This window comes from Camelina sativa, chromosome 12, assembly GCF_030686135.1.
Source record: "Camelina sativa cultivar CO46 ecotype springtype chromosome 12, ASM3068613v1".
Classification (NCBI taxonomy): domain Eukaryota; kingdom Viridiplantae; phylum Streptophyta; class Magnoliopsida; order Brassicales; family Brassicaceae; genus Camelina; species Camelina sativa.
In genome coordinates, this window is record NC_141891.1 from 16,167,721 (window position 1) to 16,309,718 (window position 141,998).

General features: G+C 38.7%; 10 protein-coding genes, 3 long non-coding RNA genes, 2 other non-coding genes and 5 pseudogenes across 47 annotated transcripts; 11 read left to right on the forward strand and 9 right to left on the reverse strand.

The window, feature by feature from the left end:
• Positions 1-9,559: 9,559 nt before the first annotated feature.
• On the forward strand, positions 9,560-12,755 carry LOC104731929 (WAT1-related protein At4g16620-like). The gene is made up of 7 exons (XM_010451438.3): positions 9,560-10,962; positions 11,067-11,132; positions 11,267-11,383; positions 11,477-11,711; positions 11,817-11,981; positions 12,061-12,212; positions 12,323-12,755. The coding sequence occupies exons 1-7, from the start codon at positions 10,772-10,774 to the stop codon at positions 12,474-12,476; spliced, it is 1,080 nt and encodes a 359-aa protein (XP_010449740.2). The 5' UTR covers positions 9,560-10,771; the 3' UTR covers positions 12,477-12,755.
• A 1,844-nt stretch (positions 12,756-14,599) lies between these two features.
• LOC104733576 (glutathione S-transferase T3-like) lies at positions 14,600-15,331 on the forward strand. Its single transcript, XM_087476949.1, has one exon. It carries the CDS (start codon positions 14,600-14,602, stop codon positions 15,329-15,331), a length of 732 nt encoding a protein of 243 aa, XP_087333075.1.
• A 503-nt stretch (positions 15,332-15,834) lies between these two features.
• LOC147930594 (uncharacterized) lies at positions 15,835-16,460 on the forward strand. The gene is made up of 2 exons (XM_087476950.1): positions 15,835-16,046; positions 16,139-16,460. The coding sequence occupies exons 1-2, from the start codon at positions 15,835-15,837 to the stop codon at positions 16,458-16,460; spliced, it is 534 nt and encodes a 177-aa protein (XP_087333076.1).
• Positions 16,461-19,887: 3,427 nt separating this feature from the next.
• LOC147930595 (uncharacterized) lies at positions 19,888-20,720 on the reverse strand. Its single transcript, XR_015574114.1, has 3 exons — positions 20,582-20,720; positions 20,439-20,495; positions 19,888-20,253 (listed from the first exon to the last, which is right to left on the reverse strand). It is a non-coding gene; the product is annotated as an uncharacterized LOC147930595 (long non-coding RNA).
• A 2,709-nt stretch (positions 20,721-23,429) lies between these two features.
• Positions 23,430-24,459, forward strand: LOC104731931 (zinc finger protein ZAT9-like). The gene has a single exon (XM_010451441.3). It carries the CDS (start codon positions 23,610-23,612, stop codon positions 24,234-24,236), a length of 627 nt encoding a protein of 208 aa, XP_010449743.1. The 5' UTR covers positions 23,430-23,609; the 3' UTR covers positions 24,237-24,459.
• Positions 24,460-26,070: 1,611 nt separating this feature from the next.
• Positions 26,071-26,611, reverse strand: LOC147930596 (putative glucuronosyltransferase PGSIP7 pseudogene; annotated as a pseudogene).
• Positions 26,612-26,804: 193 nt separating this feature from the next.
• LOC104731940 (putative glucuronosyltransferase PGSIP7 pseudogene) lies at positions 26,805-27,310 on the reverse strand (annotated as a pseudogene).
• A 556-nt stretch (positions 27,311-27,866) lies between these two features.
• LOC109124611 (uncharacterized) lies at positions 27,867-29,135 on the forward strand. Of its 3 annotated transcripts, XR_015575406.1 has the most exons (5): positions 27,867-28,102; positions 28,390-28,496; positions 28,593-28,635; positions 28,898-29,008; positions 29,108-29,135. It is a non-coding gene; the product is annotated as an uncharacterized LOC109124611 (long non-coding RNA). The 3 variants fall into 3 exon arrangements; XR_015575407.1 differs by lacking the exon at positions 28,593-28,635 and having other exon boundaries at positions 29,108-29,133; XR_015575405.1 differs by lacking the exons at positions 28,898-29,008; positions 29,108-29,135 and having other exon boundaries at positions 28,593-28,839.
• An 11,997-nt stretch (positions 29,136-41,132) lies between these two features.
• Positions 41,133-42,430, forward strand: LOC104731938 (serine acetyltransferase 1, chloroplastic pseudogene; annotated as a pseudogene).
• Positions 42,431-43,615: 1,185 nt separating this feature from the next.
• Positions 43,616-46,277, forward strand: LOC147930597 (uncharacterized). Its single transcript, XM_087476951.1, has 8 exons — positions 43,616-43,692; positions 44,227-44,306; positions 44,426-44,493; positions 44,592-44,886; positions 45,099-45,182; positions 45,369-45,419; positions 45,559-45,750; positions 45,847-46,277. Exons 1-8 carry the CDS (start codon positions 43,616-43,618, stop codon positions 46,275-46,277), a joined length of 1,278 nt encoding a protein of 425 aa, XP_087333077.1.
• Positions 46,278-52,485: 6,208 nt separating this feature from the next.
• On the reverse strand, positions 52,486-57,420 carry LOC104731937 (kinesin-like protein KIN-14N). Of its 7 annotated transcripts, XR_015575113.1 has the most exons (15): positions 56,888-57,420; positions 56,652-56,775; positions 56,291-56,405; positions 55,923-56,199; positions 55,192-55,336; positions 54,987-55,096; positions 54,786-54,905; positions 54,492-54,695; positions 54,220-54,396; positions 54,061-54,135; positions 53,811-53,957; positions 53,580-53,718; positions 53,418-53,484; positions 53,077-53,337; positions 52,486-52,977 (listed from the first exon to the last, which is right to left on the reverse strand). XR_015575113.1 is itself a non-coding variant. In XM_010451450.3 (14 exons), the coding sequence occupies exons 5-14, from the start codon at positions 55,193-55,195 to the stop codon at positions 52,784-52,786; spliced, it is 1,431 nt and encodes a 476-aa protein (XP_010449752.2). In that variant the 5' UTR covers positions 55,196-55,336; positions 55,923-56,199; positions 56,291-56,405; positions 56,652-56,775; positions 56,888-57,193; the 3' UTR covers positions 52,486-52,783. The 7 variants fall into 7 exon arrangements, 3 of the variants coding, with proteins under 3 accessions (XP_010449752.2, XP_019089379.2, XP_087335500.1); XR_015575112.1 differs by having other exon boundaries at positions 56,291-56,775; positions 56,888-57,248; XR_015575115.1 differs by having other exon boundaries at positions 54,366-54,396; positions 56,291-56,775; positions 56,888-57,208.
• Positions 57,421-58,618: 1,198 nt separating this feature from the next.
• Positions 58,619-64,042, forward strand: LOC147930598 (DUF21 domain-containing protein At1g55930, chloroplastic-like; annotated as a pseudogene). Its single transcript, XR_015573678.1, has 10 exons — positions 58,619-59,052; positions 61,337-61,438; positions 62,730-62,827; positions 62,915-63,012; positions 63,088-63,161; positions 63,255-63,358; positions 63,462-63,543; positions 63,624-63,763; positions 63,848-63,926; positions 64,031-64,042. The product of XR_015573678.1 is annotated as a DUF21 domain-containing protein At1g55930, chloroplastic-like (transcript).
• On the reverse strand, positions 59,221-60,852 carry LOC104731936 (uncharacterized). Its single transcript, XM_087478638.1, has 5 exons — positions 60,845-60,852; positions 60,749-60,755; positions 60,220-60,409; positions 59,709-59,758; positions 59,221-59,384 (listed from the first exon to the last, which is right to left on the reverse strand). The coding sequence occupies exons 1-5, from the start codon at positions 60,850-60,852 to the stop codon at positions 59,232-59,234; spliced, it is 408 nt and encodes a 135-aa protein (XP_087334764.1). The 3' UTR covers positions 59,221-59,231.
• An 8,468-nt stretch (positions 64,043-72,510) lies between the features above and the next one.
• LOC147930599 (uncharacterized) lies at positions 72,511-75,648 on the reverse strand. Its single transcript, XM_087476952.1, has 2 exons — positions 74,006-75,648; positions 72,511-73,945 (listed from the first exon to the last, which is right to left on the reverse strand). Exons 1-2 carry the CDS (start codon positions 75,646-75,648, stop codon positions 72,511-72,513), a joined length of 3,078 nt encoding a protein of 1,025 aa, XP_087333078.1.
• A 13,072-nt stretch (positions 75,649-88,720) lies between these two features.
• LOC147930600 (small nucleolar RNA R71) lies at positions 88,721-88,827 on the forward strand. The gene has a single exon (XR_015576746.1). It is a non-coding gene; the product is annotated as a small nucleolar RNA R71 (small nucleolar RNA).
• Positions 88,828-100,277: 11,450 nt separating this feature from the next.
• LOC147930601 (small nucleolar RNA R71) lies at positions 100,278-100,384 on the reverse strand. Its single transcript, XR_015576738.1, has one exon. It is a non-coding gene; the product is annotated as a small nucleolar RNA R71 (small nucleolar RNA).
• A 6,216-nt stretch (positions 100,385-106,600) lies between these two features.
• LOC147930602 (small nucleolar RNA R71) lies at positions 106,601-106,701 on the reverse strand (annotated as a pseudogene).
• Positions 106,702-126,825: 20,124 nt separating this feature from the next.
• On the reverse strand, positions 126,826-134,543 carry LOC104731935 (tubulin-folding cofactor D). Of its 22 annotated transcripts, none has more exons than XR_015574551.1 (19): positions 133,628-134,543; positions 132,860-133,217; positions 132,233-132,780; positions 131,987-132,089; positions 131,609-131,785; positions 131,292-131,477; positions 130,881-130,997; positions 130,670-130,774; positions 130,378-130,548; positions 130,055-130,270; positions 129,627-129,825; positions 129,222-129,427; positions 128,913-129,134; positions 128,675-128,818; positions 128,309-128,598; positions 127,955-128,227; positions 127,593-127,634; positions 127,321-127,506; positions 126,826-127,242 (listed from the first exon to the last, which is right to left on the reverse strand). XR_015574551.1 is itself a non-coding variant. In XM_010451446.3 (19 exons), exons 3-19 carry the CDS (start codon positions 133,043-133,045, stop codon positions 126,961-126,963), a joined length of 3,729 nt encoding a protein of 1,242 aa, XP_010449748.2. In that variant the 5' UTR covers positions 133,046-133,217; positions 133,628-134,125; positions 134,233-134,526; the 3' UTR covers positions 126,826-126,960. The 22 variants fall into 22 exon arrangements, 17 of the variants coding, with proteins under 17 accessions (XP_010449748.2, XP_087334610.1, XP_010449746.2 ...); XR_015574552.1 differs by having other exon boundaries at positions 127,593-127,662; XM_010451446.3 differs by having other exon boundaries at positions 128,309-128,818; positions 133,628-134,125; positions 134,233-134,526.
• A 2,754-nt stretch (positions 134,544-137,297) lies between these two features.
• LOC147930603 (uncharacterized) lies at positions 137,298-138,015 on the forward strand. The gene is made up of 2 exons (XM_087476953.1): positions 137,298-137,358; positions 137,519-138,015. The coding sequence occupies exons 1-2, from the start codon at positions 137,298-137,300 to the stop codon at positions 138,013-138,015; spliced, it is 558 nt and encodes a 185-aa protein (XP_087333079.1).
• A 2,335-nt stretch (positions 138,016-140,350) lies between these two features.
• On the forward strand, positions 140,351-141,772 carry LOC104731934 (uncharacterized). Of its 3 annotated transcripts, XR_758695.3 has the most exons (5): positions 140,351-140,586; positions 140,695-140,822; positions 140,970-141,109; positions 141,197-141,310; positions 141,535-141,772. It is a non-coding gene; the product is annotated as an uncharacterized LOC104731934 (long non-coding RNA). The 3 variants fall into 3 exon arrangements; XR_002034524.2 differs by lacking the exon at positions 140,695-140,822 and having other exon boundaries at positions 140,394-140,586; XR_015574556.1 differs by lacking the exons at positions 140,351-140,586; positions 140,695-140,822 and having other exon boundaries at positions 140,968-141,109; positions 141,538-141,772.
• Positions 141,773-141,998: the final 226 nt, after the last annotated feature.

The following is a 141,998-nucleotide window of genomic DNA, read 5'->3' on the forward strand; positions in this document are numbered from 1 at the left end:
GAACTTTAACAGTGGTAAGCTCTTCCATTCATAAATCACTTCGGAAGGAGAGAACTAGTTTCAGTTCTCACACATGTCTGGTATTATTTTCCCGGAGCCCAACAGTAAAACTATGGGTAAAGATTTTGTATCTCTCTATGATGATCTGGATTTGATTAACTTCATCTGATCAATCTCTCATTGTTAAATCACAATCTCTGGTTATTATTATTTTTGGCTACTCTGATCCATTTTGTCTCAAACCTCTCGCAGATGAGGATGCACTAATCATATGGGTCCTTGAGGATTGCTCAAACATCCACAAAATTTCCTACTTTTATGAGGTTTATAGGAAACTCGAGAGAGCTCTTAAAATTGATGGTTTGACGGTGACGTCACACACCGTGTTATCATTGTTGACCCGAATACAGATTCCACTTATTTTATGACAGGAATATTCCTTGGAATATTATCTTATGTTGTACGGATACACTAAAATGTAATCCGGTTTATTATTTTCGGTTAAGCAATTATGGTACCGGTCTGTGGACCAAACATTTCCCATGTAAGGCAATTATGCCATTTCTGGAAAACCCTAATTAATGAGTATTGATCTTTATCCTCTTTCTCTCTCTCTGTCATTCACCATTTATGGTGTTATCGCACATCATCATACGAACACATTCCTTTGAGGTGATCTCTCTTTCCTTTTAGGTCATCTTTCAGTTATGTATTCACTATTCTTAGACTCTCGGTGAGTTCCTAGAATAGATTTAAGGTTCTTACTCGATTTACTGTTTCATTGGTATCAGAGCTCTCCTTCCTCGGCATCCAAATCATGGCTGAAGCAATTTGTCTACAAACCATGAACAAGTAGATAGATGACTAGAAACAAGCCACTAATGAAATCAAAACCCAAATCACAGATCTCGTACGGTCACAAACAGATTTGGTCAGATCTCAGTCCACCCTAGAGTCCCTGTTGTCAAAGCTGGCGATACAGAGCAACGGACAGACTAGCGGAGCTCCTGATTCTCCGATGACAGCTTCCGGTGAGGTGACTACAACTTCCCAACAAACGCGCCCACCAGATCCTCCGGATTTGGCAAATGAGGTCCTTGCTTCTTCAGGCAAAGGTCATATGGGAGCAAATCGTCCACCACCCCACCAAGCGGATCCAAATGGACTCTCATCTCGCCTAACTAAGGTCGGTTTTCTAATCTTTGATGGAACCTCCCTGCGAGACTGGATCTATCGTTGTGAGCAGTTCTTTCAGCTCAACCATACACCTCCTGAGGGGAAGGTTCAAATGGCAACATTCTATATGGAGGGCAAGGCGATGCAGTGGCTCCATAACTACAAGAACACTCGCTTCGGGCAGACTTCATCATGTCTTTCGCCAAACGCTTTGATGATACCTGCAGCGACCCGCTGTATACGCTGGTGAGCTTAAAACAATCCGGGGACTCAGTCGAGGACTACCTAGAGAAGTTCGAGGAGGCCCTCACCAAACTGACACAACCAGATCAACACTCTCTGAGTATCTTCCTGACAAACCTGAACCCCTAGCTGGCTCTACACGTTCGTCAGTTTGAGGTTAGTGATATATCAGAAGCTGCTCGCCTAGCCAAGCTCCATGAGTGTTACTTATCCCACAGCCAACCGAAACAACAACGAGCTTCCTTCAATTCTTTCCCTAAACCGAATACATCAACCCACTACAAACAACCAAACACTTCACCCTTACTACCCTTACCTGAGAACACAACACCCAAACACTCACCCTATAAGCCAAACAGCAATGTCAAGCAGCCAGAAAAGCTCCCACGAAAGTACTCTTATCAAGAACGGCGAGCTAAAGGACTATGTATGTTCTGTGATGAACCATTTTCCCCTAGTCATCACCTCAAACATAAGAGGTCACAGATTATCGTGGTGGAGGTCTAGTGAATTTATGGATGATGAAGAGATAGTCACCAACCATGCGAGTGAGCAGTGTGACGAGGAGACATGAGTTGGGCCGGTTATATCGGTGAACGCTTTGAATGGAACATCACATTTCACATGTATGGTCATGACAAGACTATACGGGAAAAGAAAGCTTCATATCCTGGTAGACCCAAGGAGCACACACTCCTTCATCAGCCGTGATGTAGCTAACAAGATAGGCTGTTTGCTGGAGCCCATTAGACCTCTCACGGTACTTGCAGCTTTGGGAGGCTCCAAGATGACCAACTATAAGTGTTCAGCATTCATATGGAAGATGCAGGGTTACTCCTTCACCACTGAGGTTAGACCTCTCCCGATAGGTTGCTATGATCTAGTCCTTGGTGTACAGTGGCTAGTCACGTTAGGCCCTATTATCTGGGATTTCCTAAACCTTCGTATGGAGTTTAAGCTGGAGGGAGTCTAATATGTCTTGCGGGGGACCAAGGCTGGTTGCATAGAGATCAAAGGTGGTAGTTTGGATAAGGTTATGCAACAGGCTCGCATATAACTCTCATACAGGCTCAGTTGATCTCCCCATCTCAGGATCAATCTCCTCTACAGCCCAAGGCACTCATATCACACATTGCTGCTCGTTAAGCCACCATGTTCGAAGATCTTTCTCTGCAGTACTTGCTAGCAACCTTTAGCGATCTTCTCGAAGAGCCGTCTGATTTGCCTCCTTTCCGACAAGGATTTGACCATAAAATACTTCTCTTATCCGGATCAAACCCTGTCAATCTTCGCCCTTACCGCTACTCATCTATGCAGAAGGACATTATCGATAAAATGGTGAAAGATATGATTAATCAGGGCATCATTCAATGCAGTACAAGCCCTTACGCATCCCCAATTGTGCTAGTTAAGAAGAAGGATGGAACATGGCATTTATGCGTGGATTACAGAGGGCTCAACAAGCAAACTATCAAGGATAAGTATCCCATATCGTTGCTGGAGGACCTCTTGGACGAATTAAGAGGAGCTAAATACTTTTGAAAGCTAGATCTCCGGTCCGGATTCCATCAGATTCGTATGTCACCCGATGATGTTTACAAAACTGCCTTCAAGACACACGCAGGCCATTATGAGTACCTAGTGATGCCCGTTGGTCTCACCAATGCGCCTTGTACCTTCCAGGGACTGATGAATAGTATCTTCCAAGACATCACTAGGCAATTTGTGCTGGTCTTTTTCGATGATATATTGGTGTATAGCACTACATGGGAGTTACACCTTCATCACCTCCAACAAGTCTTCATCATTCTCTGAGGCCAACGGTTGTATTTAAAGCCCTCTAAATGCACCTTTGGAGCTACAATGATCAAGTACTTAGGACATTTCATATCGGAGGAGGGTGTAAGTACAGATCCAAGTAAGATCAAGGCTATCGAGCAATGGCCAATCCCAGCGAATCAAAAGCAACTACGGAGTTTCCTTGGTCTAGAAAACTACTACCGCAGATTCATAAGGGGTACAGTGTCATCGCCAGAGCACTCTCCACTTTGTTGAAAAAGACGGTTTCCTTTGGAATGAGGAAGCTGACTCTGCCTTTACCTGAAAAGAGCTCTCACATCATCTCTTGTCCTCGCTTTGCCAAATTTCGACAAGGACTTTGTAGTGGAGACAGACGCCTCTAATGCGGGAATCGGTGCAGTCTTGATGCAAGATGGTCATCCAATTTGCTTCATCAGTCGAGCCTTGGGACCACGACACCAGAACCTCTCAGTTTACGAAAAGGAGTTGCTTGCGGTGGTTCATGCGGTCCAAATGTGGAATGCTTACATGGCACACCGACCATTCATAATCAAGACAGACCAAAAGAGCTTGAAGTTCCTCACTGAGTAAAAGGTCACGACCCCTTTCCAACATATGTGGTTATCTAAGCTGATGGGATAAGAGTTTGAAATCTAATATAAGCAAGGCAAGGAGAATCACGCTGCTGATGCACTATCAAGGGGGACTGGCGCTCAGTTGTTGCATTTGGTGTTGTCTCAGGGACACGAGGAGCTCTATGAAGACATCAAGTCCCTTTGGACATCCGACACTCATCTCATGAAGATAATCTCTGACCTTCAGTCGAAGTCCTCACCTCATCCCTCATTTACATACATAAATGGTGAAATAAGGCGCAAAGGGAAACTGGTGGTTGGGAATGCACCTGAGGACAAACTGAGAATCCTCAAATGGCTCCATGACTCGGCTGTTGGTGGTCACTCAAGTCGTGATGCAACACTTCACGGGTACCCTTGAATTTTCTCCGACCCGTTACTCGTCCCGACCCTAACGGGTAACAGAAAAAATTTACTCATACTCGACCCTTAAATAACGGGTACCCGGTAAAAAATAGTTGACCCTTTACTCGTCCCGACCCTTTATTATTACCCGGAAAACGAGTATCCGATAAAAAAATGTTAATAATCGCAATAATAATTTTATCTTTTGAAATCCAAAAAATGAAAAATTCATAAATTTATGCAATATATAGTTCCAAAATTATAAAATTACGAATTTTGAAAATAAAAATAATATATTAATTCAGTGAGGCTAAGTTGAACTTAGGTTTTAACTCTAACTCTATAAATTAATAATAATAAATAATAATAATAATACAAAATATTAACGGGTATTTACGGGTCGGGTAGCAAAACGGGTAAAGGGCCGAGTAACGGGATGGGTATTGAAAACTAAACTAATACCCTATACTCGTCCCTTACTCACAGGTAATATAAATATAATACCCTTTACTCGACCCTAAAGCTACGGGTACCCTTTTTTTTGGGACGGGTAAGAGCCGAGTAACGGGTCGAGTACGGGTAACGGGTATTAGTGCCCAGGCCTACCAAAGATGAGTCTCGAAGTTCAGAATTATGTGTGAAACTGTGATACCTGTCAGAGAAATAAATACGATAATGCTGCCAAACCAGGTCTCCTCATTCCACTTCCTATCCCCAAAGGTGTATGGAAGTCCATCAGTCTTGATTTTGTTGAAGGTCTGCCCCCTTCATCCGGGAAGCACTGCATTCTGGTTGTTGTTGATAGGTTGAGCTAAAACGCTCATTTCTTGGCCTTATCACACCTCTATACCGCTCTGGAAGTTGCTAAAGTCTACATGGATCAGGTTTTCAAACTGCACGGAATGCCCCAAGACGTTACCAGTGACAGAGACCCTACTTTCCTGAGCGAAGTGTGGCGAGAGATGTTTAGAGTTCATGGAGCAGATCTCAAATTCTCACCATCCTACCATCCCCAAATCGATGGTCAAACAGAAGTTACCAATAAGACCCTCGAGACATATCTGCGGTGCATGGTTTCAGAGGCTCCTACAACATGGAGTAAATGGTTACCTTTAGCTGAATGGTGGTATAACACCACATATCACACAACTATCCATTCCACTCCGTTTAAGATCGTCGATGGTCAGCCTCCACCACTCCATCTCCCTTACCTACCTGGCGAGAGTCCTTCTGCATTGGTTGATCGAAGTTTGCAGAAAAGAGAGGAAGTGATCAAAATGCTGAAATTTCACCTACTCAGGGCGCAGAACCGTATGAAACAGGTGGCTGATTCACACAGGTCAGAGAGAGCTTTCCAACTGGGCGATCACATGTTCATGAAACTCCAACCCTACCGCCAACATTCACTTAAGGAGAAGAACATTCCCCATAAACTTTCTCCCAGGTTTTATGGTCCCTTCAAGGTTATTGATCGTGTGGGCTCTGTGGCTTACAAACTGGAACTCCCCTCTAAATCTGTTATCCACAATGTCTTTCACGTTAGCCAGCTAAAGCTCTGCACCAACCCCCCATCAGGTGATCCTCTGCTCCCACAATATTTGATGGACATTGGTATTGACAAAGAACCGGAAGCCATCTTGGAAACAAAAATGGTCAAGCATCACAACAAAGCGGTCACCAAGGTCCTCATACACTAGAAAGGTACCTCTCCCGCAACAGCAACTTGGGAATTCTATCAAGACTTCATCAACAAGTAGCCTGCTTTCAATCCTTGAGGACAAGGATCTTCTCAACAGGGGAGTATTGTGACAGGAATATTCCTTGGGATATTATCTTATGATGTAACGGATACATTAAAATGTAATCTGATTTATTATTTTTGGTTAAGCAATTATTGTACCGGTCAGTGGACCAAACATTTCCTATGTAAGGCAAATATGCCATTTCTGGAAAACCCTAATTAATGAGTATTGATCTTTATCCTCTTTCTCTCTCTCTGTCATTCACCATTTGCGGCGTTATTGCACATCATCATACGAACACAGTCCTTTAAGGTGATCTCTCTTTCCTTTTAGGTCATCTTTCAGTTCTGTATTCACTATGCCCACGCGAAAGCATCCACTAACAGCGGAGAAATCCTCGAGTATGCATCCCCTATGCAAAAGCATCTAGTGTAAGTAAACAAAAAAACAAAACAAAAAAACGTGAAAGAGTAAGGGAATTATATATATTCACCTTCGGGGTTGGTATTGACTGTGAATCCGGCATCTCGTTGCAATTCCCATTCATCCAAAAACGTATAATTCTTCTTATCAATGTAAACATAGATTGAAACTTCCCCACAAAAATTCGCAACAGCGAGAGCTGATCTGATTTTCTCCTCCATCGAACAAATATCGTGATTATAAGGAATTGGGTAATCCTCGACGTTCCAAAAGACACATGTCTTGGCATCTAGGAAAAGAGAACGGATACACGATTACTATATGACGACAGATGGACGATTAGATATACACTATAATAGTTTACCGATGACACAGCGATCAGGTGAAAGCTAATCCAGATCATAGACAAAACAATTTCGATCAAGAGAACTAGATAGATAGAGAGATATATAAAATAATATTAGAGAGATGTTACATGCGCACCATTGTATGAATCGCAGGTAACTCTATATATACTATATTTATGTAACCGCGGACCATACATAGTTTGGTCGGAGGACGGCGGATCTGACATATCTTTGTTGGAAAACTGCGTATCTGACATAGCTTCATTGGACAACTATTCCTCCTCTGCGTCTATCTTATATAAAGGCCAGAGAGTCTCTTATTGGGCTGGGCCCGGTAGTTATCACACATCTAGGTTTCTCTAATTATTATGATTTCTATTGCCTCGACTTCACCGTTTCCAGGAGTTTGAGTTTGGGTTCTAGTCGTCTTTGGACCTTTGTAGGTACTAGGTAGCTCCTTTCTTGCTAGTAAGGATGCTTTAGTTAATCTTTATTTGTCAGGTAGTCTTCATTGTTAAAAATAGGAGTCGCTGTCATGTGTTGTAGATTATGAGTTTGAGTTTGAGTTAGAGTTTTTGATAGACAAGGGAATATGTAATATTCACTTGCCATCTATGTAAAGCTAATATTGTACAATCGATGAATACAAAGGCAACTCACATTATTGAGTAACAATTTAATTTTCTCTTCATTGTGCTTTCGTAGCTTTCTATGTTTTGGTATTGTTGTACATGTACCTTAATTTGGAGTGATATTGTTTGTTTCCCAAGGAGGAGTCGCTGTCCTGTATCGTGGATTATATGAGTTTGAGTTAGCGTTTTAATTTCCTCTTCTTTGTGCTTTCGTAGCTTTCTTTGTTTTGGTATTGTTGTACATGTACCTTTGGAGTGATTTTGTTTGTTTTCCATCCGTTTGGGCTTAATTTCCGCAGATAGATCTTGTCATCCGGCTGCTTAGTTTTCACATATATGTTGTTGTTATCCGGCTGCGGCTTTAGTTACTACAAATATCTTGGCTTATCTACTGGAATTATGGATTTTTTTTTTTTTGGTATCATTGATTTGATCGTCGGGTCTGTTTGTACTAAGGATTGCATAACACTAAGTAAATAAAGATTTTAGGGAAAGAGTGAAGTTGGTTCTTTATTAACGATAATAATGTGAGGTCGTCACTAAATCGAGTCAAGATTGAGCTCGTCAGTTAACAAGAGAACTAACGAGTTAATAATGACGAGTTCGAAAGATAACAAGATTATACAGAAAACAATAACTGTGATTTGACGCAAAGTATTGCTCTTGGGGTATTGTACGTGAGTCTGATCATGATTCCCAATGGGTACTGTTTCTTTATATAGTGGACTGTTGACCGAGGGTTTTCTAGGGTTTCCATCGTGAATTCCCGAGATTGCCCTTTACAAATTATTAATGACTTTCAGCCAATTTCATCAGGCCGGAATTACAATAAACTTGTCATGTTGGGCCGAGTGGCATATTGAACGCAGCCCATATCCAACAGGTCTTTGCTAACTCTCTCTCCCGAAGTCCCCTGACGGAGTTTATTGCACTCGCTCTTTTTCTTTCTCCTTGCTTTTTAATTTATTTTTCTTTTCATTTTCTGCATATGTTTTAAAACTTCACTTTATCACATAATTTTATCTACTTGCATAAATTTGTGTGATGGCAATTTATTATCATTCGACCTTTTTTTAATGATTTTACTGACAAAATAAAATTCTTTTGCCTTTTTCTCTTTTTCTTTTCTTTTTTTTTTTCGATTATTCTATAGTTTATTATGTCTAGAAAACATAGGACGAAGTCAAAGAATAACTCGTGCAAGAGCAAAGCTCTGTAAGAAACATTTCATCATAATCATAACATTTTACATGTAAATTTTGTAATTTGTTTGGTTTTATTTCGACCGAAAAAATTCTTCTTTTTTCTTTTGTCGTGCATATGTAAACGTAGTTAAAATGAAAAAGTTTTTTGAGAAGGTATCGAAGGACAACAAACTCACGCGAAAAGGACATTTCTTAGCGAAGGGTTTAGATGATTTTATTATTGTTGTTGTAATATCAGAATTTAGAACAATAGAGGCGAAGATGTTCGATATATATTTTTGTTTTTTTGGTTTTCCAATAGGTTTTTGTCTTTTTATATTCTTTCATAAAGCTTACAATTAATATCGTTTTAGGGAGGCGGGAGGCCAAAAAGGTCGGTCACGTGAGTTGGAGACGGTTGTAACTTGTCGACGCGTGTGCACGTGAGAGGACAGAGGAGTATCTATGTTCACTGTTTGTCTGTCCGTACGTGGCACAGCTCATTAGAATGCGTTGAACCGATCTAGGAGCCTATTCAATGTCCCTTTTTCACAATGATAGTGGTTTTAATAGTGATTAAAGATCAACAAAACTTACAAGGTTCTAAACTTTTAAACGGATTAGATGTAAATACTAAAATCGTGTATAATAAATATTAGTATTAATCGCATTATGCCATTATTAGTATATATTTTGATGGGGAGGAGAAAAAGGAGGCGCGAGGCATGGCTTCACAAGTCATTGAAAAAGAGAAAGAGTGACGTGTAAGGCTCCCCACTTTCTTTTTTTGTCTTCCTCTTTGTCTTTCTTACACTCCTCTTTTATTCTCCTCTTACGCTTCACCACCATATTTTTATACTCCACAGTCCACACACAACACAACAACAGCTCTATTATAATCTCTACATATCCACTACACATTATATAACTAACTAATTCGTTATATAAAACCGATATTTCTTGACTTATAAAAACAAAAGACTTTATGTTAAATAACTCCTTTAATGATTTTGTGTGTGTGTGTGTTATGTCATAGGTATGATTCATCTGTGATAAAAAACAATAAAATGAAAGAGATTGAATGCCAAGAAAAAAAAAAAAAGACTTAAAAAGTGAAGAGATGGTGACGTAAAACGAATAATAGAGGAGTAGATGGTAAGCTGTCGTATTTGTTTATCCAAAAATAACAATACAAACAAAAGAACATTAGCAATAAAAAATAGTATTAACTTCTTCTTTTTTCTCCATTCTTTTTGGTTTTAGCTTTCTTTTCATTTTATTTTGGGCACGTTTTCATACTTCACTTTATTTACATAATTTCATCTGCTTACATATATTTGTGTGAGCGGCGATTTATGATCGTGTTCCACTTTTTCTTTTATAATTTTACTTGCAAAATATAACTCTTTAATATTTTTTCCTCTGTATTTTGTTATTTTTGGTCTATAGTCTTAAATAAAACTTTTTTTTTTATATTTTCAACAATTTCGCTATTTTATTTGGCTAACTACATTTGAATAATTTGTTCTATTTAAGAAATATCAGAATTTTGGCCACAGTTTTTCAAACTCTTTATCACGTTTGAGAGCGGTTAGCTTTATCACGGATGAAAAATTCATCATGAAAATACACATAACATAATTTCTTTTTACAAAACACAAGTCATATACTCATATTCAAATTTCACACTCACCAAAATATTTACTTCTTAACAAAATTAAGCTAACCGCTCTCAAATTTTTGTTTTGTCTTATTTCACACATTAACCAAAGAATATTAAACCCACTACACCAAATTCTGATGACTCTCTCTATTATGTTTATTATATAAACAATTACTACCGTTTATTCTAATTGAATAAAATTAAAATTTGGGCTTCCCAAAAAAAAAGCTACTATAATGGCGAGCGAGACACTCTATAAAAGCCAATGCCAGTGTAATGGACACATGTCTTCAACAAAAGCAAGAAGTGAAAGATAAGAGAGAAAGGTTTCAAACTTCAAGCATACGCATTACCAGATAAAGAGATCACAAACAAAGCGTCTCTTCTTCTGTTTTCATTTAACAAGAAAACCCAAAAAAGAAAACACTTACAAAACTGTCTTCTCTGCTTTTTTTTCTTTTAGTTGCTCCACCAGCCACAAAATCGAAACCTCGTGTTTCCATTTGCAGCCAAATGGGTTTCAACTGATTTTATCCGTTGTTACTATTCATTTTTTTTGTTTCTTTTTGTGTTGGAAAAAGATGATGAAGAGAGAGACGTTACAAGAAGTAGGGATCATCGGAGGATTGGCCGGAGCTCAGGTTATTTACGCCGGAAACTCGGAGCTACTGAGTCACTTGTTGTCTCTTGGAATTGACCCTCTTCTTATCGTTATCTTCTGCACCTTTGCTTCAGTTCTTCTCATCACTCCTCTTGCTTTTCTTCTTGAAAGGTAAAAGCAAAGTGCCATACTGTATTTCTATTTTTATTGTCTTTGGATTCTTGTAAAATGGTTCTTGTTTTTGTCTTGTGTTTGGTATATTTTAAATTTTGCAGGAAACTTTGGCCCACAAGTCTAAGTTTCAAGTTGAAGACTAAACTAGTTTTAGTTGCTCTTGCTGGGTAAAATAAATCCTTTTAATTTCTGCATGTTCTTTTTCTTGTTAGATGCTTACTTACTTATTCTGAAAGAGAAGGAGAAAAAAAAAAAAATCATAACAAATAACTAAATAAGAGAGAAGTTGTGTTTGAAACAGAGTGACTCTGTTCCAGTGGCTATACTTAGAAGGAATGAAACACACCTCTGCATCAATGGCTACAGCTATGCCTAATCTCTGCCCTGCTTTAATTTTTGTCATTGCTTGGGCTGCTGGGTAAATCTTTTTCTTTTCTTTTGATTTATTCTGTTTAGTAACGAAAGATTAAAGCCTTTATTAATAGGTTTTAAATAATTTGACTTTGTTAAGGATGGAGAAAGTGAAGCTAAGTTGTATGTACAGTAGAGTTAAGATGGGAGGGACAGTGTTGTGTGTGATGGGAGTTTTCATTATGAGCTTAATGCACAGTACTGCCGCTACTTCAATCTCGGCGAAGACTATGCCTATTGTCCCTGACGAAGTCGTTTTAGACAAGGACAAGATCTTAGGTTGTCTCTATCTCCTCCTCGCCATCTGCTGCTTGTCCTCTAGTGTTGTCCTTCAGGTTTCACCTTATACCCCTTCTTAGCTCTAGAGCTATCATATTTATATATCCGGTTGTGCTAATCTGTTTCTTTGCTTGTGAAATCACTTTGATCGTCCTAATTAGGCATCCATACTAGCCGAGTTTCCGGCGCCTGTATCAATGTTCTCGATGGTATCTTTAATGGGTGGGATCACCACGGTAGCTTTGCAGTATGCTCTTAAAGGAAGTATGGAAATAGAAAGTGCATCAGTTATCGGTTTCGGTCACCTTGTGGGATACGCAATGCTGGTACATATCTCATGAATCATATATGGTGGGCAACATTTGAATGTGTTGAAAAATGTTACAATAAGACTTTTGTTTGTAGGGAGGGTTGGTTAGTGGAGGAGGGTTAAGCTTCAATGCATGGGTGATTAAGAGGAAAGGACCAGTAATTGTGTCTATCTTTAGTCCAATTGCTACGGTGGTTTGTGTTCTTTTCTCTGCTTTTACTATGGAAGAGAGTTTCAACCTCGGAATGTAAATTTTTCTTGCAGCTTTTCTCCTTCAAAGTATATATAGGACGTTTTAGACAGAAACAGAAGTCATTTATCTTCTTTCTTGTGTTTTTTTTGTATGTGTCAAATTAGCTTTGCGGGAATGGCGTTGATGTTCGGAGGACTCTACTTCGTTCTGTGGGCTAAAGGGAAAGAGGAAGATGGAGAAGGAGATGAAATAAAAGAAGATGATGAAGAAAGTGTGCTTAGAACAGAGTTTGATCTTCAGAAGCCTCTATTGCTTTAGTTTAATTTAAGTCTTCCCTTTCTTTTATATTCTTGTGAATTTAGTTTAGGTTTAAAGAAGTAAGATCAGTTTTAAAGATCAGTTTTACTTTATACTATACATGTATACCGTATTACCGTATTCGGTATAGTATATGTTCCTGTGTGTTGCCAAAATAGTTGGTTTTAAAAATTCACATGCAAGTCTTGGAAAATATGGGCCTAAAAGGTGTCATGTAACACGTTGTTCAATGTGTATATATTTTTAAAGGAAATATTGTCGGTCGAAGATTTAAGCAAATTATTTTCTTGCAAGTTCTTTGGATAGGTTGATTCATGGTCTCATACTCTCATTCTAACGGTTTAATGGAAACAATGGTCAAAACCACTTGGAACACCAATGTATATATTTCATTTTTTTCCGGGTTAAGTTATCGGATACATCCACCTTTTGGCATTCTTTTTTGCTTTTTTTCTTTTTGTTCTTTTGGTCCATCTCATTCAGAAAAGACGCATAATGATTATAGCTTTTATGCGACTAGCGAACCAAATATACGTTATAGAGGTCTGTAAAAAAGTTCAACAAATCAGAACAATGCTGTTTTCAGCTTGGTTAAAAGGCGTGCAGCGTCCTAACTGCTAAGTACATTACTACATTCTATACTATGTATTTAGTATATCTAGCATTCAAGCGTTTTGGTTACTTTTACGCTATACTGAGACCATGTGCAACGGCGATGATTCGGGCTGTCCTTCGTTTTTTTTTGGATTTTAATTTAATTCTAAAAGGCCCATTATCGAAAAACGCTTCTTATTTTGGGACGTTTTTTGTCCGTCTTCTTCGCCACGTGCTCTATTCTGATTGGGTGTCGAATTCTCTAGGGTTAAAGGAAAAAAATTTGTCGAGACAAAATTTATTCGACTTGTTTCTTTTCTCTCGATGGCGATGACGAAGACGATACACATCCTCGACGATTTCACGAAGCCGTTCCGTTCTTCTCACCGGAATTTCTTGATAGATTACCGAAGCCGATCTTCTGTTTCTCCCAAAGCCGGTCCGATCTTCTGTCCCGAAGCTTGTCCGGCGATTCGATCTTCTCTCCCGAAGCAATCTTCTCTGTCTCCCGAAGCTTGTCCGGCGGTTCAATTGTGCTAATTAAGGTTTGTCTTCTTCCTCCAATATGAGATTTCTCTCATTATCGCTGATTATCGAATTAGGGTTAGAGAATTAGGGTTATCGAATTAGGGTTATCGAGTTAGGGTTATTGAATTAGGGTTATTAAATTAGGGTTATCGAATTAGGGTTATTAAATTAGGGTTATTGAATTAGGGTTATTGAATTAGGGTTATCGAATTAGGGTTATCGAATTAGGTTTTGTTGCTTTGGTCTCGTTCTGTTTTTTCATGTGTAATGATCGATTTGTTTCTGTGTCTGTGTCGTCTGTGTCTGTGTGTGTGTCGTTTTCATCTTATCAACGTCTTTGTGTCTGTGTCGTTTGCTGTTGATAGTTTACCAATTGTTAAAGGATCATTGGTATATAGAAACTTTATTATAGGTTTTAAATTTGGTGATTGTCTTAATTGTTTTTGGTAAAATTTTAGTTTTTTTGTCTTAATTGTTAAAGGATCATTGGTATATAGAAACTCTATTATAGGTTTTAAATTTGGTGATTGTTGTGTAATTGATATGGTTGCTTCGACATGTATACGAACTAGTGTGATAAGTACTCGTATGGTTGCTAAAATGTTTTTTACATTGATTTTGATACAACTTTTGTTTTTTTTTGTCTTAAAGGATTTTAGGTTTTTTATTTGGTAGTTGTAATGTGTACTTCTAATAAATTGTGATTGTTGTGTAGTTGATTGTATTTAATTTTGGTGTGGTTTGTTCAAAGTTTCTTGTTTAATTTGGTAGTTGTAATGTGTACTTGTCATAAATTGTGATTAGACATTGGTTATTTGGTCTTTATGTTTTGTTACTTATTCCAAGTTACCTTTTAACCTATTAAACCCCAACCATCTTCTTCCTATTTCCATCATAAATATCTTTCATTTAGTAACCCCTTCTCACTTGTACTCGCTTATCACTTCTCTTCTATACTCGCTTCTCTTCTCATTCCTTCTCTTCTCTACTCGCTTCTTCATATGGATTCTACGAATCCCTTCTTTCAGTCTTCTTCTTACTTAAACCTGCTTAACAGTCAAGAAGAAGGTGGTTTAAATGAAAACTTTCGTTGGGAAAGTTATCCACCTTCTGGACAGAGCTCCCAACCTTCTCCTCATAGCTCCCAACATTCTCCTCACAGCTCCCAACCTTTTCCTCACAGCTCCCAACCTTCTGAGGCGCCAACTCTTTCGCAAGAAACACCATTGGAGCGCAAGGAGATAAAGACATGGACACCTGCTGATGATGAAGTTTTGATATCCGCATGGCTCAACACTTCAAAAGATGCCATCGTTGCAAATCAACAAAAGGGAGGAAGCTTCTGGCAAAGGATTCAAAAATACTATGCTGACACTCCTCATGCTAGAAATGGTGGTGAACAGATGTTGGTGACACATTGCAAGCAGCGTTGGCACAAGATAAATGACCAAACTAACAAGTTCTATGCGGCATTCGCAGCTGCAGAGAGACTGAACAGCTCTGGTCATTCGGAAAATGATATCTTAAAGAATGCACATGATATCTACTTCGCTGACCATAAGAAGAGATTTAACCTTGAACATTGTTGGTTTCGGTTAAGGTTTGAGCAGAAATTTTTATCCCTGAACACTATTAACACGCCCCCATCTCAGCCTGCAACAAAGAGGAAACAAGCTGCTGAAGGTTCACAATCATCAAGCTGCAATGTTGAGGAGTATGAGAAAAGGCCATAAGGGATCAAGGCTGCGAAGGCGAAGAGGAACAATGCTCAGTCCACAAACGTGAAGACTCTTGCTGAGTATAAGAGCATGTGAGATGTCAAGAAAGAGGAATTGGCTGAAAAGGAGAAACTACAGAAGCTGGCCATCCTAGACACTCTCTTAGCCAAAAAAGAACCCTTGAATGCGAGTGAAGAAGTTATCATGAACAAGATAGTGTCCCAGTATTTCTGATATTAGAGCATGTGTTTGTTGTTTGTTTCTCTTGCTTAAATTTCTAGTAACTCGGCTCATGTATTTGATTTGTATTCCCTGTTTGTTTGATTTGTATTTCCTGTTTTAGTATTTCCTGTTTGATTTGTATTTCCTGTTTCAAACTAAATCAATATAAGTCTATTTTAATTTCTAGTAACTCGGCTATTGTATTAACTAACTTAATCAGATTGTTAGTTCTTTAAAACAATTGTTGTACTAAGTCTAATCTGCTTCTTCTTGTTTATCTTCAGGTTAAGTAAGAAATGGACCAGGACTATAGCTATTCTCAGCCTGAATCATCCGATCTGGCTGATAAGTACTCAGAGGACACTACGGATAGAGAGCTAGAGGCTTTGATTCGTATGGATGAAGCAGATTCGAGGCAATACCCACCTCAACCTGAGGTGGAGCATGGATTCCCGAAGGAATGCTACTGTGGTGCGCAGCCTATTCTATCCAACTGCTACAACAGAAGGTATGTGATTTTAATTTTATTGAAGTATAAGTTTCAAGCCCATGACCAAGTATAAGTTTCGCTATACATGCTAACTCTTTTACCTATTGCAGGTTCTTCACATGTCCAAATGTCGATGATGGAGAGATGCATATTCACAAATGGTGGGATGTGGCTGTAATGGAGGAGTTGAGGGACAGTGATAGACGATATGAAGTGATGGCTGAGAAGGTAGATTACTTAACCTTGTTCAATGAATATGAATCAGACATCAATCAGGTTAGAGATCAGAGTTACACAACTGAACAGAAGATGGTTATGTTAGAGAATGTAGTTAATGAGATACGTAAGGAAAATAGGTTTAGAAATTTAACTGATTTGCTGGTTGTTGGTGTAATGGCTATTTTTGCATGTATTTTGTTCATGTCTACTTAAATCAGACTGTATACATTAATGTAATAACTTTGATATGTCGTTGTTGCTACGGTTTGAGGCTACGGTTTGAGGCTCATGGGTACTTGTTGTTTTCTTATGCTATGTATCTTGTTTTGTTTTGGTATCTCACGGGTACTTGTTGTTTTTTTTGACTATGTACATTGTTTTGTTTTGCTATCCCACGGGTACTTTTGTTTTGTTTTGCCATGTACCTTGTTTTGTTTTGTTGAGGCTCACGGGTTACAAAATAATGGAACTCCAATTTTTAATATCACGGGCACTAGTCTTCCATTATATATATGATAACTCTTCACTCACACCAAACAAGACCAAAGCAACAAAACATTCTCAAGAAACACCATCAAAGCAACAAAATACTCACACCAAACAAGATCAAAGCAACAACACTTTCTCTTCCTTTCTCTTCCTTTCTATTCCTTTCTCTTTAATACAAGTTATTTCTTCATTTCTTTTCTTTTCTCTTGAAATGGGATCATCTTCAAACCATTATCACTACCAAGCCGATGATAATCATTATCACTACCAAGCCGATGATAATGATCATTTTGAGGGCTATTTAGAAAACATTTATGATGTTTCGCATATTATTCCGGAACCAAACCAGCCAAACGATAGGATTTTTATCGAGCAAAACCGGGAAGAAGGCCACAATAATCTTTGGAATGATTATTTTAGTGACACTCCAACATATCCAGAATATTTATTCCGGCGACGGTTTCGCATGCACAAGCCATTGTTCATGCGAATTGTGCAACGTCTCTCTACCGAAATCGAATATTTTCGCCAAACCCAGGATGCAACTGGACGCGCTGGTATTTCACCTATACAAAAATGTACTGCAGCAATTCGTCAATTGGCATATGGTACTTCGTCTGACAGTGTTGATGAGTATGTACGAATTGGTGCTTCGACAGCTCAGAAATGTTTGCACGAGTTTACCGCCGGCATCATCCAAGTGTTTGGAGATGAATACCTAAGACGTCCTACACAGGAGGATCTACAAAGACTACTCTATCAGAATGAACAGCGTGGATTTCTCGGGATGATTGGTAGCATTGACTGTATGCATTGGGGGTGGAAGAATTGTCCCACGGCTTGGAAAGACATGTATTCACGATCAACCAGAAAACCTACAATTGTGTTGGAACCGGTAGCTTCGTATGACCTCTGGATATGGCATGCCTTTTTTGGAGCTCCAGGTACTATGAACGATCTTAATATTCTTGATCGATCTAATGTTTTTGATGACATAATAATCGGTCAAGCTCCGGAAGTCAACTTCATTGTCAACGGAAGGGAGTACAATTTGGCGTACTATCTCAGTGATGGTATTTATCCAAATTGGGCAACTATTATTCAATCAATCCGACTTCCACAAGGTAGGAAAAAATCTCTCTTTTCTAAAAAACAAGAAGCTGTGAGGAAAGATGTTGAGCGTGCCTTTGGAGTCTTGCAAGCTAGATTCGCTGTTATTAAAAAATCCGTCTCGTTTATGGGATAAAAACATAATGACAAATGTAATAAGATCATGCATAATACTCCATAATATGATTGTCGAAGATGAACGACATACATACAGTTACCGAAACATTGTTTCTGAATTTCAACACGGAGAACATGTGGATCAAACATATACCGTTGGTGCCGCCGGTGTGGGTTCAAATATCAGCAGTACGATTACTCGTCAAACAAGACTTCGGGATAAACAAGCCCATGACCAACTAAAACATGATTTGATTGAGCATATTTGGACTAACTTTGGACATCTCTCGGATAATGAAGATTGATTTTAAAATTTCTATGAGTTGAATAAAATGTTTGTTTTTGTTTTGATGTTTTTATGTTTTATGTTTTATGTTATTAATTTCTTAATTTGTATGTTTTTATTTTTTTAACTTTAAATAATTAATGTTTAAACTTTCAAAATATTATTATTTTATTCGGGGGACCAAATACAAATAGACACCAATGCTCATACTAAAAATAAGAAACTTTCAAAATATTGTTATTAAATGTGAGGGACCAAAAAAAGTTCCCAACCAATGTGCATGCTCTGAGGGTTGCACCTTCAGAACGGTGTCAAACAAAAAGACTAGGGCAAGTACGCAGTTGAGTGACTGAGTCTTCTATATCTAGTGAACTAGGAAATTGAGTTCCAAACTTATATTTAGAAGGGAACACTTTTATATGTCTATTGCTATTGTTTGCATAAGAGCATATTTATTGGGGGGTTCATATAAGGGGAGTTCTTAATTTTTTTATGAATTAATTGTGTACTGTTTGGAATATAAGAACTCATGATCTCTTAGATAAAATTTTCTCTTTTATTGGTAGGTTCTTATTTTGGGTCTCTTATTTTTAAAATTATTGTTTTTTAAAATTTTAAAATTTTAAATAGAATAGAAGTAGTATAAATGTGTAAACATTTAAGATTTTATAAAATTAGAAAATATTACATTTAATTAATTTTAGAATATACAAAACATAATAAAAACAGTAATACATATTACAATAGAAGTGCAATTCATAAATGGAGAAAATGATTAATTTTAATACTGATTTGCTTTAAATTTTGCTTAAATATTCTCAACCAAATCATCTTGCAAGTGTTAATGATGGTGTGATTGTTGGACCAAGCTTAACAAATTGTTAGATATAAGTATTTGGCAATCATTTACAAGATTGATATAATGTATATAATGTTAAAATCTTGAGATTTTGCATCAAAAGACAAGAAGTAAACTCAACAAGAATTTTTTATTAACACCATAGGTTTTTTTTATGTGTACACATATACCAAAGAGAAGACCTTCTGGCTTACACACCGGTTCAATGAGCCGGTGAGGGAAAGCGGTGTGGGTTTCGTGAGACTGGAGGATGCATGCACAGTGAACTGATTGTAAATGGAGACAACCACTCATGACAAGTGAATGCCTGCCTGAACAAGTGTGGAGCGCTGGGAATGTATTGCTTGAACCAATGAGTACATCGCTCTGTCTGTAATGTTTCTGCAGTAGTATAACCCCAATGACCTCAAGTGTACACACCGGTTTGCCAAAGCCACAACACTCTCATCTGCAACAACAACAAAAACAACAACAAATGTTTAAGAGTAGAAATCAAAATCATCTGCCTGCTTGAAATAAAAAGTTTCAAAAGTATCAGACCATGAGGGCTCACCTCACTTGCACTATCTCATAATATTAGTCAACCATCTCTATACAACACAAACGGATTACAGGTAGACTCTAGACATATGAGTTACAATAAGCAAACACCCACTATAGTAAAAGGATAAAAAAAGGGAATTTGCATTCAATCAAACCAGACAATGTAACATAAACAAAATCTACAAGATCTCACAAGACAACAAAGACTGAAGCTTTAAGGAAAAAGTGAACCGGATTGATGCAAATATGAGCTAAGAAGATGATCCAAGATATTGAGATTACAGTTTACTTAAGAAGAAAGCACACTGAATCCAAAAGTGAAGATAGTAGGGAAATGGGAAGATAAAAAAAACCTTAGATCAAATGAAATGTTGCTTTTATTCTCAACGAACTTAATAATTGGTACACGAGCCTTAGCAATCACCTGAACAATTAGAGAGCTAATTATACGACATGATCACACTGAGATACTGCCATATCATAGTAATAATAAAAAGTCAAAATACCAAAAAATTCTTTGCAATTCCCCTTTGTGACAATGCCCTGGAGAGTGCGCGTAAACCTAGCTGTGGATTAGTGAGACCTGATTCCAGAATCACCACCTATACATACAGCAAAAAGGGATGAAGATTTAGACATGAAGATCTTTCCAAACACTAATCTATACAGTAGCTAACGTCTAAGTATCAAAACAGTATTATAATAGCTCCAAATGGATGTGAGATAAGGTATTCTTGTTAATTATGTATCACAGAGTCAATCAAACAAAACTGGTGTCTACACTTACATCTATATCACTTGTTGGAAGATACAGCCCTGTCCTGTATGACCCAAAAACCTCAACCTGCAACAGAGAATAAGCAAGAATTAGAGATTGCAGTTTCTGAAATCAAACAATATACTCAAAGAGAGAGAGTGAAGTTTTCGTACCTTGCAACTCGGCCAGATATACTTAATAACACTTGACACACTCGCCACTGCCTCATCACGCTCAGCTTTCTCTGCTTGTGTTGGTAACAGAAAATCACAGAAATCTACTATTTCTGCAACAAACTCCACCACCACAACTTCCTCCTCCTCCACCACCACCACCAAGCGATGACATCATCATCATTAAACCCGCCCCCAAAAACAAAGATTGATATCAGATTCAATTCCAATTTCAAAACAGAGAAAGCGGGAATAAAAAAAAAAAATAATCAATTTCACTAACAATATCAAATCAAATGATTAATTTGGAACACATGCTTCTGATTCCAAATTCATCATTTGTTTACGAAAAAAGAAATAAATGGAGGAAATGTTTTTTTTTCTCTTTTGTTTTATTCTTTCAACCAATATAATGGCGACACGTATCGCCTCTTAAACAAAGATTCGGTCTCTTATATAAAAGGAGATCTTACAATTTTTTCCATTTCTGATTTATTTTTTTTACCCAAAACACTAAGAACTCTATCATAAACCCCCCGATAAACAAGGTCTAACTTTCTTTAGATCTGTAGTCTATCTTAGAATAGGACTGAGAAAAGAAAATCCAAGTAAAATGTTTGAATATGTTGTTGCATTGAATTTTCTAGAAAAGTGATATTTTCAGTTTTGATTAAAGGGGAAATTTATATAGGGCATTGTTTAAACAATTTTTTCTTGGATCAAGCTTTACTGTTTGGGAATAAAGTGATGTTTTTGTTTTTCTACCGGGTTCTCTAGTCATCTTAATATTAAATTATTGGTAACAATTTTTCTTGTAGTGATGACTCAATTGTACATTTATTTGGTTACCTTTCCGAATTATAAACACTGAACAGAGTTCTTTTTGTTTGAAGAGTAATGGATATCATATAGTTAAAATTGAGATTGAAGCAAAGCCAAGTAGTTAACACGAAAGATTCCATTGTGCAAGCCTCTTCTTTACTCAACTATGTATAAAGGTTCCAACAACTCAAATTCATTTGCCTTTTTTATATTCTTGGTCATGTTAAATATATGTATTCTTTGTCATCTTTTCGAGAAAACCATGATTACCATAGGTATATCGTATACTTAACAATATAATGCATTTCTTAACTAGTGTTATACTGTGTATATATATATGTACTTATGACTATGCAAAATTTTTAATGCATGATGTTTGTCTTTGTTTAAAAAAGTATTAGTTTTTAATAGCCTTTTTTACTATTTGACACCCAAATGTTCAGTATGGAACAAAACAAAAACTGTTACGATAATCAAATACGACAAATAATAATCTTCTAATTGCTTAAAAGTATAAATCAAAGTTTTTTAGATAACCAAAAACTTTTGAGCTTTATAGGCGTAAACAAAGCCGTCGCACAATATATTGAGGCCACAAGCCCAACATCATATTAAGGTTGGACCAAAGGAAAGAAAGAAAAAAAATTGTTAAAAAAAATGTTGCTGAGGTTCGAACCCAGAATCTCATTTAGTTTATAGTTGACTTTTACTACTACACTAATGAAACTTTTATTGAATTAAGGGCCGAAAATTTACATATTATTTCAAGACCGCAAGCACATGCTTCATCAGCTTGTGCTTTGGACCGGTACTGGGGCGTAAATTATAAAATCGTAGAACATATCAGATTAAACTAGTACGTACAGTATCATTTTGTATTATTAGCAACTGAAGTCGTGATCTATTTTATTCTTCTCTCGTATTTTATGACCAAAACATATACACCAATGCAACAGTCAAGTGTCAATCAATCCCGGTTGGAAAATTCAAAGTATTAAGACACTAATCATATTCACAAGTACTTTTTTTGTTTGTCTCTTTCTTGGTATTTTTAAATAAGAGCAAATGAGTAATAATCTCTTGGTTACAAACAAAAGAACGACAGCCAAGAGTTCTGAATTCAGCTAAACAAATTGGAGTTGAATGCAAAACATGTCGGATAAAACAACTAATGTAAAACAGGATTCAGAAACAAACTTCAGTTACGTTTCACATTTATATAATACGAACAAACTATACGAAATGAGACTGGACGCCCCTAATAAAAAAAAACCTTAGGACGTGGAATGAATGGCTTCAACGTACTTTGGACCTTGTCCTATCATCATTGTGTAGTCATTCAATCACCTTATGGGTCGACCATCGTATGTTAAAGGATATCAATCTAAGTACAATTATATACATGTGAGATGATTAGATTATTGTCTCGACTTTTAACTGTTAAAACTCATTACTATCAAGTTATTTAAACGTTTAAACCGTTTAAAAATGACATTTCAGCATTTAAACCTCAACGCTCAATTAAATAAATCAATGCAACTAATACAATCGTTTATATCATTAGAACCTCGACGCTTCAACCGATTTTGCCATTACACTTCCTTCAACTAACCCAACCAACATAATTCACACATAAAACTTCGTTGTGCTTAGAAATTCTTTTTTTTTTTCTTTCTTTTTGTTTGCTTTAAGAAGTCATTAATCAACTAAAGAAGCAAAACAACAGCTTTTTTGTTTTGTGCTTTGTGTTAAGAGTCTATCTATCTTTTAAGCAATACCACCTTTGTAGTTAACTAATAATTCAAATTTTAATCTTTCTGCATTAACTCGAGATTCTTCACTCGGTGGTTATCGTTGTCAGCCGAGCATTAAAAATAGTATAGATTTATCTTAATTTTTTTCTTTTTTTACTAAAACTAAACAAAAAAACTTATCTTTACGTATCATTAGTAGTAGTTATCGTATGGACCAAAAAGTCATAATTGTTAATTTTGGGGGTTTGTGAAAAAGAGAGGAATGCTTATTACCTACTCTTATTAACTTCTCTCATTCTCTCTCTCTCTTCTCTACACACTTACAACAGTCTCTCTAATCAAATTGAGACACACACATAGAAAGAGAGATTTGACAAAAAGAAACTTATTAAAGTCTTCTTAGGTTTCTTGCTTGCTTTTTGTTCTGTTCTTGTTCTCTTTGGCAACAAAAAATGCAGAACAAACACAAATGCAAGCTTTGTTCCAAGAGTTTCTGTAATGGCAGAGCACTTGGTGGTCACATGAAGTCGCACTTGGTCTCATCCCAACCGTCCACTCGCAAGAAACTCGCTGACTCGGTCCATTCATCTTCTTGCTCTTCCTCCGACGGTAAATCTCTCGTCTACGGGCTGCGTGAGAACCCGAGGAAGAGTTTCCGGGTCTTTAACCCGGATCCTGAGTCTTCCACCGTTTACAACAGTGAGACAGAGACCGAACCTGAGTCCGGATCCCCGGTAAAGAAACGGGTCAGAGCGGAGGTTTCAAAGAAGAAGAAGAAGAAGAAAAAGAGTAGTAAGAGAGTTTGTGAGAACTCGAAGAAGCAGAAGACGAGCCACGAGTCACCAGAACCGGCGAGTTCTGTCTCTGATGGTTCTCCGGAACAAGATTTAGCTATGTGTTTGATGATGCTGTCAAGAGATTCAAGAGAGCTTGAGATTAAACCGGTTTTTGCATCGGAGGTAGTAGAAGAGACAAAGCCGGAAAAAATACATTTCCCGGAGCTCCGCCGCTGTATGATAGATCTGAATCTTCCTCCACCACAAGAAACCGAAGCTGTCACCGTCGTTTCAGCCATATAAAGGTTTCAAGAGATTAGATAACATCGAAAATCAAAGAATCTTGATGGTTTGGTTTGTCTTCAAGATTATTATTATTCTTTATTAGGAAAAAAGAAAAAACCGTTTACTGGTTTTGGAACCTTTGGAATGATATTATCAAACAATGTACTTTTGATGTAAGACAACAACAAAAAGAAGCAAGCTCTGTTTCAAGTTTTCTTAACAATTTGAGCTTTTCTTGAAATATTCGGGGTCATGGATGATTCTTGATTGTTTGTTGGATCTTTGTTATGTCGTTTTGATATTTGGAATTCTTGAGATGATTCTTTTGCATGATCTTTGGATCTTGGATCTTTAATTTTTATTAATGTGTTTTTTAATGGAACTATTTAATTTCAACTGCATTTTTTATGGCACAAGTGTGTGTGTGCTAGCTATTATAGATAATGTAAATATTATTCTTGCTATCACACAACTAGACAGACACAAACTGTGGTGAGACTCAAACCATCCAAAATATGGTCACATAAAAAAATATTCAAAAAATATCTAAACCCAAAATACTGAGATATTTCACCTAAAATAGTAAAATACAATGAATAAATAAGTATAATTCTCTTGTTGAACATGTATTAATTCTGTGAGAACCTATCTACGGGTTAATAAAAAAGTCGATTCATTATATGAATCAGAGATCGTACATCATAAAATCGGTCTATATCCACCACCTTATGCATTACTACTTTTTTTCTTGAAACAACAAAGAGACAATTACTTATTGACAAAACAGAACAAAAATAGAGAGGATAGTTACTTATTTGGTTCGTTAATTCCTAGTTTGTTTGTGGTGTAGTTTGTGTCGCCAGCTGCATCTGTGTAAACTCTGTCCAGTAGTAGTAGTTTGATACCAAAACAGAACCATTTATGTTTCTTTCTTGACAAAAACAAAAACCACACAACACTCTTCTTTTTTTATGGGCACCATTATTAAGTAACGTCCTAATTTAATGACAGAAGTATCCCTGCACCGAAGCCATCTTTAAACTCACGTTTCTGCATGTTTTACCCTTGCCTCCTGGCTTTCAGAGTTAAAATAAACAAATTATTCACTGACAGATCGACACCAGAATTTAAACGAAAGGTCTTTTTTATTTTTATAATAAGTACGTTTTTAACTGTTTAGTACGTAATTTTCTTATGAAGAAAATATATGTTGTTGCCTGAACAATTGGAAATAGAATATTAGATGAAGGGTAACTTTGGCAAATGTGATCGCTGGTCATATCAGAGATTAAAAGGGTCGGACATGTGGCACAACTTTTTCGCTTTATGCTTCCGTTGGAAAATACGTGGACCGACACCGACCCGATCATGCTAGCACAAACACAATATATTAACCCAATTTCCTTTTTATTTTAACTTCTATATTTGATCTACAAAGGTATAATAAGTATATGAGATTTGGTGACGATCATATTTACACATAATAATATAATTTGTATAAAAAAGGTGTTCGGAATCATAACACATTGTATCTTTTGACAAAATAGATCATATGATATCCTTAGGAGTGCAGTGGCATTTGGGAAAATCTCACTGTATTGCCTCTGAATCTGAAGTGGGCCTTTATCGGTTTCTTTAGAACTGCCCCATTTTAATGTTCTCACTTCTCATATAACCCCATTACGTGTGCAAATTAACTTCCCAAAAGTGTTTTGTTTAGTGAATCAAAAGCTATAAAAGGTGATGTGATTATCTTTTGTAGGGTAAATATGTCTTTGTTAATCCTCTCTAACCTTTTTAGTTTTTATACAGTAGCTATCTATCAAGATGATTAAAAATCTCACCGTCCTACTCAATACACTTTGCAGAGTCCAGCCCTAATTCCGGATTCACCCAAACGCGGAAACATAACCTCTTTGTCAATCAAAACCTGAAGATGCGAAGTGATTTTCACAAAGGAGACCCACAGAAACGGTGCACAGCAAAAGGCATACCCAAAAACCGACAATGCTCTGACAATGCCATCAGGATAAGAGGGAAAAGCCATCACGAGGAGCGTCCCCAAGATGCCAAACCATGGTGTTAAGACAGTGAGCATTGGAAGCAAGAAGGCGTTGACGGGTATGGTAGAGAGAGCAAAGGAGCCGGTTAAGTAGAGCGACCAACCAATGAGCGGGTGGACCGTTTTTGGGATGATGAAGAATGGTATAACGTAGGCTGAGAGGATCAAGAGAAGAGCAACCAACTTGAAAGTTGTCTGGATCATGCCTAGATTCTTATCAGAACGTTGGTAACATAGCTTGGTCAAGCTGGGACGCACTAGACGCGTGACTAGTATGATACCTAAGTAAAACACTGCTTGAATTAGAACCCAAGGCATCTCTGCGGAGTAACTGCAATGAAAACTACGGATTAGTGCACACCATACTGATCCTAAAAACGAGAGTATGTATCTAATGGGATTCAGTAGTTGTAAGTTGTGAGTATTAGTCTCGGTTTTGGGCTGTAATTAATTCAAATGTACCTGATGGTGTAGCGGCGCTGGTGGTGCCATGAAAGGCCTAAAGGAAGAACAGGCCATGACCACTAATACCATGGCTTCAACCAAACTGCTCCTGGGAACGTGATCACACTGTTCGGTCCACACGGTACGTTCCATCTGAGTTTAAGGTCTGATCAAGAGAATGACATGCATACATAGAAAGATTAGTAAAAACGTTTTAGATATATTTGGGGTTACTGAAATGGGAGAGTAGTAGCCACTTACAATAGTAAGATGCGTCCATTTGATAACCCAAAGGAAGCCTAAAATGTCCGGTAAGCGCAGTGGTGCGGTTATCTGAGGGAGGACGAAAGAGAGGCTGATCGAGTAAATTGGAGAAGTAGCTGACAAGGAACCCTTGGTCAGCTCCATCAGGGCTATCTCTCTTTATTTCAAGCTCATGAATCATATCTCTAAAGACCTCCATTGACGGCTGCAACACGAAGAGGCCAGTGTGGAAGATGCAAGGGTTAATGAAGACAGCACAGAATTGGCCGCATTGGAAGAGCTCGTCCGTGTTCTTGAGGAAGAGATTGTCGACGTCAAGCATAACGACACGGCCATAATCAGAGAGAGACCAAGCATAGAGCTTGTTTAGACTAAGCTTGAATCTGTTGTCGAAGGTAGTTTGTTTCTGGTATGGATTCTCAAGATTCTCTACTCTCACTACTTTAGCTCCATCCTCTTCTTCCCTACATATCCCATTATAGTGTTAATTATACTACTAATCAACAGTTTCTTGTATTATTGTATAAATGCAACAAGAAAGAAAAGAAAATATTATATATTTTTCTTACCAATTCCAGAAAAGGGAAACCAAAAAAAAAAAAAAGTTGTGAAAAGGTCTGAGACTTTTTAATTTCTTTTATAAGGCATTTGACAACTATCCCATTTATTATTTTTAACAATATTATCTTTTCTAATCAATACAACAAAAACACAATGTGTTGCTTTCTTTGCTTGACACATCAGATTCTGTATTGAACCTGGTATTGACACATCAGTAAAAACAAGTAACCAATGAAAACATTTTAATTAATACAGCTCATCTAAATTTAGTCATACGTGTACTAATGAAAATAGAAGTGAACGTGTGAGTTTTTTCTATTCTTCGAGTTCTTCACTTCTTCTTCTCCGTCGTCGCTTTTTGTTTTCTCTTCTTCGACGTGGTCTTTTATTTTTCTTCGATCTACCAGAACATGTCAGCTGATTTATTCTCTTCTTCGATGCTTGATTTCTTCTTCTTCTTTCTAATTAGATTTCTACTTTTTAAGAAGCAATCTTAGATTTGTGCATCGTAGGAAGAGATGCTTCAATGTATATTTCTCCTCTCCGATTCTGGGTAAGTGAATCTTCAAATCTTTCTTTCCGGATTCAGTTCGACTTTGATTGATCAGTCTGATTGTTCTTAATTCGTTGATCTGATTTTGAAATTAGATGTGGATATTATCACTTTATCTATCTATTTGTGGTGTTGGAAAGGTTTTATTTTGAAGAACTGAAACCGATTGTCAAATAAATTCTAATAAATCCAGCTCAGTTCGGTTCAATTAAATTCTAAATTCTCTTATTTTGTTTTTGGTTCTCTTATTCTAAATTCTCTTATTCTCTTATATGTGGTGTTTTTAGTTATGTTGTTGCAGAGGTTTTACGAGCTTGTTTATGGTCAGATCACTTTTGATGGAGTTGAGATCAAGACATTTCAAGTGATATGGTTTAGAAAATAAAGCGGATTGGTGAGTTGAGAATCTGTTTTGTTCAATGAAACGATCAGATCAAACATTACTTATGGTAAAGGAGGAGATGCTACTGAAATCAAATCGTATTTGCAGCTGACCTATCTTACACTCATGGCTTCATTGTGGCCTACAATAGGTAACTTAAACTGGAATAATCGAACCTAATAAACAGATTGTCTAGCCCTAATTCCTAAGTCCATGGTTTCAGATTAGACTGAAAGATTTAAGTTAAATATACATTGATAAAGCATAGAGTATTTAGAATTGTTTATTTTAGAGTTGATGAAGCTACAGTTTTTGAAGCTACATACAAAGGCAAAAGGTAACGTACACATTCCTGGCAGATGAAGCTACAGTTTTTGAATAGATGCAGCTTCATTGATTTTAATGGTTTGCAGGAAGAACAAGAAGCGGCACTAAAACAACTTAGAAAGAATCTAAAGTTCAAGGCTAAACCCGTCCCCAACTTCTACTACGAAGCGCCTCCTGCAAAACCTGAGCTCAAGAAGGTATGTTTCGAACTACATAATAAATCTCTCTCTTTCTTCAGAGTCTCAAGCATTGTTGTTCTTGTGACAAAGTATAACTTATGTTATGTTTCTTTCTAGCAACCTCTGACGCGTCCCAAGTCGCCAAAACTGATCCTTTCTCGGAGAAAAAGCTTCAGCGACGCAATCACCTCATCTTCCCGTGAAGAGGTTCTGAAGACAGTCTCTAACAGAAACCAACACAGCACTGGAACAGTTCAGAACAAAGACGAGCGACTGTATAGAAACCATGGACTTAGGAATTAGGGCTGTACTGCAGGTCTATGATACAATGGTTGGTGAAAGAGGAGTTCAATTATAAGATGGGCAAAAAGCATAGAGTAGCCATAGCTAGAGCAATCGATAAAGACAATGGTAAAATGGAAAATCTGAAACCTGTTTGTAAATTCTTCAGAGTCTATCCATATGTTTCTCTCTCCCTGCCTCCTCTGTTTTGCTTTTAAACGAAGGATCCCACACAAAAGCTCTAGAAATGGTGGAAATAGTGATCTCCTATGTATCATACAAATGCAGCAAGAGATGATTGTATAACCAGAACTATGAACAAACAAAAACCCAATTTTCTAAACAAAACCCACTAGACCAACGCTTCCACCTCCATAAACCAAATCAAACAAAAACAATTGATACACGACAAACCATAAAATAAGAAAACAACAAAAAGCCATCGAACCAATGAACAAATACAACTTAAAACCATCAAAATCAACCGTGATTGTATAACCCAGATACTTAAAACAAAACCCAGATAAAATCAACTTAAACCCAGCAAAATACGAACATGAAAAGCTTAAGGGCCAATTATAACATGGGTTGAAGAAGAAGCGAATCTGAGACGGATTAAGAAGAAAGAAGCTCAATTATAACATGGGTTGAAGCGACCTCAAGCTGGAGGATTGGAAAGTCTTTGATTTTTACCCAAACGCTTCTGAATCAAATTTGATTTTACTAGAATAAAGAAAACAATGAAGCTATTATTTTGGAGAAATTTTGACCGGTTTACACATTTCACCGGTTTAGTGGTTTCGGTAATTTTGAGAGGTTTTAGTAATTTTGACCGCTGTAAGCATTAGATGGATCAAATGGTTAAACCATTACTCATTATAACATAATTTTGATTCATTAAACCATTTCACCCACTAATTCATTTAGTTCATGAAGTCATTAGAATAAATTTCCTTAACATATTAGGGTCTAGGAGTTGAGTAAAGTTGTGATAATCCATGAGACTTGACCAATTTTGAAATTCCTAAGTACATAGTATACATAAATTAAATTGACATATAAAAGCTAAAAACATCAATAAAAGTAAAAAAAAAAACAAATACAGCAAAACAAAACCGCACAATGAATAAATCACAAAACAAATAACAAATAATATGCTAAAGATATAATGAATTTCTAATCCAACAACACAAACATACAAAACAACACATAATAATAAATAAAAAAATATACAAACAATAATAAAAATTACACAAAAAAACACAAAAAATATACAAAATCTTTCCGCGGCGTAGCGCGGGTACTATCCTAATCTCTTTAAAACAAAATGAACAAGCAATTAGTTACACATCTAATCTCTTAAATACTCACTTTCCCCACTCACTAACAAAAGGAAAAACACCAAACTTCCACCTAAACCCTTGTCTAGGTAATAAGGTTTGAATATGAGATAAGGGTGATATGAATTTGAATACAGAAATATTAACAACAATGACAAAAATAAATAAAAAATAAACCATTTTAGACGTAAGCTGATATTTTTTTGATCAACAATAGAAAAAGACAAGAAATCTGAAAAAGGTCGTGGAAACGAAACTGCAACGAATATTGTATTTGTTCAGACATTTTCAAAATTTTATAACATTTTAGTAATTTTTAACTCCAAAACTTCCTAAGCATATTCTTATTATTCTGATGTCCCTGTTGCTTCTAATCTAAAAATTATAAACTATAATCTTAAAGTTTGAATTTTTTTAAATACTGTTTTCATGCTGTTTCCCGCATTACTGCTCTCTTCCATGTTCTCCTATATATACTTTTGTTTAAGTAAAAACAAATATTATGAAATATGTTTAGTTTATATGAGCTTGTAAAAAAATTATAACAAAAGTATTATGAAATATGTTTATAACAAACTACAATAACTCAAGTGTAGACTGTAGAATTATTCAAATGTCCTGTGCGTTTTTGTTAGAATTGTAAAAAAATTTGTTAGGCTATGGTGAGTATTTTTCAAACTTTCTGTAAACCTATTGACACATTAGAGCGTTGATGAATATGAGTTTCCCTAAAGTAGATAGTATCTTTATTCTTCAGTCGTGAATATATATATATATATATATATATATATATATATATATATATATATATATATATGTATATATGTCTGACCCCTGAGTTGTTTCTGATTTCATAGTGTGCATTAAATTTGAATGGTTCTGAAGATTTTTAGACTAACTTCTGGTCGTCTGATAACAGTTAACACTTAACAGTGCGGTAATACTCATTTCTTTGTTTTTTTGTTTTGGCACCTGATTTTCACAATGTCGGAATGTCTATTTTCACATTCCGTCCATTTCAATTATTTTTAAAAATAGTTAAATTTGAATATGTTGGGCCAATTTGATAGTTTTCACAAACGTTAAAACTTATAGAGGTATGTTCCCACGCTCAATCCAAATAGAAAAATACTGTTTCTTATAAGGTTTATTTTAGAGATATTCCACATCTTCTTTTTCAATCTAATTTTAGAAACTCAAAAGTTGCGTCACTTGAAAGAGAGAGTTCATATATATTCTTCGAGAACTAAACCAAATTCTCCAAGTGAAAGGAAAGAATGTTTTGTGTGTGTTTTTAAGATTTTGAAGAGCCACATCTACTTGACTGACTGGTTGAAATTGAGAAGGAAAAAAATCTAATATGGGAATGAGGCAATGAAAAGGAAAGATTGGGTCCGATCAAACAATGGATACCACTATTATTTTACTGCCATTTAAAAAAAAAAACATAGATGTATTTTGTTTCCGAATTCTTGTTATTTTCTAATGTCAAACATCCATAATTTGATCGTCATATATATAAGTTAGAAACTATTTTGTTTTAGAGGCAGACACATACATTTACGTTGCCCAATTGAATAATTTGATCGTCATATAAGTTAGAAACTGTAGAGAATGAAATGTATTGATATTGAATGAAAGGGTTTACATATTTATACTAAGACACAGCTTAAACCTAGTACTAAGTAATTACATTTAGAGTCCTATATGTATTGACTCTTATACACCCCGGCAAGATGGAGGAGCGCTTGTGACACCAATCTTGGAACATGTCATCACAAACTGTTGTCGAGATAGCGGTTTAGTGAGGGCATCAGCGAGTTGATCCTTGGTGGATACATGTTGAACCTGAAACATACCATCTTGAATGTGATTCCGCGTGAAATGATAGTCAAATGCAATATGTTTCATTCTTGAATGGAAAACCGGATTGGCGCAAAGGTAGGGGACGCCAATGTTATCACAATAAATGATCGGAGGTGAGCGAAGAGTGAGACCCAGTTCAGTAAGCAACAAACACAACCAACAAATCTCCGAGGCTGTGTTGGCCATAGTCCTATAATCCGCCTCAGTTGAAGAACGTGTAACACCCGTTGCTTCTTTGAGCTCCAAGAGACAGGGTTCGTGCCAAGATAAATGACATAGGCATTGGTAGAGACATAATCATCAACATCACCAGCCCAATCAGCATCCGAAAAACCTCGAAGAGTGAGAGAAAAAGGTGCACGAAGAAAGATACCGTGAGTTTGAGTGCCAGCGAGATAACGTAGAACCCGCTTAGCAGCCTGCCAGTGAAGATCAGTCGGCTGATGCATGAACTGAGAAAGACGATTCACAACATAAGAGATATCAGGTCAAGTGAAAGCAAGGTACTGTAGGCTACCAACGACAGAGCGATACGGAGAAGGATCAGTCAGAAGGGAGCCACCGGACATTGTGAGCTTCAGAGAAGTCACCATTGGCGTTGCAACAGGCTTTGCATCATGCATATTGTGTCTTGCTAAGAGGTCAACGATATACTTACGTTGCATTAAGTGAAGTCCAGCTTTGGTCCGTGTGGCTTCAACACCAAGAAAGTAGCTCAGGTCAGTGGGATCCTTGATGGAGAAGCGAGAAGCGAAGGAGGCAAGTGTTTCAGCAATGTGCGATGAGCTGTTCCCTGTGACAAGGATATCGTCAACATAGACAAGAACATAAACATACACCGAACCACTCCGTTTAATGAACAAGGACGTGTCAGCAAGAGAGTTGGTGAAACCGGACTGGAGTAGGTGTTGTTTGAGAGACATATACCAAGCGCGGGAAGCTTGTTTAAGACCGTAAATGGGATTGCGTAATCGACAAACATAGTCTGGGCGAGTAGGATCAACAAAGCCTTGGGGCTGTTCCATGTAGACCTCCTCAGTCAACTTACCCTGCAAGAAAGCATTGTTTACGTCTAACTGTTTTATCGGCCATGAGTGAGCAACAACAACATCGAGAACCAAGCGTATCATCGTTGTTTTAATGACCGGACTAAAGGTGTCAGCATAATCGACCCCATGGCGTTGATGATACCCCTTTGCAAGAAGGCGTGAGTTATAGCGATTGAGGTCACCATTAGGATGGTATTTTGTTGTGAAAACCCAGCGTGAACCGATAACATTTTGGGAAGGATGTGGAGGAACTAAATCCCAAGAGTGATTAGCCATCTGAGCGTTGTACTCATCAGACATGGACGGTCGCCACCGATCATCCTTTAAGGCTTGAGCAGCGGTACGGGGTTCCCTGTATTGACGTGGACCTGTAACATGTAGATTCAATTTGTTTTTCGGTTTGGTGATGTTATTTTTGGCTCAAGTTTGCATTTTGTGGACATTTTGTGGTGGTTCAACGGGTTGAGGTATTCATGGTTGTTGTGGTTGAGGTTGGTGGGGAGTGATAGACGTAGAGCGATGTTGCTCAGGAGGGGCGGAGGTGTTGGAAGAAGGTTGTGGCTGAATCGTGGGGTTAGATTCATTTTCAGTGTGAGCAGTGGGCTCATTCGAAGTTGTTGTTTGTTGGGCCTGGGTTTGTGGCCGATTTAGTGGAGCAGTAGGCTCAGTAGTGAGAGAGAGAGGAGATAAGTGAGGCGAAGAAGATACCTGAGGTCACGGCGGAGATGAGCGTAACGGCGGGGACGGCGGTTCAGGGTGAAGGATGATGCCGGAGGTTCCACTAGAGGACGAGGGCGAGGATGAAGTGCAAGGGACCGGAGTGACCAGTGAGTGTAGAGGCGGAACCGAAGCAACAACGGGAAGAGAAGATGGTGGCGGTGTAGGTTTGGCAAACGGAAACACTGTCTCATCAAACGTGACATGCCGGGAAGTATAAATCCGGCCAGAAGGAACATGAAGGCAGTGATAAGCACTCTGCGTGAGGGAGTAGCCGAGAAACACACACAAGAGGGAACGACTTTGAAGCTTGTGTGTCGTGTATGGCTTCAACCAAGGGATGCAACGACAGCCAAAAACTTTAAGCTTGTCAATGTTTGGCGAAGTTTGAAACAACATCTGAAATGGAGAGCGCTGGCCAAGAACCGGCGTAGAGAGACGGTTGATGAGATAGATGGCAGTGGTGAAAGCATACGGCCAGTACGAAGCTGGAATCGAGGCAGTAGACAGAAGAGTAAGGTCTGTCTCCACAACATGGCGATGTTTGGGCTCAGCAATGCCGTTGTGCTCTGGCGTATGTGGTGGAGACGTTAAGTGAGAGATGCCATTAGTAAGTAGAAAACTACGTAAGCCAAAAAATTCACCTCCATTATCAGAAAACAAGGTTCCAATTTTCTATTGAAATCGATTCTCCACCAACGATTTAAAAGCAACAAAAAATTCTTTGACATCAGACTTGCGTTTAAGTGGATACAGCCAAGTATAACGTGTGAAGTGATCGATGACAAGCAGGTAATACTTAAAATTATCAACAGAGAGAACATGAGACGTCCAGACATCCGAGTATAAGCATTCAAGTGGTCGTGTAGTTTGAATAGTGTTTTGGGAAAAAGGAAGCTTATGACTTTTATTAAGAGAACAGTCTGAGCAAGATAAAACTTTTTGAGAACCCAAAACAGAAATTTGAAAACTAGAAAGCATAGTGTTTAAAACAGAAGAAGACGGATGGCCAAGACGGGAATGCCACACTGAAAGAGGAGCTTTTGAACTAGTGTAGGTAGACAAGGCAGTCATTTCGTGTGGCGAAACTGGCCACTCATACAGTTCATCCTTTGTGCGGCCCTGAAGAAGTAGAACCCCCGTACTGAGATCCTTCACCTGAAAGAAGGCAGGATAAAATGCAACAGAGACACCATTAGCATTGCATAGCCGGTATACATAAATCAAGTTCTTATGAATGTCAGGGACACACAAGATTTTATTCAAAAGAAGATCACGTGAGCGAGAGGGAAGAAGTTTGGAACCAGTATGAGAAATGGCTAACGGAGAGCCATTAGCAACAACAACATCTTCCCCACCGGTGTACTGTTCGTGAACAGAGAGGTTCGCCAAGTCCGATGTCATGTGGTGCGTAGCACCACTATCAAGTATCCACGGGTTTGGATCATAAGGAGATCCAATAGCAGCATTAGCGCAGGGTTGCCACGGACGGAAAGGACTGCTTTGCGGAGAGGAGGTAGCGCGAGACTGAAACTGCGAACACCACCTTGCACTATGGCCTTGTGTGTAACAGATTTGGCACCGACCTTTGTAACCTCGAGGCTCATTGGTGGACAGCGGCTGGTGGAACTGACTGTGAGACACACCCCCGTAGTTGGAGCCAGAGGAGTGATGTGAGAAGGACCGCTTGTTGGTGTTAGTGTTGTGGTATCCACCACGAGATTGGTGACGAGGACGATTGGTAGCAACATTTGCCGTAACAGGAAACGTCAGTGGAGTAGCCTTGGAGAGAAGCTTAGCTTCATGATTGAGCAAACCATCATGAACGTAGGCGATGGTAGGAGATGTATCACGTACAGCCACCTGATCAACAATGGGACGATATTCGTCGGGGAGACCATCAAGGATCTGCTCAATCTGGTCATCATGCTCCATGGGGCTACCCAGATTGGCGAGAGCATCAAAACGAGTCGTAAGGCTATGTAAGTACTTATCAATGTTTTTGGTTCCTTTAACAATGAGTTTAAACTGATCCCTCAACTGGCGTGCATGACCCCTGCTTGGTTTAGCGTAGTTATCAGCAAGAGTGGTCCAGATCTCAGCCGAAGTAGTGCTCCGGGAAAGCGCAGACTGGACGGTGGGAATGACGGATCCGAGGAGATCACTGTAAAGTAGCTTGTCTTGACGCTGCCAGTGTAGAAGAGCCGGATTTGGAGAAACAACATCACCGGCGGTGACTGTAGCCGGCGGGATTTCAGTGAAGCCATCGAGATAACCAGCAAGTCCATGACCATCGACAAAAGCATGAAGAGTTTCCAAATGACGTAAGTGGTTGGCGTCAATTTCGTTATGTTAGCCATGTTGAGGCTAAGAAGAGTTTGGTTGTTTGGGTTGATGGTGACATAATCAGATGTGTTTGAGGTCTCGGGTGTGGTGGCCATTGCAGCGGTGAATTTTTTTTTTTTTTTTTTTATGTTTAGGTTTAGGTTAAGGAGCGTACTGCTCAGGAGCATACTGCTCAGGAGCGTACTGCTCAGGAGCGTACTACTCTGATACCATGTAAAGAATGAAATATATTAATATTAAATGAAAGGATTTACAGCTTAAACCTAATACTAAATAATTACATTTAGGGGGGTGTATTCAAAACATGATTTTGAGGAATTTTGGATTTTGTTTAAAATCACATGTTATTCAGCTTAGAATTTTAAAATCTCTTTCTAAATCTGGTGTTATTGAAAATGAGATTTTTATAAAATCAATCAAAATGACTTAAAATCTCTTGTTATTCAAACAACAATTTTTAAAAATCATATGAAATCAACTGTTATTGAAAACATAACTTTATATTTCTTTAAAACCTCATAACAATGATTTTGGGAGATTTTGAGAGATTTTGTATACATTTTTACACTAGAAATCCAAGTTATAAAATCACACCTCTAAGGATGATATTTGAGATATTTGTTTTACAAAAAGAAAACTGTAGCCGATGTAAAAAAAACTTTTCCGCAGAGAGCAAAAACTGAAAACTAATAAAACATAAGTAAATTATTAACCTTTTGATCCATTCACATACGATTGAATTGATTATACATGTTCTTCTCCTTCCCCCTTCTCTCTTTCCCAGAAAGTATCACTGTAATTTTTTTTCACTTTTCCTTTTCTCCTCTTTTTTTTCTCCTCTGACTTTTTCTCTTTCTTCTCCGAAGGAATCTTTTTATTTTTTAGATTTTCCATCTAGACATTATAAAGTCTCGATGCAAGATATTGGTAATAAAGGAGATAAACTATACTGGAAATTAAATCCTTTTTTTTCTAAAGTCTTTTAAAATCACCCAGCAAAATCCTTTTGAATCTCATCAAATCACAAAACAAAATATTCAATAATTCCACCAAATATTCTAAAAACTTTCATTAAATCTCTCAAAATCCTAAATTTCCTAAATCTCATAAAATCCTCTAAAATCATGGTTTCAATACACCCCCTTAGAGTCCTATATGTATTGACTCTTATAGAAACTAAACAATTTAATTAACCATAACAATAATCGTTTCATTTTGTAGCTTTCCTTGCGGAAAAAAAAAAAGATAGCAACAGAGTGTCATGTAGAGTTGAGTAATACTGGTCCACTTGTGTGTGATATCAAAGTCAAACTACTACAAGTAAAAGTCAACAATAATTATAAGATTACTAATTACAATTTACAAAGAAAATACAATGATAAATCAAATTAATCAGGTACTAATACATTATATTATTAGAGTGCAAAATGTGATTAGATTCAGACAACCTTGAGAATGTAGGGAGTCAAAGGGCATAGATTCACGCAACTTTTAGACAAACGTCACCTTTCTTTATTCACTATAGCAAATTTAGTTTACAAACAGAATTAAATTTCTTGATTTTTATTTTATCTTATTTTTGCATTAATGAGCTTATAATTAACATTTTTTGTATTTTTTACACCTATCACTGTATTTACATCCCCTTTTAATAAAAGAGAAGTACACAACTTAGTTTTTGTAGACTTTATAAAAAATAAAAATGGTTACAAATGCATAAAAATAAAAATAGGTTATATATAGGATATACATTAACCAGTGTTCTAAAACGCACTAGGCGCTCTCTAGACGATAGACGAACGCATAGCACCTAGTTGTATATGCGGGTGTTTAGGCGGAGCCTAGGCGGATATTTATATATACTAAATAATTATATGTAACATATAAATTATAAAACAGTTATATTTTTAAAGCAGTTATTTATGCAAATTCAGTCATAGTTCATAGCAGCTAAATTTTGATGATAATCCCCTCTAATTTTTACTGAAAAACAATACAAAAAATATAAACAAAAATAATTAAATAATCAAATCATGACAACAGAACATGATTGTTACTCCAACGTAACAATCGATGTATATAATCACTTCATGAGGAATAGCCACGAACAATAAACCAAAGGTATCAGAGGCATCAACAAACTATTACTAGAATAGCATAATATTAAATAATAAAGAAAGAACTGTACCACAAAGATTGCGATACACGAAAGTGACCATGAAGCAGCTTACGTTAAGAAGAAGGTCAATCGGAGTAGAGAGGTAAACCAAAGAGGAACACCGAATAACAGAGAAGAGCAATACAATTTAATGAGCTATGAAAACGAGGTATAGCCAGAGAGATATCAATATTAGTTGGGATTGTATTTAGGGTTTTTTATTAAGTATTGAGAAACTAGGTTTTTGTCCACTTGAGAAAACGTACAGACAACGTCTCGGCGGTGTTGTATACGCGGACTATGCGGTGCCCAGGCGCCCGCTTTATAACAAAACGCATAACAAGCCGTATATGATGTATACGTTACGAGACCGAATAGAGAATAGGCGGCGCATATACGGGCAAAGCGCCCGCGTTTTAGAACACTGACATTAACCCTATACTCTTCATAAGATAACTCTTCATATATAGATAATAAATAATAAATGATAAATGATATCAATAGATCGTGGAGCAAGATTTAGTTATAATATATACGAAGATCCTCCTTTCGTATGTTTGTATCAAATCGTAGACTTTATAAAAAATAGAAATGGTTACAAATGCATAAAAATAAAAATAGATTATATATAGGATCTACATTGACCCTCTACTCTTCATAAGATAACTCTTCATATATAGATAATAAATGATAAATGATAAATCCTCTTTTTAATAAAATGGAAGTACATAACATTGTTTTGGTAGACTTTATAAGACTTTATAATTTTAATAAATGGTTACAAATAGGTTATAGATTAATCTATATATTAATTAGTTACAAGTTGATAGTTCATATATTAAAGGTAACAAATAAAACCTTAATTGTAACAGAAAATCTTAAACGTGATATTCCAAATTGATAGTTCATGGATATTCCAAACTTTATTTTCGGAAGATCACGTTGTTTCCAAAGATCTACAATTACAATATTACCAATTTATTTTCCTGAGATTTTATTGATAGACCACAACGTTAACCAAGTTATTAAAGGGGATAAAAATATACTCTCAATCATAAATAGAAAGTACACAACTTTTTTTTTTTATAATAAAACGGAAGTACGCAATTTTTTTTGTATAATAAAACGGAAGTACACAACTTTTTTTGTAGAATATATAATTTTTATAAGTTGGTTACAAAATAAATAATATATTAAATATAGGTTGGTTAAAAAAAAAGTTATAGATGAAATCCGTGGGCTATATGAAATTACAAATATACTTCAGAATATCTCAAAGAATCCTCTTATAGATAATATTCCAATGATTTATACAATTTTCAAAAAAAATCTTAATTATTCCATATATTGTTACACTATATATAGTGTTTGGCACAAAAATATACTGGTAGGTATAAAAAAGAATAAAATCTTGGCAATTAATCACACTTAATCGTGATTTCTGAGATTTTATGTCGATATCAAAATAAAATCTGACCTAACATCCTTCCAAGCTTTTAATATAAATCAATGTCTTTAAAACCGGACCGGAAGGTGAACCGGAAGTCTTTCGGGTCACTGGGTCAACAAGTTGGACCGATTGAATTACAGGTCAATTAGTTTATTAGTTTGATTACATTTTATGAATATAACATCTACTTTTTATAAATATATGAACAAAACATACATAGTTAGGTACTAAGCAACTAAAATTAAACTTTTAAATGATTAGATAAAATAACTAACTGATTCTTTTATAAATAACAACATTTATTTTTAATTTGGTTTGAGTTTAAAGTGTGACCAAAATAAAATATTTTAATTTGAGATCGACAACCCGGTCCGACCCTCCTGTTCAACCATCGGTTCACGGGTTTTTAGTGGGTTTTTCTATTTTTTTGCGGGTTTAATTTTTTAGGTTTTTAGAGGTTACCATGACCGGAATATCTATTGAGTTGTGGTTGGATCGAACCGACCGGCCGGTCTGGTCCTGATTAAAAAACATTGATATAAATCATTCAGATCTCCATTCAACAAAATACATATTCATACAAAAAAAATAATAATAACAATCGTTTCTCAGTTTACAATGCTAAACCGTCTTCTAAATTATATTTTATTTTGAAATTATAATAAAGATAAAAGAAATTTTAACCTGTGCTCTAGCACGAGTCCAAATCTAGTTTTAATTATAGATGACATTCAAAAATTATTTAGGAGGTTGAAGATATTGTTATGCAAAAAGTAGGTAGCACAAAAAACATGTGGATGACTGATGAGCCTTGTGTAAATTAGTCATATGTGGTAATCATGCACAGATAAAAACAAAAATTGTAAACATCTTGTCATATTAACTTACACACCTATTTCATTATCAGTTAACACAAAGATTATAAAACACACTAATTAGAGGAGATATATTAAGAAAAGAACTTTTAAAAAAATTAGAGAGTGCTAATTTTGTAAATAAATTAGAGATGTGTTGGGTCAGAGTTAAAGGTCGCGGCCATATATATAATAAGCTCTCTGCTTATCTTCTTCACGTCTCAAACCATTCTCTCATCTTCTCTTCCTTAAACTCAAACTCCTTCTTCTTCCAAATTCCCACACACATGGCAACGTGCATCGACACATGCCGAACCGGCAATACCCAAGACGACGATTGCCGGTTCTATTGTACCAAGAATTTCTTCCGACCCGGTTACTCTCTAAACCGGAAGATCCACACCTAAACCGAAGAAGACGTCTGGATCAAGATGCTTGAAGAAGTCAAATCCGATGTCGAGCAAGAACCCATTTTGTCAGACTACTACTACGCTTCGATCACATCTCATCGATCATTAGCTTCTGCCTTAGTTCACATCCTCTCCGTAAAGCTCAGCAATTCAAACCTATAAAGCAACACACTCTTCGAGCTGTTCATCAGCGTTTTAGAAGAAAGCCCCGAGATCATCGACTCGACGAAGCGAGATCTGGTAGCAGTTAAAGAAAGAGACCCGGCTTGTATAAGCTACGTTAATTGCTTCTTGGGTTTCAAACGCTTCCTCGCTTGTCAAGCTCATCGTATAGCTCATAAGCTCTGGAAACAGAACAGAAAAATCGTAGCTTTACTGATCCAGAACAGAGTATCTGAAGCTTTCGCCGTCCATGTTCATCCCCCGGAGCTGAGATAGGAAAAGGGATTTTGTTAGACCATGCGACGGGTGTGGTGATCGGAGAGACGGCGGTGGTTGGAGACAACGTTTCGATTCTACACGGCGTGACGTTGGGAGGAACGGGGAAACAGAGCGGTGATCGGCATCCGAAGATAGGCGATGGAGTGTTGATCGGAGCAGGGACTTTTATATTGGGGAATATTAAGATCGGAGAGGGAGCTAAGATTGGATCGGGTTCGGTGGTGGTTAAAGATGTGCCGCCGCGTATGACGGCGGTTGGAAACCCGGCGAGATTGATCGGTGGGAAAGAGAACATGAGAAAACTTGATAAGGTTCCTCCTGGTCTAAGTATGGACCAGACATCATATATAGCGGAATGGTCTGATTATGTGATATAAAAAAAAAACAAAAGAGGTGTAATAATAATTGGTCTTTCTTCTTCTAAAAGTCATATGTTTGTATCTATTTTTCTTGTAGTATAACTGATGAATCAAGTCAGACTAATCTTACCATTTGAATGATGATGATGATCATCTCATCTTACAAAAGTTATATTGTCGTGTACGAAAGCTGCATCATCCATTCAAGAAATAAGGAAAAAAGTGAATGATAAAATTCAATTCCACCATCTCATAGCAATTGTGATGTTGTTTATATAACTCAAGCTCATAGATCTTTAAGAAAAAAAGAAAAAAAAAAAACTAGAGATTTAACTATATAATCATCTTGTTAATTATTGAGGATCAATGTCGATTTGCTGGCTTGTAAATTGGGCCTAAGTCAATTGTTTAATGGGCCACGTATCAACCAACCTCCTACTCATCAGTCATTTAATAAATTTATTTACTGTTTCGTCGGCCGGTGTATTTATTATTAACATCGGCGGCGGCTATGGCGTCATGCTAATTGGGACTGTGTAGAGAGAAGGGAATCGCAATTATGAATTAATAAAAGGAGCCTTCAAATTTTAAAAACTAATCCCTCTGTCCCACAAAAACTGATGTTTTGGGATATTTTTTTGTCTCACAAAAATTGATGTTTTGTAAACTTCAAGAAATAATCATTGAAAATATTTAAAATTCTTAATTGTTATTGGTTTAAAATTAAATAATACATTTTTAGTCAAAGTAAAAAAATATATTTAAACTCACTAATCATTGTTTTCTTAAAATGTGTAATATCCCAAAACATCAATTTTTGTGGGACAAAGGGAGTAAAAATTAGATTTAGAGACGTTCCGTTTTCCCAAAATAGGGACTTTTGGGATTTCCCAATAATAATAATAAGGGTAAAAAAAAAAAAAGGAAAAATGACCTTTGAGATTTCTACTTACTCTTTCCCTATATAAATGTCTGTCGTCCACAGAGACTAGTGAGACAGAGAGCCTCATTTCTTCTTATCTTCTTCTTCTTAAAAAAAAAGACATTAAACACACACACTATCACTATGGCTTACGAAACATCAAGTTGTGTTTTCATTAAAAAAATGAAATTAACGCGTTAGGGAGAAAAATCGGGCGAGTGAACCCTACGCGTGGTAATTTTTCTCTTTCAAAAAACCTACTTCTTCTGACCACAACCTCGTGCGCCGACGTCAGGTCCTCCGTCAATTCCGGTGGCGATGAGGACTCTCCGGTCCATGGTTCTTCATTCGCGACTTGTTGCATCATCTCGGCGAAGCTGTTAGACGAAATCAAGGGAGCGGTGGAGAGAAGAAGCATCTGCGAGGCGCCGATGGTAAAGAGCTCTACCGGAGGTGTTGCTACGCGGAGTGGAAGAGGGAGATCCACGGCAAAGAACGAGAAGAGAGGGTAGATAGATCTGGAGATTGGAGATCTTGGAGGTTTCACCGGATCGGTTATGATAGGGGAGGTAATCTCCGATCTGGTGAAGCTAAGCCACCGTTGACGGTCCTCTTATCTACTCCCTGCTGCCTCTCTCTCTCACGACTGAGCATGGAATCCTCCACGACGAATGACAGATCGGAACTCTTCCTCCTTCTCAAAACGGTTCTACGGTGGCGGGATGACAAACGAATCTTGGATCACCATCTTCGTTCGGTTACCGTCGTCCAGACTTGCCGAAGGTCCTGTTCCGGTCGAGCATCCGCAATCATGGACGGCGGCTACAAAACGAGTTCTTCGTTTGTAGATTAGGGTTTCATGTATAGCCGGTTAAATCCGGTTGTTGTAACCCGGCCGGTTTTGTTTTCTAACGGTTTAATCCGGTTTGATGTAAATGAGTTGAACTCTCTGGGATTTCTATATGGGTCTACTCCAGAAATAGTCCACTGGGCATTATATGTTTATAATTGAAAGCCTTTTAACAAAAAAAAAAAAAAAAAGTTGTGTTTTCATTACGACGAACAAAGATACACATTTTGGTATTCTTTTGGACAGAGACGATACGGTCTCTGTTATTAAAGGTCAGTTTTCTTCTTCTATCTTTATATGGTCTCTTTCTTTCTTTCTTTCTTTTTTCAAATATATTCGTAAATTTGCTTTTGTATTGAAAACTCACTGCATGCATGTGTGTTTTATGCAGAAAAAATAAGCATGGAGCACCAACAATGCTTCCCTAGTTTTGGGAAAATCACTATCTCTGCCTTGAAGGTATAATTGTTCAAAACCCACGTCTTTCTTTCTTTCTTTTTTTGGTTTAAGCAAAAGCATCAACGTAAAGAAGGATCGTGTTTTTGTTTATTATATAGGTTAACTTGGGAGGTCAATTTTATCACCTATCAGACTCGATTATTTTGAGCAAAGCTATCCAAGGCATCAGAAACGACGACTGGTACCTTTTCGTTGATGTTGAGGTGAATGGTGAGATGCTGCCTATTACTGCTCCTTGTTCAAACCCTGATCCGAATCTGATAACCAAAGTCGCTGAGGAAAAGACCAAAAAGAGGAAAGTCAGAACTTCGGCTGGTGACAAAAAGTCTCAAAAGATACCCGCTATTGGTGATGCTACAAGTGGCAAAGGAGTTGTTGAAGCCATCGGTATAGGTAACCTTGTTTTTTTTTTTTTCTATTTTTGGAACATGTTATTTACACATTGATATTTACACATTGATATACCTTTGATGTTCTCAATACTGTAAGGGAACTCTTAAAGTAGCTATAGAAATTAAATTTAGTTTATAACTATGGTTTAATTTCTTCAGTTGTTATCAGTTGTTCTAGATGTGTAATGTTTAATGTGTAATGCTTTTTTCCAGTTGACGTTGAAAAGGATTTAACAGATGCCATGGATGTTGCTCTGGCGTTGAAAGCTATGGATGTTGTTCATGAGAATCCCAAAGGTAATATTCTTTCTGAAGCAGTAGTAATATATAGGTAGATTTATTTTGGTTGTTTGTATTTTTAATTCACTGATTTTCATATTCAGATGTCACTTGGGTACATCACTGACTCTTCATTAGCTCTTCATTAGCTCCAACTGCTCACAATAGTTACCTTAATATTTTTTAATTTATTTGTATGTTCAGTAGACCTTGGAAAGGAGGTAACCAATCTTCTTTCTGAAGCGATAGGAGAAGGTAAATTTTGTTGGATGGTTTATATATATGGTTGAAGTTACTTCTTTTCATTTCTAGATTGTTACTTGGTGTACATTATTAACATTTCCTAAGCTCCAACTACCGCTAATAGTTACCTTTTTAACTGCTGGATTTTTAGCTTGTCCTGCAAGTAATTTGGAGGCTAGTAGCTCAGCTGGACATGAGAAAAGCTCAAAAGATCAGATTGATCTGTCTCTTGTTGCTCATAATGAAGGCCTGAAAGATGGCATTGTTGCAGCTTCTGAATCTGTTCTAAACTCGAGTGGAGGAAAGATTACCAATACTCTTGTATTATTGGCAGATCCAAGAGGTAATTACAGTTCTTGGCTGAATAATCATTTTCTTCTCTATAACTATGTGTAATTGGGGCGTTTCTATTAACTCGTAAATTGCTGATTCTGCTTAGCGAAAGAGATTGGTGCAAAGGACATTGGTGAAAAAGATGCTGATGAGGCTAGCAAATCTGTGAAGGCTACAAAGAAAGCCAAGGCACCAGCTAATGAAGAAACTGAAGGTTCTTCTATTGCGCCCAAAGTTGAGCCAGGTGTTGCGCCCAAAGTTGAGCCTGGTGTTGCGACCAAAGTTGACCCTGGTGTTGTTGTCAGTGACCCTCAGGAGAACATGGACAAAGTTGAAAAGAAGTCAAGCAAGAAATCAAAGAAGAAATCATCTTCGAACGTTGTGGAGGAGGCTTGGTTGTTGTCATCTCTAATTAAAAAAAAATTGCGCTGCTACATTTATCTAGTTTTGTGTCTTTTTATTTTTCTCTATTGCTACATGATTTCCCTAGTTTTAAAAACATATTTGCTGGTTCTTTTGTTTCAAATAATCGTTTAGGTTTTTTTTTTTTTGTTTTTTTTTTTTTTGTTTCTTTTTTGTTTTTTTTTTTGTTTTTTTTTTGTTTAAAGGTGTTCAATTTTAGTATTAGAATTAAATCCAGAAATAGCCCATTGGACATTTATTTCTGGATTTAGGTCAATTACAATCTTCAAAGGACCTAAACCACATAATACATCAAACCAAGTAAAAACTGTAAATCAAAATTGACCCAGGTTTAATCACGCACCGGAATCAAACCGGCACTCGTTTACCCTAATATCCAACCAAAGAACTCAGTTGAAGCTGCTGTCCATAATATTGCAGATGCTCATTGGAACAAGACCTTCGACGAGCTTGGACGACGCGAGTCAAACGGAGATGGTGATCCAAGATCCGTTGCCATCTCGCCACCGTAGAGCAGCTTTGAGGAGGAAGAAAAGAGCTGAGCTTTGTCGAAGAGATACATGCTCATATGTGAGAAGAGATAGGCGGTAGGGAGTAGATCTGAAACCTTCGACGGTGGCTTAGCTCCTCCTTGCCGTAGACGACCTCCCCTATCGAACAACAGCCCTGAGAAACCTCAAGAATCTCCAGTTTTCAGATCTAACCACCTTCCTCTCTTGATCCTTGCCGTGAATCTCCCTCTTCTACTCCTCATCGCATCACCGCCGATAGAGCTCTTACCGTTGGTGTGTCGAGGAAACTTTTCCCTTCCACTGCTCCCTTGATTTTGATCACGAAGCTTTCACCTTATTGATGCAGCGGTTAACGGATGAAGCGCCATGGACCCCGGGGCTCTCATCGTCGCCGGAATCGACGGAGAACCCACAACGACGGTGCAAAAGAACGTGATCAGAAGAAGAAGAATTTGGGAGAGAAAAAATCGCCGCGCGTGAGATCCAGTGGCTCGAATTTCTCTCAATAATCGTTTAGGTTGTTTTCTTGTTTCTGTTTTATTCTAATGCATGATTGCATTTTGGCTTTCAATGGATTTTTTTAAGACTTCAAATTTTCACTATCTATGTTGAGATGAAAAGGAGTGTGTTTATGGATAAATATTGTTTGTATTTGGACCTGTTGTGGCTGAATAGCTTAGCTAAATGTGCTGAGAAAAGAAATTAGGACAATGGAAGAGATGAAAACAAATTCATGAGAGATATTTCATATCCGATCAAGATTCAAGAAAAGTGTGGAAGTGGAACCGCCTAGAACTAGAAGCAGAGCAGGCTGAAACTGAGCCACATACCAAACATGAGAAGCTAGCATGCGAAGATACAATAGTTGTTGTGCAGCTTTTGGCAGATGCTATTTTACATGTTCTTTCTTTTCTGATCTTACATATATATTTTGGGTCTATAACATAAACATAACTAGGTTCGGACCCGCACGTACCTGCGGGTTTAATTTCAAAAACTAAATTTGTAATCAAATTTGCAATATATAATGTATATATGGATTTGCAATATATATTTTCTATATCATATAATAAAACAATATTACAAAATTAGTTGACTTTTTATTCTTTTTATTTTATGTTTGGTTCATCTATATTGCATTACGTTTCTTTGTTTTTAAAATTTTAATATTGTAAAACACACTTTAATGCCTTTTAAAAAATATGTTACATATAAGATTGTAAGCGTCGATATAATTCAAAAATAAAATAATATTTTCGAGAAAAAGAAATAGATAAATTAGCTCAAAATAAAATAATATGGTTAGATATAATAATGATTTATAATACGTTCTAAAGGTATATCATTATATATATAGGTGAGAGTTTATGTTGCTTTTAATTGTAAATAGTAAGGATCACAAAGTTTCTTTTAGTTGCTTTGTGGTTATTTTCAGTTTTGGGAATTCTTGATCGCAAATATTTCTGAGTGGATGTAATTATTTGATCGGTTTATTAAAAGAGAATTAATAAACTAATTTACAAACACAGTAACCACCATCAACATTATGCACACAAAAAAAGGGTAGATTGTTTTTCTTATGAGAATTATGTGTTTTTGTAAATATTATTTGTAGACAAAAAATCTTAAATAATTTCAATATTGTTTTTAAGAAACAGTTGAGAACTTTATAACATAAAAACAGAAAAAATGAATAATAACTAGGATTTATCCCGTGGTACACCACGGGATCATTTTTTTTTTAACATTATCAAATTTTGTTTGTTTGCAAAAGTTTCAAGTTTTTTGTTTAGCATGCTAAGACACACTAAATATATTTGCACAACCTCAGTTTGATAAAACTAACTATATATATATATATATATAGTTATTAGTTATCTATCTATACATTTGTAACAATCTCTAACAATGACTCACATACAAAAACAATTAAGACGTGGACTTATGTAAAATATAAATCAACAACCAATAAACAAACATAAAGCAGCCATTCGAAATTAAGGGGTTGGTTTGAGATTGTGCATTTTCGATGAAATATAACCTTGGTATTTATAGAGTTTTACTGGTGATGATAATAGTAGTTGTGATATCAAATCGCAAAAGAAATTGGTGAGCAAGGAAAATATCTTTGCTAATCATACAATTACGAATTAATAGAAAAGAATAAGATGTGAAGATAAGGAATATGCCATTATATTTAACTCAATTAATTCTCTCCTAAGTTAGTCACAGAAAATTTAGAGTTTAATTCGATTTTATTGTGAGAAATGTCAGCATTTATTATCAATTAATTTGTTATTAAGACTTATCCCATAAAAAATAGTAGTAAATCGGGACATATTCCATTTTCGAGTTTTATATCTTAATTAGATCTTACCTAATATGATTGTATCTTTAATTTGTTGCTATAATATAGGAATGTAAATATGATTGTATTTTTAGGAAAGATCCGATTTTTTGAATCAGTTTAAATTCTTAAAAAAAACCCGATCCGTAGGAATGTAAATATGATTGTATTTTTAGGAAAGATCCGATTTTTTGAATCAGTTTAAATTCTTAAAAAAAACCCGATCCGGGTGTAAAAAAGAAGGAGACAAATTTGTACTCTAAAAATGTATAGATAGATGAGAAGGCAGAATATATAAGTCAAATTTCATTTTTGATGTCTCAAAATTCATTACAAATTTTAAGTAAAGTAAAGAAAAAAATGAAATATCAATTCGAAACTAAAATAATTCCAAATGGCTCTTACCAATTTTAATTTTAGACTAAAATAATTCCAAATGGCTTTTATCTCAAAATATATAACTAAATTAAATAAGTTTACATATATAAGTTTAAATTTAATTGCCGATAGTAACAAATTTACTTTTTCTAAATTTGAATTTTAAATTAGTTGTTTGTAATTGGATAGTTTCATTTAAATGCATTTGAGTGATTTTAGGGATTAAATATGCTTGTAGTGAGTATTATTATTTTACCCCCGCTGGATAGGATCCAAATCCTTTCAAACCGGATAGCATAGGATCCGCGTATTTTTTATTTAGCCCGACTACAAACGAACTGGGTCACTTTAGGATCCGCGGGTTTTTTTGTTTTTATTTTGACCAAACTACCATTTTCTCTGTTTTTTGTTTGTTCTAACTTGAATGACATTACATTTAATAATAGAAAACTTTATGACTATATAATGAAAAATATTTCTCTTTTAATAGTATAAATATATGGGTGAGTTACTAGAATATTGCATAAAAGCTTCCTTATTACAAAAGTAACATACAATTGTTTGTTATTACTAGACTAATCCATTGTACCTATACTACCCCTGAAACTAGTGTTGGGAAAAAACGTAATTACGGCTAGTGCCATTAGAAAAAAAAAAACATTGGAAGTTGGGACTAAGTCTACCGATCCTTTGATGGTAGATTTATACACGTGGACTGATTAAAGGTGTACGTCAGATATTTTTGGTACACTTAGTTGTAGTGCTGGTACACTTGCCGTCGACGTAGATGGTACACTTAGTTGTAGTGGTGGTACACTTATAGGTGGACGTATATGTGTATCAAAAACTAAGTGTACCAAAAATATCTGATGTACACCTTCAACAGTCAATATGACCCAAAAGATATTTATGGTAGACTAATGGCCTGTTGCGACAGATTTATTCGACAGCCTTCTCTCGTTTCAGATATTTTTGGTATACTTGTTTGTTTTTTTGAAATAGTTTTTGGAGTGTGATGGTAGGTTTCTTGTCCGTGGTAGATTTAGTAAGCATTTTTGACAGCTGTAAAGTCTTACTAGAATAATACGAATTTGTTTGAGCTGTCAAAGACAGTCTAGCGTTGCGATAGACTTATTGGAGATAGATCTAAACACGTTTGCTGTTCTTCCGATCTATGGTGTTCATGTAATAACGTTTATAGCAGATTCATCAATCGTATTCTGTTTGTCGGCCGGAGCAAACGTCTTTTTCCTACTCTATTTCGTTAATCTTTCCTCTGGGTTCATCCATGGAAGAGCTAGATATCTGTTCGAAAATCTATATAACTCACTTTTTATAGGTTTTTAATTTAGAAATCAGATGTTGAGATGAAAATCTATAATAGTTGAGTAAAAAACCCACAAGTGAAACCAAAAAAATAGACATAAGTCGTGAAAAAATAAAGTGAGGCAGGGAAAATTAGGGTTTTCAGTCGTATGTTAGAGGTAGAAGACGAGGATATTCTGGTAATTTCGGGTTCATTAAACCTAAAATCGAACGTGTACGTACATATAAACGTGTACGTACATATGAACGCATACGTACATAATGTTCTTGAGATTAGAGTATGTACATAATGTTCTTTTGCTTAGTGTAGGTCCATAAATCCGTTTTAATGAACAATATTATTGTAATTTTATAGTCATCTTCAACATATCTTTTTCTATAACCCTAGCTAATATTGTCGTTGTTGTTCACCGGAAATGGAACAAGTAAGAGATGTTACTAGAAAAAGTAAGAGATATTACTAGAACAACCTATGTAATTCGTAATTGTTTATTTATCATATTTTCGAGAGGTAATGAACAATAACCATACAAAATTACATTTTAACTATAGAGGGTAATATTTAGATAACATAAATATATAATACTCAGTTCAACTAGGTACAACTAAATATATATTTAGATTTGCATTTATATTTAAAATATGAAAATGATAATTAAGGTTTATAAGAATTTCTAAAACATATTGAACTATTAAAGAACCATGTTTAATCAACAAAACAAGAATTTATCACTTTCTAATATATACTATCGTTTTCACATAAAACACTCTTTATAGTATAAGGAAGACTTAGTAAGTGATCACCTCAAATGAAGCAAAAGAGGTGAAACCCAAGTTTTTATGAACATTGTGTTATGAAAACCTTGTATATGCTAATTAATACTGATAAATCTTGTGGCCAACTGCTAATTAATAAATTATATTATAGTCCAACTGGAAATACGAAAAAAACGCAAAAGTTCAACTATGGATATGAGAGTACAACTGGATAACTATGTGTATACCAAATAATTTTTTACTAATATCATGTTGTCTTTGGTTCATTTTACCATAGTGTGATGATTTTAAATGAATATTCCGCCGCCAAAATCTATTTTTTATTCGTTTTCACATGATCCATATTGAAATTTATTTTAATAATTCTAGTACAGTTGCACCAAGTAGTTCAAGTTATACTGAAATTTTCTACCTAAGTGATTTAGTTATACATAAGATCTCACATTCACTCTAAAATTCTATTAATTACAACCAAACAAATCTCTCTCTGTTGTAACTCTTTTATCTTCTGCAAAGGCTCCATCTTCTACTCCTTATAGTTTCTAAGTAGATATTACAGGATACCTTAAGCAATCATGAGGGACCTAAACTTGCAAAACTGGCTACACTCAAGTGATAGCGACAGAGAATTAGTGATGATGAAACTATTATGGAAAGAGAATAAAAGTGGAATTAGTGATGATGAAACTATTAGGAGAAGTGGGGTATTGACGGCGAATTGATAGCTCTGTTAAATTTGGATTTACGAGAGATATGATTAATGTTAATTAGTGGTGGTTAATTTGATCGGGGCGTTTTGGTTTGGATTAGACTTCTCTTTTCGTCTCTCAATGCAAATAGTTACTAGTACATATACAATCCACATATGTGTAGACTATGTACATGTTCTTATATACGTACATTACACATAACAATGATCATGATGACGGTGTATAGTTAATAGCCACTAACTGAATGAGGTATGGTTAAAATCTTAATTATAGATCATGGCCAAGCTTTTTTTATTCTTCTATATTATCAATGACGTAACCAAAAAAAAGTTTTTATATTCCATTTCCACAAAAGAAACGATCCAAAAGCTAAAGAGATTTTGAGTCCTTAATTAGGGTGTCTGAGAAACCGTTTGGAAGAAGAGTTAGTAGCAAAACCTCTGCTTCTACTCTTTTGATGTCTTGGAATTGTAACTTTCTCAAGAAGAGACAAGACCTCAGGCATCGATGGTCTAACTTTAACCTCTCCAATACATTGTAAAGCCAAGAAGACATCATAAACGCTGCTTTCTAAGGGTATTGACCCACAAGCTTCGTGTCCATTATCCTAAACACTTTTCGCTTGTCTCGCAAGTAAGGTGTCGCCCATTCCACTAAATATTCTTCTTCTCGAGCTTTAGTTTTGTCTATTGCTCTACGTGCAGATAGAATCTCTAGCAAGACTACACCAAAGCTGTAGACGTCACATTTCGTTGTTAGATGACCTAACAGAGACCAAAAGCAGAGACCAATCAATGTGTTTTAGAAATTTCATGTTTTGTTAGTTGAAATTGGAACAAATGAACCATCAAACAAAGAGAAACCTGTCGCTAGATATTCTGGAGCTGCGTAACCTTCTGTACCGATGACTTGGGTTGTCACATGTGAACGGTTGTCTTTTGGACCTTCTTTCGCCAATCCAAAGTCTGAGAGTTTTGGGTTGAATCCTGAATCAAGAAGGATATTTGCTGCTTTGAAGTCTCTGTAAATGACTTGATCCTTAGCTTCGTGCAAAAAACAAAGCCCTCTAGCAGCACCAATCGCCTCTTTCATACGCAGTGACCAAGAAAGCACATTAGAACCCCCTAGAATAAACAAGATTCATCAGGTCATGAACAATGCCAAGTAACATAAACATAAATGTTGGATCTTAATTCTTACTTACTTTCAAACAAATGATTTTCAAGACTACCATTAAGCATATACTCGTAAACCAAAAGAATGCTTTTGCGCTGTCCATAACAAAAAAAAAGACATCAATTGTTCTTCCAATCAATGTGTCATTTTAGCAAGAACCACACTATCTCAGAAGTTTCTGGTTTCATACCATTTTGCAACAAGTCAATACCGCGACCAAGTGCTTCTAGAGATGTCGGGTAAGAAATAGTTTTTCCCTCCTCACCATTATTCTCACCAGGCAATAAAGGTCTAACTCTACAGAACACACGTATATTGCCTTTCAATTCCTGCAACATGAGAAATAAACCAGGATCAGTCAAGCTTTACACACATAGGGGACGAAAAAAATGTGACAAAGGTTTAGTTAAGTGAATTCTACAAGAATGGTATTGTGCAACTTCTTCCGTAGTTTTTCCCCTTCAACGAGTTTAAGTTCTGCTTCTTCTACTCGACTTTTCAGATCGATAATGCTTTGCTTCTGGTCTTCAAACTCATTTATTTTCTCAAAAGTAGTTAGATCAGACACCTAAACCATAAACAATCCAAAAATGTTATTAAAAACATAAGAGGTTGTGAAATCTAATAGATTCATATGTTATATGTGTTTTGCTCGAGAATGTGATAAAAACCTGCAGTCGCCTCTCAGAATACACTAGTCGATCCTGTAACTCTTGTATCTGAGTACTCTGGGATGAACATGTAGTCTGGACCAAAAACAATTTACATCATCTTAAGAAAAAACAATTGGCAGAGAATATATAGAAAGAAATTGTAAACGGATATGAGACCTCAAGTTCAGTTATGGTGTCTTTGAAGTCATTGTACTTGGTTGCCTCAGTTTGTAAGGTTTGTACTTCCACTAAATGGCGATCACGGTCTTCCTTGGCCTGCTGAAGCTCGACCTTGAGACTCGCAATTTCGTTTTCCAACTCACCTTTCTGCTTCATGATATCTTCTTGAGAAGCCTACCAAAAAAAAACAAGACACTCAATCACATTTTGACCAGAACTACAAAACATTTACTACCATTGATCGGATATAACAGAACATCATCATATACCTTAGAAGCAGCAAGCTGATCCTGCAATGCTGAAAACTGGCCCTTCAAGTTGCCAATATTTTCGACAATGGCAGTCCTTTCTTTCTCACCGCGTTTTATAGTTTCATGAGCTTCATCAAGATCACCTTGTAGCTTGCTGTTATACAGCTGCAGGCTTGAGTTATACTCTTGCAACAGTTTGTACATGTCATTTACCGATTGTATCTGAACATAACAAAACAAACAGTCAACATTAGTCTAAAGTTAAGTGACAAAACATTCTGATCATTTCAAAACCTTTTTAAGTTTTCTCACCCTCTGGTTAGCCGTTTGAAGATCTCCTTGTGCTTTGTCTAGCTCTTCTACAAGACCAGCTTGTGCCTTTTCAACAGCAAGTCTTGTTTCTTTCTCTTTTCCAAGAGAATCATTCGCAGCCTAAAACAGAACATATTGAATTAAACCCCACAAATATGAATTAGACACAAGTAATTTAAAGTAGAATTAGCCGCCTCTTACCAACTTCTCCGTTTGTTCCCTGGCAAGTTGCACTTGAACAGATTCAAAGTTTTTCCTCAGCTCTTCAATTATCATATTCAGCTCCTCTTCTTTGTTTCTCAAACTAACCTCTATCATCAAAATTGCACAAATATAAAGTTCAAAAATCACAAAAAAATTTGAAACAAAAAAAAGTAACAGCTAAACTTTAATTATGGAAACACACCCATGTCAGCACAATGCTTCTCATTCAATTCCAATGCATTCTTCAACTTCTCTTGCTCAAAAGCATAATCCAACTCGAGTTCTTAAAACCACCTAATGCAAAGTCTAAGCCTTTTTATATATTCCATCATGTTCTCACATCTCTCCTGCAAAACCCAAAAACCACCAAGAAGAACATTCAAATTCAAGCTTAACTAACTGAAACCAAAAGGGAGACCAAAGCCAAACACATAAACAAAGTCTTTAATGCTTTTATCAAACTGACAAAACTATTTTGGTCCCACCAATTGTCTTATAACACAATCAAATCTTCTTCTTAGAAAAAAAAAACAATAGATCCAACGAACAAAGCCAGTAAGCTAACAGAAATTAAAAGCTTCAGATTCTATACCATAAGGATCAATCAGAACACATAAACAATGTCTTCAATGCTATTGCCTAATACTAAAGGTCCCACAAATTGTCTTATAAACACAATCAAATCTTCTATAAGAAAACCAACGGATTCAACGAGAAAAGCCAGTAAAAAAAAAAGCTACCTCAAATTCAAAACTTCACCAACTAAAACTCTGTCTCTGCTAATAGAAACCCTAATTGATAAAACTTACTCAACAATCAAATTACAGTATAGACACTTTTTCTTTTTCATCCACACATCACAACTTAGATTACACAAGAAAGTTTAAATTCAGGTAAAAAAATAAAATTGAGGGTGGGGGAAAAAGTAGAAACCTTGTAGTTGAATTTGCTCTTGTACTTGATTCGTTCATTAAGAAGAGTTTCAATGTAATCTCTTGTGAACTCAACAGGACCATATTCAGATCCCGTTGTGCTCGCTGGAGCGCTGTTCGGAGTCAGATCTTTTGACCCATTAATCACCGGAGAAGCTGACCGGATTCTTCCATTGTTTGCCATCGCCCCCACCATAACAAACCAAAAAAATTAAAACTTTTGTTCTCTTCTTGTTACCTAAATTACTTCAAACTCCTCTCTCAATCAAAGCATAAACCTGCAGCAACAAAAAAAAACAAAGTTTGTATTGTTCTTCTTTCTTAGAGATCTTCAGAAAAAGATAAATTGAGTAATGAGAAGAGGCTTACGTGAAAAGGGTTTGGAGTTAACTGAGGAGTCGTCAACATTAACATCTTCATTCTTGGGGGAAGATCCAAAGCAATTCCCCATTATAGAGGTCTAAAATCTAAATCATCCAAAACCCTATAGAGACAATTTTAAAGGAAAACAAAACACTAACTAATCTATCATCTATGGATGGATCTTTGTCACTGCCTCTGTCATCGACATTCTTCCTACGGCTAAAAGAAGGAAGAACGATCTAGACGAGAGAGTGGCGAGGTTCAAAAAATGTGTTTGGATTCTGAAGGTTTGGAATTTGAGAGATCAGAAAAAGCAAAAAGAAGGTTGAATATAACTAAAATTGTTAAAATAAAATAAAAAGGATACCTAAACACTAAAATTAGAGAGAAAGGAAAAGAGTTTCCGTGTTGTGTTAACTTCGCTGTCAGAGTCACCCCTATTCACTGCCTGCAGAGGAGTAGCAGCCGCTTCGTCGATCCCGTATCTGCGACTGTACAGAAGCATCAAATTGATAGATAACGTGACCAATTTAGCATCAATCGAGAGCAAACCTAGAATCGGAAAACAAAATTAGGGGTAATAAAAGAGAGTGACAAAATTACTCGAAATAGACGTAATCGGAGGATCTGTATCTGATAAACGACATCTTTGAAGAGCATACGAGACCAACTGCACAAATCAAGTTTATCGAAACTTTTTTTTTATTTGATAAGAACTGCGGCCGTCCTCGAGCTGCTTCCCGGCGAAAATCAAAGGCTGCTGGTCCGGTGAGATCCCTGGATCTTCGCTTTCACATAGTCGATGGTGTCAGATGACTCGACCTCTAGCGTAATGGTCTTCCCGTTAGGGTTTTCACGAAGATCTAAATCTTTTTGAGACTACCGCTGCATCCAAGTTAATCGAAATTTGATGATTTTTATTTTGTTTTTAATTATAAATGGCATAAACCGTAATAAAACACACAACTCTGGTTTAGAAGTAATAATCAAACTTTTATGTATTATTCGAGTAAGTCGGAAATCTCAACGTGTTAGTCTAGTAATAAATCTACTTTTATGTAATATTCTAGCTAATTTCCCTAAATATATTTAGCTAATGTGAGACTCTACATACACTTTTCTATATCTTTTAATATAAAATCAAATTATTTTTTTTTACATATATAAAATTTTGATTTTTAATTCTTTTTTATCTATACTAGTCGTGATTAATTACTTAAATTTCGTTTAGGAAATATTGCAGAATCTAAACTAAATAATTATTTGCTTTTATCTAATTGTATTAAATTGATTTGTTATTTTCATAAATATCTCACAATATAAAACCAAATGAAATATGTTTACATATATATATGGAACCAAACTTTAAATAGCTTTCAAAGATATTGATTAATTATCGGTTCTATTTGTATGGCTGTAGAATTAAATTGTGATTTTCTTATATATCAAACAAATTGATTAAATTCATTTTTTGAAAAAATCTGTTTGTATACGCATCTATACTAAGGTTTTAATATTTTTAATAGTAAATATATACTAAGGTTTTCATATTTTTTTCTGTTTTTTCCATATGTATTAAGATGAATTAATTAACATAGTTTTTTTTTGGTTAAGAAAATTTAAAAATCTAAAATAAAAGATAATATTCAAATGTTAAATTAGATTTCTATAAATATCTCAAAATCTAGAACCATTTACGTTATATATACAATTTCAAATTTAATAATTTGCTTTTATGGTAACAACTTTAAATCATTTCTAAAAATATCGGCTAATTTAATTTTATAATTAATTTTGTAATTATTGTTTCCATAAATATTAGATTTTTGAATAACAGATTTTGTTTACCATATATTATTATTTTTTTAATTATATAAGTAATTGGACCTGTTTTTTTAATATAAATATATCGATATATGATATGTTTTTTTTTCCAAAATCTTTTGTACTCTCCAATTAGTAGCATAGATGCTATTTTCAAGAAAGAAACCGGGTTTATGGTACCAAACAAATTGAACCGGTCTGGTATGGCTTAACGTTGCATAATAAGATAAGGGTAGTAATGTCATTTAACCATTTCTCTCTCTCTGTCACCTGCTCGGCGGATCCCGGAAAAAGACGCCGCCGCCTTTTTCTTCTTCTCTGCAACGTTTCACGGGCACGAGAGTCCGACTCATATAATCTTAGTTTCGTCGGTACTTCGATCAACAGATAAATCTTTCTCTTAGGGATATCAAAGAATTATAAAAAGGAGAAGAATTTGGTTTACACTCTTATCGCCGGAGAGATTTGGAGTTAATCATATTCATATATATATATGGAACTTGATTTATCTGTTCTAGGTCGTTTATTCATTGCCCCCAGGAGGAACTCAAGTCTCACGCAACTGTGTCTCCAAAGATCAAAATTTTCAGTTCAGAGAAACAAGCAGCCCCCGCTCTCTGTCTTTTGTCTAGTAGTCCCTCTAGTTCCAGTTTTATTAGATTCCGGAAAAGATGTGAATTTAGCCATAGAAACCAGTTTGTTGTGTTGAGTTGAGTTCGACTGGAGATCATGTGGGGACAAGTCAGAAACATTCAGATTCCGGCGACAATCTCGATTCGGTTAAGATTTTGCTGAAACGAGGAATCGTGTTAGGAGCAGTGGTGTGTGGAGTTTTGTTGTATGGATGTCGGAAAGTATTAGCATCAACAAATGTGATGGATGTGGCTCTTAGTCAGAGCAAATTGTTGTTGAAGAATGCTTGGCCTAAAACTTCTTGGGTCTTAAGCTTATTAGACCATCATTATTGTTTTACTAAATTAAGTAAAACAATCCTAAGAGAACTTAAGCAAAATCACTCTATTACTAGAGAACCTCAGATAATATTACTCAAGCATTTAAATAATAATTTTTTAATTTGTGTTTATTAATTATCAAATTTTAATTATCTAAAATGACAAAACAATTATTCAATATATTTAGTTTCAATTTGATCTTGTGGTCTAATATCAATACAACAACAAAACAAAAAGAAAGAAGAGTACTTTGGATCTCCAATTAGACTTTGTTCTCCAATTTCTGGTTTTGAATACTTTGTGTACTTTGGATCTTTGGAACCCTGCAAAAGCAAACTGCAAAACGCTATATTACCACAATCTGATTTGAAACGGGGGGCTGCAGGGGAAATCACATAACACAGTCAAAGAGATATGAAACCAACACAGGATCTCAAGCAAGAAAACAAGCTGAGAAAGAGTTATATGAGACTGAAGAAGCTTATTGTTAGTTATGGTTCTAGCTCCCTTCACTCTACTTAAGCTTTGAAATTGGATAGTATATACAGTAGAAGTTAGAAACTAAGGGCACTGACGATGGTATAAAGTATTAAGAAATTTGTAACACAATCTTGCTATGAAGTTACTAACAAAATCAAGTTAATTACCATTGATATTACAGAAGGAAAGTGATGTGGTAGATTGTATCTCTCTGTTCCTGCATCAAAAGAAAAAAAAAAGGTGAAGAAGTCTAGATTACAGTCTTAATGATTCTATCTCATCGTAACCATTTCCATTGGTTTTGATGCATCAAAAAATGTACACCCAGCAAAATTTTACTACATTAGCATCTGAATCACCACTGTTATATTTTATCCAGAAAAACAAAAGCAAAGTGCTTCTTGAAAAAATCCTAAGAATCTGTGTGTTTCTGGCATTAACATTCAACCAAGTGCATATTGTCACTATGACTACCATCTACAAAATCAATAAGATTCTTGTAACTCCATCACTAAACTAGAGCTCTCATATGTCACCAATCACGATTCTATAACAAGACTTGAAATATAACAGCATGAGAAGCATTTGAGAACATATGATTTTACTATTTTTAGTTAACCAAAACTAGAACACCGAAACCAATTTCTTGAATCCAGAAGCTGAAACAGACAAAGTTACCAGGAAAATCAAAATCAACCACTGTCTTTAACTTCCAGCCATCTCCGTAACTAACAAGAGAAGCATCATCCCCAAAACTGATGGGCTCTTCACCTTCCTTTGCTGCTTCGATGAAAACTACTCGGGGTTTCAACGAACCAAGTTTCTTGTTGATCACAGAGACAACATATTTCGCCTTTGTCCATTGATCCTGATTTTAAAAACCAAATGTGACATAAAGATTACTTCTCAAAGCACTTCAGTGATGAAACATTAAACAAATAATTTGATCAGACACACTCGTCATCACATGCAAAGAACAACAACACAAAACAGGGTACAAATAAAACATCCAAATTTTCACACATGAAAACAGAGCAGAGTTGAAATTTCACATCAAAATTACAATACACTACAAATATTTTGCATCAAAGCACACAACAACACATCAAAGCACACAACAAACTTGACCAAAAAATACAACACATCACACAATTATTTATACAAAACATCAAACTATTCTTACACTCTACTCCTAAGAACATCAAACGGGTTCACTATACAATCAATAACACAAAGACAAACATAACATAATAAGAACATCAAACTATTATCAGAGTCAATTGAACATCAATCGAAGACGAACCTTCTCATCTCCGATTCGTTAGCCGGTGGTCCAAACCCTCCCCTTCAAGTCTTCAGAAGAAAGCTCCACCGTCGTTGTCCCACCAAAAGATACCTCCGCCGTCGTTTCTCGTGAGTACCGAAGCGTCAAATCCAAGAGTTGCCGATCGTAAAGCTAATTGACCAACAAACCTCCAATTTTAGCCGGAAACTTCATGGGAATCGTTGTAAATCGATTCGATTTTCCGATCAAGGCATGAATCGCCTTTCCTTTCGCCGTTTGCAATGAGAGAGAAGAGAGAGAGTCGCGATGAATGAACGAATAAAATGAGAAAAAAAAACAGTTTTATATTTCTGTGTCAACCTATCAGAGAAGGACACATATTGTTCTTAATGTGTTGCTCAAAATGCTTTCCACGGAATCGATACTCTACACTGTAGACTCAATAATGGGTTTTTTAATCAAATTTGGGGTCCAATTTTATGAGTACCTCTGTGAGTACTCACCAGTAATAATGCTCTTAGGAAGCAAGGTTTGATATTGGCTGTGCTTCTCGGTCTTTCAGCATTCTTCTCCATGGCGGAGACATCCATCACCACTCTCTGGCCGTGGAAGGTAATTTATTCATCTCCTGGATTTAGTAAAGTGCTCTATATCTATTGCATGTGAAAGAACCGACCTTTTTTTTTAAATAATAAATAGTAAATATAATATAATAAATAAACTACAATTAGTGGTCCCATACCTACCACTAGCCACCTAACTACAATCACAACCAACAGCAGAATAACAATACCAATATCCAATAATAAAATGACCAATAATCAATATAACAATAATCCAATAACCAATCATCAGGAAGCATGAAACCAACAACCTAGCAATGTTTCTAATGACCCAACTCTAGCAACCTAGCAATGCCAGACAACATCCAATTGAGTCCCTAGAACATCCTCCTCTTCATTGCCTTGATTCCACGATCACACTTTGCCTTTACCTGCACCACAAACACATATTGCAATGCATGAGTATTTTATAAACACTCAGTAAGGCAGTTCTCCCATCTACTGGGCTATACACAAAAGCAATAGAGTCATCTTAAACCATCAAACAACAATCAACAATCAACAATAACAAACCAGGACTCTGCATCGACCGACACCAACATGCATCGACCGATACCACATGGGGATGCATCGACCGACACAGAAGTTGCATCGACCAATGCAAGTTACACATGCATCGACCGATGCATGCTCGACATAACACGAAAACCCTAGAGTTTTACGCGCCATCCTCGCACTTGCATCGACCGACGCAAGATATGCATCGACCGATGCAATGCCGAGCATCGTGTTTTTCCCGAAGCTTCTCGCTGGATCTTCGTTCCTACAACCACAAAACTTGATCCCAAGCCACAAGAAAGCTTCCTAACATCCAAAGTAACGATCTAACAAGTCTAACATCACACAACAAGCAGATTAAAGAGTTATCTAGCTTAGATAAGCCATGGTCTAGCACTTACTTTTGCCACAGAAGAAATCCGACCCAAACACAGAGAGAAAACGTTCCTAGGACGCTCCTACAACGATCCTAGCTATAGATCTCCACAGAACAGCTTCCAACACCAAGAAATCACCAAGAACACTCAAGAACACCAAAAACTCTTCTATTTCTCGAAAACAGCCAAAACACGTCCAATGAGACAAAAGAAACGATTAAGGATTTTCCCTTCTCCTTTTGCCAAAAATGCAGCGTTTAACTTAAGTCAAAACGCAGAAACTTGAACCTGCATCGACCGATGCAACATCTGCATCGATCGATGCAATCCCCAAACCGGGATTTCGGTTCACGGATGTTACAGCATGCTTCTTCAAATGTGGTGGTGTGATGTGTTTTGTCTCAGGTGCGCGAGTTGGCTGAAAAAGAGCCTGAAAATGGCGTTTTCAGGATGCTACGCAGTGATGTTACCAGATTCTTGACAACCATAATTATTGGAACTACGTAATGCTACTTACTTGGAATCTTGTTTTTGGGTTGTTTTCTTGACTTTTTTGTTGTCTCTTCTCAACTTCTTCGGTTGTTATTTGGAGTTGTGAATATTGCGGCAACTGCCTTGGTCACTGAAGCAGCAACAACTATTTTTGGTGAAGCTGGTGTTAGTGCAGCCACTGGATTGATGACGCTACATATAAGTTTTACTTATTACTCTAGATGGAGATAGCTATACAAGTTTTGAGTCTTGAATGATTATAGGTAGCCATAAATATTGCTCATGACTGAGATAACTCCAAAAAGTGTAACGGTTCACAATGCTCAAGAGGTTGCAAGGATTATGGTAAGTTTGAATTAGTTATCATCAGAAAAGGCTTGACAAACAAAATATGCTCATATGATAATCTGATTTATGTTGGTTTTACTATGCATCTAGGTCAGACTAGTGGCATGGCTTTCCCTGATATTATATCCTGTTGGAAGAGTTGTGACATATCTTTCGATGGGAATTCTGAAAATTCTTGGTTTGAAAGGATGGAGGTATGCATCACATTGGATTTGTCTGTCCGAATCAAAATATAATACTGTGCCTCTTTCCGAGTTAAGACAACTTACCTATAGTCTATTGTTCTTTTTGTGCTAGTGAGCCATATGTTACTGAAGATGAATTGAAACTAATGCTACGTGGTGCAGAATTAAGTGGGGCCATAGAAGAGGAAGAACAGGTAATGAGTTTGTTATGGAAGTTCAATGAGTATGTACCAGTTACCTAGACTTGTGATAATTCAAATGACATACGTTTCAGGATATGATTGAAAATGTGTTAGAGATTAAGGATACTCATGTTCATGAGGTGATGACTCCTCTTGTTGATGTAGTTGCAATAGATGGCAGCAGCAGCCTAGTTGATTTCCATGAATTTTGGGTTACCCATCAGTACTCAAGGTTTTATATATTTTCACAGCTTTTTGAATGAACATTTTTCTTCTTCTTAGGGTTATTTGTTGTGCTCAAAGGTTTTCATCACAGGGTGCCTGTTTTTGAGCAGAGGATTGACAACATAGTTGGTATTGCATATGCTATAGATCTCCTAGATTATGTTCCAAAGGTCTGGCTGCTTCTTTTTCTCTGTTTCTTGTATTTGTTTTCTTTTCACTGATGGCGAGTGAGGACACCATAGCCGTGCACTTATGGATTATGTATGTTTTGAAGGGTAAATGTTAAGGTCGAACCCTTAACTTGATTTAGAACAGTGAAGAAAGAGAGAGAAGAGGATAATGCGCCTATTACGGCGGAGAGTTAAGAGGAGAAGAAGATAGAAACTTTGATTAATGTGATAAGGAAAACCTAAACTTAGGCTCCTTCATTTAATACAACTCCCTTACTAGGGTTACTGATAAAACAACAACGCTTTGGCTAAACAAAACCAAGCTCTTTATTTGAATATTAAACCTTCTACTGGATTCTAAGTGTTTGACCTCCTTAGCCACTTTTGACCTTCTCCATTTGTCTTGCTCTTCTCCCCTTTGTTCTCAACTTTCTCTTCATGAAAGCTACTGGGACTCTTTGCCTATCAATACTCCCCCGCAGAAGACTGATCTTGTCCTCAAGATCAAAATCAGGAAACTGCTCCATTAGAGTTGTGAGTGACTCCTAGGTGGCTTCTAAGACTGGTAACCCTTTCCACTGTACCAAAACCTCCGTTTCTGTACCCTGAGCAGACCTGCGAATGTCTAACAGCGTGACTGGTTTTGTAGCCCATTCGAGATCAGGTGTCAAAATTGGTGGTAATGCTTGAGCTTGATACGGTGCTGGAACTACTGATTTCAGTTGGGAGACATGAAATACTGGATGAATGTTATTGTGGGCTGGTAACTCCAACTTGTAAGCCACTCTCCTAATCTTCTGCACAATCTTACAAGGACCAAAAAACCTCTGTGACAACTTCTCATTCCTCCTCTGAACCAACGAACTCTGCCTGTATGGCCTCAACTTAAGGTAAACCCAGTCACCAACTTCCAACTCTATGGATCTGCGATGCTTATTAGCCTCCTTCTGCATCCGATACTGAGCCAATTCCATATTCTCCCTTAGTTCAATCAGAAGACTGTCACGATCCTTCAACAACTCTTCAACCATTGCATTTGGAGTGGGAGTGTCCCCATAGCGTATGAGTTTTGGTGGCTCACGACCGTATACTGCAAAGAATGGTGTATTCTGGATAGAAGAGTGGTAAGAGGTGTTATACCAGAAATCTGCCCACGGTAACCACTGAGCCCACCCGGTTGGTCTCCTACTTGTGAAACATCGCAGATAGGTTTCCAAGCACCGATTTACTACTTCTGTCTGACCATCGGATTGCGGGTGGTAAGCTGTACTTCGATTAAGAGTAGCCCCTTGCAACTTGAATAGTTCAGACCAAAAACTGCTGAGAAAAATACGATCTTGATCCGAAACCAACCTCTCTGGAAACCTGTGTAACTTCACTACCTCCCTAATAAAAGCTTCTGCCACGACCTTCGCAGTGAAAGAATGTTTCAGTGCTATGAAATGAGCGTACTTGCTTAACCTGTCAACCACCACCAGAATTAAATTGAACACTTTGGACTTTGGTAAACCCTCCACAAAGTCGAGACTCACATCTGTCCACACTTGTGTCGGAACTGGTAATGGTGAAAGTAACCCAGCAGGTGAAAAAGTAGAGTACTTGTTCTCCTGACAGGTTTGGCACTTACGAATATAGCTCACCACATCCTTCCTCATACTGATATATCATGGTTTTTAGGTATTTTTAGCCATGATATAAGTCTTAATTATAGAGTCTTTTTAGTATTTTTAGAGTCTGTTGAGTCTTTATAGGATTTAACATGGATGAGAGCATAATAGAGCTAAATAGGAAGATTTGGAGCTTAATCAAGCATTGAGGCTGAGCTACGAAGTTGGGAGACATGTTCAGAAGAGTGCATCGATCGACACAGCATATGCATCGATCGATGCTAGGCCAAAGACGAAATCAGAAGTTTTCCTCACAAGTTTTGAAGATTTACAAAGCTGCCCCAAAATTTTCCATATTTGCATCATTAGTCCCTGGACGTGTTTAATAAATAGGATTTTTATGGTCATTGTTTAGACCTAAGCTTTATTTTTCCCTGCAATTTTTGAGAGCAAAACCCTGAGAGATTTTTAGAGAGTTTTTGGAGAGAAGAATCAAGACTCCTTCAGAGAAGATTCAAAACTCCTTTTCTTCTTCTTTTAATCTCTTAATGCTATCTATTTTATTCAAGATTTGTGTTCTTACAATTATGTCTGAGTAGATCTGCTTGTTAGGTTTAGGATTTCTCATTAGGGATTTCATGGTTTATTAGATCTGTTATTATTTAGGATTCATTATCTTTCTTGTTCTTCATCATAGGTTGTTTTTAATGCTAGATCTTTGATTAGTCATCTGGATTTAGATCTTAGGATTATTGATTGATATGAGAATATAATTGATTTTCCTGATAAAACCTTTGGTGAGCAAAATTACTTCTTGCAAAGAGATTTGAATTAGTGATTTTGTGAACTTATCTAAACCTGATTTTATTGCTGGTTTTTAACTTGAATTTTGCAAAGAGATTTGGATTTTCTGGTTTTAAAACTTAGATAATATTTACAGTGAGAACTGATTTATTTTATAATTGTGTTTAGAGTTCAAGAACGGTGCTTAATTATTGAATCCTGCTTGTTTAATTAATTGATCTGATTTTCCATGATTTCCTGAGAATTTCCCTAAGCCTAGCGTTTATTCCATCTGAATTTACATCTCTTTTATTTTCTGTTCTATTTTGCAATTTAATTAAATATTTATGTTTAGCATAATTAAAAAATTATTAAATCTATTGTGTGAAACTAGAGTTCTTGTGGATTCGATCCCTAAATACTACAATTGATCTCTTAATTTGAGAGAGTAGCTCTAGGGTAAATTTGAGCATATCAAATTTTGGCGCCGTTGCCGGGGACTCTTTTGATTCACCATTAGATTAAAATCTTTGATTTTGTCTAAATTTTTCTTTTTCTGTTTTACTCACACGCTTTTGTTTCTTTTCTCTTGTGTGTTTTAGGTACATGCCTATGCCTAGCACCAGAAAAAATCCTACTGGTCCGGTTGTGAAGCTTACAAACCAAGAGTTAGGACAACTAGAGCGTGAGAACACAAAAGCAGCCAAATCAACAAAGATGGTCAACCCAATCATATTGAGACCAGATGCGGCTGGAGTTTTGAGAGATCAAGAGGGTCATGTGCGCAACGAACTAGGCCAAAAACTTGATGCTGAAGGACAAGTTATTCAGGAAGAACCTATCGTCGTTGATGAGAATGCAGACGGCATCGATCGATGCAACGTCGGCATCGATCGACGCAATCAAGAAGGCATCGATCGACGCAATGTCAGGGCAGGTGCGAATTGAGCCAATTTGGATGGTAACAACCAGCAGAACCTTCAGCCTAGACGGGACAACAATGGAGAGCTTGTCAAGACTCTTGCGGACTTCAACAGGCCAGATTTGTTTTATGAGAACAGCTCTGCGATTGTCCCTGCTCCATTCCCAAGGAATAATTTTGAGCTGAAGCCTGCCTACTTCGCTCTTGTTGGACAAAGACCATTCCAAAACTTGCCACATGAGAAGCCTCTGGACCACATTGAGCACTTTGAGGATATAGTCACAAGCATCAAGGCTAATGGAGTTACTAAGGACTATCTCTACTGTAAGCTTTTCCCCTACTCTCTTGCTGGGGAAGCTTCTCACTGGCTAAGGCAACTCAAGCCAGGATCCCTGACAACCTGGCATGACATCAAGGTGGCATTCTTGAACTACTTCTATGATGATGCAATGTCTGATGAGCTGAGGATCAAGCTTTCCACCTTTAGAAAAGGACCAATTAAATCTTACAAAGCTGCTTGGGTAAGATTCAAAGCATACCAGAGGGACTGTCTACATCATGGTTTCTCAGAGGTGCAGTTGATTAGTATCTTCTTCAGTGGTATTGATTGGAGGTATCAGATGGCTTTGGATGCTGCTAGTGATGGGAACTTCAAGACAAGGTACCCAGATGATGCTGAAAAATTGATAGAAAGGCTAGCATCAAGCAACAGCACTAAGAATGCGGACCTAGAGCGGAAGAGAGCACATGAAGGCCATGATTCAAATCAGTTTGCTGCAGTGAATGCTAAGTTGGATACAGTGCATTTTGCTGAAGATGTTGGAAAGAAGTCTGTCCATTTTGCTGAAGATGTTGAGATTTTTGAGCCAAAGCCAGAGACTAGAGAAGAAGATGTCAACTATGTGTATGGAGCTGGGTATCAAAATTAGAGATTTGGTCAGAAGAATTCCTTCATAGGAAATCCAAGCAATAACTTCACTATGAACTATGGTTCTTCTTCTTACCAACCCCTCCCTCCACCCACTTCAGAAAGCAAAATGGAATCAATGATTGGACAGATTTTGGAAGGTCAACAGAAGTTAACGGTGGACTTCAATGGCAAGATTGATTCTGTTTACACTGAGCTGACTGGGAAGTTTGATGCATTAAACACTCATGTCAAGAAGATGGAGAATCAAGTGATTCAGACTGCTGGGTCTGTCAAAAGACAAGAAGAACTTCTGTCTAGAAGAACAGAGATGGATCCAAGGTATGCTTGCAATGCAATTCTGGTAAATGAAGGAGAAAAATATGATATGACAAAAGTAGAACCAGCATCGATCGACGCCATCACAATGCATCGATCGATGCAGTTACCATCCATCGAGGCAAACTCATTACAGAACGAGAGTGTTGACCGATGTACAACCATTGTCGATCGCCGCACCCCACAGACAGCTCCGGTTTCTTTTCAAGCTCCACAAATCGATTCAGAGCAAGCTTATAAGCCTAAGGTTCCTTTTCCTAAGCCTAGGAGGTCTAAACAGGAGATTGAAGAAGCTAGATGCAAGGCTATGATGGATAAGGTGATGATAGAGATGCCTTTGATTGATGCTGTCAAGTTTTCTCCTGGGATTAAGCGGTATGTCAAGAGAATGGTCACCATTGGTTTGAGTCCTGAGGAAGGACCTTTGCTTACCAAGGATGTTAGCTTAATTTTGTTGAAGCAGCCTCCACAGAGGAAGAAGGATAAGAAAGAGAAAGTGGTTGTCTCTGAGAAAGTGAGTGCATTGATTCAGAGTAGGATTGCAAAGAAGTTACCAGATCCTGGAAGTTTTGTGTTAGATTGTTCTATTTCAACAGGAAGGTTTGCACACTCACTTTGTGATCTTGGCTCTAGTATTAACTTGATGCCATATTCTGTTGCTGTGAGACTTGGGATGACAGATTTCAAGCCAACTAAGATCTCTCTTATCTTAGCTGATCGGTCCAGAAGGATTCCTGAAGGTGTCTTAGAGGATATTCCAATCAATATTGGAGATTGCATGATTCGCACTGACTTTGTGGTGCTGGAATATGACAAAGAGCCAAGTGATCCTCTCATTTTAGGACGCTATTTCTTGGCTACAGCTGGTGCTATCATAGATGTGAAGAAGGGACACATATCTCTGAATGTGGATGATTTGGTCATGAACTTTGAGATGGACAAGCTGAGAAGGGTTTCCAATATTGATGGTCAGACATTTCTGTGGAGATTGCTTCTGATGATGATCCACTCATAGAGCTTCATGAAGACATTACTGCTGGGTATGTCAAAGAGTTGGAGACTGTTGAGAAAGTGAGCAAGCAAGTTGTTGAGCTTGAAGATTGGAGTGGAGATCATCTAATCAGTACTAGAGACCATGATGAGGTTCTGATCCATGACAAGTCGCTGGTAGATGATTTTTTTGTAATGGAAACACGGATTGCTGAGGAAAGCTGCAAAAACGTTGAAGAAACACGAGTTGCAGGCCAAGCATCAATCGATGCAGCTGTTGCATCGATCGACACTCCTTCCAGAGACAGCTCGGACTCGTCCAAAACCAAAGATTCTCGAGTTGATTCCTTAGCTGCAAGTCCTAGACCAGTTATAAAGCTGAAATCTCACCATTCCACAGTCCAGAACCCACAGGTAAGGCCAAGGTATGCATCTCCTTCTCCCAAACCTTCTCCATTCATCAATAGGAATTTGAAAGGTACAAAACTGTTGTGCAGTTAACCAAGCCACGAGATTATCGTAGTGCGCTTGTTTCTTCAATTGATAATTTTGTAGGACTTAAAAGAAAGCCACCCTTACCTAAGTCCCGCCCTGGTCCTGTTCCTCACATCCTTGGCAGATCTCATGCACATACTGCCTACACACCACCTTGGATGAAGAGGACTTTCTCTCGGAAGCATTCACTGCCCTGTTCCGATCCACCGGATGCCTGAGATCCGACACAGTCAAGCTAATGACTGAAAACAAGCTCTTAGTGGGAGGCAACCCACTGGTAGGTTTTTCTTTATCATTTTTCTTTTGATTTTCATTTATTTTTATTTTATTCGCCAAACTCTTACTTGATAGCACTGGGGACAGTGTTGTTTAAGTCTGGGGGAGGCAGTTACTAACTACATTTTTGTTTTTGAAAAAAAAACTGGTTTTATTGATTCAAAATTTTGTTGGGAACTATGATTTTTGTTTTTTAGTGTACTGCCTTGGTTGATTAATGCTGCAGATTGAATCCACAAATCCGACTAATGAAAAATCCAATGACTGACCAGTGAACCAGAGACATCCAAATTTCCAACAGAATACATAAAAGCTTGAGGTAATTTCTGTACTTTTATTTTTACCTCATCAAGGAGATTGATGTTTATAGAGCTTGACTCCTTGTTCATACCTGACAAGTAAGACTTCAGAAAACAAAAAATTTGGCACTCCTCTCCCTTATTTAAGTTTAAAATATTTTTCCTGAGAGCTTTGTAAAGAAAAGAAGAGAATAAAAGATGAGATGATTTTGATCAGTTTAGAGAGGTAGGTAAATTACCTGTGACCTCATTATTCTACTCTTGAGTCAAATGATCATACAAAGCTTGGAAGCGAGGGATAGGTAAATTACCGATGACCCCATTATTCGCCTACAACTTTGAGAAAAAAAAGAAAAAGACAAAAAAAACAAAGCAAAGATCTAAGGAAGATTAAAAAGAATAAGTCTGGGGGAGAGAAAGAGTACCACATGTGGTAAAAGATATGTCTTGCTTGTTATGGTATTGTACGGGAATGAGTCTAGAAGGTTCTTGATATTGATCAAATTGATGAGACTCACTGATGAAAGCTTTATGGAGGAAGTAGTGGAATTTGGTTTGAATTTGGGATGCTATGAAAGTCAACGGAGAAGTACATGGTGGTTCGATTCGGATTTATCTGCTAAGCATGTGGATTAAGGTTTGTATGATCATGGCATTACTTTAAAAAGAAAATGAGTTCCTGCGTTTTCAAACCTCTTTCACAGATGAAGTTTTTGATTTGCTTGAGGGCAAGCAAAGGCTAAGTCTGGGGGAGTTGATATATCATGGTTTTTAGGTGTTTTTAGCCATGATATAAGTCTTAATTATAGAGTCTTATTGGTATTTTTAGAGTCTTTTGAGTCTTTATAGGATTTAACATGGATGGGAGCATAATGGAGCTAAATAGGAAGATTTGGAGCTTAATCAAGCATTGAGGCTGAGGTACGAAGTTGGGAGACATGTTCAGAAGAGTGCATCGATCGACACAGCATATGCATCGATCGATGCTACGCCAAAGACGAAATCGGAAGTTTTCCTCACAAGTTTTAAAGATTTACAAAGCTGCCCCAAAGTTTTTGATATTTGCATCATTAGTTCCTGGACGTGTTTAGGAATATAAATATGATTTTATGGTCATTGTTTAGACCTAAGCTTTATTTTTCCCTGCAATTTTTGAGAGCAAAACCCTGAGAGATTTTTAGAGAGTTTTTGGAGAGAAGAATCAAGACTCCTTCAGAGAAGATTCAGAACTCCTTTTCTTCTTCTTTTAATCTCTTAATGCTATCTATTTTATTCATGATTTTTGTTCTTACAATTATGTTTGAGTAGATCTGCTTGTTAGGTTTAGGGTTTCTCATTAGGGATTTCATGGTTTATTAGATCTGTTATTATTTAGGATTCATTATCTTTCTTGTTCTTCATCATAGGTTGTTTTTAACGCTAGATCTTTGATTAGTCATCTGGATTTAGATCTTAGGATTATTGATTGATATGAGAATATAATTGATTTTCCTGATAAAACCTTTCGTGAGCAAAATTACTTCTTGCAAAGAGATTTGAATTAGTGATTTTGTGAACTTATCTAAACCTGATTTTATTGCTGGTTTTTAACTTGAATTTTGCAAAGAGATTTGGATTTTCTGGTTTTAAAACTTAGATAATATTTACAGTGAGAACTGATTTATTTTATAATTGTGTTTAGAGTTCAAGAACGGTGCTTAATTATTGAATCCTGCTTGTTTAATTAATTGATATGATTTTCCATGATTTCCTGAGAATTTCCCTAAGCCTAGCGTTTATTCCATCTGAATTTACATCTCTTTTATTTTCTGTTCTATTTTGCAATTTAATTAAATATTTTTGTTTAGCATAATTAAAAGATTATTAAATCTATTGTGTGAAACTAGAGTTCTTGTGGATTCGATCCCTAAATACTACAATTGATCTCTTAATTTGAGAGAGTAGCTCTAGGGTAAATTTGAGCATATCACATACCTCTCCAATATACTTCTTGAGTGAGTCGCTTAAATGTTTTCAAAGCTCCCTCATGCCCTCCCAACGCGCTAGCATGAAACTGCTCCAAAAGCTTTGGAATGAAGGGAGATCCTGGTGGAATAACTAAACAGCCATTCTTGTACAGCATGCCTCTCTCCAAGCTGTAACCCGGATAATCAGATGACTTGTTCTCCAGAGCTGCAATTATACCTTCTAACTCTTTATCCTTCTTAATCTCCTTCAGTAACTCCTCCTTGTCCAACGTTAAAGGAGCATTAAGAGTCAGTTGTTGCAAGCTCTCCGTTACCGGTCTCCTTGATAATGCATCAGCCACTCTGTTTTCAACCCTTGGTTTATACTCAATGCGGTAGTTGAGGCCTATGAGCTTGGCAGCCCAACGCTGTTGAACCGATGAGACTGCTTTTTGTTCAAGAAGATGCCTGAGACTTCTCTGATCAGTCTTAATAACGAACTCGGATCCTTTCAAGTAATGCTTCCACATACTCACTGCTATCACAATGGCTAGTAGTTCGCGCTCATAAACCGATTTAACTCTTCCCTTTGATGAGAAAGCTTGACTGAGGAATGAGATTGGTCTTCGATTATGAGAAAGAACCGCTCCAATCCCTACTCCTGACGCCTCAGTTTCAATGTTGAATTCTTGACTGAAGTCTGGAAGAGCTAGCACAGGCAGACTGGTGACCACTTGTTTTAAACTGTGGAAAGCCTTTGTAGCCTCCTCTGACCACTCAAATCCTCCTTTCTTGAGTAACTCCGTCAATGGTCGAGCTATCTGCCCATAGTTCCTGACAAAACGATGGTAATAGCCTGTCAAACCAAGAAATCCTCGTAACTCCGTGATGTTCTTTGGAGTAGGCCACTGAACCATTGCTTCCACTTTGTCTGGATCCGCTGCAACCCCGTCAGCTAAGATCTTATGTCCCAAATAAGACACTTCTGCATTCCCAAATGAGCACTTCTTGGCGTTGGCGTAGAAGTGGTTCTTTTGCATCAAGTCGAGTACTATCTTAAGATGTTGAAGATGCTCCTGTAAGCTGGGGCTATAGACCAGTATATCATCGAAAAAGACCAGGACAAACCGCCGGAGATATGGTCTGAAAAGGTCATTCATGATGCTAAGGAATGTTGAGGGAGCATTCGTCAAGCCAAATGGCATAACCAAGAATTCGTAATGCCCTTGGTGAGTTTTAAAAACAGTCTTCTCAACATCACTTCTTCTCATCCTGATTTGGTGGTATCCCGACTTACGATCCAGTTTCGAGAATACCTTCGCACCCTGCAACTCATCGAGTAGCTCTTCTATCACTGGAATCGGATACCTGTCCGGGATAGTCGCCTTGTTAAGAGCTCGATAATCAACGCAGAAAGGCCATCCCCCATCCTTCTTCTTCACCAGCAAGACGGGACTGGAGTATGGGCTCACACTAGGCCTGATCACTTGAGCATCTAGTATCTCCTATACTAACTTCTCAATCTCATTATTTTGGATGAATGAGTAACGGTAAGGCCTTAAGTTGATTGGTGAGGTACCAGCTTGTCGATTGATAGCATGTTCTCTGTTGCGTGGAGGAGGAAGAAGAGACTGGAACTTCTTCACCAAGTCCTGAACAACAACAACTTCTGGGATCTTCTTGTCCAGTGGCTCTTTACTTTCGAATAATGTGGTCAGCTCCAACAGATAGGCTTCTCCTTTATGTTGAATGACTCGTTCCATGGAGCGAAGAGAAATGGGCTCTTTGCTAAGAGCAGGATCACCCACTATCGTAACCCAACGAGGACCAATCTTCCAACTCAAAGTCCTGTTGAGCCAGTTTATCCTTGTATCCCCCAAGGTAGCGAGCCATGAGTATCCCAGCACCACATCTATGCTTCCCAGTTCAATAACCAACAGTTCCTCCATAATTTCGACACCTTGTATGCCCAACAAAGTACCAGAGACTCGACCTTTCCCTTTTAATATCCTACCTCCACCAACTCTAACTCCAAAAGGTCTTGTAGTTGCTATGGTCAACCCGAGTTCCTGCACCAACCCATAGTCAACAAAACTCCTGGTAGCTCTCGAGTCTATTAGGACCACCACATCACGATCAACTAGCTTTCCCATCATCCGCATAGACTTCTCATCAGTTAGACCTGACATAGAGCTAAGAGACAACACTGCATACTCCTGTATCTCCTCTACGCCTTCCAACACTTCTTGAGTCTGAGGTTCGTCCATGGCATCACAATACTGTTCTTCTTCCTCAGCTACCTCCAAACACTTCAGTTTCTGCTGAGTTCTGCATCGGTGACCAGGAAACCATTTATCGCCACAGTGCCTACACGGGTTGGTGTTGCGAGTCTCATTACTCCCTGTAGGTCGCTTGACATCCTTGTTAGTCTCCATTGGTCGTTTGCCTTGTGAGTGGTCCACAGGTCGTGAGCTACTAGCTCCTTGCCCATGTGTCGGAGAGTAAAAAGATCTCACTGTCTGCCTAGGCTGCAGACTCGAGTTCTCAACTTGCTGGTGTTCAATCATCTTCGCAGTGTCCACTATCTCCGCTAAATCAAATGGTCTGCAACGTACCACCTGATCTCTGATACTCTTTCTTAAGCCATGGAGGAAGGCGGATTCAAGGACGTCATCAGAGACGTGAGGCAACTCCACAGCCAACTCTTCGAACTGCTCACAGTACTCATCGACACTACCCCTTTGGTGAGTACTCATTAGTTGATCCAACGCCGACAACCCTCTGCTTGGTTTGAAACGCACTTTAAACTTCTCCATAAAGTCCTTCCAACTACCTATCCTCTGTCTACCATACGCCATACGCCACCAAGTGACCGAGGAGCCGGTAAGACAAGAAATAGCTAGATCTATTTTGGCATATTCAGGTGTTCCTCTACTAGCAAAACACTTCTCCAACCTAAACAACCAATCATCAAGACTTTTACCTTCGAATATCGGAAGCTCCATCTGTCTGTTAGGATACTCCGCTGTGTAGCACTGCGACACGGTTTGTTGGTCCGGGGGTGGAGCCGAGAACCGCAGAGTCGCCGGCTTAAGGTGGGATTCCTGCTCCGGGTTTGGTAGAATTCCCACTGTCGGTTGACTGGTCGACCCATTCATCGGCGTCGTTGTCAGCTGATTCTGAACCACCGGTGCCAGGCTGTTAAACCCTGGAGGAATAGAGGACTCAGTGATTACCCTGAGTGTCTGATTTCAGAGGATCTTGTGAAGGATATCCTTGATGAACGCAAGGTCATCGTCGTGTTGGTTGACCCGTTGTTCCAACAAAGGAGACGACGGTGAGGTTTGGGAGGATAACTCGAGCTCGCTTGCATCGGTTTGAATGTTTTTCCCGGTATCCATTTGATGAGGAGCCATGGGGAAAAAACTCTCAACGAAAGTACCACTTGTTAAGGTCAAACCCTTAACTTGATTTATAACAGTGAAGAAAGAGAGAGAAGAGGATAATGCGCCTATTACGGCGGAGAGTTAAAAGGAGAAGAAGATAGAAACTTTGCAAAGAGGGAATTGGTAAACACGAGGGTCAACCCGACACCGTACTCGACGCGCCTGATCGTGTCTCTGCTCGGGTAGCGAGTGGAGTCCGAATTCCACAAGCCAAGCCCACTCTCGGTGAAGTCCACCAACCAAGCCCTAGCCTATTTAAGGGTTTCGACTTTCTCTCCCCAAGCATCACCGATTAGTTTCTCTCACTCCTAGAGTTTTTGTATTCCATAGTTTCTATTATCTCTCAACCTCAAGTCTTACTCGATTTTCTTTGGGACTAACCCTATTAACGTCAAGACTTAGGTTTTTCTTCTCAAGGAATCATCATGGAGCCAACCTCTAGAACCTACCAAAGGAAGGGAAGAAGATCCACCTCCACCGCTGCTACAACCGGAGGAGACGCCGCCGAAGTTCGACAATCTCAAGGGAGAGGAAACGTTCCACATTCCCAACCGTTGGGTGGACGTTTAGCCTCCCCTACCCGATGCACAACTCGATCCACCACCCGACCTGATGCTCGAGTAACTGATCGAGTAGGCCCCCGAGTTTGCTCACCGAGTCCAATGGCGAGTGCTGTCCGCCGTTCTCCTCGACGTAGGGACCTGTCTACGTCCAAAAAGACACTTACCGACCCTATGGAGGTCGATTCTGATGCTGGAGGGGAAGACCAAGGTGAGATCCAAACCTCTTGATCGAGGAGTAGAGCCGCAATTGCAAGGGGGAAGAGACCGGCTTCGGAGAAGGCTGAGAAGGTGGTTGAGAGAGCAGTTGAGGAAGAAGATCAACACGCTGAGGAGGAGGAAAGAAAAAGAGAAGAGGAGCATAGAGAGAGAACCCGCCAAGCCTCGCGGAGGCTAAAGCAAAAGGAAGTAGACACTCTAGCGAGACTATTCAAAGCCTTCTAGAAGATGAGCTTTGTTGGTACCCGATACCCTCACCGTGAGACCATGAAGCAATTGGCCATCGCTAGAGATGTTGAATTTTTGTTCGATATGTGCCACATGGGCAATATGATGCGATCCCACCTAAAAGCATATGAGGAGGAGACGGTCCACTTCCTTTTGACCCTGAAGCTGCACTATTTCGAGGACCACCCGACCATACTACCCGATGGGGGGATCGGATTCATCACCTTCTCCGTTCGGAACACGGAGTACCAGCTCACTTTCAAGGAGATGGAGACGCTGTATGGCTTCAAGGCTGGTAGTGGGGAAGGTATGGAGGTCAGCAAGGAAGAGATGAGGTCCCTATGGCTGAAATTAGGAGACAAGCACCCCTACAAGTCCACGAGCTCCAAATCTGCTCAAATAAGGAGCCCTGTTTTGAGGTATTTCCACAAGTACCTCACATGCACTCTTTTTGCTAGAAAAGAGACTGGGAATGTGAACGACCATGAGCTTCAGTTGTTAGATGTTGCATTGTGTGGAGTTTTGGATAGTGCTAGGGATGGAACACCGCTAGTTCGTGCTACTCGATCAATTCTTGTACTTCAAATCTTGGGCCGTGAAAAGAAGAGAAGGAGGCGGAGAGATCTCTATTAGGGGACTAGTCACACCAATCCTAGTGGCATGCGATGTGCCCTTAAAGGGAATTGTTCACAAACCAAGGTGGCTGGATGCGGACTACCTCGTGCTGGCGAGATTTTTGGGCTATGAGAGGCCAAATGAAATGACATTGTTCAAGTTTGTCCATCCAACCGCTAGAGCTGCTCAAATGGTTTTACCTAATGTCGTATACACCAAGGTTTGGCTAGGAAACAACATTGACTTCGCACCACCATTGGAAGAGCTGTATAACCCGGAGGAGGAGTCCGAGGCTGGGAAGAAGAAACCGGGTAGAGACAAGGAGATAGCTCAGAGGAGTTTGATTTTGAAGAGTATATATGCTCTCAAAAGCAACCGGTTGGAGTGAGAGAAGCTCACAAAAGGATCGAGTGGTTAAAAAAGATGAACAAGTTCTTGGTGAAGAAGGTGAAGGATCTTGCCGGTTCGGTGAAGATAATGGGAGGTCAGATCAAGGAGTTGCAAGACAAGGCAAGTTGTGCCCAGCTCCTACCTCGGCACAAGCACCTACATGGATGGGGAGAAGCGGACCACTAGGAGGAACTCGAGGACTGCCACCTCCGGAACCTCAAAGAGCATCATCATACGAGCCCCGAGCTGAGGAGGACATAACCCGACCAGAAGCATCGAGGAGAAGCCACTCTGACGCCTACCCGACACCCAATCCGATGGGGTACACGATGCACTATCTAATGCACCCATCGAGCACCCAATCGGGTGATTATGCTGGACTTTTTCCTCCACCGTACCAGATGCCATTCACGATGCCGTACACGATGCACCCTACGAGTAGATACACCGGTGATCATTCTGGACCCCTTCCGCCATTTCCATCCTACTACCTGATGTTGGTCCGAGTAAGTCGTCCGTGCACATTACTGAGCTCTCTGACGAGCAAACACCGGCACCTGCTGAAGCCGAAGACGACCCTGGCTATACGTTGGCAAGTATGGAGGCTGCTGCAACCTCCTTCTTCACCAACCCATGAGGTACCACATTCATCCGACCTTTGTAAATAACATTGCATTTAGTTTTATTTTATTTTGTGTGATTCTGGGATTCTTTTCCAACTTTTATTTACACAGGGACTGTGTAATTTAAGTTTGGGGGAGGGTCCTAGAATGTATTTAACATTGTGTTTTATTTTCTTATTTTTTATTATTTCAAATTTTTGCATGCTAGTTTTATTCATTTGAGTGTGCATTTATGTGCATTAAAAAACCCAAAAAAAATTGAAAAATTTTGAAAAAAATAGAAAAAAAAAGAGAGAGTGTTCATGTAGTTGCATTTACATATTAGGATTGAGTCTAGTTTGTTTCATATAGGATTGTTGCATATGCATCTTAGGGGAAAATGATTAAAACCACCCTGTTTAAAGATCAAACCTTAGGATTGAAAGTATATCCCTTAGTCACAGTTCATTGTTGCTAGATCAGTCTTTGAAAAAAAATGAAAAATCTTTGCTTAGACCCTTTGTGTCGATTGAATGCTTCCTCTACTTGCTTGAACAATAGAACATCTCTATATTATTGGATTTAATTTGAACTTTAATTGTCTTGCTTATGGAACTTGAATACTTACTCATGGTAACTCTAAACTCGGGTCAACACTCCACATTTTTACCAATCTTTTCGTTTAACCCGATTCAGTTGTCCTACCCATGAACCCAAACCTTTCTTTCAAACCTTGTTGTGAATTGTTGAGTGAGGCCTTTTTCATTGTGCTATAGGTTGTGAAACCTTGAGAGTATTGAGAACGACAAAGAACTGCCTCTTGATTTAGCTAAGTTAGATTTGAACTAGCTAATAGATTCAGTTTTGAAAGATAGGTGGTTAGAATGTTTATTTGGGGGTTGGGTTGTGGAATAATAATTAAAAAAAAAAAAAAGTTAGAAGTAATTAGCTTTAAGTCTCTAAAAAAAAAAAGAGAGAAAAAATTCTTGCTATAGTCTCCTAGAAAAAAAGAAAAGAATATATGTATATTAGGAGTTTAGCAAAGAAAGAAAAAAAAAAGGGAGAAAAGAAAAAAAAGAGAGAGTAAGAGCTAGAAGTTTTAAAGTCTAAACCTTATGGAGTAAAAAAAAAAGAGTTAAAATCAAGGTTGTGGGTAGTTTAATTCTAGGGGTTTAAATAAAAAACAAATGACGAATGTATGAGAAAAGGGTAGGTCATCAAGAGTTAAGCTTTGTATGCCCAAATTTTTCTCAGTCCTAGATAGTTTTCACGACTGTCTAGCATTTCACTTTTTGAGAGAAAACCACCAAAAGAATTTGCTTGAAACCACCTTATCAAAAAGCCTTACCCTTGAAACCGATTGAGCTTGATTCACCTTCCATTTGCAAGAATTCACCAAACACTTAATTGAATGTGAAAGAGATGTTCCTTATCTTTAGTTGGAGGTTGAGCTAGATCGATGCATGGTAATAGGCATAGAAAAATATTTGTAAGTATGTTGATTGATCTTAGCACCATTAAACTATCTTTAAGGACTATAGCTTGCATCCTTCGGTTAGCATCTTAAGGTTATGAGTCCCCACTTTCAAACCGTACCTTCTTACTTCCTTGCTAGAGGACTAGCAAGATTTAAGTTTGGGGGTCTGATAACACTCTAATTTACATGTTTTTAGCATCCTTTTTTGTCCATATTTTGCTATGTTCACACCTCTAACTTAGCATTTTTAGGTCATTTACTGTAAGAATCAAGTTTTAGAGCATTTAGGGTGTTACATTTCTGCATTTGCATATATTTGATGAAAACAGGTGCTAAAGAGCCAAAAATGGGGAAAAACAAGGACAATTCGAGCATGTACCCGAAGGAGCCATCGAGCTACAAGAACAAGTCTGGAACAAGACTATTTTGGTGGATGAAAGATGGAAGTGTGATGAATGCAATGATGAATAAATGGATGGATGGGTGTTTCAATTCCCCTTATGCAGTTGCAGTATAAGAGGTGTCAATCCAATCTGAGTGTTTGTGATCACTAAGGATGTGCTTATTATGCCTAAGTCAAGCCAATATGTAAGGATGTTTGTCACTAACAATCCTATGATGAAAATGTAAAGTGCAGAAAGTAAACTATAAGAACTAGATGCTGAATGTAAAAGAAACAGAATGATTATGAATCTAGAACAGAAATAGAAACTACTAATATGAAAGAACTTAACTAATGCAAGCTCGTAATGAACAAGACAATAAGTAAATGCAATAGAAATGCAAATAGAATGTAAGACATGACAATCATAAAGCATAAACAAGAGTTCTGGGGATGAACTCGAGCAGGCACTCGATCGAGTGTAGATCGAGTGCTAGGTCGAGCTGGTCAAATCCGGGAAACAGAGCAATGCAATAAAAACAGAGTAATGCTAAAGCAAATCAAACAACAATCAAACATCAAGATTAAGACTTAAAAATCTATAAACAAAGAAGGCCTTGAGGAGGGATTCATGGGCTGAACTGATCATTGTGATTATCTAACTTGGTCAACAAATCTCAAGCAAGCTTTGAGCTAATCTCTAGACATATAAATCTAAGACAAGTTTCTCCCACTCTCATGGTCAAGAAACAATCAAACCTGTGCATCTTCTAGACTTGTTCTCACAAAGTAAAGAATCTACACAAGCAGGCATTAAGAAATACATCTCAAACCAAACAATACCTCTAATCTCTTAGCAAGCCTAATGGTAAGCTCTAGATCTAGCTTTATCTATGCTTCTTAAACATTGGTGTGATGCTAAGATGCTTGAAATCAAATCCTACCCTCTAAGATATAGGATCAGCATTAAGAACATCTAGCCTAGAAGAGATCTACAACAATCAAGCTTGACCAAATCAAACAAACCACAAGATCAATCCAGCCTAACCCATCCTCAAGATCCTAGAGAACTACTCACAAGAACACATGATGAACAAAGTCAAAAACCCAGAAAAATAGGAAAATTGCATCATTAGAAAGATGAAACAAAGATCTACAATATTGGAGAAGGAATCAAACTCGAATTCTCAATATTAAGAAAGTTATGAAACAAACAATATTGAGGAATTTAGCTTTTCTCCTTAAGAAAGTGCAAGATCTAAAAATAAAAAGAAAAGTGCAAAAGGAATAATCCCAAAAGGGGTAAAAACTAGGTTTTGACTATTCTAAAAAGCTGGATTCTTTTGGTGGCTGCAGGTACAAGCCCTTTTATAGTAGAGGAGGTGGAAGCCCTAAAAATGCTAAAAGACAAAACAGTCAACGGCTCGGTCAACTCGACCCTGTGCTCGGTTGAGTGCATGGTCGAGCTGGCTTCTCTCTTGCACCTCCACTCGGTCGAGCCCATCTCCCCACTCGGTCGAGTGTTTGGTCGAGCTGGACTCCGGGGCTTAGTTCTTCAGCCTTAACTCTCTTGCTTTCCCTCCAAGATTGCTTCACTTCTCCTCAGGATTGTTTCCATGCTCCTTGAGCTCCAAAATCACCTGATTATGCATGAAAAGATGCAAATGCAATGCAACTATACTCTAATGCATGATTAGTCCTAAAGCTATGCAATAATGGTGAAAATGGATAGCAAAAGATGCAAAAGATGTGAATAAACTAAGGGAAAACATGGTAAAATATATGAACATCAACACCCCCAAACTTAGTCTTTGCTTGCCCTCAAGCAAATAAACAAGACATAAGAAGGTAGATGAGGTTTAGAGGTGGGATCTCAGCTCCTAAAGCATGCCTATAGACAGCTAGAATCAATGTCCAAGTTACTAGTACTAAGATGCTAGGTGAATGAGCTGTACTTAAAGACTTTAGACAAGTAATCACAACCTTTACTGATTTGAGCCTTGGTTATCCACATGCATTTAAATCAACCATTTCCTTTAACATTCATTAATCAAGAACATGAATCAATTCTATACAATGCTTAAACTCATTTGGCTTGGTAATAAAAGGGTTAGAGACAATGATGGTCTCTCTTTAGAAAAAGGTTTCACAATGACAAGGTTCTCTCATAAAATGGATTGAGCTTTAGAAGAATGCTAAAGGTAAGAACACTTAGACACATACAAGAACAAAACCTTGTCTACCCAAAGGTACCCAAAGTATTCATCCTATCAATCTAAACCCAAATGATCCTAGTGCTACCCTTTTAACTTCTTCTTTTCTCTTTTACCCTTTTCTCTTTTGGTTTTCGAGTCTTAGGAGAGGTTTCTTATTTGAATCGGATGGGGGATTCTTACTGATTTGCTATGGTTCTCTTCTTATTCTTAAGACACTCAAGCATTTTGCTAGATTTTTCTTTTCTTTCTTTTCTTTTCTTTAACTAGAACCATCTTAAGCAACAATTTTTTTTACTTCCCATCCTTTCACTAGACTTTAGTTTTTACTTAAACACAATCTCCTTTTAAAGACTCTACCCTTTTTCTCTTTATTTTTTTTTTCTCTTTTCTTTTCATAACTGCCAAGTCCCAAACCCAACAAGTGAACCACCTAGTCCTATCTAGTTTGAAAAATGCAAACTAGAACTACACAAGGCTTTACTCTTGTCAGTTCAAACCTAACACTTTCTACCAAGCTCAATCCAGAAAATAGGCCTCACACACACAAGAATAAACATGGCTTGAAAGAAGGTCTAGTTAAGGGGTAGGGAAACTGATTTAAAAGTGAAATCAGCTACTTGGATCAACAAGAGTGGCAAAAGGAGAAAGATGATCCAAAATATGTATATGGTATCCATGAGTTTAAAACAATGCATACATTGATAATTAACAGTCAATATTAGGTTCTTATAGATAGGAAATGGCATCAAATCACAACATGCTTCAATTTAGACCAAATGCAATGCAGGAATTCAATGTTTGGTTCAATCTTATGCTTCTAACCACTCAACTAGCATCAAAGTACTATTAACTTGGGCATTGATCCTAGTTTGGTGAATCTAGCAAGCTAACAAGGTCAAACTCATCATAGATCCCTAATGCAAGCAGTCCTATATGATAAACAAAATACTTGAATATGCAATGCAAACTACATTAACACTCTTTTATTTATAAAGATTTTTGCAAAAAATTTTCAAATTTTCAGGGTTTTTCTATGCCTTAGATGCTATGCAAATACTAACATGATGATGCTAAAAATTTGAAATAAGAAAACAAAACACAATGTCAAATGCTATCTCAAACCCTCCCCCAAACTTAATTCACACAGTCCCTTGTGTGAAAGAAATTTGTTTGAGGATTCAAGACTTAAAACAAAACACATAATATGAAATGCAATGGTATTTACAATAGAAAGGTGATAATGTTACCTCAAGGATTGGAGAAGAAACTGTCCACATCCTCCTGCATGCTATCAAAAGTGTAGCTGGGGTCCTGCTGGTGACTGGAGGAAGGTGACTGGGGCAGCTCGACAATCGCAATCGACCGTGACTTGGTCGAGTGAGTGTCCGAGTGGGGGGGGGTCGAGCTGGACCGCGAGTCTCCAAATCCTGAGCCTGGTACTGGTAGAACTGCTGGTATAATGCTGGATCCATGAAGAATTGGGGTGGGAAGGGAGGGTAACCTGGATAGCCTGGATAAGCAACTGGAGGTGGGAAGCCAAATGGTGGTCTAGGCTGGAACTCGGTCGAGTGGCTCCCAGGTGCTCGGTCGAGTGGGTGCTCGAGTGACCCGGTCGAGTGCCTCGAAAATTGTTGTTCTCGGGTACTTGAACTCCTCTTCCTCTGATTTGGCTCATACATTGAAGCCCTAGCTGGTTCCACAGGGTTTGCAACTCTTGTTAGTGCTCTAGTTGAGCTACTCCTCCTCAAAGGGCTTGATGGAGTTGGTGAAGAGTTTCCACTCTTCAAGTCAGCAATCTCCTTCTTTAAACCCTTGATGGATTTAGCCATGTTGCTCACCTTCTTCTTAAGCTTATCAAACCTCTTTCCATTCCACTTGTTCCATCTTTGCAACAATGTCAACCTCTTGCTATGCTCTCTCACTCCTCTACTATCCCTTGGGTTGGGCTCATAGTCCTCAAAGTAAAACTGCTCCTCCCCATCAGCCATTTCTACATCTCCAGTTGCATCAACTCTAGGCTGAAATTCCCCATCAAACAAGTACTCATAAGCTGGCAAAAAGTCAATGTTGGCTCCTTCTTGAATGGTGGTGAGCTCCTTGTTTGGTAGGATCACTTGTTTCTTCCCAACTGTTGGCAGCTCAAAGTTAAAGATGTGGTTTCCTTGATGCATCTCCTTGGCTAGGATGAGTGTAGAGGTGAGGTAGGTGGAGTCTATCCACCTTGGTGAGACCCTTTCTCCCTTAAGTGTGATCTTGGCAGCTTGAAGGATTGGAGTAATGATGCCTCCAATGGTTAGTGCTCCTCTTGAGCCTTTGCTCTCCAACTTGCCTACCCAGCTTCTCAAGTATATCATATGGTCTATGAGCACCATTGCAAGATCAGTCTTCACAGTGCTCCCAAGAATGATGGTTCCATTTCTTGCTTGAAGGAGAACTCCATTGAGAGCCAAGTTAATCATCTTTAGCTCTCCCTCGTTGATGTTCCCAGTTTCCTTCCTAGCAAAGAAGGTGTTGGCAAGAGATTTGTGGAAGTACCTTAGGATTGGGCTCCTAATCCTTGAGCTCTTGGAGTTGGAGGATGAGTAGAGCTTGTTGTCCCCAATGGTTTCCCTCACAGCATACAGCTCCTCTCTTGGAACCATCAAACTCCTATTGCTCCCAACCTCAAAACCAAACACATTGGCCAACTTCTTCATTGAAAGCTCATGCTTCTTCCCTTTGATTGTGAAAGAGATGTGACCAGCTCCCAACTCAGCATCCTTCCTCACATATGTGTGTAGCTTGACAGTGGCTAGGAACTCACAGCTTTCCTCTTTATAGCCCTCCATACAAAGCCCCATGAACTTGGTAAGGTTGCTCTTCTCAAAGAGACACTCCACATCCTCATCAATGGCTAGTTTCTCCATGGTTTCCTTGTGTGGATATCTAGTCCCCAGGAACTCCATCCTCATGAAGGCATCATAAAGCTGCTTCTTTGACAGTCCACAAGACTCAGCTTCTCCATCATCCATCAACTCTTCTTCTTCACTTTCTTCCTCACTCTCACTTTCACTCTCCTCTTGTTCAACCTCAACAGCTGGCCTCTTCCCTTTGGCCCTTGCTCTCCTAATAAACTCCTTGAGAGTTGTCTGCCTTTCTTCCTCACTTTCAGTTCTCTCTGGATCTTCCTCAACAGATTGGTTTCTGGAACTCGTAGGCTGGCTCGACCGGCTGCTCGACCCACCACTCGGTCGAGTGCATGATCGAGTGGGGCGTCGAGTGGCTATTCCAGCTTCTCCTCTTGAGTCAAGGCTAGCATCACGACGTTCCATGGAGCTTGCAGCTGCTTGTTTGGACTTCTTAGTGATCTTGGAAGACATTTTTGAAAAGAAAACTGAGAGGAATAGACTCAAAGCTCAAAGTTAGTAGGTTAGTGACCCAAAAACTAGAAAGAACTAAGCTTTGAGCAAAAGATGAACTTGAGAGAGATTTTAAAACTTGAATTTAGATGTTTTGAGCAAATGAGAGAGTGTGAGAGGTATAATCTCGTGCAAGGACTATATAAAGAAGCTAAGGGGACAAGGAGACAAGGGTGGAGCGTCCATACCATTCAAATTTGAAATGAGAATCTTTGACCTGCTTTTTGCTGGCACTCGACCCCACACTCAACCAGCACGTGGTCGAGCTCCTTGACCAAATTTTGAAAATTCAAAATTTTTCTTCCTTTTCTCCCTCCACTCGATCGTTCTAGAAGCTTGGGAATTGAATGGGCCTTTGGTTAGTCCACAGCTCGGTCGAGTACCTCTCGTGGGCTGGTCGAGTGGGCTTGCGAATCTCCTTGCCCAAGTCCAAATCTTTCCATACCCAGCTACACTTTCTTTTTAAAGGCTGCCCAAAACAAACATAAAAGAAAACTCATCAAAACTACTAAGAAAATAAACCATATTTACAAAGGATACCTTAAGGACTTCCTCCCTAGTGAGCTTGTTTAAAGTCACTAAGCTTGACTTTGGTTTCCTTCTTAGACTTGATCTAGATACCAAGGAGGTGATGAAATCCTCCCTGGAACCTCCTGGTCACCGTGAAGTTGATCCTTGATAACCTCACCCTTAACACTCAAACCATATTTCTTCTTGATTTTGAGCCTAGGTCTTGCTTTCCTCAAAGACCTCTTGTTCAACTTCACTTGGAGTTCCTTAACCATACCAGTCAGCTCTTGAACTGACTTCTTAAGCTTTTCCACAGAATCATCTTGAAAAGAGAGCTCAGCCTTAGGATCTCCTTCATACTTAAAAACCTCATGATCAACTCTTTCCTTGATAGTGAAGGGTTGATCATCAATGGTAGGAAGGTTGGTTGGATTATAGATGTTGAACTTCATGACTGTATCCTCAGCAATGTTCAAGGTCACAAGACCTTCCCTAACATCTATTACTGCCCCAACAGTGGCTAAGAATGGCCTCCCTAGTAAGACTAGATCTTCAGGCTCTTTGTCCATCTCTATGACCACAAAATCAGTATGGATCCTTGCTTTTCCTATCTTGATTGGGACATTCTCCAACCTTCCAACCACTTCTTTGTTTGACCCATCAGCTAGGCAAACATGGAGATTAGTGGATTTGAAATCAGTTCTTCCAAGCTTTTAAGCTATGGAGTATGGCATAACACTTGTTGAAGCTCCCAAATCACAAAGGCATTGATTGTAGTGAAGGTAACTGATTGTGCAAGGCAGATAGAATGGTCCTGGATCACTAAGCTTAATTGGAATGATCACTCCTCCAAGGTTCTCAAGATACTTTTCATCTTGAGCTTCAGCCTTCCTTTTAGACAAATCAAGCAAAAAATCTCTATAGAGAGGGTATGGTTCATACTGTTCCAAGGCAGGTCCTCTCTCCTCTTCTTGGGAAGAAATGATGATCTCTTGTATAGCCAACACTTCTTCATTTTTTTCAACCAAAGCTTCTTCCTTCAAAACCTGTTCTTCCTCTTGTTGCTTAGCCAACATTTCCTTTCTCTCAATAATTTCCCTTAATTCCTTGATCTTCTGTGCTTTGAAACGCCAAGAGAATGGTAGTGGAGGCTTGTAGGCAGGAGGAATATAATTGGCAGGTTTAACAGCTTCGGAGTCTCCAGCTCGATCGACCACTCGAGCATGCACTCGGTCGAGTGGCTGCTCGAGTCCTTGGTCGAGCTCGGGTGCGAGCTCCATTTTCTTTGCACAAACGTCACTTGGGGCTTCAGTAACTAATGAATTCCCCCAAACTTGGACTTCACTGTCCTCAGTGACTTCTTCCTCATGAATTTGAATGGCTTTGGCTGTGAACTCCCTTGGATTTTGAACAGCTTTTCCAGGGAGTTGGTTGGTCTTTGGGGCTGAAGTAGAGGCTATGTTACTCTCCATGTACTTAACTCTGGAATTCAGACCCTCAAACTTCATATTCAAGTCATTATACTGGGATGTGAGCCTTTGGTTTAGCTCAACAAACTGTTTGGCTTCCTCAATCTTCCCTTGTGTTTGACCAATCAACAGCTGTTGCACAATGGCTCTAAGGTCTTGTTCCTGACCTTGGTTAGTCTGAAACCCTGGTGGGGGACACAACTGGGGCTGGAACACCTGATGCTGTTGTTTGGGGACATAGTTATTCTGTTGAGGAGGCTGAGGAGGGGGGTAAACTTGATCTTGTGGGTTAGCCACATTGGTGCTTCTATAGGACAGATTATTGTTCTTAAACCCTCCTTGGTTGTAACCCTTGAAGCCACCCTGGTTCTGCATGTAGCACAACTCAGCATACTCCCTATCCCCTTCTTGAACTAGAGGCTCCTCTTCACCAATGAAATGAATAGACTTTTGCTGGCTGAGCAAGATCTTATCAAGCTTTCCATTCACCATTTTCAGATCCTTCTTGTATTTCTCCTCATTGTCAGTAGATGAAGACCTTAGTGTCCTATCATAATCCTCATTATAGTTCCCATAAGACTGTGCTAGATTCTCAACTAACTCCCAGCCTTCTTCCACATTCTTGTTGAGAAAGTTTCCATTGGAGGCTGTATCAACAAGCATTCTAAATTTGGGAAGCACTCTTCTATATAATGTGCTCAACAAAGACTCCACACTAAAACCATGGTAAGGGCACTGAGTTTGGTATCCCTTGAATCTTTCCCAAGCTTCACAAAAGCTTTCATTACTCCTTTGAGCAAATCCAGAGATCTCATTCCTCAGCCTTGCTGTCCTAGCATTAGAGAAAAACTTGGCTAAGAAAGCCTTCTTGCATGCATCCCAAGTAGTAATTGCTCCAGTAGGAAGAGTCTTTTCCCATAAGTGAGCCTTGTCCCCAAGTGAGAAAGGGAACAACCTTAGCTTAAAGCCATCTTCACTCACACCATTGATCCTTGTAAGGCTGCATATCCTGTCAAACTCATCAAGGTGATCAAGTGGATCCTCCATTGGCAATCCATGGAATTTATTGGCCTGAATCATTGAGATCAATCCACTCTTGATCTCAAAGTTGTTGTAGGCAACAGTTGGAGGCACAATTCCAGCTCTTTGATTGTGGGTGTTGGGTGCATCTCCAGCACCAATGTTCCTTGGTCTCTGAACCTGATCTTGCTGATCCATAACTACTATAACCTCTTGTTGTTCCTGAACAACTCTTCTTTGCTTAGTTCCCAAACTCTTTTGCAGCCTGTGGATGTTGTCAATAGGCCTATGAAGATGGTCTTTTCCTTTAGACCTTGTGTGCATCAACAAACGCAAACGATTTTAGACAGGCACACGACCGAGCACAGGCTCAAGTAGGTGGTCAAGTCGACTGGAAACTGATGGTTATAGAGATCTGGGGTCTGGCTCGAGCAAGTGCTCGATCACAACTCGGTCGAGTGGTGGTCGAGTTACTGGTCGAGTGGTACCTGAAATTCAACTTCAACCCAGCAACAGAAGATTCAAGGTTATAAACGAACTTAATCTTAGACTTTTATGATCCTAAATGTCACAAAACAAACTCAAATAGGCAACGGTGCCAAATTGGAAAAAGAATATTTGGTGGATGAAAGATGGAAGTGTGATGAATGCAATGATGAATAAATGGATGGATGGGTGTTTCAATTCCCCTTATGCAGTTGCAGTATAAGAGGTGTCAATCCAATCTGAGTTTTTGTGATCACTAAGGATGTGCTTATTATGCCTAAGTCAAGCCAATATGTAAGGATGTTTGTCACTAACAATCCTATGATGAAAATGTAAAATGCAGAAAGTAAACTATAAGAACTAGATGCTGAATGTAAAAGAAACAGAATGATTATGAATCTGGAACAGAAATAGAAACTACTAATATGCAAGAACTTAACTAATGCAAGCTAGTAATAAACAAGACAATAAGTAAATGCAATAGAAATGCAAATAGAATGTAAGACAAGACAATCATAAAGCATAAACAAGAGTTCTGGGGATGAACTCGAGCAGGCACTCGATCGAGTGTAGATCGAGTGCTAGGTCGAGCTGATCAACTCCGGGAAACAGAGCAATGCAATAAAAACAGAGTACTGCTAAAGCAAATCAAACAACAATCAAACAGCAAGATTAAGACTTAAAAATCAATAAACAAAGAAGGTCTTGAGGAGGGATTCATGAGCTGAACTGATCATTGTGATTATCTAACTTGGTCAACAAATCTCAAGCAAGCTTTGAGCTAATCTCTAGACATATAAATCTAAGACAAGTTTCTCCCACTCTCATGGTCAAGAAACAATCAAACTTGTGCATCTTCTAGACTTGTTCTCACAAAGTAAAGAATCTACACAAGCAGGCATTAAGAAATACATCTCAAACCAAACAAGACCTCTAATCTCTTAGCAAGCCTAATGGTAAGCTCTAGATCTAGCCTTATCTATGCTTCTTAAACATTGGTGTGATGCTAAGATGCTTGAAATCAAATCCTACCCTCTCAGATATAGGATCAGCATTAAGAACATCTAGCCTAGAATAGATCTACAACAATCAAGCTTGACCAAATCAAACAAACCACAAGATCAATCCAGCCTAACCCATCCTCAAGATCCTAGAGAACTACTCACAAGAACACATGATGAACAAAGTCAAAAACCCAGAAAAATAGGAAAATTGCATCATTAGAAAGATGAAACAAAGATCTACAATATTGGAGAAGGAATCAAACTCGAATTCTCAATATTAAGAAAGTTATGAAACAAACAATATTGAGGAATTTAGCTTTTCTCCTTAAGAAAGTACAAGATCTAAAAATAAAAAGAAAAGTGCAAAAGGAATAATCCCAAAAGGGGTAAAAACTAGGTTTTGACTATTCTAAAAAGCTGGATTCTTTTGGTGGCTGCAGGTACAAGCCCTTTTATAGTAGAGGAGGTGGAAGCCCTAAAAATGCTAAAAGACAAAACAGTCAACGGCTCGGTCAACTCGACTCTGTGCTCGGTTGAGTGCATGGTCGAGCTGGCTTCTCTCGTGCACCTCCACTCGGTCGAGCCCATCTCCCCACTCGGTCGAGTGTTTGGTCGAGCTGGACTCCGGGGCTTAGTTCTTCAGCCTTAACTCTCTTGTTTTCCCTCCAAGATTGCTTCACTTCTCCTCAGGATTGTTCCCATGCTCCTTGAGCTCCAAAATCACCTGATTATGCATGAAAAGATGCAAATGCAATGCAACTATACTCTAATGCATGATTAGTCCTAAAGCTATGCAATAATGGTGAAAATGGATAGCAAAAGATGCAAAAGATGTGAATAAACTAAGGGAAAACATGGTAAAATATATGAGAATCAAAGTCCGAACCCCAACACGATCGAAGAGGATCCAAGAGCGAGAGGAGCAACCCGAAGATCCACAAGAGGAGTTACCCGACTTCACCCTCTTGTACCCCATCGAGTAGACCATCGGGCAGGTCTGGGAAGCTAGGTCAAATGGGTTTCCATATATAAACCCCCTCTTTCCTTAGCTCGCAAATGAGCACGCCGCAGACCCTCAAACTAGAGAGCGAGAGCTTTTGTGAGAGAACTGAGCGACTCAACATTTTTTTTCTTGTTTTTGTACTTTTATTTTGTAGTTTTTCTTAGAACTTTATCCCATACTCTTTTCTACTCTACTCTATCTCTTTAATAATGTTATTTTCGTTTATTTCTATGTCTTTGTCATTCGTTTATATGTCCGAGTAGTGTAGCAAAGTTTATAGGGATGGGATAGATGATTAGGTGTTCTTGATCGGTTAGGATGTTTTAGTTGATTGTTATGTTTGATAGATTTCCTTCTAGGTTGATGTTCTTAATGCTGTCAACAAACCGAAATGTTGAGATTAGATCTAGGGCGTTTACAATGCTACAGGCCAAAAGGAGTAGATAAAATGCTTGATTAGGTCAATGCTAGAGGTATACTTAACTTTGAGTGACAAAATTAGATAAGTCTAAGTTTACTGACAAAAATGAATTGTTCTTAATGCCTACTTGTTCATATTGCTAGTGCGACAGTGTGGTAGTATGTTCAAGGTTGATTGCTGCTAGTGCGAAAGTGTGGTGACAAGGTTTTAGAGGTTCATTGTCTAGGAAATAATTGCTTGAGGCATGTAAGGCATCCGTACTGGTCTAGAACACTTAGGATTCGATTACCCCCCATCCTTAGGAACTTTCGTATTTAATTTCTTGCAATTTCCTTACTTACTCGACCACTTACCCGATCAGGTACACAATAACCTGCATCAAGTAATACCTCGAGCTGTTCATATTTTACCGATCACCCCACTCGATCCTGTACTCGATTGCTTGCATCGAGTGCTTAGGTCGTGTGGTTTACTTGTTTGTATTCTTTTACTTTGTTTATATTAGGACTGTTAGAACCAAACCATCATATTGCTTGGCTTGACTTGCTTGATTCTGATTGCATCCTATCTGCTGGCATAACAACCATTTGGATTGATAACCCTTTGTACTACAACTGCATAGGGAATTGATACCCTGGGTGAAAACCTGTCTATCACTTAGCTTTTTTAAGTTTTTGGGTCACTAACCTATTAACCTTAAGCTTTGAGTTTATTCCCTTTAGTTCTATTCGAAAATGTCTTCAAGGATCACTAGCAAGTCTCAACAAGCGGCTGAAAGTTCCCTGAATCGTCGTGATGTTTGTCTTGAATCAAGGGGAGAAACTGGAAGGACCACTCGACTACCCACTCGAGCAAGCACTCGACCGAGTAGCCGATCGAGTCAGATGCCGTGTTCAAGAAATCAGTCAGCTGAGGAAGATCCTGAGAGAACTGAAAGTGAAGAAGAAAGGGAGCCAACTCTTAGGGAGTTCATGAGGAGAAACAAGGCCAAAGGGAAGAGGCCAGCAGTTGAGATTGAATAAGAGGAGGTTGAGAGTGAGAGTGAAGAAGAAGATGAAGAAGAAGAGGGAGAAGATGATGGTGAGGAAGAGTCTTGTGGTTTAACTCAAAGGCAGCTTTATGAAGCCTTCTTGAGGATGCAGTTCTTGGGGACTAGATACCCACACAAGGAGACTGAAAGACCCCGACCCGGAATACCCAGCTTCCGCGGTCACGGCTTCCATTCGGCCCTATCCCTGGCCAAATATCCTTTAACTCGTCCACTTAGCTTTTGCTCACGGCCTTGCTTTGTGGATCTTTATACGCAGCGGAATATAACTTTACCCTTGACCCATCCCTTTGTGCTTAGCCATACAACCAACCAACCCCATAGGCTTTGCAATTATTAGGGATGGGGACTTATAGTCCCTTTGGTTCACGACGATCGGTTGCACTGTCGCCTTCTCGTTCCACTAGTGTCCGAAGCTTGATATCGGACTTTTACCGTCTGCTGACCTATCAGTCATACCTTGATACCTCGGTCGACTCGTCGGTCTTGGTATCAGAGCCAGGTCCGATCAAACGATCCGACCCCATAATCGAATCGCCGATCGACCTCCGACCAGGTCGACACTTCTGACGGACTTGCCGACCACCCGACCGATCGATCCAACCTACGGCTCTTATGGTCAATCCTTTGATCGCCCGATCCGACTAGCGATCGAATCACCGGTCAATCCTCGATCGATCCGTCCATAGGACGCGGATCGTCGATGCCCTTTTCGGTCGGTCCGATGCTACGATCGAACCGTCGATTGTCCTGCGATCAGTCCGAATCCATTTCCGAACTGCCGCTAATCCTTCGATCGGATCGACCCTATTGTCGATCTGTTGCTCGTCTCATCGTACCGTCGATAGAGAGGTAGCGTGCGCATCAGTTCGGACGATGTACCGTAGTACTCGCCGAGCCGCACCCCCTTTTCTTCTTAGGTGTTGATGGACGAATGAATGGACGATGGTGGGTCCTTGGAAATGAAGGCAACGCCCTCTATTTATAGGGTTCTAGGCCGAAGTCTTTGTCCCAAAATGTACCTGTTCGACGAGACCCTTCGATCGTGTACGTTCGGCCGTGCCTGTCCGGCCGTGCCTGTTCGACCATGACCGATCGTCCGTGTCGTTTCGGTCATGCCTCTTCGGTCACGCCTGTCCAGTCGTGCCTGTTCGGTCGTGCCTGTTTGGTCACGACTGTTCGTCCATACCTGTTCGTCACCGCGTCTCATGACCGAGCTCCGAGCTCCCCAGCTGACTCGTTCACTGTCCACTACCGTCCAGCTTGCAGAGCTCGGTCGAGCTTCCTGGCAGCTGGTCGAGCTGACTCTAGCTGTCTGAGAGCTGTCCGCAGCTGGCCGCAGCTGACTTAACTTATTCATCGAGCTCGCGGAGTTTGTTAAGCTCATATTCCAGCTGGTTGAGCTAGTAGCTTAGCTACTTGAGCTCATTTAGCTATCGATTTCCTTAAAACAAATTGCCCCTCTTCAGGATCGCGGGACGCGGGCGTTACAGAGACCATGGAGAAGCTAGGAAATGATGAGGATGTAGAATTTCTCTTTGAGAAGTGCATGCTAAGCAAATTCATGGGGTTTTGCATGGAGGGGTATAAAGAAGAGAACTGTGAGCTTCTAGCTATTATCAAGATGCATTGCTACTCAAGGAAGGACAAGGAGTTTGGACCTGGTCATGTTTCCTTCACCATAAAAGGGAAGAAGTATGAGCTTTCATTGTTGAAGATAGCCAACATCTTTGGCTTTGAAGTTGGTAGTGAGAGGAGCATGGAGATACCAAGAAAAGAGCTCTATGGCATTTGGGAAACCATAAGAGACAATGTCACATACTCCTCCACCAAGACCAAGAGTTCCAAGATAAGGAGCCCAGTCCTAAGGTACTTCCACAAGGCCTTAGCAAACACCTTCTTTGCTAGGAAGGAAACTGGAAATCTCAATGAGGAAGAGCTCAAGATGATTGATGTGGCACTTAATAGCATAATTCTGGAAGCAAGGGATGGAAGCATCATCCTTGGAAGGAAAGAAGGAACTGACATTGTAATGGTGCTTATTGACCACATGATCTACTTGAGAAGCTGGGTAGGGAAGTTGCACAACAACGGTTCCATGGGAGCTCTAACCATTGGAGGCATCATCACTCCAATTCTACAAGCTGCTAAGGTGCCACTTAGAGGAAAGAAGGTCATGCCTAGATGGATAGATGCAAGCTACCTCACCTCCACTCTCATACTAGCCAAGGAGAAGCATCAAGGAAATCACATTTTCAACTTTGAGCTTCCAACAATTGGGAAAAGACAACTTGTCCTACCCAATCAAGAGCTCACCACCATTCAAGAAGGAGCAAACATTGACTTTTGGCCAGCTGAGGAGCACTTGTTTGATGGGACAGCTCAAGTTAGAGTTGATGAAGCTGGAGATGTACAAATGGCTGATGGGGAGGAGCAGTTTTACTTTGAGGATTATTTGCCCAACCCAAGAGATAGTAGAGGAGTGAGGGAGAATAGCAAGAGGTTGACACTCCTACAAAGGTGGAACAAGTGGCATGGGAAGAAGTTTGATAAGCTAAAGAAGAAGGTGGGCAATATGGCTAAGTCCATCAAGAGCCTAAAGAAGGAGATTGCTGAGTTGAAGAGTGGAAATTCTTCACCAACACCAACTAGCCCTTTGAGGAGGAGTAGCTCAACTAGAGCACTTTCAAGAGTTGAAAACCCTGTGGAACCAGCTAGAGCCTCAATGTACGAGCCAATTCAGAGGAAGAGGAGTTTAAGTAGCCGAGAACAACAAATTTCAAGGCACTCGACCGGGTCACTCGAGCACCCGCTCGACCGAGCACCCCATATGCACTCGGCCGAGTTCCAGCCCAGAACACCTTATGGCTTCCCAGCTCCAGCTGCTTATCCAGGATATCCAGGTTACCATCCCTTCCCACCCCAGTACTTCATGGATCCAGCACTAATGCAGCAGTTCTACCAGCAGCAAGGTCAGAATTTTGGCATCTGCAGTCCAATTCGACCCCCCCCCCCCACTCGAGCATGCTCTCGACCGAGTGCTAGTCGATTGCTATAGTCGAGTTGCCCCAATCACCTCCTCAAAGTCAGCAACAAGACCCCAACTACACTTATGAGAGCATGAATGAGGATGTGGACAGCTTCTTCCACAATCCTTGAGGTACCACTATCACCTTTCCTTGTAAATATCATTGCATTTCATATTGTGTTTTGTTTTTGGTCTTGAATCCTCTTACAAATTTCTTTCACACAGGGGACTGTGTGATTTAAGTTTGGGGGAGGGTTGGAGATAGCATTTTAACATTGTGTTTTGTGTTCTTATTTCAAATTTTTAGCATAATCATGTTAGTATTTGTATATCATCTAAGGCATAGAAAAACCCTAAAAATTTAAAAAAAATTTGCAAAAATCTTTATAAAAAAAAAAAAGAGTGTTCATGTAGTTTGCATTGCATATTAGGATCTTGTTTAGCATGTTTCATGTAGGACTGTTAAATATTTGCATTAGGGATCTATGATGAGTTTTGCCTTGTTAGCTTGCTAGATTCACCAAACTAGTATCAATGCCCATGTTAATAGTACTTTGATGCTAGTTGAGTGGTTAGAAGCATAAGATTGAACCAAGCCTTGAATTCCTGTATTGCATTTGGTCTAAATTGAAGCATGTTGTGATTTGAATGTCATTTCCTATTTATAAGAACCTAATATTGACTCACAATTATCAATGTGTGCATTGCTTTAAACTCATGGATACCATATACATATTTGGATCATCTTTCTCCTTTTTACAACTCTTGTTGATCCAAGTAGCTGATTAAACCATTAAAATCAGTTTCCCTACCCCGTAACCAACCCTTCTTTCAAGCCATGTTTATTCTTGTGTGTGTGAGGCCTATTTTTGGGATTGAGCTTGGTAGAAAGTGTTAGGTTTGAACTGACAAGAATAAAGCCTTGTGTAGTTCTAGTTTGCATTTTTCAAACTAGATAGGACTAGGTGGTTTACTTGTTGAGTTTGGGACTTGGCTGTTTTGAAAAGAAAAGAGGAAAAAGAGAAAGAAAAAGGTAGAGTCTTTAAGAGGGGAATGTGTTTAAGCAAAATCAAAATCTAGTGAAAGGATGAGAAGTAAAAAAATTTATTGTTGAAGATGGTTCTAGTTAAAAAGAAAAGAAAAGAAAGAAAAGAAGAGTCTAGCAAAATGCTTGTATGCCTTAAGAATAAGAAGAAGAGAACCATAGCAAATAAGTAAGAATCCCCTATTCCACTAGAAAGATCAAATAAGAAACCTCTCCTAAGACTTGAAAATTAAAAGAGAAAAGGGTGAAAGAGAAGTGAAGAAGTTAAAGGGTAGCACAGGATCATTTGGGTTTAGATTGTAGGATGAATGCTTTGGGTGCCTTTGGGTAGACAAGGTTTTGTTCTTGTATGTGTCTAAGTGTTATTACCTTTAGCATTCTTCTAAAGCTCAATCCATTTTTATGAGAGAACCTTGATATTGATAAGCCCCACTCTAAAAAGAGACCATCATTGTCTCAAAACCTTTATCTCCAAGCCAAATGAGTTTAAGCATTGCATAGAATTGATTCATGTTATTGATTAATGAATGTTAAAGGAAATGGTTGACCAAATCAAACAAACCTCAAACACAATCCAGCCTAACCCATCCTTAAGATCCTAAGCAACTACTCACAAGAACACATGATGAACATCAAAGTCATAAACCCAGAAAATACTGAAACTTGCATCAAATGAAAGATAAAGCAAAGATCTACAATATTGGAGAAAGAATCAAACTCGAATTCTCAATATTCTGAAAGTTATGAAACCAACAATATTGAAGAATCTAGTCTTTTTCTCCTTTAAAAGAAGTACAAGATCTAAGAAAATAAAAGTGCAAAAGGAATAATTCCTAAAAAGGTAAAAACTAGGTTTTTGACTATCTAAAGAGCTGGACTCTTGGTGGCTGCAGGGTACAAGGCCTTTAAATAGAAAAAGTAGTGAAAGCCCTAAAAATGCTAAAAGACAAAATAGCTAGGCGGCTCGGCCAACTCGACCCGGTGCTCGGTCGAGTGACCGGTCGAGTTGGCTTCTGTCGTGCATCTTCCACTCGGTTGAGTCCATCTCCGCACACGGTCGAGTGTCTGGTCGAGTGGGCGGTCGACTGGGACTACGGACGTTGGTTCTTCAGCCTTAACTCTCTTGCTTTCCCCTCATGATTGCTTCACTTCTCCTCAGCATTGCTTCCATGCTCCTTAAGCTCCAAAATCACCTGATTATGCATGAAAAGATGCAAATGCAATGGAACTATACTCTAATGCATGATTAGTCCTAAAGCAATGCAATAATGGTCAAAATGGATAGCAAAAGATGCAAAAGATGTGAATAAACTAAGGGAAAACAGGGTAAAATATATGAACATCACCCGTTTACCCCATCGAGTAGACCATCGGGCAGGTCTGGGAAGCTAGGTCAAAGGGGTTTCCATAAATAAACCCCTCCTCCCCTTCCTAGCAAACGAGCACGCCGCAGACCCTCAAACCAAAGAGCGAGAGCTTCTGTGAGAGAACTGAGCGACTCAAACATTTTTTCCTTTTGTTTTAGATTTTATTTCATAAATTTTTATCATTTCTTTAGATTTCTATCCTGTATTCTTTCTACTCTACTCTACCATTTATTATAATGCAATTCTCGTTCTTATTTGTTGTTATGTTTCTTGTTATTATGTCCGAGTAGTGTAGTAAAGTTTCTAGGGATGGGATAGATGATTTTGTGATCTTGATCGGTTAGGATGTCTTAGTTGATTGTATATGTTTAATAGATTTTCTTCTAGATTGGTGTTCTTCATGCTGTCAACAGACTGAGAGGTTGAGATTAGATCTAAGGCGTTTTATCCCCGAGAGGTGTAGATGAGATGCTTGAATCAACCAATGCTAGAGGTATACTCACTTACCCTAAGAGATTAGATGAGTAAGGGGTTTGATGACAATAATGAATCGGATCTTAATGTCTGCTTGGTCATGTTTCTCCAACGAGAGTTGGGTAGGGAAGTGATTCAAGGTTGATTGTTTCTAGTGCGAGAGTGTGTTAACAAGGTTTTAAAGATTCATTGTCTAGGAAATATTTGCTTTAGGCATGTAAGATATTTTTGCCGGTTAGGAATACTTATGATTCGATTACCCCATCCTTAGAAGCTTTCGTATTTTAATTGCTTGCATTTTATTACCTTACTCGATCATTTACCCGATCAGGCACACGATAACCTGCATCAAGTAATACCTCGAGTTGTTCATATCCCATTTGCTTACTCGATCACCCCACTCGATCCTGTACTCTAATGCTTGCATTGAGTGCTTACGTTATGTGGTTTCCTGTTTATATTATTTTCTTTTATTATTTTAGGATTGTTAGAACAAAACCCTTAATTCCTTGGCTTGACTTGCATTGTTCTGATTGCATCTTTCCTGCTAGCATTAAACAACCATTTGGATTGATAACCCTTTGTACTACAACTGCATAGGGAATTGATACCCTGGGTGAAAATCTGTTTATCAATTTAGCGTCGTAGCCATTTGGTTGTGTTTATTTTGCTACGTTTAGGATTTCAGCACTTGCTAGATCAAGTTCTTTTATTTATATTGGTTCAGAAACTAACTTGTTTGCTTTCGCTCTTGTCTGTTTTGAATCTCAGGTACAACCCGAGCACCCACCCAACCCATCAATCGATCACCTGGATCGAGTTGACCCTCTTGTACACACTCAGACACCTACCTGTGCATGCAAACACGATCCAGAGGTAGCCAGAACCTGAGTCCTTTCATCGACAACATCGACAGACCAAGGCTACTCAGACAGCAACAAGCTCAACAACCGCAACCAGCAATCATTGAGGAGACAATGAACAATCAAAACGGTCCACTAGCTCCTCAAGCAAGGACCAACATAGGAGCAGGAGATGCTCCATTTACTCATACTCAAAGGAATGGTATTGTGCCACCTACTGTGCAGAACAACAATTTTGAGATCAAGAGTAGTCTCATCCAGATGATACAGAGTAACAAGTTTCATGGATTGCCAATGGAGGACCCATTGGATCATCTGGATGAATATGATAGGCTATGTAGCCTAACCAAGATAAATGGAGTTAGTGAGGACGGATTCAAACTCAGGCTTTTCCCATTCTCTTTGGGAGACAAAGCACACATATGGGAGAAATCACTCCCCAAGGAGTCCATCACCACTTGGGAAGCGTGCAAGAAGGCATTCCTGGACAGATTCTTCTCGAACTCCAGAACCACAAGGCTGAGAAATGACATTTCCGGCTTTGTTCAGAAGAACAATGAGACGTTCAGTGAAGCTTGGGAACGTTTCAAGGGATACACTACTCGATGTCCACAGCATGGCTTCAATAATGCTTCATTGTTGAGTACACTTTACATAGGAGTGGTCCCCAAGATACGAATGTTGCTGGACACCGCAAGTAATGGTAACTTCCTCAACAAGGATGTTGATGAAGGTTGAGACCTAGTGGAGAACTTGGCTTAGTCTGTTAGGAATTACAATGAGGAGTATGATCGCATTGTGCGATCTACCGGAGAGGAAGATGCCAAGTACAAGAGGGACATGAAAGCCCTCAATGACAAGCTTGATAAACTACTCAACCAGCAGCAGCATGTCCATGCCATATTAGAGGAAGAGCAGTTTTTACAACAAGATAGGGAGACTGTACAAATAGAGGATGTTAACTACATCAACAACCAAGGAGGTTACAACAAAGAGAACAACTTCAAGCCAAATCCAAATCTGTCCTACCGGAACCCGAATGTTGTGAATCCTCAGGACCAAGCCTACCCATCAGCAGTTCAAGGGAACCAGGTCCAACAGAAGCCTTTTGTTCAGTACAATCAAGGCTATGCCCCTATGCAGCAGTACTCTGGAAACTACAACCCACCACCTGGATTCCAACAACAACAGGGCCAGCAGAACCAATCACAAGAAGCTGAGTTACGCGGCCTACTTCAGCAAATGATTCAGAATCAGGCTTCAGCAGCTATGGATACCACAAAACGTTTTGCGGAGATGAGCAACAAGATCGACTCAGGGTACAATGATTTGAACGCCAAGTACAAATCCCTCAATACTATGCTGAGATACCTAGAGGGTGACCACAACAACCAACCAGCTCCAAAGATCAACCAACTTCCAGGTAAAGCTGTTCAAAACCCTAAAGATTATGCCACTGCCCAAGCCATCTTCCTTGATGATGACTATGAGGATTACCTCACTGAGACAGTGCTGTACAAGATGGGGAGGATATGGATCACTATGGGTTAAACGAGGCCAAGTATTACATATCCGAGTATGAACACAAGCGTTCACCCGAGGAGACTGATCGAGTTGATGATCGAGCACTGGTTTGAGAATCACAAACTGAAGAACCTCCCGAAGCTGAACCCGATGATGGTGATGAGATAATACATCGAGTAGATGTTGAAACGAGAGATCAACCTCAACTACCTATGGAAAAGGAAGGGGAGCTAGAGGAAAGGTTCAATGTTGCACTTGACATCCAACTGGAGGCGCTTGCAGAGCGTATGGCCAAGCGTAAAGCTCCACCTCCTAAGCTTTTACCACCACACGAACTTCAAGAGGAATCTGCCAAGGAGGCAGCTCGGCTTGAGAATGAGGTTAAGCAGGCTGTCAAGGATATTGGGTTTTAGATTCTTAAGAGTGGAGTGTGTTTAGATCCTGAGCTACGAATTGAGGAAAAATTGGAGGATCCTGGATCTTTTACTTTTCCATGCTCGATAGGACTCCGGATTTTATTGAATTGCTGTGCAACCTTGGAGCTTCAGTTAGCATTATGCCACTGTCAATTGCCAACAAGTTGGGTTTCATCAATTTTAAACGAGTAGTCTGTATTTGGTTCTAGCTGATAGAACGGTCAGACACCCTATTGGGATCCTGGAAAATCTGCCTCTCAGGATTGGAAGAGTGGAAGTCCCTACTGATTTCATGGTCCTTGATATGGATAAGGAACCAGAAGATCCACTGATCCTAGGAAGACCATTCTTGGCAATAGTAGGAGCTGTGATTGAGGTGAAGCAAGGAAAGATCAGAATAGAGCATGGTGAGCATTTCAAGATGGAGTTGTATGTGAAGAAGGGGATTAAGAGGCCAACCATTGATGGTCAAGCTTTTTCCACCAAGACAAAGCAGAGAAAAGTCAAACATCTTGAGGAGGTCAACACCACATTTGCCTTGGAACCTAGACAAAACCTCGAGAATCAGTTGAACCAGCCTGCTACAGTGGAGACGATTTCAAAACCTCTCCCCCAAAGATCCCATGCTTAAGGAGCATGAAGAGTCAAGCTTAGTGACTAAAAACAAGCTCACTTGGGAGGAAGTTCCAAAGGTATCTTTTATTCTATTTTAATTTTGATTTATTTGATTTAACTTATTTTCTGTTTTTGCATGTTTATTTATAAAAAAAAATAAAAAATAGAAAAGTGTAAAAAGGAAATTGGGGAACCCGAGGCTCAACCCGACACCGTACTCGACGCGCCTGATCGTGTCCCTGCTCGGGTGGCGAGTGGAGTCCGAATTCCACAAGAAATCCCACTTTGGTGAGGCCCAAAACCCTAGCTATACTTTATTTAAGGGTTTCGAAACCCTTCTCCCTCAGTATCACCGATAAGTCTTCTCCCAACCCTAGAGCTTTTAGCTTCCATACTTTCTATTCTCTCTCAATCTCAAGTTCTATTCGATTTTCCTTGGGACTAACCTTATTAACCTCGAGGCTTAGCTTTTTCTTCTCAAGGATTCGACAATGGAGCCACACACAAAAACCTACCAAAGGAAGGGAAAAAGATCAACCTCTGCCGATGCCATAACCGGAGGTGATGCTGACAAACCTCGAGAATCCCAAGGGAGAGGAAACGTTCCGCATTCCCAACCACTGGCTGGACGTTTTGCTTCCCCAACCCGATGCTCAACCCAATCCACCACCCGATCCAGTGCTCGAGTAACCGATCGAGTAGAACACCAAGTTTGCTCACCGAGTCCAATGGCGAGTGCTGTTCGCCGATCTCCTCGACGTAGGGATCTGTCTGCGTCCGAGAGAACCGTTACCAACCCCATGGAGGTCGATTCTGATGCTGGTGGAGAAGAGGGAGATCCAAACCTCTTGATCAAGGAGCAGAGCTGCGGTTACAAGAGGGAAGAGGCCAGCTTTAGAGAAGGCTGAAAGAGTAGCTGAGAGAGCAGTTGAGGAAGAGGATCGAGACTCAAAGGAGGAGAACCGTGAACGAGAGGAGGAGCAGAGAGAGAGAACACGCCAAGCCTCGCGGAGGCTGAAGCAGAAGGAGGTGGAGACTCCGGCAAAACTCTTCAAGGTTTTCCAGAAGATGACCTTTGTTGGTACCCGATATCCCCACCGTGAGACGATGAAGCAGTTGGGCATCGCTAGAGATGTTGAGTTTCTGTTCGACATGTGCCACCTGGGCCACTTGATGCGAGCCCACCTTGAAGCCTATGAGGAGGAGACGGTCCACTTTCTGTCAACTTTGAGGTTGCACTACTTTGAAGACCACACGACCCTACTACCCGATGGGGGGATCGGATTCATCACCTTCTCCGTGAGGAACAAAGAGTACTGGCTCACTTTCAAGGAGATGGAGAAGCTGTATGGTTTCAAAGCTGGTAGTGGAGACGGAATGGAGGTTAGCAAGGAGGAAATGAGGTCCCTATGGCTGACAATAGGAGACAAGCTCCCCTACAAGTCCACAAGCTCCAAATCCGCTCAAATAAGGAGCCCTGTCTTGAGGTATTTTCACAAGTCCCTTGCATGCACTCTTTTTGCTAGAAAAGAGACTGGGAATGTGAACGATCACGAGCTCCAGCTGCTGGACATTTCATTGTGTTGAGTTTTGGACAACGTTAGGGATGGAACACCGTTAGTTGGAGATGTTGCGGATACTAATATGGTATTTGTGCTACTCGATCAATTCCTCTACCTTAAGTCATGGGCGATGAAGAAAAGATAAGGAGGCGGAGAGATCTCCATTGGAGGACTAGTCACACCGATCTTAGTGGCTTGCAATGTGCCCTTGAAGAGTGGTACACGATCCGAGATGGCTGGACATAGACTACCTCGTGCTGGCGAGATTTTTGGCCCATGAGAGGCCCAATGATATGATGCTTTTCAAGTTCGTCCATCCAACTGCCGGAGCTGCACAAATGATCCTACCTAATGTCATATGCAGCAAGTTTCGGTTGGGGGAAAACATCGACTTCGCACCACCTTTGGAGGAGCTGTACAACCCGGACGAGGAGTCCGAAGCTGAGAAGAGAGAGGAAACCGGGCAGAGACAGGGAGATAGCTCGGAAGATTTCGATTTTGAGGAGTATGTGTGCTCTCAAAAGCAACCGGTTGGAGTGAGGGAAGCTCACAAGAGGATCGGATGGCTGAAGAGGATGAACAAGTTTCTAGTGAGGAAGGTGAAGGATCTTACCGGTTCGGTGAAGATGATATATCATGATTTTTGTGGTTTTTAACCATGATATAAGGAGTCTTATAGAGTCTTTTGATTTGTTTTCTAGGATGTTTTTGAGTCTTTACAGGTTTTCTAGGATTTTGGCATGAAATAAGCGAAATGGAGCAATTTGGATCGTTTTGGAGCATAAATCTCGGATCAACACAAGAGCATCGATCAACACCAAGATTTGGAGCATCGATCGACACCCTCTCCAGACGATGAAGAATCACAAAATTGGAAGTTTTACAATTCTGCCCCATAGTCTTCCAAAATTGCAACATGAGTCCCTGACGTGTTTTAGGACATATATATATAGTTTTTAGGTTTTGAAAACCTTTAAGTTTTATTCTATCAAGTTTTATTTTTCCTGCAACCTTGAGAGATTTTTGAGAGCTTTGGAGAGATCAGATCTGCTTTGTAGAGAAGAATTTCTAAACTCTTTCTTACTCTTTTAAATCTCTATTGCTTATTATTCAGAAAGATGTTTTGTTCTTCAATGATTATGTCTAAGTAGTTTACTTGTTAGGTTTAGGGTTTTTCACTGGGATTTTATGAATTATTAGATCTGTTTATTTAGGATTCATTATCTATCTAGATCTTCAACTTAGGTTGTTCTTCATATTAATCCTTGATTGGCCATCTAGAATTAATACTTTAGGAAAATAAATTGATATGAGAATATAATTGATTTTCCTGATAAAACCTTTTGATGAGCAAAATTATTTCTTGCAAAGAGATTTGATTTAATAATTTTGTGAACAATCTAAACCTGATTTTATTGCTGATTTATTACCTAGAATTTTACAAAGAGATCTGGATTTTCTGGTTTTAAATTTAGATATTATTTGCAGTGAATACTGATTTAATTTACAAAAGTGTTTAGAGTTCTAGATCTGTTCTTAATTGCTTGAATCCTATTTATTTTCTTGATTTAATATTTCATAATTTCCTGAGAAATTCCCTAGGCCTAGCTTTTTGATCATCTGAATTTACACAGCTGTTATTTAATATTTTGCTTTTATTTTAATTCAAATTAATCTGTTTAACTTAATTATAAAACTCTATAATTTATTGTGTAGTCTTAAGTCCTTGTGGAATTCGACCCCTAAGTACTGCATTGATCTCTTAATTTGAGAGAGTAGCTCTAGGGTTAATTTGAGCATATCAAATTTTGGCGCCGTTGCCGGGGACTCTTTGATCTACCATTAGATTTGAGTTTTGAATTTTGTCTAAATTTTTCTTTTTATTTTCTACTTACACGTTTTTGTTTTTCTTCTCTTTGGTGTTTTAGGGTGCATGCCTCCTAGACCTCACACAAGGAGCAGCAAGTCTGGTCCTACTGTGAATTTGTCAAACCAAGAGTTGGGAAAACTTGAGCGTGAGAACAGAAAAGCAGCTAAATCTCTGAAGATGGTTAATACGATCATTCTGATGCGTGATGAGGCTGGTGTTTTGAGGGATCAAGAGGGCCACTTGCGCAATGAGCATGGCCAAAAGCTTGATGCAGAAGGAAACGTGATTCCTGAACCTATTGTATACGAGCAGGCTGTAGTGAACCAGCAAGCTGGTGTCGTTGATGATCCGGATCTTGGTGTCGATCGACATCAACCAGGTGGCATCGATCGACACCCACCTGCAGATGTGCGTGGAGATGCCAACCACGTACAGAACCCCGTTCCCGTTCGACGACAGGAGAACAACCGGGATCTGATCAGGACCATTGCTGACTACAATCAGGCTGATCTGGTGTACGAGAACCGGTCTGCTATTGTTCCTCCCCCTTTTCAGAGGAATGATTTTGAGTTGAAACTTGCGTACTTTCAACTAGTTGGGCAGAGACCTTTCTCTGCTTTGCCCAATGAGAAGCCCTTGGACCATATTGAGCATTTTGAGGATCTGGTGACTAGCATCAAAGCTAATGGGGTGACTGAGGACTACATCTTCTGCAAACTCTTCCCTTACTCACTTGCAGGAGAGGCATCTCAGTGGTTGAAACAGCTGCCTGTTGGATCATTGACAAACTGGCATGATGTCAAGGTGGCCTTCCTCAACTACTTCTATGATGATGCCATGTCAGATGAGTAGAGAATCAAGCTGTCTTCTTTCAAGCAAAGACCAGATGAAGCTTTCAAAGCAGCTTGGGTGAGATTTAAGGCTTACCAAAGGGACTGTCCACACCATGGTTTCTCAAAGGTTCACTTGCTAAGTATCTTCTTCAGAGGGTGTGACTGGGAGTATCAGTTAGCTTTAGATGCTGCAAGTCATGGGAATTTCAAGACAAGACTTCCAGAAGATGCTGAATGTTTGATTGAGAACTTAGCTGCTAGCAATAGTACTAAGAGAGCAGATGCTGAAAGGAAGAGATTACATGGAGGATATGATTCAAACCAGCTAGCTTCTGTTAATGCTAAGCTTGATTCAGTGCATAATCTCCTTGTGGGCAAGAAGTCAGTTCACTTTGCTGCTGAAGTTGAGACATTTGAGCCACAACCTGAGACAAGGAATGAAGAAGCAGATGTCAACTTTGTCTATGGAAATCAGGGTCAGAGATTCAGTAATCAGCAAGGCAACAGGCCTTATAGTGGGAACTTTTCAGGCTACACTTCCAAGCCAGAGTATCAGCAGCAGCAACAGGGCACTGGGTACACAATGACTTATGGCAATAATTCATATCAGTCCCCTCCTCCCAAAACAGCTGAAAGTAGTAAGATGGAAGCTATGCTTGAGCAGCTTTTGCAAGGTAAGGAGCAAATGACAGTGACTTTCAATGGGAAGCTTGACAATGTCTACACTGATCTTAATGGGAAGTTTGAAGCTTTGAATATTCATGTCAAGAAGCTGGAGAGTCAAGTGGCACAGACTGCTGGGTCTGTTAAAAGGCAAGAGGGTTTTCTCCCTGGAAGACCTGAGTCAAATCCAAAACATGCTTGCAATGCCATATCAGTGGGGGATGAAGAAATTGATGAAGTTGTTTCTGCAGAATTGGGAGAGCAATCGGACAAATTCTCGATTTCAGATGATGGTGTCGATCGACACCACCTGGGTGTCGGTCGACACTCCTCTCAGACGAACCCAGAAACTGCAAAATCTCATGTTCCAGCTGCTGAAAGGGTCTACAAGCCTAAGGTTCCTTTTCCAAAGCCAAGAAAGTCCAAGCAGGAGATGGAGGAAGCTAGATGCAAATCAATGATGGATAAGGTGATGATTGAGATGCCTTTGATTGATGCAGTAAAGCTTTCACCACCACTCAAGCGCTATGTTAAGAGAATGGTATCAAATGGTTTGAGTCCTGAAGAAGGAGCACTGCTTACCAAGGATGTTAGTGCAATTCTCTTGAACCAACCTTTTCAGAGGAAGAAGGAGAAAAAGCAGGAGGTGGTTGTCTCTAAGGAAGTGAGTGCAATCATTCAATGTAGGACTGCAGAGAAGTTACCAGATCATGTAAGCTTTGTACTTGATTGCTCAATCTCCACAGGAAGGTTTGTACACTCACTTTGTGACCTTGGCTCTAGCATCAACTTGATGCCACATTCTGTTGCTGTGAGACTTGGGATGACAAAATTCAAGCCAACTCAGATTTCTCTTATCTTGGCTGATCGCTCCCAAAGAACTCCTGAAGGTGTTTTAGAGGATATTCCAGTTAAGGTTGGCAACTTCATGATTCCCGCTGACTTTGTGGTGCTGAAGTATGATCAAGAGCCTAAAGATCCTCTCATCTTAGGAAGATCTTTCTTGGCTACAGCTGGTGCCATCATTGATGTGCAGAAGGGACACATAGCACTGAATGTGGATGGTTTGAGTTTGAATTTCGAGATGGATAAGCTGAGGAGGCCTCCTACTATTGATGGACAGACTTTTTCTGTTGAAAAAGTTTCTGCAACACGAGCATCAGGCTCAGTGTCGATTGATGCCACCAAGAGGGTATCGATCGACACTCCTCCACGACCGCGACAAAGCTTGTCCAAAACTGATACTCCAAGTCAGAAACCTGTTCCCAAACAGAAGAGTCATCAATCCACACTCCAGAGCCCTCAGGTAAGGCCAAGGTATGCATCTTCTTCTCCTAACCTTCCTCTTATCATCAACAAGAATTTCAAAGAGATAAAAACTGTTTTGCAGTTAACCAAGCCACAAGATTCTCGTAGAGTGCTTGTTTCTTCTGTTGATGATTTTGCAGGACATAAGAGAAGCAAACCCATCCCTAAATCCTGTCCTGGTCCTGTTCCTAACATCCTTGACAGACCTCATGCACCTAAAGCTTATACACCACCTTGGATGAAGAGGTCATTCACTCAGAAGCATTCAATGCCATGTTCTGATCCACCAGGTTCCTGAGCTCCAGCACAGTCAACCCACTGGTAGGTTTTTCTGAAAACAAGCGCTTAGTGGGAGGCAACCCACTGGTAGGTTTTTCTTTTTCTTTTGATTTTGATTTTTATTTATTTTATGTTTCTTTTTGCTTTCCTCTTACTTGATAACACTGGGGACAGTGTTGTTTAAGTCTGGGGAGGTTAGTTGCTAACTATGTTTTTTTTTTTGAGTTTCAGTTGTGTCAGTCAAAACCATAAAGTTTGAGTCAAATTTTTCAAAATTTTCTTTTTGTCTTTGGGAATTATGATCTTGATTAATGATTCCTCTTATTTGGCTAACACTCTAATGATTATTTGTTTATGCTTGATCTGAGAACTGAAGCTTAGAAAGACTATGAGCCTTATCAACAATCCTGAAAGCCCTTATTCAATGGATATCTGATTGATCTAACGTTGTCTCAACCTTTATCAGGATTTTGACCGGACTTAATCGCTTACTTTGGGGTTGGAAATCAATGGACTAGACTTCTTCTTTAGGCCATACAAGATAGTGCAATTTTTCAAAGTATGTCTCCCCTCTCTCTTCCCTTCAGTGCTTTAAAAAAAAAGAGAAAAATCAGAAAAAAGAGAATAAAAGATGAGATGATTTTGATCAGCTTAGAGAGGTAGGTAAATTACCAGTGACCTCATTATTCTACTCTTGAGTCAAATGATCACACAAAGCTTGGAAGCGAGGGGTAGGTAAATTACCAATGACCCCGGTATTCGCTTACACCTTTGAGAAAAAAAAAAGAAAAAGAGAGGAAAAAAAAAAAAAAATGGAAGTGAGAAAAGGGAGAGGAAAGGAGATGTAAGAAGAATGTCTTGGCCTGAAAAGAGTCCATATGCCACTGATCAATACAGCCAAGGTAATAATTCACCTTATTTGTGCCTTAATATTGACTAATGAGATGACAATGAAGATTTCAGAGATTCCAAAGGATTGTGGGATTTGAGTAAGGAATGTTGATGCTTATCATGGTTGAGTATAAGAAGTAAGTTCTTGAGTCAGGTAAATGAAGAGTGCAAATAAAAAATCGTCATGCAGTTGAGTGAGTTCCCTGTTTTCAAACTTCTTTCACAGGTCTAAGTTTCTGTTTTGCTTGAGGGCAAGCAAAGGCTAAGTCTGGGGGAGTTGATATATCATGATTTTTGTGGTTTTTAACCATGATATAAGGAGTCTTATAGAGTCTTTTGATTTGTTTTCTAGGATGTTTTTGAGTCTTTACAGGTTTTCTAGGATTTTGGCATGAAAGGAGCGAAATGGAGCAATTTGGATCGTTTTGGAGCATACATCTCGGATCAACACAAGAGCATCGATCGACACCAAGATTTGGAGCATCGATCGACACCCTCTCCAAACGATGAAGAATCACAAAATTGGAAGTTTTAAAATTCTGCCCCAAAGTTTTCCAAAATTGCAACATGAGTCCCTGACGTGTTTTAGGACATATATATATAGTTTTTAAGTTTTGAAAACCTTTAAGTTTTATTCTATCAAGTTTTATTTTTCCTGCAACCCTGAGAGATTTTTGAGAGCTTTGGAGAGATCAGATCTGCTTTGTAGAGAAGAATTTCTAAACTCTTTCTTACTCTTTTAAATCTCTATTGCTTATTATTTAGAAAGATGTTTTGTTCTTCAATGATTATGTCTGAGTAGTTTGCTTGTTAGGTTTAGGGTTTTTCACAGGGATTTTATGAATTATTAGATCTGTTTATTTAGGATTCATTATCTATCTAGATCTTCATCTTATGTTGTTCTTCATATTAATCCTTGATTGGCCATCTAGAATTAATACTTTAGGAAAATAAATTGATATGAGAATATAATTGATTTTCCTGATAAAACCTTTTGATGAGCAAAATTATTTCTTGCAAAGAGATTTGATTTAATAATTTTGTGAACAATCTAAACCTGATTTTATTGCTGATTTATTACCTAGAATTTTACAAAGAGATTTGGATTTTCTGGTTTTAAATTTAGATATTATTTGCAGTGAGAACTGATTTAATTTACAAAAGTGTTTAGAGTTCTAGATCTGTTCTTAATTGCTTGAATCCAATTTATTTCCTTGATTTAATATTTCATAATTTCCTGAGAAATTCCCTAGGCCTAGCTTTTTGATCATCTGAATTTACACAGCTTTTATTTAATATTTTGCTTTTATTTTAATTCAAATTAATCTGTTTAGCTTAATTATAAAACTCTATAATTTATTGTGTAGTCTTGAGTCCTTGTGGAATTCGACCCCTAAGTACTGCATTGATCTCTTAATTTGAGAGAGTAGCTCTAGGGTTAATTTGAGAATATCAGAAGACTATGGGAGGTCAAATCAAGGAGCTGCAAGACAAGGCAAGCTGTGCCTCAACTCCTACCTCGGCACACGCACCAACTTGGATGGGGAGAAGCTGACCGCTAGGAGGAACTCGAGGGCTGCCACATCCATAACCTCACAGAGCATCATCATATGAGCCCCAAGGAGAGGGAGATGTCACTCGAACTAAAGCATCGCGGAGAAGCCATTCAGACGCCTACCCGATGCATAACCCGATGGGGTACACAATGCCTTATCTGATGCACCCATCGAGCACACAATCGGGTGACTACTCAGTACTCTTCCCTCCGCCTTACCAGATGCCATGCACCCTGCAAGTGGCTATACAGGTGATCATTCTGGACCTCTTCCACCGTACCCATCGTACTACCCGATGCCCTACCCGATGAGCTACGCGATACCCCCCTCGATCAACCCCTCGGATGCTGGTCCGAGTAAGTCGTCCGTGCATATCACCGGGCTCTCTAACGAGCAAACACCGGCACCTGCTGAAGCCGAAGACGACCCTGGCTACACGTTGGCGAGTATGGAGGCTGTTACAACCTCCTTCTGCACCAACCCATAAGGTACCACTTTCATCAAACCTTTGTATATAACATTGCATTTAGTTTTCTTTTATTTTGTGTGATTCTTGGATTCTTTTTCCAACTTTTATTTACACAAAGGACTGTGTAATTTAAGTTTGGGGGAGGGTCCTAGAATGTATTTAACATTGTGTTTTATTTTCTTATGTTCTTATTTCAAATTTTTGCATGCTAGTTTTATTCATTTGGGTCTGCATCTATGTGCATTGAAAAATCCAAAAAAATTTGAAAAAAATTACAAAAAAAAAAAAGTGTTCATGTAGTTGCATTTACATATTAGGATTGAGTCTAGTTTGTTTCATATAGTATTGGTGCATATGCATCTTAGGGGACAATGATTAAAACTATCTTGTTTAAAATCAAACCTTAGGATTGAAGCTATAGCCCTTAATCACAGTTCATTGTTGCTAGATCAATCTTTGGGAAAAAATGAAAAAGCTTTGCTTAGACCCTTGTGTCTTTTGAATGCTTCCTCCACTTGTTTGAACATTGGAACATCTCTATATTATTGGATTTAATTTGAACTTTAATTGTCTTGCTTATGGAACTTGAATACTTGCTCATGGTAACTCTAAATTCGGGTCCACTTTTATCAATCTTTTTTGTTTAACCCGATTCATTTTTCCTACCCATGAACCCAAAACTTTCTTTCAAATCTTGTTGTGAATTGTTGAGTGAGGCCTTTTTCATTGTGCTATAGGTTGTGAAACCTTGAGAGTATTGAGAACGACAAATAACTGCCTCTTGATTTAGCTAAGTTAGAATTTAAACTAGCTAATAAATTTGGTTTTGGAAAATAGGTGGTTAGTATATTTATTTGGGTTGGGTTGAGGAATATATAAAAAAAAAAAGAGAAAAGTCCCTAAGGTTAGAATCAATTAGCTCTAAGTCTTTAAGTAAAAAAAAAGAGAGAAAATATCTTGCTATAGTCTCATAGAAAGAAAGAAAAAAAATATATATATATATATATATATATATATATACATATTAGGAGTTTAGCAAAGAAAGAAAAAAAAAAAGAAAAGAAAAAAAGAGCTAGAAGTTAAAATCAAGGATGTGGATAGTTTAATTCTAGGAGGTTTGATAAAATAAAATAAAAAGCGAGTGAATGAGTTAAGGGTAGATCATCAAGAGTTAAGATTTGTATGTCTAAATTGTTCTCAGTCTTAGATAGTTTTCACAACTGTCTAGCATTCCTTCTATTGAGAGAAAACCACCCAAATAATTTGTTTGAAACCACCTTACTAAAAAGTCTTACCCTTGAAACCGATTGAGCTTGATTCACCTTCCATTTGCAAGAATTCGCCAAACACTTAATTGAATGTGAAAGAGATGTTTTTTATCTTTAGTTGGAGGTTGAACTAGATTGATGCATGGTAATAAGCATAGAAAAAATATTTGTAAGTATGCTGATTGATCTTAGCACCGTTAAACTATCTTTAAGGACTATAGCTTGAAACCTGCGCTTAGCATAAAAAGGTTATGAGTCCCGGTTTTTAAACCGCACCCTCCTACTTCCTTGCTAGATGACTAGAAAGATTTAAGTTTGGGGGTCTGATAACACTCTAATTTACATGTTCTTAGCTTCTTTTTGTCCATATTTTGCATTGTTCATACCTCTAACTTAGCACTTTTAGGTCATTAACTGTAGGAATTCACTTTTAGACCATTTAGGGTGTTGCATTTTTGTATTTGCATGTTTTGGATGAAAACAAGTGCTAAAGAGCCTAAAATGGGGGAAAACAAGGACAAACCCGAGCATGTACCCGAAGGAGCCATCAAGCTGATAGAACAAGTCCGAACCCCAACACGATCGAGGAGGATCCAAGAGCCGGAAGAACAACCCGAAGATCTACCCGAGGAGTAACCCGACTTCATCCTCGTGTACCCCATCGAGTAAACCATCGGGCAGGTCTGGGATGCTAGGTCAAAGAGGTTTCCATATATAAACCCCCCCACTAGTTGTCCAAACGGACCCCAAGCTGGCCCTGCAGATCAATTGGTGGCAACTTGTCATGTGGGAAGGTTGTTAAAGGGTGGGGACCAGGGTTCAAGGAACGCCTGGCGCACCAATAACCTACTGATGGATTGGGATATCCACAGTGATGGATTAGGATTGATGCCCTGCAGGTCCAGCTTGGGGTCCGTTTGGACAACTAGCAGTGAGGCTAGTGGGATCCATGGGATGGGTTGTTACAATAAAAAATACGTGGAATCAAACTCTAGAACTCTAAATACGTATAGGAGACTCTCAACCATTGCGCATCAATGATTTTCTCTCCTTTCTCTCAAAACAACAAAGCGGCGACAAAATAAACTTCCCAAAACCCTTCTTGTGTCGAAACCCGCTTAAATAACCAGGTTCAATGGTTTCCTAAAACCAAACCGAACCAAATCGATTAAAAACTCAATCTAGTTGAACCAGAATTTAGTGGTGTCGATCTACACCCCCTTGGTGTCGATCGACACCCATCCCCAAAAACCAAGTTTTGGTTCGCGGATGTTACAATTCTCCCCCACCAATCTAGATTCGTCCTCGAATCTCGAACAACCATCAACCAAGGACTCCTATGCAACTGTCTCCACGGCCCGCACTCCTCTGATCGATCTACAGAAGGTCACCTCTAGGCGATAGACTCACGCTCCAGGCGTCACTTGCTCTTGACTTTTGGACTTTTCTTTTCTCATAGGCCTAAACCTTGAGTTTTTATTGGCTCCTCATCAGACCTAAGTCCGCATGCCATAATATTGGCCCCTCATCGGGCCTAAACCCGCATGCCATAATATATAAGGAAAAATCCAACTCATCTCTCGGGTTGCCACCCTACAGTGCGACCCCGGATCGTCATCCGTAGTCGATATACCAACCATATTCCCAAGCCACAAAGTCTCAGAATATGGCAGTACTAGGAAAACCTAAGTCCTCCAAGAATCGCGAGCAAACAATTCTGAACACGTCTGAGTCCTATCCATATCCAGGTTTCCTTCCTGTGGCTCACGTAAGACTTCACAATGTCCTACTAACCACATATCCCCTCACTGGAATACCTCATGACCGCATAAGGATCATATACATGCCACAAGGCCAAACAAATGTCCTAAACAGGACCACCACCAAGGTCAAACAAGTGTCCTAAACAGGACCGCCACCAAGGCCAAACAAATGTCCTTAACAGGACCGCCACCAAGGCCAAACAAATGTCCTAAACAAGACCGCCACCTAGGCCACTCGTCCCGAAGGACCGTCACAAAGACCATATGTCCCGAAGGACCGCCTAAACAGGCAATCTCGCTAAACAGCCCGCCACAAAGGCCACTCAATTGGCTAAACAGCCCGCCACAAAGGCCACACAATGGCTAAACAGCGCACCACAAAGGCCACAAACGGCTAAACAGCCTCCCACAAAGGCCACACAATGTCTAAAAAGACCGCCACACACGGTCACACTAACTCGAAAGTCCGCCACTAAGGCCACACAAGCCCCTCCAAGGCTCTTCACCGCTAAAATGGACAATTTCTAACTCCCGTAAAAAACTTTCCATATTTAGCACTTTCCATTTTTGGAAACTTTCCTTTTTGGAAACTTCTATTTCAGGAAACTTTTCCCAAAACCCCGCCTCACGAAAACTTTGTACCCCGAGCACCACCTCATCTTGTTACTGAGTCGCACAACCAACCACCCCAAGCGACCGAGTAAACAAAAGAGATGGGCTGGAATACTCCATTCCCGCTCCAGCCACGAATTACAGATGGGACCAGGCTAGACAAGCTCAAGTCGCAGCTTGCTTCTCATACCACTTATTGAACCTTGCCTTCATTTTCGCCTCAGGCTCCCAAGTCTGCTCCTCAACACCATCACAGTCCCAAAGGACTCTCATCAAAGGAATATTCTTCTTCCAAAGTTCCTTGATCCTCCTCCCGAGAACCCTCACTGGTCTCGCCTCCACAGTCATGTTAGGCTGAAGATCCTCAGGAATCTTAGCCAACACCTGCTCACCCTCACGGAGACACTTCCGCAACATAGACACATGGAAAACCTTATAGAACGCATGCATAACCTCAGGTAACTCCAGCCTATATGCTACAGGTCCCACCCGCTCAATCAGTCTAAACGAACCCATAAACCTCGGACTCAACTTAGTCTCTGCCAATGACCTGTTTGGACCCCGCAACATGGCCATCTTGAGGTACACTCTGTCTCCCACCTGAAACTCAAGATCTCTCCTCCTCATATCAGCATAACTTCTCTGCCTATCCTGAGCCTCCTTCATGTTCAGCTTGAGAACCCGAATCTTCTCTGAGGTCTCCTGAACAAAACTAGCACCAAACATGCTCCTCTCCCCCACCTGATTCCATCATAACGGTGTACGACATGGTCTCCCATACAAAGCCTCATAAGGAGCCATCTTAATACTCGCCTGATAACTGTTATTGTAAGCAAACTCTACCAGGTTCAGGTGATCTGCCCAATGGCCACCCCAATCCAACACACACATCCTCAGCAAATCCTCCAGCGTCTGGATCGTCCTCTCAGACTGTCCATCTGTCTGGGGATGATAAGCCGTACTCATATGCACCTTAGTGCCCATCTCTGCCTGAAATGCCTTCCAAAACACCGAAGTGAACTTAGAATCCCTATCAGAAACAATGCTCGCTGGCACCCCATGCAATCTGACTATCTCTCTCACATACTTCTTAGCCAAGACCGCTGGTCCATCAGTCTTCTTAATGGCCAGAAAATGTTCTGAATTAGTCAACCGGTCCACAATGACCCAAATAGCATCAAAGGTCCGTGACACTGGCAATCCTACCACAAAATCCATAGTGATCATATCCCACTTCCACTCAGGAATGGAAATACTCTTCAGTAAACCGCTAGGAACCTAATGCTCAGCCTTCACTAGCTGACACACATCACACCTCGAGACCCAACTAGCTACATCCTTCTTCATCCCGACCCAGTGATAGTACCTCTTAAGATCACGGTACATCTTAGTCGCTCCTGGATGAATAGAAAACCTGCTTGCATGAGCCTCTCTTAGGATCTCCTATCTCAACTCCTCATCCTTTGGCACACAAACCCGACCGTGCACCAAGATAGTACCATTATCTGAGACCTGATACTCTGAATCCACATCCTTTGAGGCATTCACCAGCCCTAAATCCTTCTCCTTAGACAACCGCACCCTACTCAGAAGATCTGCTCTATCTACTGCTTCCAAACCTAATGGTTCTTGTGAAACAGCACACAAGCTCAAAGCACTGATCTCTCCTACTAGAGACTTCATCTCCTGCTCCTGAGTGTTTATCAAATACTCATGCATCTCAATATGTGTTTGTGGTGCAGGTAAAGGCAAAGTGTGATCGTGGAATCAAGGCAATGAAGAGGAGGATGTTCTAGGGACTCGGTTTGATGTTGTCTGGCATTGCTAGGTTGCTAGAGTTGGGTCATTAGAACATTGCTAGGTTGCTGGTTCTATGTTTCCTGTTATTTGATTATTGTATTTATTAGTTATATTATTGGATATTTATTGGATAGTGAGATTGGTTATTCCGCTGATGATTGTGATTGTGGTTAGGTGGCTAGTGGATATGGGACCACTAGTTGTAGTTTATTTACTATATTATATTTATTATTTATTATTTAAAAAAAAAAAGGTCGGTCCTTTCAGTTTGGCGATTTTTATGTGAAAACCCGTCCTGTGGACCCCGCTAGCCTCATTGCCAGCCCAATAGCCTTACTGCTAGCCGCCCAAACGGACCCCAAGCTGGCCCTGCAGGGCATCGATCCTAACCCATCACGTTGGATATCCTAATCCACCAGTAGGTTATTGGTGAGCCAGGCGTTCCTCGAACCTTGGTCCCCACCCTTTAACAACCTTCCCACATGACAAGTTGCCACCAATTGACCTGCCAGCTTGGGGTCTGTTTGGGCGGCTAGCAGTGAGGCTAGTGGGCTAGCAGTGAGGCTAGCGGGGTCCACAGGACGGGTTGTCACAGCATGTCTTAGTTGATTGTATATGTTTAGTAGATTTCATTCTAGATTGGTGTTCTTAATGTTGTCAACAGACCGAGAGGTTGAGATTAGATCTAAGGCGTTTTACCACCAAGAGGTGAAGATGAGATGCTTGAATCAACCAATGCTAGAGGTTTACTCACTTAGCCTAAGAGATTAGATGAGTTAGGGGTTTACTGACAATAATGGATCGGATCTTAATGCCTACTTGGTCATGTTTCTCCAACGAGAGTTGGGTAGGGAAGTGATTCAAGGTTGATTGTTTCTAGTGCGAGAGTGTGTTAACAAGGTTTTAGAGATTCATTGGCTAGGATATATTTTCTTGAGACATGTAAGACATTTGTACCGGTTAGGAATACTTTGGATTCGATTACCCCTTCCTTAGAAGCTTTCGTATTTTAATTGCTTGCATTTTCTTACCTTATTCGATCACTTACCCGATCAGGTACACGATAACCTACATCGAGTAATACCTCGAGTTGTTCATATCTCATTTGCTTTCTCGACCACCCCACTCGATCTTGTACTCGAATGCTTGCATCGAGTGCTTAGGTCGTGTGGTTTCCTGTTTATATTATTTTCTTTTATTATTTTAGGATTGTTAGAACAAAACCCTCAATTGCTTGGCTTGACTTGCATTCTTATTTCATCCTTCCTGCTAGTATTAAACAACCATTTGGATTGATAACCCTTTGTACTACAACTGCATAGGGAATTGATACCCTGGGTGAAAACCTGTTTATCAACTGGCAACCGCCTTCTAGAAGTAACACAACATTGGGCTTCTCAGGTTCGTCGCTTTTGTTTTTGATGAAGTGAATGTGGGCGCGCTTTTGATCGTTGCCAAGAGTGCGGATATCTCATTCCTATCAAACTGCGGTGTTGTCCCCGTTTTGCTGGGAAATCTAAATACCTCGTCGACGGTCCTGAAGGTAAGAGTGTAGAATTGGCCGTGAACACGGAATGTAATGTAGCCCAAACCTCCATCAGACATTCTTCCCGGCTCATCCGCATACAAGTGCATCTCCAGAGTCGAGAGGAACTGGATTGTCTCCTCCCTATATCCATGCTTCGGGGTGTTCATGATTCTCTCGAGATGGCATCGTCTAAATAGATACTGAACATCCTCCAAAATCCAGAGTTGCTCCATCGTCTCGACATGAGGATATCTTATTCCATTGAACTCCAACTGCTGGAACAGCTCGTAGTACTCCTTGGGAGTCAGTTTTGTCTCAACGCCTTTCCGTCTGACAGATTTCTTGGGAGCTTGTCCTGAGCACAACTCAGGTTCCTCCTGTTCGTAATCACTGCCTTTCTCTCATGAGTTGGAAGCTCGTGTCGGTCTCTTCCCGCTACTCTTGCTCTTAGAGAGCGGTTTGTCTGGCCTGCTTGACCCTGCTGCCTGTGCTGAACCCCCAACAACTTCATAAACCATGTTCTTCATTTTCAAGAAATGCTTTACCATGGACTCAGGTGATGAGCGCTCTCCACCAACACAACCATATGCCTCTCTCATCTCATGTATAAGCTCAGAAATTTTTCTGTTTCTCTGAGACATGGTGAACTCAGAGCTAAACGTTAATATGTTAGTGAGCAAGCAACAAGAGCAAATATGAAATTAAAAACTTGAACAAATATCCAGACGGTTGTAGTTGAGTTTGTCGGTGGTGAACGGGAGCGAGGCTATCCGTCTTCATGATTTGCAGCTCAAACGAGGAAGTATGTCGGCTCGAGTAGTGTCGTGTGAGAGTGGCTCGATTGGGATTTTGAAATTGGCTTGATCGATGGGAATGATGGTAACTCGAGGGAGGCGGCGATATGTTGGCTCGAGCGTGTTGTCGAAGATGGCTCGATAGAGTGGGTTTGGGCGTGGAGTCGAGTGGGCTCACAACATCGGGGGGTGACATTCTTGGTGTGCAACGAGAACGTTGCAATATGTTAGTGGGGGTGAATTGTGACACCCTGGTTTCAGAGACTTGCGGAGAGGTTTAAAACAATTGATTTGGCCACTTATGTCACCAAAGGACACTTATTTTGTCGGTCAAGGGTCCTGAGAGAACTCCAGGGTTAAGCATGCTTAAGCTAGAGTAATCGCAGGATGGGTGACCTTCCGGGAAGTGACTGTCAGAATAGTGCGAGTGAGGAAAAAACACAAGAAAATATCATGTGGTGATTTGTAGGGACGGTAAACAAGTCTTTAAAGCATTCCGGACGTAGCAAACCGACCGTCGGATATGGATGGGCTCACGGACCTAGTGAGAGGACGTGAAACCCATTAAAAACATGGGCCCATGGACTGAGATTGGACATAGGGCCCACTAAAAGGTGGCGGTCGGAGCGTTACAATAGTTGATATAGATGAGGCACAATCAAAATATGGTTTTTGGGGATGGAATTTTGGTGTCAACCTATAGATTTTATCATTTTCTAATTTCTTCGCTAGCAGAATGGGAGAGGTTACCATTTGATTTACCAGAAGCGGAAGAAGAATTAATAGTAGGTTATCAAACTGAATATTCAGGTATCCAATTTGGTTTATTTTACCTTCCTTCTTATCTAAATTTATTAATTTCCTCATTATTTGTAACCGTTTTATACTTAGGCAGTTGGAATATATATTCCTTATATTTCTATTCTAGAACTTTATCAAAGGGATCAAAGTTTTGTAACAACAATTGGTATATTTATGAAATTAGCTAAAACTTATTTGTTTTTGTTCATTTCTATCGTACCTAGGCTAAGAATGGATCTTGGATGGAAATTTCTTTTACCTATTTCCCTTGGTAATCTATTTTTAATAACTTCTTTCCAACTCTATTTACTCTAAATTGAAAATGAATCCAATGTATTCATTATTTTTTAAAACAAGAGAAAGAGACAAAGATAAAATTATTCAGAGATAATAATTACAATATGCTTCCTATGATAACGGGTTCATGAATTATGGTCAACAAACCCTACGAGCTGCAAGGTATATTGGTCAAGGTTTCATGATTACCTTATCCCACACAAATCGTTTACCTGTAACTATTCAATATCCATATGAAAAATGAATAACATCAAAATGTTTCCGCGGTCGAATCCATTTTGAATTTGATAAATGCATTGCTTGTGAAATATGTGTTCGAGTATGTCCTATAGATTTGCATGTTGTTGATTGGAAATTGGAAACTAATATTCGAAAAAATGATTGCTTAATTACAGTATTGATTTTGGAATTTTGTATATTTTGTGGTTATTGTGTTGAATATTGTGCAAAAAATTGTTTGTCAATGATGGAAGAATGTGAATTTTCCACTTATGATTGTCACGAATTAAATTATAATCAAATAGCTTTGGCTCGTTTACCAATGTCAGTAATTGATGATTACACTATTCGAACAATTTTGAATTCATCTCAAACAAAAACTGGGGTAAACCCTTCAATTTGATTAAAAAATAAATTCTTTTTTTTTGGTGCAAAATTAAAACATGAATTCAAAATTGTTGAATTATATAAAGATTATAATTAAATCATGTATTATATTTTTATACTAATATTAAGTATTAAGGCGTATTCTTTTAATATAATATATTTGTAATTACTTTCGTGAAATAGATAGGTTGAAAATACATTTTAGAATTAAAAAAAAAAAGAGAAACTGTCTAATAATTGTATCTACATCAATCCATATCCATTAGATTCTAATTTCACTCTATTAGAAACATATATAAAAAAAAATTCCTAGTGATGGTGCAGTCTCCGGATGAATGGCCCGCTTTCTCCATTCTATTCGATGAATTTAGTTTACTTCGATCATCCTTTCCATTCTTCATGCTTTCGAGGATCCCACCCACGTCAAACGTACGGGCAGACTGCCTTGCTCTCTCTTCGAGATCTTTATTTTCTGAAACTTCTTTTGTAAACTCTTACCCTCCGGTTTGGGAAACCAACCTTGGAGTTATTTTCTAATTTAATGTTTGGTAGACAAAATTAAAAAAAAAAAATTCCTAGTTAAATTAATAGGGTCATGAAAAGGATTTCGATTTTTATTTTCTATTAATAATATAATGGATTTGCGTAGACTAATACATGATTTTTTTTTAGTTTTTCTAGGATCCAGTCTTTTAGTAGAAGGTCTGGGAGTGGTATTACTTCCCAACCCAATATTTTCAGCCTTTTCCTTAGGATTTGTTCTTGTTTGTATATCTTTATTGTATACTCTATTAAATTCCCATTTTGTAGCTGCTGCACAACTCTTTATTTATGTGGGTGCCATAAATGTTTTACTCATATTTTGTTGTGATATTCATAAATGATTCAGAATATTCCACCGATTTCAATCCGTGGACCATTGGGAATGGGATTACTTCGTTGGTTTGTACAACTATTCATTTATTTATTAATGTCTACTATTCCCGATATGTCATGGTAACCGGATTCTAGAGAAAGATTTAATAAGTAATAGTCAACAAATAGGAATTCATTTATCAACAGATTTTTTTCTGCCATTTCAACTCATTTCAATAATTTTTTTAGTTGCTTTGATAGGTGCAATTTCTGTGGCTCGTCAATAATAAATAATTAGTTAAGACCAAAGAAAACTTTGTGTATGTTTTGATTTTTCTGATTATTCAATTAAATTTGATTGAATACTATTTCATATTTTAAGAATCAATTTTTATACTTCATATTTATTAAAAAAAATTACCTAATATTGTTTTTATTCGTACTTTTTTTGTTATATTCTAGTTGATGGAGTCCGGTGAACTATTTTTCATATTGAAATGAATCAAAATTGATAAGGACTTGCTGAATGATACTCGAACATGTACTTGTTTTGAGTGCCTGTTTATTTTTGATTGGTCTTTATGGATTGATCACGAGTTAAATATGGTTACGGCTCTTATGTGTCTTGACCTTATACTCAATGCAGTTAATATGAATTTCGTAACATTTTCTAATTTTTTTGATAATTCCCAACTAAAAGGGGATATTTTCTGCATTTTTTATAGCAATTGCAGCCGCTGAAGCAGCTATTGGATTAGCTATAAAGAAACAGTCTATGTCTTACAACCTGAAGGATTTCAAAAGGCTGGAAGTGAAGGGAAGGTTTACAAGCTAAATATAGCCTTGTATGGATTGAGCCAAGCACATAGAGCCTGGAATAACAAATTAACCACAATATTGTTGGGATTGTGTTTTGTTAAGTGTTCAAAGGAGCCTTTAATGTATCGCAAAGAGGTTGGAGAACACTTACTAGGTATTGGTGTTTATGTCGATGATCTGTTTGTGACAGGTACAATTCTAAAAGTAATCAACGAATTGACAAAAGAGATGTCATCAAAATTTAAGATGAATGATCTAGGCAAACTGACGTATTATTTAGGAATTGAGGTGTCACAACATCAAGGGAAAATAACCTTGAATCAAACTCATTATGCTCAGAAAATTCTTGAAGAAACATGGATGAGAGACTGCAATTCAATGCATACACCAATGGAGATTGGTCTGAAATTGTCTAAAACCGAGAATGCGTAGGAGATTGATGCAACAATATACAGGAAAAACGTGGGATGTCTTCGTTACTTGCTTCATACACGACCTGATTTATCTTTTTGCGTGGGAGTTTTAAGCAGGTATATGCAGAGTCCTAGAGAATCACATGGAGCAGCCATGAAGCAATGCTTGAGTAGATATCTAAAAGGAACAACAACTCTTGGATTAACATTTGGCAGAACAAAGATACCAAGACTAATAGGGTACAGTGACAATAATCACATTGTTGATCCAGACGATGGCAAAAGTACTTCTGGACATATCTTTTATCTAGGAGAAAGTCTGATAACGTGGTGTTCACAGAAGCAGGGTGTGGTAGCTCTGTTTTCTTGTGAAACCGAGTTCATGGCTGGAACAGAGACAGCTAAACAAGCCATCTGGTTACAAGAACTGCTTTGTGAAATCACCGGAGATCCATGTGAGAAGGTTACAATACGACTTGATAATCAGTCTACAATTGCGTTGAAAAAAAAATCAGTGTTTCATGGCCAAAGCAAGCACATACATAGGCGGTTCCACTTCATAAGAGAATGTGTCGAGAACGGGCAAATAGAGATAAAGCATATTCCTAGAAGTGAGCAAAAGGCAGACATTTTAACAAAGACACTTGGGAGGATTAAGTTCAAAGAGATGAGGAATCTTATTAGAGTTAATGATGTGAAGAGCACTTTTAAAGTAAAGTTACCTAAATATCCTCCAGCCATCTTATTATATAAAGTTTGATGTCAAAATTATTAATTAACAAGATTTTGACACGTGTCAATTATACCATTCAGATGTTGACACATGTCAATTCTAAAATTATTAAAATTTTAGAAAATAAAAATTTTAAAATTCAAAACCTACCATAAAAAGAAAATATCATTATAAGGAATATATATATATATATATCAAAAAATTCGAAATTGCAATATTGTTTACTTATTTTAATTTTAAGTTGCTAATTTTACAAGAAAAAATTACTTTTTATATAAGATAAAAAAGTATGATTGTGAAAATTATAAAACTAGCTATTGTTTCTAGAAAAATATAAATATTCACCTTTACATAAAGAAAGAGATTGTTGAAGCAAAAGATTTAAAATAAAAATAGATCGTTTCATATTTTTTTCACCAATCAAATAATTTATTTAAAACAACTGCTATTGTAACATATAAGATAGGAGTATATAAGATTAACATATGCGTTTTTGCAACTATAAAAATGTTAAAGTGAAGAGACATATAATAGGTTATTTAATATTTTCATAAAGACAATTTGTTGGTAGTAGTAAAAAATAATGAGTATATTTTAACAGTAAAACATATTTGTGTGTACAAATACACTTCAACAGTAAAATATATTTGTGTGTACAAATACACTTCAAGTGGTAATGTAGATAGTAGATTTGTAAATGGATATACATTAGTGTATTATAGCAAAAAAAACAACTATTTTCTATAACTAAAAGTTTATCTCTTTACTTTTATACATTGTTTTTACTTACAAAAAGAATTAAATAAATATATATTATTTATCAAATTTAATTTAATTTTAATAAATTTGAACTCATCTACAACTATTTACTTAACTAAAAGTGTATCTGTTTACTTTTTTTTCATGCAAACAATAAATTAAATGAAAATTCCTTGGTTAGTTGCCCAAGCCGGATGGAAGGGGTTTACAAAAGAAACTTCAGAGATAAGAAAACGCGAAGCACGAACAAGACAATTCACCTTCTTATTTGACGCACGCGGGATCCAAAAGATGGAGAATAGTTGGAAGGACTCCAGCGAGTTGAACTCAACAAGCACGTTGGAGAAGGACGGCCAATCTTTAGGGGACTGAACCATAGTGAGTAACTCAGCACAATCAGTCTCGAAATGTTGACAAGCGATCTCTGCAGTACGTATCCGCTCCATGGCCCAGTACAACGCTTCTAACTCCAAATGCAGGGGGGAGGGGCTCCGTCTTAGAGACATGGCCCCCAACAACAAGGTTCGCTCCTCACCAACGCAAAACCACTAGTCCAATCCTGAATGCTCATTGGTTGCTTTCCAAGAACCATCAATCTGATAACGAGGTGAAGAAATCTGGACATCCGAAGATGGAGATGGAGCTGACATGACCGCCATAAAAGAGAGCGCTTCTTCCCAGGCTAACTTATCGTCTAAAGCCTGAGAAATTATATCATTCACCTTGATCTCTAAACCTGAAAAAAACTTTTTTATTTATGGCCTTCCGGATTGAAGAAGTTGATTAGGATCACCCTGTTGAAAGGCATCCATACATAAAACAAAATCCAAATTCCAGTACACCGACTCATATGGAAAACCCTCTGACGAGACAGGAGTCAGAGATAAATCCCAAACTTCACAAGAGCGAGGACATTCAAAGAAAACGTGACTAATAGTCTCAACCACAAAATCACACATTTACACCAAATATCACATTGGACACTTCGGTGTATCTATTGACTTTTATAGATAATTTTTACTTATTAAAAATATTTATTTTAAATTCTTTGTTAAATTTAGTTTTATTTTAAAAACTCTAAACCCGCACATTGGACGGGTCCCTAATCTAGTTATATATAAATGTCCGTCAATGTTTTTTGAGTTAGCGATAACGAAAAGCACTTTTAAAGTTTTTTAAGTAACAAATTTGGGGTTATTGTAAAGTGGAACTTTTCCAAAGATATATGAGCATTGTTACACCCGAAAGAAAGTAAAAAACATTTTTGTTTTTCTTTTTGGTAAAATATTTATTTGCTGCTTTATATATTCAGAACATCGGAATAAGAACAACAAATTTTTTGCTTGATCAGTTACAAGAATATCTGTTAGATATCCTAAAATGTCACTCCGCCTAACAAAAGCTTAAACTGTGACTTCGGTCCGACAAATTTAGGAGAACGTCTAGAGTGCCTTAACTCCACACTCACCTATATAAATAGCTCAAGACATTTATTGAAAACCTCATTCGGTCCCTTGGAGATTACCTTTAGAACAATATTCTCTCTCGAAATAGAAATTTATTATCCTCTTATTATCCTCTTTGTAATTTCTTTCTCGTTTTGAGCTTGTTGCTCTTCGCTCGACAGCTTGCATGTAAGCTGTTGAATTCGATCTCAACTCTTTGTTAGTTTGACGACCTCATTTTTCGTTAATAAAAAGATCTGCTCCGCTCACCTCAGTACAAAAAATATCCAATACGATTGTTGGTCTCACGTCCTTGAGGAGTTGTCTCCGATTCCAAAGAAGGTATCATCCGTAACTCTTTTCAACGGAGGCTCAGTTCAAAGTTGTTTTTCCTAAACTGCAGAGTAAACACGATAGGTACGAAGAAATATACTGTGATAAAGCCAAGTTTGCGTTATGATTTGAGATTTTAGGAGCTTATACATGTGCTCAGGAACCCACCAGTCCATATGAATATTAGTAATTTCTTTTTGAGCTTATTATATTATTTTGAAATCACAGTAGAATAAAGCTATATTTTCTCTATTTTCTTTATTTTAGAGATAAATATATTAATATAGGGAAAACCAGATGGTCTTAGTTGCTAAATTGCATTACTTGTAAAAACAAAACGAAAACATAGTATTCAAATTCACTCGAGGACAATGCATTTTCGTCCAATCAGAAGCCAGAGGACTCGACTAAAGCTGAGTAAGACGCATTCTCGTCCAAAGTCGTCATCATATCCCTAGTCACCCTTCTGTTTTTGGTCCTGAACACTATTCCATGATCTAAACTAATCAATTCACACAAAGCTAACCTCTGATATTGGGTTGAATCCATGTCAGCATCCCAACATGTCTGAAACAATATATCTTTCACATTCTTAATCTTGCCCTCCGGTACTAAGATTTCGTTTTGAAGGAGCGCAAGATAGGCATGTATAGCCGCCGTATTTCGAATCTGGATCAAGTCAAAACAATTAAGTCATGTAACCAACATGAATTTCCTAAACAGAGTTTGACAATGCAGAGAAGTGACCTTTGGGTATTGGTGGGAAAGGAACGGTAGAAGCTGAGAGAACGCTTGAGCGCTGATGGGTTGGGAGACAGAAGCGATAGAACCAAGTATTAAAACGCCTGTCTCTACCTTTTCGAATTTCTTTGAAGCTCTTAGTTCGATGGCTAAGGAATCCATTACTCCCATGTAGAAACCCAGCGTATAAGCCTGAAATCAAATGACACACAAGCTTTGCGTGGAATTTATAAGCTTTGGCAAAATCTAATCTGAACAAGTAAAACTGTAAAATCAACCTCTTGATTCCGAAAAATCTGGTTCAAGAGCTCATGAATTGTCTGTGTCAGAAGAAAAGTCGTTAAAGATCTAAACACATAGAAAATAGAGGTTAATTGATACGGATCGTGGTATCACGTAGAACATAAAGCCTTAACTTGAGGCCAAAGTTCCAAAAGTTTCTAATGATACAAGACTAGTTCTTATTATTAGATTATTAGGTTTCCTTTTCATAATTAGATTAAGGGCTTTGGAATATTTACTTATTACTCTTTATGCTAATGAGAATACTAAGCCCCAAGAATTAAGAGGGAGCTAAGCTTTCTATCCTTCTTAATTCACAAGCAATAAAAGTAGTTCATAACATTAATCGTTTATTTACCTTCAGACAGGGTACGATAACTCGGTCACATTTCTTGTACTCTTGGAGTATCCAGACGATATCCTCACAGATCGCAGATTCTTTAGATTGTTGTTGTGTAAGATCTTTAGCTTCACCTTCTTCCCTCACATACTCCAGTAATGCAGAGAGCGAAGCCGTTTTAAGCGACTTTTGTAACCCTCCAATAGAAATTACTAATCCAGACATTACCTGTTTGCTATAACATTGGAATTTCAATAGCTGAACAAAGCGTGGGAAAGAGAAATCCGGAACCTACAAAAGAACTAAAAAACTTATTGTCTGATAAACGCTTTGAAATAAATGAAGCAACCCAAGGCTCCAGGATCTGCATACCGCCCATTGTAAGCTTGCTTTGTTGGGAAGAATTTCTTCCAGTGCTTCTCTATGAGGTATGAAAGGGACAGTAACAGTTTTGTTATACAAAATCCTTTGAAGAGCTTTTGCAGCGGTTTCTCTTAATTTATCCATTTTCTCCATTCCTTGCTTCACAATACCTCCAATCAAATGGTTTGCGAGATTTGAATCAAAAAGCGAAGATGAATCATTGTTATGATCACCCGCTGAGTTCATTTCGACCTTCTTACAGAGCATATACGTACATTTCTCAAGTCCATGGATTGCAGCTTCACGAACCCAAGAACCAACATCACCTCTGTTATCAACTGAATAGTCATCAAGAGCTTCCAGTAAAGTAGTTACCACTTTAGTCTTGATAAGACTAAAAAGAGACAGGTCATCGTTTTCAGGATCAGTAGCACTTTGCTGAGTAAGAGTCTCACACACAGATGTGAGTCCTTTCACAGCATTCATGCGTGCCTCAGCATCTCTATCTTCAGGATTCGCCTGCTTGGAAAAATAAATAAAAAACATCCGTCAAAGTCAATAAAATGTTTTCCAAGGATTGGCAACCGATGTAGCCACATGTTATCTTCTTTACCTCTATCTGACACGCACTGCAGAGCTTCAAAACTACGTCCATCCATTTTGCAGTCAATAGTTCACATGGCAAGACACCTAGTGCAAGTGCAAAACCTCTTCGAACAGCTACGTTTGTGTCCGTTAGATGTTTCAGGTGTTTTGATACTAACTCAACAGCAATCTTATTATTGCAAACGAGATATGATTGCACAAGCTGTTTAACAGCATTCACAGCTGCATTCTGAATAATATGTGAAACTTATTAACTAGTAAATTATGCTAACAGGATGAAAATAAATAACTATATGATATTTAGAAACGTAGGTACCTGAATTTGAGAATTGGGATGTCTTAAATTCTCATTGAGGGTATCAAGCAGGATCCGTTCTGTTCTCTCAGATAATATCACATGCGATAACGAGATACACTCGATAAACCGTGAGACAGCCAGTCGCATTATTTCTCCACCTTTTCCACGGTAAAGCCTTGCTTTCTCAATGGCAGGGACAACCCCAGCCATACGCTTATGGCTATCTGTAAAAATAAAGTGAACTAGGAACATTTAATATAAGAGATAATGATGCCAATCCTCGAACTTGTTAATTTTCTCCACTAACAGAAAATTAAGCTCCAACGGGTCTGAAGATTCCAAGATGAGTCCATATATTTCATTATCCATACCAAAACACCAACCAGCAGAAAATTGAAAGCTGAAAAAGTAGACGGTACCAACCAGCAGAAAGAACATAGCCACACTGGTGGAGAGCTAACACAACCTCTCCAGCTGCCAATGTTGCACCATGGCGCATGCACAAATCAGTTGAAAGGGTACGAGGAGTTAGTTTCTCCAACACATAGTTGGCAAAGTGCTTAGGCTCGTATTTAACAAGAGCAGCAAGAGTTTCTGCAGCAAGTTCTCTCAAGCTTTTATCCTGAAATGACAAGATTGAATAGTTAACATATTATTGGAAGATACAATTGGGATCAACGATTTGATACAGTTCCCAATCAAACTATTGGCTCTAGTTTATGGGTTGTCGGATTTTATAATTAGCATGTCGACCACTTAAGAAAGAAGCGTTTAACAGAAAATACAAGCAGGCTTAAAGAGGTTTTATATTTGCAGAAACCAGAGGCGAACCAATATCAGATAGAACATACCCAGTGGCAGATCTTGTTGTATAGCAATTCATCCACAAAAGGATATAGATACCCTTCATACTGAGCAACGGAAACAGCAACCTGAAGGAACGAGTTTACCCGAGAAGAAAGGGAAAAATAGTTAGCTATGTTCACTATGTCAATCCCATGAGGGTAATTTCCTTGCCTTCCAACATTCTCTTGGAAAGCAGCTGCAGCAGCCCTTCTACAGTTCACCTGATAAAAGACATCAATAAACTTTACGCAGTGATAAAAGAAATCAATAAAATTTATGCAACATTTAGATCTACAAAAATACAACTCTTCAACTGAGTGATTAGTACCTCTCTGTCGAAGGAAGCCACTATCAATAAATCTGGAGCAAGCTGATCGAGGACGTTTTTCATATCTTTGTGGTAATAGGCGCGTCCAAATGCCCAACAAACATAGGCAGCTGCATCACGTACATGAGATCCAACACTGTGCGGACCTCTACGGACATCGTAATGGAGTGCCTGCAAATGACATTTACATGTAAATCCATACAGCTTCTACATAATTTGGGTGAGTGACGTGATGGCTTTGTATGCATTGAGTAGAGAAATAAGTAACCCAGTGAATGGGAAAGAGTACGACCTTCACAATAACTGGGACGACTTGTGGGAAACTTTTAGGCAACAGTAACCCTCTACGAGACAGTTCAGCTAAAGCCAAACAACCCCCATGCCATGAGCCATCTCCCTGAATATCATGAAAATCACAATAACTGTCAGTTAGACAGTGCCTGTTTTAATTGGAGTGTCGAACGTGCAAGTCATGCTGCCAGATATCCATTGACTTTGAGTACCTCTCCTGGTGAAAACAGTTCCAATACAGATGAAAGAACTTGTTCAGAAAGAAAAGATGTTAGTCGTGAAGTTACACGACCTATACCCTTTGCAGCAGACCAACGAACCACGGTGTCCTACACAATTCAGAAAATAGAAAAACGAAAAACATATTAAAGGAAAATGCTTGTAAATCCTGGTAACATGTGAAATATTCTGGTTGGCAGCTAAAGTTTCATGTGGCATACAAATATAAATAGCATCCAAGAAAAAAATATCTGTTTTAACTGTTAACTGTCACTCCAGTCTATACCTTAGTACATGCATCATATTTTTACTCAGATTATCATGTTGTTAATTACTTGTATAAGTTGAGATGTAACCACCTGTAGTTATCAGCGTAACAGTAGAATCTCACCCACTAAACGTACCGTGTCTGTCAAACCAGAGAGTAGCATTTCAATTATCTGTTCTAAGATTTCAGGAACATCCATATATTCATCCGCTTGGTCATTCGCACTTTCTGGTTGCGAGATGGCAGCGACAACATGATCAGGCGGCACCAACGTTTGGGTCGAACTCGTAGATATATTCTCATAAAGGGAGGCGGTGCGAGCCTGCACGGTAGTTCCAAACAAGTTTCAGATGACTAACTTGAGAATGAGATTATGACAATTACGGGCATAGTCAGAAATTTGAAAATATTAAAGCCCATGAAGGGTGTTTATACATGCTAGAAGGTCTTTACCACATAGAGCCAGGAAGGTGAGCGATGAGAAAGACAAACAAGCCCTATCCTCTGAGTTAACTTGATCAGGTACTTGCGAAGCAGAGGACTTCTAGTTGCTGCATTTGATTTGCTTAGCATAGTCACATCTTTCAAAACGACAGGAAGGGCTTCAAGCAACACTTCTCGGCTAGCAGTCTGCCAATGTTAAGACATATAAACCCAGATCAAAATACGAAAACTTAAGTAATCAAAACCATCTATATTCCCTACAAAATAAAAACATGCAAATTAAATCGGATATTTACTTTACTAGCATCTTTATCTATGTTTAACATGTGGTATATGGACCATTATTGAAAACATAGTGAATAACTCCAGGTTAAAGAAAAAAAAAACCATAAAAATGGCAGCCAGAGCCTCCATCACACCAAGCAAGCAAAAGTTGTTCACAACACTATCTCCCTCAGAAGATAAAACTTCATGTGTCCACTCAAAAAAACTGAAACAGAAATGCCACAAAGCAACAAAGAAAAGTAGTTGATTTGAGTAATCCGAACAATCTTGTTGATGAAGTCAAGTGTTCAGACCAGAACAAACACATAAACAAAACTCAAAACTGAAGCTATGGTGATAGAATCAGACCTTGCAAATGCCTTTCCCATATCCGGACGCGTTAAAAGCTTAGAGAGGAGCAACCCCGAAATCCTGCGCATAGGGCCAGCAGTGGACAGATAGTCCTTACAGAAACCCAAAATCTTCAATACCAGAGGAGCAAGGTCGTCCACACCAAAGCTCTTGTCGTTGGCAATGCTTGTATCAACAGAAGAAATATCAAACGAGACCAACACAAGGATTGAAAGCCACAAAAGAGTAACACACTTGGCCTCCATTTCTCCAGTGCTTTCTTGCCTCAAGGATGAAACAGAAGTCATGCTATGGCACTTGTCCAGAAGCGCCACAGCGAGTTCTAGATCGGAAACTTGATGCGGAAAGTACTTGATTACAGCTTTGTACCCACAGACAGTAACTAAACTGTAGATAATGATGCATATGGGTTTGATTATTTCGAGAATTTCATGGGATCTCGGATCCAGTTCAAGTGTTGTAGAGCGAATGATTAACATGAGTGGTGAAACTATGCTCTCTAAGTAGGGTTCCACCAGCTGACCTTGCTCCTGGTATTTGTCCATCTACAATACAGAAAAACAATGTCGGCAAAGATATCACACAAGAAGAAGATGAAGCTAAAAGAGTAAGAAGCAAGCTTACAATGGAGCGGATGTTGTGAACAGAAGAAGGATCAACGACACGGCCATTTGCAACAATATCATCAAGAAGTGATTTAACAATCTCCCATTCTTGCAAAAAGTATCTAAGTAGAAATTTTTCCCTGGAATCATGAATGTCCTCTTCTCCATTCACAACCACCAAACTTTCCTCTTCTCTAGCTGCCATTACTCTCTCAGTGTAAAACTGGAATAGAGAAAGGGATTTCAACGCTAGCGAATTGAACAAATTACTGGTTCCTCTTGAAACTGGAAAAGACAGAGATCTTCAGAAGGTTGGTGAGGCAAGAAATAAGAAGATGAAGAACAACTGGCTGGGTCTACCAAGGTGAAGACTTTGCCTGCGAAACCAAGATGAAAAGAATAAACCGAAGAGCTCCCAAAACAGACTACTAACTACTATTACATACGTTCATTTGTCTTTCCCAAACAGACAATTTCTAGACTGAGCCAAGCCTCATAAAGAACAACCACAACAACAACTTGTGAATAGCGTTTGGAAATTTGAGCAAAAGGCAATCAATCACAGCGATAAGAACTTAAACAGAGATTCAATAGCATCACCAAATCAAAACCCACAGTCAGAGATCTCAATAGCTTTTTCAAAATGAAAAATTTAATAGATACAATGAGCAAAAGATAGATCTCACTCAAAAACCCAAACATGGATCTAAAGCCGCCATTAGAAGACTTGTCGTCGGGTCATTACAGAAAAAATATATAAGTTCGTGAGCAGATGGATCAAACTAACCTCAATTGAGCTAAACCATCAGCTTCCCTCCAGGTATTTGTTATCTTCCAACACAGATCCAGAACTCGGCCTCCAGAGGGAATAATCAATCACTAATCCAGAAACTGAACTCTCCTGAAACTCAGCTTAGCAGAAAAGATGCCAAAGGGAATATGCAGAGACCGCCTAATCCCGGTGCAAGATAACCAAGACGGCAACTCTCTCTACGATGGCGACTAGGGTTTCTCTCGGGGGGCTTGTGACGGCGATTTTCATCTCTTTCCCTTGAAACACTAGATTTCATTCCGTAATTAGAGTTTCCTATTGCGGCTCATTAGGTCCTGTTGATCTCTCATTCCATAATTAGAGTTTCCTATTGCGGCTTATATTTAGTTCTCATCCTCTTCTCTGGTTTTTCGGGGATAATTTCTAGATCTGGATAGAGTTATAGTGTGAGCTGCAGTTCTGTCACTATACAGGGCCGATTAAGACCTTTGAGGAGGAGAAAGAACTGCCGATCTGTTATTTCATTGCGGGTTGTAAGATTCTGGGTCTGTGAGGATGAATAGGCCTAGAAAGAAGAAGGAGCTTTTCGCTCATGGAGGAGTTAAGGGAACGCAACTTACTTCAGGAAGGAGAGCTGGTGGAGGTTCCAGATCTGGAAAATAAGGATTTAATCGAGGAAAACTCGATGAGTGTTATTGTTCGATGTCTAAACCCGGCAGCCCATAAAGTAGGAGCATTAGTCAAAGTTCTACCTCCAATCTGGGGTCTCGATGATAGAGTTAAAGGGCGAGGGGTTGGAGATAATAAAGTTCAATTTATCTTTGAATCAGAAGGGGATTTTTATCATGTCCTGTTCCGGGGTCCCTGGTTTGTTAATGGTTGGATCGTCTCTCTGGATCAGTGGAAACCTAACCTAGGACCGGATTTCCTCAATCGAATTCTTTTCTAGATCCGCATAAGAAATATTCCTATACATCTTCTAAAAAAGCAAGCGGTAGAAAGTATAATTGAGCCAAAAGGGCAGATAGAAGCTGTAGAGTTACACGCTAAAAACTCTTCGTCTATAGAGTATGTTAGAGCTCGTGCTTGGTTCAAAGCTGATGAGCCACTGGAGTTTGTTAAGCAGGTTAAATTCTCTTTAGGAGAGGTAATTAAAGTGGAGCTAGAATATGAGAAATTACTGAAAGTGTGCTTCTCGTGTTTGAGACTCACTCACGACCAGAATTCCTGTCCGTTAGAGGTAGTTCAGAATTCAATCCAGAAAAGAGGTCTCAAAAAGGATTCGCACAAAGCTGTTGGTCGTTCAAAAGGAAAAGGAAAGAATGTGGTCTCGGAGGAAGATCAGGATCACCAACATCTCCCTAGAAGATCATTTGAATCTCAATCAGAGCAATCTGAGCCCCCTGTTCAGAAAGCAGCTTCAGGACCGCCTTCAGTGGCCTAAGAAGCAATCACATGGTAACAGATCTAGATCATCACAGGAGTGGCGGTCAAAGGAGTTACAAGATGGAATAGTTGGGCAAGGAAACTCTAAAGGAGATTGCTCCAAAAGTTCTGGTGAGTCCACCTATACGCCATCAAAGAGAAGGAGATTGACTAATAGTGGAGAAAGACAAGCCAAAAAAGCTCGGACTGAGGAAGCTGAGACTATGAATCAATCTCCATCCGTTTTTGAAAGACTTGGTTCTAAAGGTGATCCCCCATTAGTTACGAGTCAAAAAGGTTCATCTGGGGGCAAAAAGAAGGCTTCTATGTCTGTCTTTGAACGGTTAAGTTCTCAAGCCTTGAGTTCTAGTGCAAGAATGGAAGCTAATGCCACCCACTCACACTCTGGTCATTCTGCTCCAGTAGCAGCTCGGTTACCGACTCATTCTGCTTTTATAGCAGCAAAGACTCCCGTGAGCAAACGTGGAGCAAACTTGAAAGAAGGGTTGATGATTAATTCCAACCCTTCGAAATCAATATGAGAATATTGAGTTGGAACTCACCTGAGGGAAATACGAGGTCGGTATTTCCCGGAGGTTACATTCCTCTGTGAGACCAAGAAAAAACGTGAGTACTTGGAGAATGTTGTTGGTCATTTAGGATACTACGATCTTCATACTGTGGATCCTATTGGAAAGAGCGGAGGGTTAGCTTTAATGTGGAAAGACTCGGTTTCAGTTAAGATATTAGAGTCAGATAAAAGGATGATTGATGCCTTGGTTTCATGGCAAGGGAAAGAGTTTCATTTGACTTGTGTTTACGGGGAGCCAGTTCAGAGTGAACGAGGTATCTTGTGGGAGAGGTTGTCAAGGAAGGGAATTCATAGGCGGGGTCCCTGGTTACTTATGGGAGACTTTAATGAGCTTATTGATCCAATGGAGAAGTTAGGAGGCCCTACTCGTATAGAAGCATCCTGCCAGGAGTTTAGGCAAATGCTTCTAACCTGTGGAGTGTGGGAAATATTGCATAAGGGTTACCAATATTCCTGGTATGGCACCCGAAACGACGAGCTTGTGCAATGTAGGCTGGATAGATTTGTGGCCAATCAACTCTGGATGGAGATATTTCCTAAAGCACAAGCGATTTATTTGAAGAAGGTCAATTCTGATCATAGTCCCCTGATCACAAGTATGATGGGAGAACATTGTAAGAAATGGGCGGGCTTCAAATATGACCAACGTTGGAAAAGAAGAAAGGGTTTCAACGAGCTTATTTCGGACTTCTAGAGAAATGCAAGAGATAATAACCAGAGGCCAATGATGGAAAAGCTAGCGGATTGGAGAAGGGCTATCTCTAGATGGAAGAGAGATAGCCAACCTAATGCGGCTAAGAGGATCCAAGATTTACAGTGTCAAATTGATATGCTTACCAGACAGAATCCTTTTAGACGAGAAGAGCTTACCAGACTTAAGCAAGACCTTCATCATGAATACCAGAATGAAGAGATATTTTGGAGAGATAAAAGTAGGGTTTCTTGGCTTAATTATGGGGATAGAAACACTAAGTTCTTTCACGCGGCAACTAAAAACCGGAGAGCTCAGAATAGAATCCGTAGTCTGATTGATGATAATGGGAAGGAATGGTTTGCGGATAATGATCTGGGAAAGCTAGCTGAACACTACTTCCGATCATTATTTACTTCTGAGGATGTTGGTCACCGAATTGGTGACAAGGTTGGTGATGGAAATGTAGTCTCCCTACTTCAAAACGAACAACTTCTGCAGCCAGTAACTATGGAAGAAGTAAGGCATGCTTTATTTCACATCAACCCGAATAAGAGCCCGAGTCCTGATGGCTTGACAGGGCACTTTTATCAACAATATTGGGAGGTGCTGGGGGATCAGATTCTAGAGATGGTCAAGGATTTCTTCAGGACTGGCTGCATTGATAAAGAGATGAATAAAACCAGCATCTGCTTGATTCCTAAGAAGCTGAAATCTGTCAAGCTCTCAGAGTATAGGCCAATAAGTCTGAGCAATGTTATTTACAAAATTATAGCAAAAGTTTTGGGTAACAGACTCAAGAGAGTTCTTCCTGACGTGGTGTCGGATACTAAAGCAGCATTCATACAGGGCGGACTCATTTTAGATAATATTTTGGTGGCGCATGAACTTCTCCATGCACTTAATTCCAAGAACAAGTGTTTAGAGGAGTTCATAGCGATCAAAACGGATATCTCTAAAGCATTTGATAGAGTCGAATGACCATTTTTGAAGGAAGCTCTAAAGCTGTTGGGCTTCTCAGACAAGTGGATTCATCTGGTAATGAGCTGTGTGGAATCAGTTAACTATTAGGAGTTGATCAATGGCAAACCCTATGGTGAGATTATCCCATCGAGAGGACTTAGGCAAGGGGACCCACTCTCACCTTACCTCTTTGTTCTTTGTACTGAAATGCTCTTATGAATGCTTTCGAAAGCAGAGATGGAAGGTCGTATCTCAGGGTTGAAAGTTGCAAGGAAGGCTCCTCCTGTGTCTCATCTTCTTTTCGCCGATGATAGTATCTTCTATTGTCAGCATAAGGATGAGGAGCTCCAATGCTTGATGGGTATCCTTGAAGATTATAGTCTAGCCTCGGGTCAACGAATTAACTATCAGAAATCAAGCCTATACTTTGGAAAACAGGTTCAAGAGGATCGAAGACCTTGGATTAAAAACCTTACTGGGATTAATGAGGAAGGAGGTGAGGGCTTCTATCTTGGTATACCTGAAGCTTTTGGAGGTTTGAAGGTCACCATCATGGGATACTTGAGAGATAGGCTCCAACAAAAGATATCAGGTTGGCACTCTAATCTCTTGTCACCAGGGGGTAAAGAGATTATTATTGAAAGTTGTTGCAATGGCGCTGCCTACTCATACGATGGCTTGCTTCAAGCTTCCCAAAGCAATATGTCAACAAATGGCTTCGGTAATGGCTAATTTCTGGTGGACAACTAAGCAAAACTCAAAAGGGATGCACTGGAAGGCATGGGATAAGCTTAGTATTCCAAAACATCAAGGAGGTTTGGGGTTCAAGGACATTGAGGCTTTCAACATTGCCTTATTGGGGAAACAGCTTTGGAGAATGCTAACTCGACCTGATACTTTAATGGCCAAAATCTTTAAGAGTCGGTATTTTAGCAAATCGAATCCTCTCCAAGCTTAGTTGGGATCACGGCCTTCGTTTGCCTGGCACAGCATATACGAAGCACAAGAATTAATAAAACAAGGTGCAAGGCGGGTGATAGGAGACGGAGACCACACTAATATTTGGAATGAGCCATGGCTTAGCTCCAAACCTGCCAGAAGCTTACAACGCGTCAATCCTGTTCCATCCCATCTAAAGTCTTCGGTGTCCTCCCTTTCTCAAGTTTGTGAGCTGATGAGTGATAACAGAAGAACTTGGAGGAGAGACATTCTGGAAATGATATGTAGCGATGAAGACAGAAGGCTTATTGAGGAGCTCAGACATGGGGGAAACGGTAGAAAAGATGTTTACTCTTGGGATTATGCCACTAATGGGCATTACTCTATTAAATCAGGCTACTGGGTACTTACGCAGATAGTAAATCAAAGAAGGCGACCCCAGGAACTAGACCAACCTAGCCTAAATCCCCTAATCCACCAAGTCTGGAAAACTGAGGCTAGTCCAAAAGTCCAACATTTTTTATGGAAATGTTTGACCAATTGCCTTTATGTTGCAAAGAATTTGTCTTATCGGCATTTGAATAGAGAGAATAGTTGTGCCAGATGTCCTAGTGAAGAAGAATCAGTTAAACATCTTCTCTTTCTCTGTACCTATGCTCGACAGGTTTGGGCCCTCTCTCCTGTTCCGGCTCCACCAGGGGGATTATGGAGCAACTCCATCTATGAAAATATGTTCCGTGTTCTAAACATAAGAACACTTCTCCCTCAGTTTGATGGATTAGATTTGGTTATATTGTGGTTGCTTTGGAGACTCTGGAAATCTAGAAATGCTTATGTCTTTAAGGGGAAGGTCTTTAATGCACAGGAAACTGTGGAGAAAGCACTGGAGGATGCGATGGAATGGAACCAGCGGAAGGGTCCAAATGAGCAGGAGCGGGATCAGACCTCAAGGCGCAGAAACGACAGATTAAAATGGCAACCTCCTCCCTCTGATTGGGTTAAATGCAATACGGATGGTGCCTGGAATGGAGAAACTAATCCCATTGGAATAGGATGGGTTTTACGGGACCATGAGGGAACCGTGTTATGGATGGGAGCTCAAGCTTTTCAGCGAGCTAGAACAGTTCTTGAAACTGAGTTAGAGGCTTTAAGGCAAGAAATTTTGTCAATGATCCGACTAAGCTATCATCGAGTAATCTTCGAGTTGGATTCTTTGGGGGCAGTTAACTTAGTTAATGGTGAAGAGCTCTGGCCAGCATACGCATCTGTTCTCCAAGACATCAAAGAGCTGCTTCTAAGCTTCCAGGAATACAAAATCATCTTTTCCCCTCGAGTGTGTAATGGTGTGGCAGATAGAGTAGCGAAGGAATCTCTTTCTACACTGAATTATGATCCTAAGCTGTATTCTACTGAGCCAAATTGGATTAAATCTCTTGTAAGAGTTGATAAACCAAGTGTACACTGATATTGGATTAATGAAAGTTGTTGTTGAGTCAAAAAAAATAAAATAAATAACCAAGACGGCTCACTCTAGAGTTTACTCTGCCCTCAATTCACTCAACTCAAAGAGATGAAATTCTCAAACCCGAAAGCAGAAAAAAGTCTTTGAATTGTAAGAACAAGACAAAAAAAAAAAGTCTTTAAATTGGCACAACTCTCAACTTTAAATCGCCACCAAATCAAGCTTAATCCCACATCTGCCTCAACGCTACCAAATCATTTAGAAAAAGTTGCAGACACGATTTAACCTTTTTTTTTTCATAAACGAGGGATTATAAAATTCACTAATTAAAACCAAAGTAATAAACCCAATATGACATATATAAAGCCCAATTTAAAGAAACATACCCAAATCTTTTCGCCATATCACATTACTACTAGATCGGATCAGCTCTACAGCCCAAGAAAATATTTACGAGTATGTAAGGCTCATAAGAGCAGGTCCAGTGGTGTATTTTGAGCGATACTCATACAATTTCTTGGAAAAAAAAAAAAACTAAAAGAATTGAGCCATAATACTGAGATCCGTTATTCTAGGAAGTATCGGAAGAAACTCTGAAGACATGCTACGTGTCAATTTTTAGTTGGGTATTGATAAAATATAAAACAGAGATTATTTTATTCTCTCACTTTCTTCTTTTCTTTTCCCTAATTTCTCTCTTTCCTCTGTCGAGAAAACACAAAACAGTGAATTCGATTGCTTGATCCGGCTTAAAAAACACAACGAAACTATCAAAAATCACGAGATCCAGATCTCAATCACAGATCCACAGTAAGCTATGAGGAGAGTTACCGGACTTGCTGGGCGCACAATCTCATCTTCCGTCACAATCCATCCACAACGATTTTAATGATCTCGCAGTGGTTTGTTTCTTTGTTTATCTTATTCCCTAATTAATAAACCTATACTACTGACAATTATTCTCACTTTATTTTACCTTTGGGGGAAATTGAATCTGGTGATGTGAGTAGGATACGTTGCGGTGGTGGGGATGCCTAACGTTGGGAAAATGATTGGTCAGAAAATTTCGATTGTTATAGATAAAACTCAAACCATGAGGCATAGGAGTCTTGGTATATGTTCTAGCCCTCAATATGAGGTTGGTTTTTTTTTTTTTTTTATCTACTAAGCCCACATTGACAACATTATTTGCTTAGCTAGTAATTTGTGTTTGGGGTTTGATAACTATTTCAAAATTTATGATGTATGTCGACTGATACAAACAAAGCTTGTGTTGTGTTTGCAGATGATACTCTTTGATACCCCTGGTGTAATCGAGAAGAAGATGCACAAGATCATACAATGATGATGAAGAATGTCAGAGACGCTGCCATCAATGCTGATTGTGTTGTTGTTCTCGTTGATGCTTGTAAAACGCCTGCTAAAGTATGCTTCTCTGTTATGATTGATTTATACCTCCTGAATTGTTATTTTTAGAAATCTGTCTTAATGCTGGTGGTAATTGTGTGCTAGATAGAAGAAGTTTTGAAAGAGGGTTTGGGAGACTTAGAAAAAAAGCCACCGATGTTGCTTGTTATGAATAAGAAAGATCTGATCAAACTTGGTGAGATTGCCAAGAAACTGGAGGTGAGTCTGTAGTTGTAACTATTTTGGTAATGGTGTCCTGTTATTAAATCTCCCACCATTTTAGAATGAACTTGCACTGGTGGGAGATTTAATAACAGGACACAAGTGACTATTTCTGATCTGACTGTAGTATACTATTAAGAAAAACAAGGTTATGTTACAATTACAGTTTAGTGTTAATTATTTGTTTAACCAGGTTGTTTCTTATTTGTTATATTGTGCAGCAGGAGTAGCTCCGAGATGGTTTTGAAGAATGAATTCAACAGTTGGCTCTCTCCTCCTACATACCGAATCAACCACATAGGTTAACAATTACAGTTTTGTTGGGTTTAATTACAATTACAGTTTTTTTTTTTAAGTTTCATCTTATTATGGCTATGTTGTAGATTGTACATTCATGTTATTGTTTTCTATTTTATGTAATATATATAATTTAAATTTTATTGTATTGTCATTTTAGATTATTAAAATTTTATAATTACTAAATAATTGTTTAAAAATTAATATTTAAATGATTGAGCAACTTTCTTTGGAATACTCTAATGGAAGGATGACTTTGTTGAAGTACTTAATGGGTTGCTCTGATTAGTTTAATATAAATTATATGATTAATTTATTTTTGAGCAACCCATATGGGTTTCTCCATTGGCCATGGTCTAACAGACATGAATATAGCATCATTTCTCTT

Coding starts and splice junctions, on each gene's coding strand:
- LOC104731936 (XM_087478638.1), bottom strand. Junction 59,759..60,219: donor GGTTGATTTTGATTTTCCTG/GTAACTTTGTCT, acceptor CTTTTGATGCAG/GAACAGAGAGATACAATCTA. Junction 59,385..59,708: donor TTCCTTCTGTAATATCAATG/GTAATTAACTTG, acceptor TTGCTTTTGCAG/GGTTCCAAAGATCCAAAGTA.
- LOC104731935 (XM_010451444.3), bottom strand. CDS start 133,045: ATGGCAGCTAGAGAAGAGGAAAGTTTGGTGGTTGTGAATGGAGAAGAG. Junction 131,786..131,986: donor CTCTGGCTGCCATTTTTATG/GTTTTTTTTTTC, acceptor TAACATTGGCAG/ACTGCTAGCCGAGAAGTGTT. Junction 130,775..130,880: donor AACTGTTTTCACCAGGAGAG/GTACTCAAAGTC, acceptor CATGATATTCAG/GGAGATGGCTCATGGCATGG.
- LOC147930603 (XM_087476953.1), top strand. CDS start 137,298: ATGACCATTTTTGAAGGAAGCTCTAAAGCTGTTGGGCTTCTCAGACAA. Junction 137,359..137,518: donor CAGACAAGTGGATTCATCTG/GTAATGAGCTGT, acceptor TTTCGAAAGCAG/AGATGGAAGGTCGTATCTCA.
- LOC104731937 (XM_019233834.2), bottom strand. Junction 54,906..54,986: donor GGGAACAAACGGAGAAGTTG/GTAAGAGGCGGC, acceptor GTTCTGTTTTAG/GCTGCGAATGATTCTCTTGG. Junction 54,136..54,219: donor ACACCATAACTGAACTTGAG/GTCTCATATCCG, acceptor TTTTTGGTCCAG/ACTACATGTTCATCCCAGAG.
- LOC147930597 (XM_087476951.1), top strand. CDS start 43,616: ATGGTAAAGAGCTCTACCGGAGGTGTTGCTACGCGGAGTGGAAGAGGG. Junction 43,693..44,226: donor GCAAAGAACGAGAAGAGAGG/GTAGATAGATCT, acceptor AAAAAAAAAAAG/TTGTGTTTTCATTACGACGA. Junction 44,494..44,591: donor TCACTATCTCTGCCTTGAAG/GTATAATTGTTC, acceptor TTTATTATATAG/GTTAACTTGGGAGGTCAATT.
- LOC104731929 (XM_010451438.3), top strand. CDS start 10,772: ATGATGAAGAGAGAGACGTTACAAGAAGTAGGGATCATCGGAGGATTG. Junction 11,133..11,266: donor GTTTTAGTTGCTCTTGCTGG/GTAAAATAAATC, acceptor TGTTTGAAACAG/AGTGACTCTGTTCCAGTGGC. Junction 11,982..12,060: donor TTGTGGGATACGCAATGCTG/GTACATATCTCA, acceptor TTTTGTTTGTAG/GGAGGGTTGGTTAGTGGAGG.
- LOC147930599 (XM_087476952.1), bottom strand. CDS start 75,648: ATGAATGGGTCGACCAGTCAACCGACAGTGGGAATTCTACCAAACCCG. Junction 73,946..74,005: donor CAAAATAATGAGATTGAGAA/GTTAGTATAGGA, acceptor CCCATACTCCAG/TCCCGTCTTGCTGGTGAAGA.
- LOC104733576 (XM_087476949.1), top strand. CDS start 14,600: ATGGATTCTACGAATCCCTTCTTTCAGTCTTCTTCTTACTTAAACCTG.
- LOC147930594 (XM_087476950.1), top strand. CDS start 15,835: ATGGACCAGGACTATAGCTATTCTCAGCCTGAATCATCCGATCTGGCT. Junction 16,047..16,138: donor TCCAACTGCTACAACAGAAG/GTATGTGATTTT, acceptor TACCTATTGCAG/GTTCTTCACATGTCCAAATG.
- LOC104731931 (XM_010451441.3), top strand. CDS start 23,610: ATGCAGAACAAACACAAATGCAAGCTTTGTTCCAAGAGTTTCTGTAAT.